The sequence below is a fragment of the Pan paniscus genome, chromosome 12, assembly GCF_029289425.2.
Source record: "Pan paniscus chromosome 12, NHGRI_mPanPan1-v2.0_pri, whole genome shotgun sequence".
Lineage (NCBI taxonomy): Eukaryota > Metazoa > Chordata > Mammalia > Primates > Hominidae > Pan > Pan paniscus.
Window position 1 is genome coordinate 77,996,495 of NC_073261.2, and position 144,179 is coordinate 78,140,673.

General features: G+C 38.4%; 1 protein-coding gene and 1 non-coding gene across 11 annotated transcripts; one reads left to right on the plus strand and one right to left on the minus strand.

Annotated features, from left to right (window-relative positions):
- Nucleotides 1–1,647: 1,647 nt before the first annotated feature.
- Nucleotides 1,648–66,593, minus strand: FOXN2 (forkhead box N2). 10 transcript variants are annotated; one of them, XM_034953087.3, is made up of 8 exons: nt 66,078–66,210; nt 52,256–52,397; nt 46,268–46,449; nt 34,179–34,729; nt 21,789–21,889; nt 18,241–18,305; nt 7,580–7,648; nt 1,648–6,019 (listed from the first exon to the last, which is right to left on the minus strand). In XM_034953087.3, the coding sequence occupies exons 4-8, from the start codon at nt 34,713–34,715 to the stop codon at nt 5,496–5,498; spliced, it is 1,296 nt and encodes a 431-aa protein (XP_034808978.1). In that variant the 5' UTR covers nt 34,716–34,729; nt 46,268–46,449; nt 52,256–52,397; nt 66,078–66,210; the 3' UTR covers nt 1,648–5,495. The 10 variants fall into 10 exon arrangements, with proteins under 10 accessions (XP_034808978.1, XP_063451028.1, XP_063451027.1 ...); XM_063594958.1 differs by having other exon boundaries at nt 46,268–46,452; XM_063594957.1 differs by lacking the exon at nt 66,078–66,210 and adding an exon at nt 65,803–65,938.
- LOC112439033 (U4 spliceosomal RNA) lies at nt 40,091–40,230 on the plus strand. Its single transcript, XR_003027330.1, has one exon. It is a non-coding gene; the product is annotated as a U4 spliceosomal RNA (small nuclear RNA).
- Nucleotides 66,594–144,179: the final 77,586 nt, after the last annotated feature.

Here is a 144,179-nt window from a genome sequence, read left to right on the forward strand (position 1 = left end):
CTTGATATCTCATTTGTTTTTCTTATTCGTGGTAAAATATATATAACATTTACTATTTTTGTGTGTACAGTTCAATAGTGTTAAGTACATTCACACTGTTGTGAAAACAATCTCTAGAACTCTTTCATTTTGCAAAACACAAATTCCATGCCCATTAAACAACTTCTCATTCCCCTCTTCTTCCAGCCCCTGGCAAACATCTTTCTACTTTCTGTCTCTATCAGTTTGACTACTGTAGGTACCATACAGTATCCTTCTTTTTCTGACTGGCTTATTTCACTTAGAATAATGTCCTCAAGTTTCATCCATGTTGTAGCTTGCGTCAAAATTCCCTTCCCTTTTGAGGTGAAATAATAATCCATTGTCTGTATGTGCCATATTTTATTCATTCATCTATCGATGAACATTTGTGAACCTTCCACCTTTTGGCTATTGTGAATAATGCTGCTCTAAACATGGGTAGACAAACACCTCTTTGAGAACCTGCTTTCAATTCTTTTGGGTATGTGCCCAGAAGTAAATCTGCTGGTCTATTTTTAATTTCTTGAGGAACTTCCATACTGCTTTTCAGTGACTGCACTATTTTGAATTCCATACTGCTTTCCATAGTGGCTGCACAAGTGTTCCAATCCTTGCCAACACTCGTCACTTAGTTTTGGTGGCGTTTTTAACCTTTTAATAGTAGTCATTCTAATGGATACGAGGTGGTATCTCATTGTGATTTTTATTTGCATTTCCCTAGTAATTAGTGATGTCGAGGATATTTTCATGTTCTTTTTGGCCATTTGTATATCTTCTTTGGGATGTCGATAGCTTTTTAAAAAAATTGCTGTATAATAGTCTGCTGTCTGGATGTACCAGTTTATACATTTGCCTACTGACAGACATCTTATTTGCTTCCAAGTTTTGGCAATTATGAACAACGCTGCTATAACAATTGTGTGCAGGTTTTTATTTAGACATGTTTTCAACTCATTTGGGTAAATATCAATGAGTGTGATCTGTTTATCTTTTCTGGTGAGGTGTCCGTTCGGGTATTTAGCCCATTTTTAGATTGGGTTTTCTTATTGTTGCATTTTAATTCACCGAAGTTGTTGAACTTATTGGCATAAAGCTCTTGATGACTTTTTTTTTTTTTTTTTTTTTGAGATGCAGTCTCACTCCGTTGTGTAGGCTGGAGTGCAGTGGTGGGATCTCAGGTCACTGCAACCTCCGCCTCCTGGGTTCAAGCATTTCTCATGCCTCAGCCTCCTGGGTAGATGGGATTACAGGCGTTCGCCACTATACCTGGCTAATTTTCGTATTTTTAGTAGAGACGGGGTTTCATTATGTTGGCCAGGCTGGTTTCACATTCTACTCCATTTTTCCCAGTTATATTTCAAAATATTTCAGATACATGTAAATTAATAGGAAAAGAAGTTTAACTTTAGGAAGATAGTAATTTAATTAATGTCGTTTTAGCTTTCAATAATTAACATCTAAAAACCATAAAAAATACTTTTAAAAAAATTGAAATTAAACTGCATTTTTCATTTCCTTGACTCCAATTTGAATGGAAAGTGTGTGTAGCAGTATAGCCATCACATCTGCCCTACCATCCTTCTCCTGTCTCACCCTATCCTACAAAAGATCAGAGAAAGCACAAAAAAAGTTATAAAACAAAATTTATTATGCAATACTTTCTCATAATGAATTGCATCTCTTTGGTAAAAATAAACTTTATAAACATTTTAATAATCAGAGATTAGATACAAAAACTAAGTATTTGTAAGTTGTTTTTAATATGAGCAAAGACTGGCAACTGAGAAGTGGTTCACTTGTGACTGGTCATCTACTGGCAGTTATAACTCAAACCGGGACAATTTTTATGCTACATCAGAAAAGAGGATAAGGAAACAGTTTGATAACAAATTTGTTGAATCAGAAAGCATTCTTACACTTTCATTTAAAAATAAATAATAGTTACAATCAATTGGCAATTATACATTTTTATACACTATATGATGGCAACATACTTTAAAATTAAGCACTTAGTTTAATAAGAAATGTACAACGATTTAAAAAATAAGTTTTGACAATGGCACTGGCAGTTAGATGCAAAGAATATGCTTTAAGAAAAAAAATGGCAGGTATAACATTAAAATACTCGAATTCACCTTTCAATAAATATTTTTACTACATCATTAACATACTGAAGTAAACTTGGTTTAAATCAAAGCTTACACATTTCAAACTAAAAAAAATATATATAAAAAAACACCTGTAAGATATATGTAAACCAGAAAGCCTCAAAGTTTCTTAGATAAATGCTGTGATCTTCACAAAAGGGTGTTAAGTTGTTGTAGTATTTAAGACAATGGTCTTTACAGCTTTGTGAAGTATTCACATCTGTTGCTTAAATTGCTGGCAAAGGCCTCCTGGTCTACCAAGACATATACATTCCCTCCTTAACACATTCTCTAGTTTGACTTTGTGCTAAAGTATATTTAACTGAACCTCTAGTATGAGCCCTTTACATAATGCCTCAGAAAGTAGCAAAAAGAAAAAAATATATATATACTAAACTTTACTATATACAAAGGAATCCAAGTTAAAAGAAGTCATGCTGGCTATGAGGACAGGAAAGGCTTGAAGGTGGAAAAAGGGAGGTGATCCACCTTTTCCATGAATTCAGGTAATCTGTTTTCTTTCTCTGAATTTGAAAAGTAAAATAATAACTGATTTAGTAATATATTGCACAAAAAAACTTCAAAAATATATATTCAAGAAACACTGATTCTGTTTGGGATGTGAAGATGAACAATTGTGTTGAATCAAAGCTTTTTACTAGGGATCTATTATAAACTGGAATCAGCTGCAACAAAACATATTCTTTTGACGTAAGGCAAATTATATGTTAGCTTATATCACAGTTTTTAGGATATGTTGGAAAACATGTAACCTCCTTGGAGTTTCTAAGTTGACTTTATTACAGGAAAATTTGTATTATTATAGGGAATACAATTTCCAGGCCATAGGACTTGGAATGACTCTACTTAATTGTGTGGTTATTAGTCATGTTTCTCAAAACACCTGAGGAATGAGAGCATACTCTCAATGGAAGTAGTAAATGGAGGACCATAATTTAAAAGGTTCTTCCCTTGAAAATAACTGACTTGGTATGTTAGCAAGTGGAAGGTGATGCATTAAATTATGTTTAAGAAACTGTAAAATATTGTGTAACCTCTCCCTGTTAGCTTTCAGTGCACAAGTGTTTATCATCCTTGCTAGTGATGAATATAACTTAAACATTTAAATTCGTGGGAAGAGTGAATAAAAAGGAAGAGAAAAATCAAAAGATGTAAAGAATTACTGTTACATACATCAAGACAAAATAACTTTGAAGATCCCTATTAGAGCTGGAACTAACTCTGCTTCTCTTTCCTTTTCTTATAAAGAGTAATTATCTAATGGACAGAAACCAGGTAGCACATTTGTGATACAGAATTTCAGCAGAACAAAATAAACTGGTGCCAGATCACTGAAACACTGTTCCTAAGGTCTATCCAGAGGCTATGGTAAATAACTTAAAAATAGTTATTAAGATGATGTGTATTATCTATTATTTATACTGTGGTTAAAGCATTTTTGGGTTTTTGGTGTTTTATTCACTGTCTATAATAAAAGTTAACTTGGTTTAGCCATTTTCTGTAGATGTGATCGATCTAAAGAAAAAACCCAAATACCTCATCCTGCATGCTTGAGGGTTTTCATTATTAACAAATTTAAAAATTACTATATTTTGACAGCACCAGTTCATTAATGTGGCTATCCAGGTTAAATTAAATTTAACATGGAAACAGAACAGAGAACATTAATACTGTTATCCCTGACTTAAAGTCTTGTCAATTGAAAAAAAAGTTTTTAAAATCATTTCTCTCATTTGACAGTTTTGCCAAAATAAAAATTAAAAGTTAAAATTTGTCTCTTAAAAAATGCTTTATAATCACAGAAACAGCTGAAAGCAGCAAATCAACATCATGACCTTGACTGTGCATATGTGTATATGTATGTGTACATATGTATACAATCTATCAGAATAATGAAAACAAGGTCATTGTCTATGACTTAGGATGTAGCATAAGACTGAACTTTCAGAAAGTTGCTTCCACCATTGTAAAAAAAAGATACAATGAATTAGTTTAGCATCCTGTTGTTTCTGAATAATCTAATCAAATTATACAAATGATACTATGAAAAACTGTCTCATATAAGCAGACTGTTCAAATAGTTAAGATACTTAGTCAAAGCACTTTTGGAGTAGTACCAGAAAATCTTTTTCTCATGGATCAATGGCACTATAGGTTATTACACTGCCTCCTCAAAAGCGTGTATTGCATAAGATCAAATTTTATATGAATTTTGAAATTCATGAAGGTATTGTGTCCATAAAATTGCATTAAATCTATTAAGATTTAATTTGGTATACTTATGAATTTAATTCATACAAAGCTTGGACAGAAGTTTTTTCCTAAATGACCTACTTTATGTATGATAACATGCCATCAGTACTCAAAATGTTTCATTTCACTCCATTCCGATTATAAGATTCTCAGAATACAGTACACATGGCAGGCAAATGAAAGATTCTCTTATTACAAGTGTGTCAAAATGGGTGTACTCCATAACACACTTAATTGGCTATATCCTCTCACTGGATAACTTATACTCAACAAAGGCAGCTAGTGGCTAAAACTTAATGTTTGCAAAGCACTTCGGGAAAGAATAAAAGGCCCCAATAAATGCTATGCAGGATCTCTGAAGTAAAAACACTTCAAAGCTACCATTCTAATAGGAATTGGGAGTGTTCTTGGATGAAATGACACCACAAAATTGTCTTTTCTAAGTCTTAGAACTCTTTGTTGTATTCTCTACCTATGTAACCAAAAGAAACTTTCTAAACATCAGGATGTTTTTCAATTTATGTTTGTCTTTGCTCACACGACAACAACAAAAAAATTAGAAACAAATTAAGACAAAGTAAAAAAATTTCAATCTTATGTTACCGGATTGCGTGTCAGGAGAGAAGTATATGAAAAATACATCAGCAAAATTTTTAGCTGGTTCAGTAACTATAGTTACAGATTGGAAAAGAAAATGAAAAAAATTTATCGAGTTGCCAAATCTTACATTCTGGCATATTAACAGAAGAAAGGATTTTTGTCCCACAAGTTTAAGACAGAGGCTGGGGATTTTCTTATATAAAAATTTTCAAATCTTGGACACATTTATCACAAAAATTATGCTTTTAGGACTTCACATCATGTATTTCTGATCAGGCATGATCCTAACAGCAATTGTTTAATAAAAATTTTAAAAACCAAAAACCAAAAATGTTTTGAAAGAAATAAGTAATTAGTATCCCTTCCCTACCCTAAAACTAACGAAGTCCATTATGGCTTTGATATCCCTTGTAAAGAATTAAGTGAAAGAGTATTGCCACACTTTAAGTATTTCTATTTTTTCCGTTGCTTTTGATTTTGTGTCTTTGCAGTACTTATTAGGGAACCTAAACATGTACGAATTCCAGCAAGGTGGAGCAGAGATCCAGCTGCCTCTTTGAGCTCCTCATCAATTTCTTGACATGTCTGTTTTCGCATCTTTTTGCCTGACTGCCCTTTTTCAGAGATTTTTGCACAAGGCTGTGATGCATAGCCACTGTCTCCAAGAGGATCATCTTCATAGTCAACATCTGTATCTTCTTCACTGTGAAATCCTTCACTGCCATCACTTCCCACGTGACTATTCTTTGGGATAAATTCATATACCTCATCCACAGAAGACAGGGAAGACACGCTAGACCTGGATGCACAACGCTGTGCTGCCATGCTACTTGCACTGTAATTGTGATCTTCTTTTGGATCAATGCTGGTGGCTAAAGAATCACTCTCTTGTAATCGTACAGCACTGGGATGATGAAATGCATTGCCGTAACTCCTCTTTTTTTGCAATGCTGTTTTAAGAGGAAGAGGCTTCTCACCTGTGGAAAATAAAAGTTCCATCAATAGGTCAAATGTGTTTGGTTGCAAAAACAGACCAATTTTAAACTACTACATTACTCTTGAGCAACAAATGTTTTAGATTCATGATGCTTTGTAGATTTTTTATTTTTTTTTACCCAGATCACATCATTGTGCAAGCATTAATTTGAAACATTTAAAAACCATTTAACAATGTCTTGACTTTTCTATAGCATATATAACTATTTTGAATTGCTTACAAAGAATGCCTCAATATGAATGTACCACTGTTTAGCTAATCACTTCCGTGTTAATATTTAGGCTGTTTCCAATTTTTCATTAGTATAAATCATGCTGCAATACAAATCCTTCTGGATGCCTTTTCTTGAATATATGCAAGTAATTTTTAAAAAGAGATATGAAAAAATTGCTAAGGGATATATACATTTAAAATTATAATTGGTATTCTCAAATTGCCCTCCAAAGTGGTTGTACCAATTTACTCCCAACAGTGTATGACAAAACTTATTCCCTACTTAACACCATTCTCAATTACTTAAATTTTTTATAATTTTATGGACAAAAAAGTTACCTCAATATTATTTCATTTTGTGTTTCCCAAATTTCTAGAGAAGTTACACATCTTTTCACATGTGTATTGCCCACATATATTTCCTCTTCTAAGATCCACCTAGTCATATATTTTGCTGACTTTTCGGTTGAACTGTTTTCTTATTTCTTACTTGCAGAATCCTTTTTATGTATATACTTGATACTAATCCTTTGTTATATATGGAAAAAACATGTCTCCAGCATTTTATGTCACTTTTCTTAGATATATTTTGTTGTCAGAATGCTTTTTTTTTTTTTTTTTTGGAGACAGAGTCTCACTCTGTCCCTCAGGCTGGAGTGCAGTGCTCTCCAGCTCACTGCAGTGCTCATGGCTCACTGCAACCCCCACCTCCCAGGTTCAAGCAATTCTCCCACCTCAGCCTCCTGAGTAGCTGGGACTACAGGCATGCACCACCACATCTGGCTAATTTTTGTATTTCTTGTAGAGATGGAGTTTTGCCATGTTGCCCAGGCTGATCTGGAACTCCTGGTCTCAAGTGATCCACCTGCCTTGTTCTCCCAAAAGTGCTAGGATTACAGACGTGAGCCACCATGCCTGACCAGAATGCTAAAATTTTGATGTTTTATTAAATTTACCCATTTTTTTCCTTCATGGATTTTGCATTTTGTATCTTAAAGAAAGCTTCTCCTAGTCCACGTTCATAAATACACTTTACTTACTATATTTTCTTGTTTATAGTTTTCATTTTTACTTTTAGCTCTTTGAGTTCATTTTCTATATTTTTCTTCATTTCTTGGTCAATGTAAGAAAAATCACAGCATTAACTTCAATCTCTCAATTGCTCACATAAATTAATGAAAGTATAATAAAACAGAAACCGAGTTACTCAGATCAAAATACAATTTGGTTGGAAAGAAGTAATTTTGTCTGTAATAGTTATTTTATAGTCTAGGTTAAATTTGAAAAGGCACTAAAATTTTTTTTTTAAAAAGGCATGATTACTTACATTCTAAAATTCCTTGTTCTATAGAAGTATTTAAAAGCATCATTGCAGCAGCAGCATCAATATCAGATTCTGAAAAGGGAAAAAGTAATAATATTAATGTTCTTTATAAAGGAGAGGCTATTCTAAGTATTTGCATGCCCCCGAAGATAACCAGCGTCACAATTTTGGTGTATATTCTAAGAAAGCATAAACGCACATCAAACAAAAATGAGATATTATATATTATTCGGAAGTCTGATTTTGTTCACTTAAAATCACGAAACAGTTTTGTGAACAATACTGTGTAAAAGAGATGGAGAGATACCAGAAATAATGCAAGTTCTCTTCTTTAATTATTCACAATGAAAACGAAAACTTAAACTGTATTTCAGTAAGGTTTCCCCTTAAACAGATTAAATTAGCTAAGAATGTACATCGTTACTCCTTTTTTTTTTTTGCATTTTTACTTGAATACTATCATTACCTATGCATATCTGCAGTTATGAAGTACTATGTTAATTACATGCCAGTTACAGGAGATAAAAATATGTAATTCGTCAGTCTAGGTCATGTAAACCTATAAATGCTAAGTGAATAATTATGCAGAAACAAAAATAATTATTATTGTTTTTAGTCATGATTATACACAAGCCTACATGTACGACAAATTTATATAATATTCATGAAGTCAAATGGATACTCCATTAAAAATGGGCTTTAAAAGACTGGCAAAATCAGCAGGTTCTACAACAGATAAAGTTATGCTCTCATACCTACTTATATTTACTGCTGTAAGTTCTTCATCTTGGTGATATATTAGTCTGAATAACTAAAGAAAAGTAAAATGGTATAATCTAAATTACACCATTAATAATTAGAAAAGTTAGAAAATGTTTATAAATTTTAGCTTACAAAAAGACATTTAAAATAAGACTCAGATATGAAATTTCTAATCTATATCTCAAAGGTGGAAATTTTTATTACCATAAAGATTTCCTATTTACTTTCAATGTCTAATTTAAAAGTTATTGTAGATAATAAAGCCATGAAGATAATGACTTGTTTTCTCTCCAACTAGACCATAAACTCTCTTAAGGTAGGAAATGCTGTTGTTATTGATAACACTAACAGGCTTAAGTAAATCAGATGCTGGCCACTATGAAACAACACATAATACTTTACCTCTTTTTCCCCAAGTAAAATGTGACCTCATGATCCACAGCTAATATCTTACTGAATGGGGAAAAGCTGAAAGCGTTTCCCCTAAGAACTGAAACAAGAAAAGGATGCTCACTTGCACCACTCTTAGTCAACATAGTACTGGAAGCCCTAGCCAGAGCAATTAGGTAAGAGAAAGAAATAAAAGGCATCTATGTTGGAAGAGAGGAAGTCAAACGTCCCTGTTTGCAGACAACATGATCTTATATATAGAAAAAATAAAGATTCTACCAAAAAACTCTTAGAACTGATACAGTCAGTAAAGTTGCAAGATACAAAATTAATACACAAAAGTCAGTAATATCTCTATACACAAAACAACAAACTAGCTGAAAAAGAAATCAAGATGGCAATCTCATTCACAATAGCTACAAAAAATAAAATTAAAATACCTACAAAAAAGTTGAAGACAATACAAATAGACATCCCATACTCATGGATAGGAAAAATTACTATTGTTAAAATGACAATACTACCCCCAAAGCAATCTATAAGTTCTATCAAAATACCAATAATATCCTTCACGGAAATATAAAATAATCCTGAAAGTTGTATGGAACTACAAAAGACCCCAAATAGGCAAAACAATCTTGAGCAAAAAGAACAAAACTGGAGGCAAAATACGAACAGACCTCAAAATATAATACAAAGCTGTAGTAACCAAAAAAGCAAGGTACTGGCATAAAAATAAGACACATAGACCAATGGAACAGAATAGAGAACCTGGACATTAATTGACATATTTACAGCCAACTATTTTTTTTTTTTGGAGACAGTCTTGCCCTGCCACCCAGGCTGGAAGGCAGAGGAGTGTTCTCGGGTCACTGCAACCTCCATCTCCCAGGTTCAAGTGATTCTTGTGCTCAGTCTCCTGAACAGCTAGGATTACAGAGGCGTGCCACCACACTCAGCTAATTTTTGTGTTTTTAGTAGAGATGGAATTTCACCATGTTGGCCAGGCTGGTCTCAAACTCCTGGCCTCAAGTGATCTGCCTGCCTCGGCCTCCCAAAGTCCTGGGATTATAGGCATGAGCCACCGCGCCCCACCCCCTCCGCCAGTGGACTGATTTTTGACAAAGGTGCCAAGAATACTAACTGGGGGAAAGAAAGTTTCTTCAATAAATGATACAAAAGAAATTGGATATATATCTACAGGCAGAAGAATGAAACGAGACTCCCACTTGTCACCCTATACAAAAATCAGCTCAAAATGGATCAAAGACCTAAATGTAAGAACTGAAACAATAAAACTACCAGGAGAAAACAAAGATGAAACACTTCGGGACATTGGTCTGGGAAAAGATTTTATGAATGAGACCTCAAAAACATAGGTAACAAAAGCAAAAATAAACGGAATTATATCAAACTAAAAAGCTTCTGCACAGCAAAGAAACAACAGTGAAATGACAACCTACAGAATGAATAAAATATATGCAAACTACTCATCTGACAGGGGATTAACATCTGCAATATAAAAGGAACTCAAGCATCTCAACAGGAAAACAAACAAACCAAAATCCTCTAATTTAAAAATGGGCAAATGATCAGAACAGACATTGCTCAAAGGAAGACATACAAATGGCCAAGAAATTTAAAAAAATTAAGAGGAAAGGGAAATAGAGTGTTGGGGAAAGTGGTTACAATTTTAAATATAGAGGTCAGAGAAATCCTGAAGGAGAAGGTAGGCTACACAGTTGGGCAAAGACCTCAGGGAGGGAAAGAATGATATCTGAGGGAAAAGAGTATTGGGCAGAAAGAAGAGCAAGTACAAAGGATTTGAATCAATGATGCCCACATGCCACATCCAAGAGGCTAGCAAAAACAATGACCTCTCCAATTCCTGTCTTTTAGGATGAAGCCTGAGGCAATTCTTTTTGAGTTCAGTATTCTAACACCTCTGAAGAAGAACATTTGCAGCCGCTAGCCCATATTGTGTCTCTGTGTGAGTTGGAAAAAAGGCAAATCTTCCTCCAGGTGAATGGTTCCCTATTCAAGGCACACAGCTAGACGAATGGAATGTGGGCTGAATTTCAGGCCCCACTCACTGCCTTAAGCCAGGTGGACTTGCAGAGGGCACAACTTGCATGGCATTATGCAAAAGCCCCAACAGAGAGATTACTTCTCCATAAACTAATTTTTCTTTTTTTTTTTCTTTTCTTTTTTTGAGATACAAGGTCTCCCTCTGTCACTCAGGCTGGAGTGTAGTGACACAATTATGGCTCACTGTAGCCTCAACCTCCCAGGCTCAAACGATCCTTCCACCTTAGCTTCCCAAGTAGCTGGGACCACAGGCATGTACCACCGCACCTGGCTAATTTTTATTTGTATTTTTTGTAGAGATATGGTTTTACCGTGTTGCCTGAGCTCAAGTGATCCTCCCGCCTCAGGCTCCCAAAGTGCTGGGATTACAGGTGTGAGCCACTGTGCCCAGCCTAATTTTTCTTTTTAATAAAAAGGATCTACCTTGCTTCTAATTTTATAAAAGAGTAAGGTGATGGTAAAATAATCTAAAAAGAAAATGCACTATAATGAGAAACCACTTACAGAAACTTTATCTTATAAATGAAGCACCTATAAAATATACTTACTAAAAAATTAGTATATCTCTAACTTGACTTCTTTTTTTTGAGATGGAGTTTCACTCTTGTCGTCCAGGCTGGAGTGCAATGGCACCATCTCAGCTTACTGCCACCTCCGCCTCCTGGGTTCAAGTGATTCTACTGCCTCAGCCTCCTGAGTAGCTGGGATTACAGGCACTCGCCATCACACTCAGCTAATTTTTGTATTTTTAGTAGAGATGGGGTTTCATCATGTTGGTCAGGCTGGTCTTGAACTCCTGACCTCAGATGATCCACCCGCCTTGGCCTCCCAAAGTGCTGGGATTACAGGCGTGAGCCCCCCGCCTGGCCTAACTTCACTTCTTTTAACAAACATCCATTATGATTCAAGGAACATTATTTTGAAACACAACACCTAAAACTGGTAAGAGGCTTATCCTGATAACATAAGAAAGCTACATGAATACCATTTCTGAATATTGTAAAGTGATAACAAATTAAGTACTGTTTCTATAACAGTAGAATGGTAGGAAAAATACACCTTAAATAGATTTATTTATGGTAGATAACTTATAGCCAAATTAATTTGAAATCTCCAACATGAAATTAACTTTGTGAAACCAAACACTTCTTTGCAAAAGGATTTTGCCTGTATCTTATTTGTTTAAAACATTTATAAGTGTGCTTCCTGCAATGCCTTGCCAATTAACTGTGAAAAAAAGTTTAACATCAACATTAAAAATAAGCAATGAATGATCCAAATCACCATCATAATAGAGAACACCTGATTATCAATGATTTGTCCAAGGTACAGTCTTGAACTTCGTGGAACAAAAGCAATAAAAATTCTCTGGGTAGAACTTACAATTTTTAATTATAGTACCCAATCTATTTTTGTTGATTCGTTCATTATTTATCAACAGGGTCTCACTCTGTTGTCCAAGCTGGAGTGCAATGGTGCAATCATGGCTCACTGCAACCTTCACCTCCCAGGTTCAAGTGATCTGCCCACCTCAGCCTCTCGTGTAGCTGGAACCACAGGTGTGTACCACCACGCCCGGCTAATTTTCATATTTTTGGTAGAGATGGGGTTTCACCATGTTGCCCTAGAGATGGGGTTTCACCATGTTGCCCAGGCTGGTCTTGAACTCCTGAGGGATCCATCTCGGCCTCCCAAAGTGCTGGGATTACGAGCATGAACCACCGCGTTCAGCCAATTTTGCTATGAAATTTAAACTGAAGACTCATTTGTTTATTGTCACATTTGAAAATACTTCATAATGGTATTTTTTCATTGATAAAGTACTTTATGCTATTTTAAAGGTGGCTCTGTTTTTAAAAACAATAACACTATTAGCTGTATTATCTAACATATCCAGTTCAAAAGGAACCAAAATTTGATAGTTTCAAACATGCTACTGATTTCATAACTGGTTCAAACAAAACCGTGTCAACACCATGAATTTGGCTAAGCGTGGTGGCTCACGCCTGTAATCCCAGCACTTTGGGAGGCCGAGGTGGGTGGATCACTTGAGGTCAGGAGCTCGAGACCAGCCTGGCCAATATGGTGAAACCCCGTCTCTACTAAAAATACAAAAATTAGCCGGGTGAGGTCATACGCGTCTGCAATCCCAGCTACTTGGGAGGCTGAGGCAGGAGAATCACTTGAACCCAGGAGGTGGAGGTTACAGTGAGCGAAGATCGTGCCACTGTACTTCCAGCCTGGTTGACAGAGCAAGACACCATTTCAAAAAACAAAAAATAAACAACAATTTAAAAAACCTGTTAATTTGTGCCTGTTGGTTTTTATTTCCTTAACCTTGATGTTGGGAAATGATTAAAAATAATTAAAAACAATTCAAAGACACTAGTTTTAGCCATATGAGAGTAAGGTTATAAGTCGAGCATATTTCTGTTGTTTGACTCTCAGTCCATTTGTGTAAGGAATGATATGAGAACTATAGAAATAATTCAAATGGTATAAGCTTTGTAGTAATTACAAAAGGATTTATTGTCTCTATCAAAACTAATATATACATTTGCAGAGCATCCAGATGGAGAAGCTGTCTCTTGTAATTCTCTGAAGTAGAAGAATAGTTTCAATAAATTACCAACACTTTAAGCTGTCTGGACCACTGGTTTAGTTTCATTTCAATAAGACACAAATCTTAGCTTTACATGTAGCCCTAACATCACCATCAACTACCTTAATTTTATATCTGTTTGTAGTATACCAGGTGCTTTTAGCAGTTAGTATAACTACTAAAATTTACTAACTGGAATGTGAGTTCCATTTTTGTCTGCTTTTTTCACTGATGTACCTTGGTGTCTAGAACAGCTCAGTAATATTTTTAAACAGGTGAATTTACTCTAAATACACACCAAACCAAACTATTGACCAAAAAAAATTTTGTTCTGCTATCTCAGTGTAAGAATCCTGTGTCTCCTGCTATCTATTATACAATGCCATAACATTGATACTGTCACATAAAAGTCATTGTAAGTTGATCAAGAGACAACAAACACACTGCTGCACCTGTTTAGGCTGATAACAGTTTCTGGAGTTCTAAGCCTAATCTCTCCCTTTAGTTTTCCGTGTCTAAAGGTAGCTCTAATATAATGATCAGTAAAGATGATTCTATGAAGTGTTAGATGAATATGTAAGTTTTAATATTGGAGGCCAATGATAATACCTAAGTGATCTTTATAAAACATAAAACTGACAATGTCACTTCACTATTTAAAGTTCTTCAGCAGGTCTCCCAGTGCCACTTATCTAGTAGGAGTCAGGCTTTGAAATTAGAATTATTCAATCTGAATCCTTCTTTGCCACTTACTAGTTGTGTGACCTTGAGAAGTTACTTAATCTCCCCAAACTTCAGTTTGCTTATCTGTAAAAGAGGGGCAGCAATACCTCAGAGGGTTGTTTTAAGGATTAAATTAGATAATGCATGCAAAGCATCAAGTAAGCAACTTAAGGCTTATTAATTGTTCTAGGCAGAGGAGGATGTTCAAAGTCCTTATTATGCTAAATAAGCTCTTAAACTTCTGCTACATTTGCCTTGCCCACGCAAATGACCACGTCTACCTGGTCTATATCAACATGCCAGACAGATTCCTAGCAACTGCCAGACAACTCTCTCTATTGTTATGATTCTCTCTGCCAGGGAGAACTTTTGTTCCACAAAGTTTGAGGTTGTACCTTGGACAAATCGTTGATAATCAGGTGTTCTCCATCTTTTTTTTTTTTTTTTTTGGAGTCTCACTCTGTCACCTAGGCTGGAGTGCAGTGGCGCGATCTCAGCTCACTGCAATCTCCACCTCCCGAGTTCAAGTGATTCTCCTGCCTTAGCCTCCTGAGTAGCTGGAATTACAGGCGTGTGCCAACACACACCCAGCTAATTTTTCTATTTTTAGTAGAGATGGGGTTTCACCATGTTGGCCAGGCTGGTCTTGAACTCTTGATCTCATGTGATCCACCTACCTCGGCCTCCCAAAGTGCTGGGATTATAGGCGTGAGCCACCATGCCCAGCCAAAGTATATATTTTCTAAGAGCAGGGCCTGGGTCTCTCATCTATGCATATCCCAAGGAACCTCCAACAGTGTCTGGCACAAGGAGTCTGGCTCAACAGTATTAGTTGTAATGAATGTCTAATCCACTTGGTGTTTTTTAAACTTCTCTCTAGAAATAATATAAAGAGGCAAGAGAAAATTTCCTCAGAAATATACCCCAAAACAACCAAGTTCAAAAATAAAATTCCCTAAATTTTTGTGAGGTTTTATGTTTTCTTCCCTTAAAATTCATGGAGAATTTTGTATTATATTCCAGGACAGATGTGCATTTGTTTTAACCTAGAATGCCAACGACCTCCCCACTAAGTTAATTATTACTAGAGGAACGGGCCTAAGACTCATGCATATAGGAATGGAGGTAAGGTGCTGGTAGCACTAGACAGATGATGCATAACACGTACAAGTCATTAGATGAAGAAGAAGTACCTGTGCCCTAGTAAATGAAAAACATGCAGCTGAAACTAGCAGCAAAAACTTGTGGAAATGTCTGTTCCCCAAAGAAAGAAAGAATTTGGATAGAACAGAACAAGAGCAAGAAAAGATTTTAAGTAAACTCCAGAATTCACAAAGAAAATGTTCTCAAAATATGTATACGAACTGAGCTTTAGAGAATAAGTGTCAGACTTTACTGAGGCAATACAAAGATAAAGGCATTTTGGCAATACCTAAATGTAAAGAGAAACCACATTTGACTGATGTAGGTAACAGGAACACGGATATTTGTCTTATGTTAAGACAGAACATTATTTGAAACAGATCCCCTATCCATTTAACTTCTTTGCAGGGTTCTCTAGAACTTTTTCATATTCTTTTCCTCCTTTATTTTTAAAGATATCAGCACACTGCTTCTGAGGCTCAGTTTAGTATAGTTCCAAAGAGCCAAAATATTTCTGATACACAGAAAGGTTTTCATCCGAAATTTTCTATTTTTAAAGGTTATGAAAATGTCTCTAGGCTCCAAAGCAACACTAGGAAAACTGATTTTAATATACTACTAATCTACAAGAAAAAAACCCACTAATTCAGAATTTTGATATACTTTTAAAAAGTCAACTTATTACCTTTTAAAATTAAAGTTCTTCAGATTAAATAACCTACAGGAGAAATATCTTCAAGCATATTCTAACTCGAGGGATGACAAACTTCTTCAGTAAAGGGTCAGAAGGTAAATATTTTAGGCTTTGCATGCTAAGAGGCAAAACCCAGGATATAATATGTAGGTCTCTGTTGCAATGAATTTTCACAGTCTTGAAATTTTATTGTTATTTGTGATTTTGTTTTCTCCAACCATTTTACAAATGTAAAACCATCCTTAGCTCATGGGACACCCAAAAACAGATGTCAGGCCAGATATGGCCATGGGCCATAGTTTGCCAACCCCTTTTCTAGTCTAAGATAGACCTGAAAAGGTAATAACTCTACTGATATTACTAAAAAATTCAATCCTATTTTCAATGAAAAATACCCATAAAAATAAATGGAAAAGGGATATAAAACCGTATACACAGTGTGAATCTAGTATCTGGAGAAAAAGTATGTGTGTGTTTATGTATGTGTCCCTGTACATACATGCATGCAAGTGTATCTATTCACATATGTGGCATTAAAAAAAACCCAAAGGAATTATATCAAAATGTTAACAACAAAATTAGCCAGGTGTGATGGCACCTGTAGTCCTAGCTACTTGGGAGGCTAAGGTGGGAAGATGGCTTGAGCCCAGGATTGTGAGGCTATGGTGAGTCATGACTGTGCCATTGCCCTCTGGCCTCGGTGACAGAGTGAGAACCTGTCTCAAATAAATAAATAAATAAATAAAAATAAAATATTAACAATGGGATAAATGACTTTACTTTCTCTTTAATAAATGTTTTTATTGCCCAAATTTCCTATAATAAATACATAATACTTTTTAAAATAGAAAAATGTTAAAACAGCAACAACAAAATATCCCAAATTTTTATCTGATTTTTTTATGAATTAAAATACAGTCATGTGCACCTGTAGTCCCACCTATTTGGGAAGCTGAGGTAGGAGATCACTTGAGCCCAGGCATTCAGAAGATCAGTGTGGGCAACATGGCAAGACGCCATCTCTTAAAAATAAAACAAATAAATAAAAATGCAGTCATACTTTGTTTAATGATGGGAATATGTTCTGAGAAATGTACTGTTAGGTGATTTTGTCACTGTGTGAACATCATAGAGTGTGCTTAAACCTAAATGGTATAGCCTACTACACACCTAGGATTGCTCCTGAGCTACAAATCTGTACACCATGTTACTGTACTGAGTACTATAGGTAATTGTATCACAAATGGTATTTGTGTATCTAAACACAGAAAAGGTACAGTAAATGATCTATTAGTTTCTGCCAGGGAACAAAAAAGGGGGTACAATAAAAACACTATACAAATATTTAAAATGGTACACCTGTATAGGGTACTTACCATGAATGAAGCTTGAAGGACCGGAATTGCTCTGGGTGAGCCAGAGAGTGTTAGTGGTGAGTGAATGTAGAGGCCTAGGATATTACTGTACACTACTGTAGACTTTATGAACAGTGTACACTTAGGCTGCACTAAATTGATTTTTTAATTTTTTCTTTCTTCAATAATACATTAACCTTAGTTTACTGTAAACTTTTACTTTATAAACTTTTTAATTTTTTAAATTTTTACTCTTTTGTAATGACAGCATAAAATACATAATACAGCTGTATAAAAATATTTTATTTATAACCTATAAGCTTTTTTCTATTTTTAAATTAACTTTTTTTTAACTTTTTAGTTAAAAACAAAGATACAAATACACACATTAACCTGAGCATACACAGGGTCAAGATCAATATCACTGTCTTCTGCCTCTACATTTTTGTCCCACTGGAAGGTCTTTAGGGACAATAAACACAGGGAGCTGTCATCTTACTGTAACAATGCCTTCTAGAATACCTCCTAAAGGACCTGTGTGAGGCTCTTTTACAGTTAACTTTTTTTAATTGGTGGAAGGAGTATACTCAAAAATAACAGTAAGAAGTATAGTAAATACATAAACTAGTGACATAGTTTATTACCATTATCAAGTATTAACATATGTACATAACTACGTGCTATACTTTTACAGGACTAGCAGTGCAGTGAGTCCGCTTGCACCAGCATCACCACAAACTTCAGTAAATGCGTTGTGCCACAATGTTACAACAAGCTACCAGGGCACCAGGCAATAGAAATTTTTCAGCTCCATTATAATCTTAGGGGACCACCATTGTTATGCACCGCCTGTTGTTGACCAAAAGATTGTTGTGTGGTGCATGACTGTACTGATATTCACACATACCTTTGAGGTTTCGCACCTGGTTCTGCTTGATTACAGAGCTTAAATAGTGAGGTGATAAAGAACCACTGAAAAACAAACAGAAAAGCAAATATGCTTATAAAAATGTTTACTTCACTTTTTCCCCCTAATTTTTGACAGGTTCTCTCTCACTCTGCTGGCCGCCCAGGCTGGAGTGCAGTGGCATGATTTCAGCCTACTGCAGCCTTGACTTTCTGGGCTCAGGTGATCCTCCCACCTTAGCTGCCTGAGTGGCTGGGACCACAAGCATGCACTACCATGTGTGGCTAATTTTTAATTTTTTTTTGGTAGAGAAAGGGTTTTACCATGTTGTGCAAGCTAGTCTCAAACTCCTGGGCTCAAGCAGTCTACCTGCCTTGGCCTCCTACAGTGCTGGAATTACAGGCGTGAGCCACTTGCACCCAACTGTTTCACTTTTTATAGAACTTAGTCACAAATACAGCTAATTTGTACCACCAAAAACAAACTATTTTTACCTTGTTTTCTTTGCTAATACTACTCAATTTAGAAAGTCTGCCAAAGCAGAAACAGCATAGGAGCCAAAAGAGGTAAATCACAACTATTTGGATGTTCTTAGGCAAAATAATTAATCTCTTAGTTTCTTCATCTGTAAAATAGGAATAATTAAATCTCCCACATAGGCTGTTGTGATAATTAAATAAGAATAATGCATTTAAAATGCCTGGAACTATAGATAATACATGATAGTTACTGTTTGGTTTTGCATTGGATTCTTAAGTTTGATATAATACTAATATAGGTATTACCACAGAAATAAAAGCATTTACCAAAATTCATGGTTAAGGAACACTTGGTAGTGATAGCAAACAGGTATGTTCCTGATTTTATTAATAAACATAAAATTAAACTTTCTATATTCATGGAAAGACACCAACAGTTCTTTTTTTAATCCAGGAATTAAAATATTTTTAGGAAAAACTACTTCTCTTCTTTGGAATTTATGATAGCATGAAAAAAAAATCTATTTGTTAACGAACTTAAAAGTTTATTTCCTATTCATAGTTTTACATATACCGTATCTCACTCTTTTCCTCAGACTTACAAATTCTTATATGCAAGGGCTACACAAAAGCATGTCAGATGGAACTGTTATTTTGCCAAACAACATAAAGGGGAAAATGTTTCATTTTATATTAAGGGTTTAAAGTCAAAAGGTTATATATAACCCTTATGTTGTAGTTTAATCTTTTTTTTTTTTTTTTGAGACACAGTCTCGCTCTGTTGCCCAAGCTGGAGAGCAGCGGCGCAATCTCGGCTCACTGCAACCTCTGCCTCCTGGGTTCAAGATGATTCTCCTGCCTCAGCCTCCCGAGTAGCTGGGGTTACAGGCGCGTGCCACCACACCCAGCTGACTTTTGTATTTTTGGTAGAGACGGGTTTCAACATGTTGGCCAGGCTAGTCTCAAACTCCCGACCTCAGGTGATCCAGTGGCCTCGGCCTACCAAAGTGCTAGGATTACAAGCTTGAGCCACCTCACCTGACCATAGTTTTTATCTTCTTTTAAAGCCACAAGATCACTTCTAACATTTAAACTTATGATTAAGGCTAAAAGATAGAAACATGAAAATACAATATATCAAAGACAGCAAAATATATTTGTGATGGTTTAGAAAAAATGGTGCCAATTCTTTCATATAATCTTTTTTTTTTTTTTTGAGATGGGGTCTCAGTCTGTCACCCAGGCTGGAGTGCAGTAGCACCATCTTGGATCATTGCAACCTCTGCCTCCCAGGCTCAAACGATCCTCCCACCTCACCCTCCTGAGTAGCTGGGACCACAGGCGTGCACTACCCATGCCCAGGTAATTTTTGTATTTTTGGTGGAGACAGGGTTTCGCCATGTTGTCCAGGCTTAATCTTCAGCAAAAAAAAAAAAAACCCAACACAGCTAAGTAAAACACATAGGTGAACATCAGTAGAACTCACCATTAGTTTCTAAATTATTATTTAAAATGCCTCATAATAACCAAAATTAATTAATAAAGATATCAATTTCCAAGTAAGAATATAAAATCTGGTAACTTCTTTTCTAGGTTGCATTTCATAAAGATAAACCACTCAGTTATTCTTTTTATAATGATCCATCTAATCTATAATATGGTAAAGAAGCTTAAAATCTCAGTGAGTGAATATATTACTGATATTTCAACTTCCCAGCTACTTACTGTATTCCAGCTACAACCACTCCTCTACAAGTTATCTAACAATACTTTAAGAATTCAAATTAACCACTATATGAAACGTTGATGATTGCTGCAGCTGGGAGTTCATTATAACTTTCTCTCTACTTTTTTCCATGTTTAAAAATTTCCATTTATTACTTTATTAAAAATCTTTTTAAATTTTTCAAAAAACAAGTTAGCCATTATAAACTACCCTTAAAGTATTTTAACCAAATCTGGGATTTTCAATTCAAATGAAGGTATATAATAAATTGGAGAAGACTCTAAAGTCTTCTTTAGAAAAAGGAAACAAAAATCAGATTTAAGAAGGTCATATTATTTTCCGATTTAACTTAAAATGAGGAAGCTAGAAGATCAACAGGGGTTACTGGGATTGAAAACAAAGACAAGGAAAATTATAAGCAAATACAGTACAACTATATTTACCAGAAAAAATAAAAACAAAGTTCAAAGCATTATTTTATTTGCCAAACATTTAAAAATTTTAGACTTGAACATACTTTTCAAATATTAAGTACTACGAAAAAAAACCTAAAACAGAAAAAGAAACCTACATATGTATATAAAATGTTATAATGACAAACTTAATAATCTTGTTAAAAAATTTTAAATGTATTTTTAATTTCCTTCATTTTTAGGTTAGCATTAGTATTGCAGACAATTAAAATGATCTGACCTGTTTGTAACTGAAATTATATTACAACTTTCTTTAGGGTTTACTTATACTCAGTATTGACTATATTTCCCAGAGTGTATGTTCTCAAATAACCAATTTCCTGTATTCTAGAAACACAAATTAGACCATAAGGAAAACTAACTTAGGCTAATGTCTTATCCATAAATACTTCTTAAAAAAAAAAAAGAAAAGAAAAGAAAAGAAAAAACAGGCCGAGGATGGTGGCTCACGCCTGTAATCCCAGCACTTTGGGAGGCAGAGGTGGGAGGATCACTTGAAGTCAGGAGTTAGAGACCACCCAGGCCAACATGGTGAAACCGTGTCTCTACTAAAAAGACAAAGATTAGCTGGGAGTGGTGGTGCGTGCCTGTAGTCCTAGCTACTAGGGAGGCCGAGGTGGGAGGATCACCTGAACCCAGGAGAGGGAGGTTGCAGTGAGCCGAGATCTCGCTACTGCACTCCAGCCTAGGTGACAGAGTAAGACTCTGTCCACAAAACAAAACAAAAACTAAAAACTAAAAACTAAATAAAACATAAATACTTCTTTATACAATAAAACAGAAACATAATACCCTGGACCTTTAAGTTGCTCCATCTCACACAGTGAAATCCTATAAATCACCACTGACAGTTATATGGAAGATCCTTACTTTTGTGAAGATGCTGAAGAAAAAGGTTGCTTCTTCAGTGCCTGGATAAGATTGGGTTTATATTCCGGATCAACACACCATAAGGAACCTTTTCCATTAACCTAGAATAAAATGCACAAGAATAACTAACTAGGAACTTTTATACATAAACAGTCAGCGTCTAAATGTTTTAAATAAATGTGCAGGGGGAAATAATCTCTAGCACCTTTTGAGTATGAAACTAAGGTTGAAGTGAGCTTGCTATGTGTGCACTGTAGTGACTAAAAGTCATCCTATGATGTACAAAACTTCCTCTAATTCACAAGATTAGTGAGGTTCAAATGTTATTAGCTTCTGGTTTTATATTATGCCTTTTCTACTTCAAAAACTCTTTCTTAAAATTTGAATTACCTTTACGACTACATTAACAATTATTTAGATAACAACAAAATTTACTTGTTTCCCATTCTCATACTCCTTTTTGCGTGTATCAAATCTTCTATGATATAAGCTATTATGATTGCTATTAAGATTTAATGTGATGATCTCCAGAGTCCTTCCATTTCCCACACTCTTTTTCAAGGTACTACTAGTCTATTATTGAGGCTCTTTTATCTCTGAATATCATTTCATAATTTTTATAGCAGAATGGCAAAATGAAAGAACACCGTTCTATAGGTTCAAAAACCAAGGTCCCGATCACTACTTATTGACTGGCTATGTGATATTGGGCAAATCATTTAATTTTTGAGAGTCAGACTTCTCATTTACATTTTACCCGTAAAGTAAAACAACAATGCAGGCCACTTCACTGAATTGTAATGAGATTCAAATAAGAGGATTTATATGCAAGAGACATAGCTGCAAAATAGGTGAATATTAAGGGGCCATTCTGAAACTGACATACGTAAGGGTTGCTGCATGTTGGTTGAATAATAGTATGTTCCTACTCCTTTACTTTCCACCGAGGAGGGAATTTTGAAAAAAAATCGACAATAAGAAAAAAATAAATTAGTTCTGAATAAAAGGCAAAAGTTAGGTGGTAAAAAAAAAAAAAAGGGATAAAATTAATTTAGGAGAGAATAAAACCTTTTGCCTGTGAAAAGGTGTAGCAATTGAGTGTAAGGCAGTTTTTTACTATGCTGGCAATTTATATAAATAGAAAAACCATGGTTGTCATATCACACTGTCATAAAGAAAGAAATGCACTGGATTATCAGGAGAAACATTTTCCTGGTGTTTAGCAGCAAGATATCACATTAACTATACTAAAAAAGTATTTGACATTTTCTTTTTTTTTTCAAGAAAAGACAAGTTTTACAAATGTATTTTTGGATTAAATGAAACTTCTTAACTTAGCTATATGTTCAGTCACCTGGACCAAATGATAAATGTGTTTTGATGACAAGGAAAAAAATGTTAGCACCAGGCCAGGTGCGGTGGCTCACGTCTGTAATCCTAGCACTTTGGGAAGCCGGCGAAGGTGATTGCTTGTGCTCAGGAGTTCAAGAGCAGCGTAAGCAACATAGCAAAACTCTGTCTCTACAAAAATAGAAAAAATTAGCCTGGTGTGGTGGTGCGCGCCTACAGTCTCAGCTATTCAGGAGGCTGAGGCCAGCCTGGGTGACAGAGTGAAACGCTGTCTCAAAAAAAAAAGGAAGAATTAAAATGTTAGCACCTACAACATCTTTTGCCCCAAAGCCAATTCAGTTTCATATAGAAAAGATACGCAGCATTACTTTTCATACACAGACCAAGACAATTATTTTAATAATGCTAGCCATGCTCTACCTTGGAATTCCTGAGATTACGCTCCTAGAAATTGTTTAGTTCAAGTCTACTTTTCAAATTCTATTGTGAGGGGACTGCAAATTGTTTTGATCACAGTAGAGTTGCTATTTCCTTGAAATAGCAAATTGGAAAAACTGGTATTGAAAACGTGCAGTTTCAGGGCAGTTAAGTATCTTGAGTATGATCTCAAGTAACAGTCTGGTTTATGTTACCATGGCAGCACTTCCTTTCACTGGGTCTGTTCATGAACTATCATGAACAAGAGATAAAACTCTGTATTTGCTAATCTACATTTTAAAGTCTACAGCAAAAAGAAACTTATTTTTAACTAATTTTCCACTTAAAAGCTTTGGTCCTATATTATTGGGCTTAGATGAGAGAATACAAATAATAACTGTTTAAAACTAAATTTGCCTATAACAAAATAGCCTTCTGTGCTACGGAAACAGGAAATGAGCATTCTCTCATTTTATTATTTTGCGTTTTAGAACTCTAAGGCTTCTGAACTTACTTGGTAGAGAACTGCTAAAGGTTTTGAAGAAATTTTGAATATACTAAAAGGTGAACTTTAAAAAGAATTGTCTTAACAGAAGTGGTAAAGACTAGATTGGGAGAAAAGGCAACGTTCATTATTCCTAAAATGTTTTTATGAACTTGTCCTGTATATTTTAATAGAGTTGCTCACCTTGTCTACTACCAAAAAGAAGGCAAAATGGCAAGGCCTAGATAAAACTATAAAGTGGTAATGATTTTCAGTGGCTTTTAGAACCTCTGAATTAAAAATAATTAACTGATTAAAATTTTACCACACTAGGAAAAAATTTAATTCCATGTTTCCCAGCTAAAGTCTCATAGTAATAATGTTTAAGATGGGCTTTATAAAAATTTAGAAAAGTACATACAAGACTTGGATATTAACTTTTTTTTTTTGAGACAGTCTCGCTGTGTCAATCAGGCTGGAGCGCAGTGGCGCGATCTCGGCTCACTGCAACCTCCGCCTCCCAGGTTCGGGCGATTCCCTTGCCTCAGCCTCCCAAGTAGCTGGGATTACAGGTGTGCACCACCATGCCCGGCTAATTTTTGTATTTTTAGTAGAGACAGGGTTCCACCATGTTGGCCAGCCTGATCTCGAACTCCTGACCTCAAGTGATCCACCTGCCTCGGCTCCCAAAGTGTTGGGATTACAGGCGTGAGTCACCACGCCTGGCCAATTTTTATTTATTTTTTAAATTGGAGACAGAGTCTTGCTCTGTCATCCAGGCTGGAATGCAGTGGCACGATCTTGGCTCACTGCAACCTCTGCCTCCGGGTTCAAGTGATTGTCGTGTCTCAACCTCCCAGAGTGCTGGAATTACAGGTGAAAGTGCCACTGTGCCCAGCCAGATGTTAACATTTAAAACATAAAGCCCAAACCAAAGCAAGCTGAACCAAAACAAAAGACAACCATATATAATTTTAACAAATTTAAAATCCAGAGACAAATAAATACCAAACCAGGATTGTTAGACCTGTCTTTTCAGAGTAGTAAAAATGGTATGATGATAGGGAGAAAAACATCTTAATCAGCAGCTGTATCAGCTGGCTATCATTACCACTTCATAGTTTGATCTAGACCTTGCCATTCTGCCTTCTATTGGGATTATCATCTCTAGATAACCGCCATTCATCAGAAAAGTGCTGTCAAGGTTGCCAAATCCAATTCTAACATTTAGTGCAACTAAGTATATTTGGCTTCCACAGATTGGAAGAAAAATACTGTCATTCTGTCACTGACCCAAGAAACATTTCATAAATTAAAAAAAAAAAAAATCCACATGCATTCCCAAATCTACTTGAATGTATCTCTTTCTGTCTAAATCTCAGACATTTAGGCAAAATAGTTAACTGATTTTTATGAGACGATTTACAAGTTCCTTCCCTCCCACCCTGACTCGTGGTGATAGCTTGCTAATTTTTATGCCAATATATTACCATTTCTATATTTATCCCTTTTTTAAAATTGTAAGATGATTTCTCTCCTTTTCGTTATCAAATTCTACCTATACTCTGGACTGCATCCTTTCCCATTCTCTAGCTCTCACTTCCTTAATTTCTTCCTTTCTCTGAACATTCAAAACACTCAGATTAATTACATTAAAAATGTATACATTTAAAAATTATAGACGTGACCAACTCCCTTTTGAGTATTACCACAAATCATACTATTGGACATATGATTTTGTAACTTTTACTAAAAATAATACCACTGTGAATATTTTCACATACATCTTCTTGTATGCAACTATGAATGTTACTCTAGGGGAGAAATCAGAATATGATCTGCTAGATCAAAGAAGAGCCCATTTCTAATTCTAGTAACTACTGCCCTCAAGAATGGTCATATTAATATACTCCTATCAATGATGTGAAAGTATCAATATTTACTCATGTCCTCAAATATTTAAAATTTTTGAATTCTAATAGATAAAAAAGCATTTTTTGTTCTTTTAATTTGAATGTCCCTCACACACATTACTAGTAAGATAAACATCTTTGTTTATGTTTATTGCCTATTTGTGTTTCCTCCTCTGTGAACTGCCTATTCATATACTTGCCCATTTTTCTATTAGATTTTCATTTTCTTATTGAATTCTGAGTTTCTTCTATAATGGTATACTGTTGATAGTAAACATTGCTTCTCAACTCCACATTTAGCAAAAGCTAAACAGCCTGTCCCTAGCCAGTTGTTAAACATTTATCAGCACAGCACTTTTTTTTGTTTTTGAGACGAAGTCTCGCTCTGTTGCCAGGCTGGAGTGCAGTGGCACAGTCTCGGCTCACTGCAACCTCTGCCTCCTGGGTTCAAGTGATTCTCCTGCCTCAGCCTCCCAAGTAGCTGGGATTACAGGCACGCGCCACCACACCCAGCTAATTTTTGTATTTTTAGTAGAGATGGGGTTTCACTCTGTTGGCCAGGCTGGACTTGACCTCTTGACCTCGTGATCCGCCCACCTCGGCCTCCAAAAGTGCTGGGATTACAGGTGTGAGCCACTGCGCCCAGCCAGCACAGCACTTATTATATATTTTGAATCCTAATCTTTTGGCTGCTACTTTCTCAACAACTTCTTCTCAGCCAATCATTTTCAAGTGTTCTGCAACATTTGACACTGTTGGCCATTCACACTTAAGCTTAGCTTCCTTGGCTTCATTACACCATACTTTTCCTAGATTATTCCACTCAGAAGCAATGCTGATAAATTCCAAACTTAAGAGCTGTAATCTCACCACATCACCTCTATTCCTGCCTATATTTCTAAGTACCTAGTAGATGGTTACCTTTTATGTACCATCATAAGTATAAATACAATAGTTCTAAAAGTATAAAAGAATTAAGTGACACAATTCAAGAATAAAATCACTAAGGAAATTCTAAATGCATAAACAATAGCAAACAATGACACTGTTAACTATAAGGGTAAATTTAAACGGAGACTACATAAAATAATTATGAAATATGTACAGTGTTTAAAAAAAAAGACAGAGGATAACAATACCAACACAACAGAGGAAAAAGAATAAAGGGAGATCAATTTCAAAGAAGGCAAAGAGAAGGAAGGATAGGGAGATGATTTTCACCGTAGCAGTGTTTATAACAAAAAATTAGAAACCCAAATGTTCATCCACATCACAATTAAAGAGAATTATGCATTAAGATGAAAAAAGATGCTGAGCTTTTAAAAGGTTATTGAATAATATCACTCCCTCCTTTCTCTTTCACACACACACACACACACATACACATACACACACACACACACACACAGTCTTAAGTGACTATTCTACTAAGGCCTTGACCTCAGAGAGCTCTCATATCTTCCCTAGTGGGAGAAGCAAATCTATACATAACTGGGATATGTATGTTATAAAGGTAACAAACAGAATGCTATAAAAACACAAAATGAGTACAAAAAAGCAGGAAATGCTTGAGAGGTGACTTCTGAGCTGGGCTTTGAGGAAATGTTCTCTCCACTGAAAGTGAATTACGAAAATGCAGTGTAGATAGAGGAACAAAATAAACAAGGACTATTTATAGTATACTGGAATAGCAAGTAGTCTTGTGGGGGTAGATCACGGAGTAGTGAAGAAAAAAAACTGCAAAGACAGGCAGAAGCCAAACTGGGGAGGGTCTTGAAAACCATGTTAACAAGTTTGGCTTTTATTTAGTAAGTCATATTTACTAAAGGTTACTAGTTACAAAAACTAAAGTAAAAATGAGGCTCAGAGAGTCTAACTTTACCAAGTCACACATCTATCTGGATCTAGGAACATACCTGAATCCAATCCTTCATGCTGACTCCTCAACTTATATAATAGTTCAATTTGATGAGAAATGAGGGGAAGACCTGAACTAAGGCCAATGTTATGGTAAAAACTAAAAGAAATGGCCAGAATCAAAAAGCAACTTGTAGGTATTTATAGGTGCTACTAGATACTGCTTTTTCTTGAATCTAACCCCTGGCTTTGACAGGCTTTCTAGACCAGGATCAATTAATACCACGTATCTCACTTTTTTGGTTATAAAATAAGGAAGTTCATCAGGATAATGTCTATATTCCTTTCAAATTTGACATTCAAATAACTTAGGCATTGCAAAGAGCAGGTACCCAAGATGACTCAGATTTCTAGCTGAGACCCAAATAGGTCCTTGGAGAAGAGAGAGGAATAAAGTCCAATTTTGGACACACTGAATTTGAGATACCTCCAGATCTAATAATTAGTTGCAAATTTACGTCTGGGCTTTAGGAGAAAGATCTAGAAGTCATAAGATCACAGACGACATATTAAGCCATGGGAATTAATGAGATTAAGAAAACACTAAATCAACAAAAAAGACAAAATAGTGAACACTAAAGTTTAAATGGCAAGTGGCAAAAGAAAAAGATGGAGAATCCACACAGGTAAACAAAGAATTAAGCACAGTGTTATACAAATCAAAGAAAAGATGAATTCCCAGAGCTAATCATATCATATAATGCGGTTTTAGGTTGAGTAAGACAGAAAAGAAGTCAGTGGATTTAGACAAAAGGAGGGCAATGATTACAAAGTGTTCAAATCCCACATCTTCACTGAAACTATCTCTGTTTGCATGGTACTACTAACTGTAACATTCCTTTGGCAAATGAATTCAGATATTGTTTAAGGTAATATATTGCCCTATCATTCACACTGTCACAAGTCAAATACAGAGAAACTCCATCATGCTCCTGGCTTAAAAACTCTCACTGGTTTGCTCTCAAAACTGAAGTCCAAACAACTGAAGTCCAAACAACTGAAGTCCAAAACTGAAGTCCAAGCATGATATTCATCACACTTCTACTCTGCATCACTCTGCTTTTCCACCCTGCTCTCACACATTCCTCACCAACAGAGAATATGCCTACTGACCCAAACTCCCAGCAGAATATACTATTGCCCTTTGGCATATGTTACCCTTCTAAAACCTGTTCTCTTTTTTCAAAGCACACTTCGATGGCAAACTTTTCCATAAAAATTTCCCAAATCTTTTAGTTTAGGGGTCCCCAACCCCCAAGCTGGAGACCGGTACAGGTCCATGGCCTCTTAGGAAACAGGTCGCAGAGCAGGAGGAGAGTGGAAGTTGAGAAGCATTACCACCTGAGCTCTGCCTCCTGTCCGATCAGCCCATGCATTAGATTCTCACAGGAGCTCAAACCCTATTGTGAACTGTGCATGTGAGGGGATCTAGGCTGTGTGCTCCTTATGAGAATCTAATGCCTGATGATCTGAGGTGGAACAGTTTCATCCCAAAACCATATCCCATGTCCCCACCTCAGGTAGCAGAAAAACTGTCTTCCACAAAACCAGTCCCTAGCGTCAAAAGTTTGGGGACCACTGTGCTAGGTAATAATTAATCAACTTCTCTCTGACTCTGTTCATGTTGCTATTATTTTATTTCTTTCTATATTGTATTATGATTAACTGTTTGCCTTCTTACTTTTTAAAACTTAAACTCCTTCACGCCAGGAACCATCTCACCACTGCACTCCAGCCTGGGCGATAGAGGGAGACTCTGTCTCACAAAACAAAACGAAAAACATTGGATTCAACTTTGGCCGAGTGCAGTGGCTCACACCTGTAATCCCAGCACTTTGGGAGGCTGAGACAGGTGGATCGCTTGAGCCCAGGAGTTAGAGACCAGCCTGGGCAGCATGGCAAAACCCTGTCTCTACTAAAATTAGAAAAAATTAGCTGGGTGTGGTGGTACATGCCTACAGTCCCAGCTACTCAGGAAACGGAGGTAACAGGATTGCTTGAACCCTCGGAGGTTGCAGTGGGCCGAGATTGAGCCACTGCACTCCAGCCTGGATGACAAAGTGAGACCCTATCTCAAAATAAAAAAATAAAATAAATTGTAACAGGGTCCATCCTGTGAGGTGAGATGTAACATATGAACTCTTACTTTTGGCAGAGCACAGAGATGGCAGTCGTAAAAGAATGTAAGAAAAAAACACCACCCAAATTTTAAAACATTTATTAAAGACCAAATGTTAGCTAGCATGACAGCTTAGAATCCCTGACATTCCCAGAAGAAGAGTCTGCCTCCACTAGGCTAGGTCTTTTTCCACTGGCCTCCATCTGGTGCTCCAGAGGAAGACTGCAGGCAGGCCAGGAAGCCTGAGAGAGAAACCCTTATGAATGAAGACAGATGTACAGAATCTGCCAAGGTTTAGGCAAAGATCATCCATGTTCTAGACCCTGAACAAGCACAAGGTGAAGATCAGATAGTGGTGTAGGACAGACACAAACCTGCCTATATCCTGGACTCTTCTCTAAAACAAAGCAAAAGCTGTCTGCCACTGAGGAAGAGGCAAAATACTTTGCCCACTCTAGTCCCAGGCAAAGGATGGCTGTTGCTAAAAGAGAAGCATAAAACCTAGCTATCCCCATATTTAACAAGGCAATGTGCCATGTGCCACTAGAAGAAAGGCAGAAAATCTGCTCACGCTCAAATCTGCTGATGATACAGAGAACTGCTGCCACTGGGAAAGGGAGTGGTCACTCACTTTTGTCCAAGACCTCCCACTAAGACTAGGCTGAGTTTCTCCACCATAATGGGAATGAGCAGAAAACTGGCTTGAACTCTAAAACAGCACTGTCTAAAAGGACTGTTTATGATGACAGAAATATCCTATAGCTGTTCAATATGCCAACCACTAGCCACATGTGGATAAATGGCAACTGAAGAATGCAGCTCTAGGCTCTATCTTTGCCTAAATCTTGGCAGATTCTGTACATCTGTCTTCATTCATAAGGGTTTCTCTTAGGCTTCCCGGCCTGCCTGCAGTCTTCCTCTGGAGCACCAGATGGAGGCCAGTGGAAAAAGACCTAGCTAGTGGATGCAGAGTCTTCTTCTTCTGGGAATGTCAGGGATTCTAAGCTGTCATGCTAGCTCATATTTGGTCTTTAATAATTTGATTTAAAATTTGGGTGGCTTCTTTTTCTTACATTCTTTTACGACTGCCATTTCTGTGCTCTGTCAAAGGTAAGAGTTCATATGTTACATCTCACCTCACAGGATGGACCCTGTCACATTTTATTTATTTATTTTTTGAGACGGAGTTTCACTCTTGTTGCCCAGGTTGGAGTGCAATGGCACGATCTAGGCTCACCACAGGTTCAAGCGATTCTCCTGCTTCAGCCTCCCGAGTAGCTGGGATTACAGGCATGTGCCACCATGCCTGGCTAATTTGTTGTATTTTTCGTAGAGACAGGGCTTCTCCATGTTGGTCAGGCTGGTCTTGAACTCCCAACCTCAGGTGATCCGCCAACCTCAGCTTCCCGAAGTGCTGGGATTACAGGTATGAGCCACCACGTCCAGCTTATTTTTTTCTTTTGAGACAGGGTCTCACTTTGTCATCCAGACTGGAGTGCACTGGCACAATCTCGGCCCACTGCAACCTCCGAGGGTTCAAACAATCCTCCTACCTCCATTTCCTGAGTAGCTGGGACTACATGTACCACCACGCCCAGCTAATTTTTTCTAATTTTAGTAGAGACAGGGTTTTGCCATGTTGCCCAGGCTGGTCTCTAACTCCTGGGCTCAAGCGATCCACCTGTCTCAGCCTCCCAAAGTGCTGGGATTACAGGTGTGAGCCACTGCACTCAGCCAAAGTTGAATCCAATGTTTTTCGTTTTGTTTTGTGAGACAGAGTCTCCCTCTATCGCCCAGGCTGGAATGCAGTGGTGAGATGGTTCCTGGCATTAAAGAGTACATTTTGCTACTGAAAAATGCAACTCTGGACTCTATACTGAGTAGATGGAGAGACTGTCTGCTCCTGGGGGAGGCACAGAAAGACTCACACCTGAAGCACAGGCATGCAGAACCTGTTTAAGACTAATGCTGGAGAAGAATCAAGGATCCTACTCCACCCCATCCAAAAGCCTTGCTCCAAGTAACAAGCAATAGCAATCTAGTGCTGTAGGAAGGGCAACAGAGAGAGCTATCTTACCTCTCTCCCAACCACAAATGTGGCACAAGCTGGAAGATGAAGTTGTAGCAGTAATGCTGAAACAAAAAAGTCATCTATTGCTCCAGGCCTCACTTTAAACACAAAGTATTGGCAGTCCATCTCTGTAGGAGTCTGAAGAGTGTGGTATGCTGATGGTAATTACTGCAACCACAAACACTCAAAACTCTTCTCAATTACTAACTAGACTGACCAATACCTGTTCACACTAACAGCCTAACAGAGTAGAGGCATGCCTATTTCTGGGTAGAAATATTACATACTTCCGTCCCTGCCATTCTTTTGCAATGTCTGATATTCAATCCAAAATTATAAAATACATACAAAAACAAGAGATTAAAACAGTCAGCAAAACCAGATCCAGAGATGGACCAGATATTGAAACTGACAGACATTATATAACAATTATAATTAATATGTTTATGGATCTAGTGGGGAATTTTAGCAGAGACAGAAACTTTTTAAAAAGGAAAATGAAAACATTAGAAATTAAAAACATGAAGAAGTCCTTCATTGGGGCTTATCAGCAGAATGAACACAACAAAGAAAAACAGTGAACCTATAGAAAAATCAATAAAAATTATCCAAACTAAGAGAGAAAGAGTGGAGGAAAGGCAAAGCAATCAAGAGGTAAGACAAATAGCAAATGGTCTAATATATTTTTACTTGGAGTCCTAAAAGTAGGAGTGAGGCAGAAGAAATATTTGAAGAGATAATGAGCAAAAATTTCCTAAATTTAATGAAAGGCAATAAACCATATATTTAAGAACCACTGAGAACCCAAAGCAAGATAAAAATAAAGAATAACACATCTAGGCCCTCTATAGTCAAACTGCTGAAAAACAGTGATAAAGAGAGAAAGAAAAAACACTGAAGACAGCAATTAAAAAAAGAGACATTACATAAAGAGGAATAATGACAGCAGACTTCTCACCAGAAACTATGGGAGCCAGAAGACAATAAATCATCTTTAAAATACATAGAAGAAAAAAATGTCAACCTAGAATTCTAAACCTGCACCCCACAAAAAAGTTTAAAATAACCATTGCCAGCAAAACCGAATAATGAGAAATTTTAAATAAACTTCTCCAGGCAAAAGGAATTAATCCAATAGGGCATCAGGTGCCAAGCAACTTTTTCTGTAAAGAGCCAGTTAAGTGAAATGGTATAATATTATTTGAAGGTGGACCAATGATAAATTAAAGATGTATACTGAAAACCATATAGCAACCACTAAAATACATAAATAATCAGGCAATAGTAGAGATAAAATTGAAGCATAAAAAAAAACAAACACAAACACACACACACACACAACACCTCGGCTGGGCACAGTGGCTCACACTTGTAATCCCAACACTTTGGGAGGTCAAGGTGGGTGGTACTTGAGGTCAGGAGTTCCAAGACCAGTCTGGACAACATGGCAAAACCCCATCTCTATTAAAAATACAAAAATTAGCAGGGCGTGGTGGCACACACCTGTAGTCCCAGCTATTCTGGATGCTGAGGCATTAAGAATCGCTGGAACCCAGGAGACGGAGGTTGCAGTGAGCAGAGATCGCGCCACTGTACTCCAGGCTGGGTGACAGATCGAGACTGTCTCACAAAAAAAAAAAAAAAAAAAAAGCACCAAAACACCAAAACCAAAAGTGAAGAACACCTCATCCCACAAAAGGCAGGAAAAGTGGAAAAGAAAATCAAATAAATAGCAAGGTGATAGATTTAAACCCAACCATATCAATTTCGTTAATTTAAATGGTCTATACTTTGATTATAAGGCAGAGATTATCATATTGAATAAAGAATCAAATGCTGATAGTTATAGGAACACTACAGAAACTAGAAACAAAGAACTAAAATAATAAAAAGACTAATCTAGGTACCTATAGTGGACAAAACATAATTCTGCTAAATTTATATCAATATTTAAGAAATTTTAAAACATCTCAGGTGAAAACAAATGAATATAATTCAGTTCAGCTGAAGTAATTTGACTTGACTACTTATTGTCTCCCCGATTTCCAGATATTTTAAGGGCTCCATGTTAATTAGTCCCCCCACCTCACCAAATATAGCAATGTTCATAAACACTGACCTTGCCATGGCTTCTTTCCACTTTCTGAAAACATTTATTCAGGGACAGATTATGTCGAACAGAATTCTTCCAGCCTGTTGGTGCAGTAGCAAAATACGGAAAATGGTCCAGAATCCAGCTATAAATTTCTTTGACAGGCAAACATTTATTTGGAGAGTGCTCAATGGCCATATAAATGAGAAGACTAAAGGAGTATGGGGGCTTTGAAGTTGCTGATTTTTTTTCTGGGTTCTGGTAGCAAGCTGGTCCAAAGGATGGCACATCATCTCCCTCTATGTCATACAATGGACTAACAATTGGAAGACCCTCACTTCCGAGGCTGAAGTTTGTTAGAAGATTAGTGCTTTCATGAAGCCAGTTCAAGTTTGTGAGTTCATCATCTGCTGACTCACTGTCCACTAGAGTGGCCTTCGGCCTGGCAGCATCAACAGCTTCAGGCAAGCTTCCCATTTTGTAAATCTGGCTTAATCCTGCAATCTTTTCAGCTCCTGGGGTTTCAGCTCTCTTATCTGGAGTCATTCCAATTACTGGACCCATTTACTCTTACAGTTCTGCAACAAAGGAAACAATTATCAATGTAATACTTTAGATTCTTAAACTGTGGGAAAAAGAAAATACATATGTAAATATCCCCAAATCAGAGAAATTTTGCAATCAATTGTCCCACATAATATTTAAGCACCACATTTGTATAATGAAGATACTAATGGTTATAATACAAGGAAAATAACTTATATTAGTTGAAATGGCTGTAAATAAAGTGCAGCTTTATAGGACCAGGTGTATGGGTGATATTAACACAATTAAATAATGTATTTTAAATACTTAGTAAAGTACCTAGCCCACGCTAATCACCTAATAGGAAGTGGCTATTATTACTTAAAGTGGACAGGCTATTTCTCTGAACTATAAGACTTTATACGTATCTTAAGAATCTATGATTTTACTATATACAAATAGTTGAATCTTGAAAATAATAAATTTGAAATATTTAAGCAATATTTTAAAATAAACCCTTTCCTCAAATCTCAAATATTTACTATAAAAAGAAACTATGTATACTATTTTTACAGCACGTCATACTAAAAAGAGATAACATTTTTATTTCATTATTTATTTTGAATCGACAAATAATGATTATATATATTTATGGGGTACGATGTGATATTATGATACATGTATATATTGTGAAATGATTAGATCAGGTTAATTAATATATCCATCACCTCATATACCTATTTCTCTTTGTGGTGAGAACATTTTAAATGGTCTTTTAGGAATTTTGAAATATACATTATTATTAACTATAGTCATCATGCTATGCAATAGGTCACTAGAACTTACTCCTCTTGTGTAACCAGAACTTTGTACTCTTTGACTAACATCTCCCCCTTCCCTACACCCTCCTCCTACCCCCACCACCCATATCTGGTTACCAACCGTTCTACTCTATACTTCCGTAAGTCTAACAAGATAACACTTCTTATTCACTAAATTTATTATTGGCTAAATTAAATTCACTATAAGTTATCATTTCTTTTTAAAATCCCAGTACTTTTAAACTCTGCATTCTATATCATCTCAAGTACTGACATTGCAAGGCTGGCATTCTCTTAGTAAGGTATGAACTGTCCCTGTACTTTCAAGGAGAGCGAAAAATAGCTGTTACTATTCTTTTTTCATTTCTATTTTCTCAAATTATTTTTGTTTTGCACTTTAAACCCCCTTCTATTCAAAAACTTTATCATGAGACAATAACAGACCAGAGAAGAAAGCAATAGGCTAATGTGCTATTTAATTAATTTTCAATGGCTCATAAAGATAACTCATTTCTAAATTCAGTGAAAAACCGACTATTATCCTATTCAACCCACTTATGCTTGTGTAACTGAAATAATGGGGGGGGGTACCTCCAGAGTTTGTTTTGCTTAAGACATAGATGGCAGGTTACTTCAAGAATTCTGAAAACCGGCTAATTTTATTTCTATTTTTTATGTCAGTTATGTAAAAGAGAAAACTAGTTAATTTTAGATGTAGAACAGTTTATCTGGATTCTGGGAGCTACCACCAGAAGTAGTTAGCCTCAGAGCACTCCGTTAGCAACAGCCTTAGATGATACTTTAGTGCCCAGGCATTGTGCTAAACAATTTACATATGATATCTCAATTAACTGTCAATTAAACCCTATAAGGTAGGCACTATTATTAATTCAACTTTATTGATGAGGAAAATTAATCAGAGAGGTTAAGCGTAAGTGGAACTGTCAGAATTTAAATCCAGGCAGACTGACTCCAGAAACAAAACTCTAACCACAATATGTGCTGGCAACAGTATGTACACAACACCCATGAGCGCCAATGACTCAAATCCTATTCATTTTAAATCTTAACAGCATTCTTTCCATATCCAGTTCTTATCTCTCTCCTGTGCACCCATAACTTGAAACATCAAAACACTGTAAAAAGGAAAAGATCAAACAATAACGGATTTGGTTTCTGTTTCAATCTCTTATGAAAACCACACATACATAAACATTCACATATATGAGCACACAATGTATTTCAGAACTGATATCCTGTACTATGTAAGTGACCAAATTATTCATTTTATCAAAGTCTCTCTATTCATAGAGACTTAAAAACATGACGAATGAGAATTGAATAATGTCTTGCTTCCTTAAAAAACAAACAAAAAACCACTCTTCAGTGTACCCAGTGTTCAGTTAAAGAAGGGAGTGATTAATTTCTAATGTCTCACTTTTGCCTTGTCACTTAAATCTCCATCTATCTTCCATTACCAAACAGCAGTGGCTAAAATTTGCTGAGATTTTACTACATTAGATTCTATGTCATAGGCTTTAAAATGCATCATCTCTACTTACTCTGAACTACTCCTTAGTTCAATAAATGCCCTTCCTTTCCGACTGTGAATTCCATGAGGAGGCAAGAGTCTTTTTTTTTTTTTTTAAAGAGACAGGGTCTCACTCCGTCACCCAGACTGTAGTACAGTGGCGATATCATGGTTCACTGTAACCTCCACCTCCTGGGTTCAAGCGATCCTCCTGCCCCAGCCTCCCAAGTAGCTGGGACTACAGGCACACACCACCATGCCCAGCTAATTTTTAAATTTTTTTTATAGAAACAGAGTCTTGCTATGGTTGCCCAGGCTGGTCTCAAACAATTGGCCTCAAGCAATCCTCCTGCCTCAGCTTCCCAAAGTGTTGGGATTACAGGCATGAGCCACCATGCCTAGCTGGGATAAGAGTTTTTTACTTTTGCATTCCTAATGAATCTTTTCAAAATGTTGAGTATGAGTAGACACTCAAATCATAATTATTTCAGATGGAAATGAACTCATAATACAAATTATTTGTCTATTCTGCAAAAAGGTGCACTAACTGCCTTGAAGAGTTAATTTATTTTGGAAATGAATCCGTAATGGTAGGAAACATCCTAAATGGTAACAATAAAAAAAACTGAAATTCATTGTTAAGAATAAGGAAATGGAAATGAAGTAAGCCATTTCCCTAAGGTTCTAAAGCTAATAAAAAGCGGAGCCAAAATTATAAACGAGGCTAAGTTCAATATTCAAATTTCTGGCCATTAGAGTCACTCTCAATTGCTCAAGAAACTTGAATTTTTATCAATACTACTTAAAACAGAAATAGTGAGTTTTATTAATGTAACATACTCAAAAATCAGTCTCCTGATAACTATTGACTAAATTTTCTCATAAGTAATTTAAATGGTTGCAAGTATGTTATTCCTCTGAATTAAAAGTTTACAAAAAAATTTCATTACTTTAAGATGTAAAGAAATAGTATGGCAGCAAAGTATGCCAAAGAGTTACAGAGTGTTAATCCAAGCAAAGTTTAAAAACCAAGTATTGACATTATTAAAAACCAAGGGCTGACATTATCTTAGTAAGGTTTGAACTGTCATTGTGTTTTCAAGAAGGAAAAAAAGTCGTTTATAAACTATCCTTATAGAACACTTTAGAGCACTATCCACTTAGATGAGATCAGGCATGTTCAGGGTGCTATGACCGTAGACAGAGCACTATCCATTTGGAACACCAAGTCCACCACAATGGATAAACAGGCAAATGATCTTTTCTCACATATTAAATACAAATAGCAAACAAATACATAAATTAAAAAATTATATAAAAAACTTATTTTAAAAAATATAAAATAAACAATTTTGGGCAAGGACCTAGGGCCATTTCGGAAAGCTAACTGGAAATGTGTATCACGAATTATTAAAAATTTCATTCTTTGACCCAACAATTCCAAATGTGTCACTTTTGTGAAATAATCTTATGTAGGGAAAAAGATATTCCCGTCCCAACCCACGATGTGTGGAGGGACACACAGATATTCATCCAAGAATTATTAAAGATAACGGAAAACTATAAACAACTTACATTTTCTATAACAGAGAAATGGTAAACTAAAGCCCAACTATTCAATCTAATATTTAGTAGCCATTAAAAATTACTGACTTGAAGAATGTGAATAAATTAAAAAGCTTATAAAAACCAGTGAAAAAGTAAAAAATACATACAAAAAAGAAAACGGTGATTTACATTACTAATTTTTGTCTTTGTTGTTCTATTTCCCAATTTTTCTTTAATGTGCTTATTATTTTTATAGTTTAAAATTAAAACAATAAGCTCAAGGGAGAAAAGGCTGTACTACATTACTTTTAGATGTAGTATTTCCATTTCACACACAAAAATCAAATCTTAAAAAGGTCATGGACTTATCAGAGAGCTCAAGTCAAAAACAGAAGCAACCTCTTATATTCTTAGTACAGCCTGTTCTGTTACAAACCTTTTCCATAACACGAATTAGCCCATTGGTTAATAAGGGAATGATTTTAGTATAATGTAAGTCATATTGGTTTGTACATGATTCTTCTCAGCCTATGTTTTTGTACTACCAAACAACAACAGCTGAACCCAAAATAGGCTAACACAGTGGAAAGCAGCAAGCTGCTGAAAAGACAGTATGGTACACAATTCTCATTCAACCCATGTTCTTCCTCTTGGCACAGCTTGGCCACATGCTCTTTCTTGGAAGTGTTTAATGAGCTCTTCTTTCCAAATCTTTATGCATTTTACCCTGGCGTCCATCATCCTGTAGCTTCAACCCTTCCTTGCACAGTGTTCATGTTCTTTTTAAAATCCTAAACTGACCATATTACTTGTTTGTGACAAATTTCATATATGTTTTAATATATTCTAGTATTCTCATTAAGATTTATTTTTGTTAGCATTCTGGTTACAAAGCTGCATATTTTTCACTTTTGAGTGAGTTGGCCCATCAGCTGTGCACAATTTTAGTGTGTTCAGGAATATATAAATATGCAATATTACTACAAAAAGATCTGTATATTTCACAATAAAATCAAGAAAACTTTCTATTTTATTTATTTTAAAAATTATAGTCTTATGAGAAACTGCATCTTAAAATGAAATGAAAACATTCACTAGCACAGCATTAATAATATGCATGGTCAGTTTGCTTCATAAAGCCAAATGCATAAATAAAAGGAAACCTGGGCCTGTGATGTAACATTTCTTTTTATTACTCCTTTAAGAACAGTATTTCAATGAATCACATAAAATTGTGATACATAACAAATATTACTCAAAAAAAAGGCCAAAATAGTATGATGTGGGATTTAAAAAATATATTCTAATTTTTAGGAGTATAACTAGCTTAATCCAAGTAATTAATACAACCACTAATAAACGAATTTCTAAGCCAAGACACTGCTATCCAAAAAAGTAGATAAATGTACCATACACTTTAGCAAAGTACACATTTGTGTTAAGGCTCCCATCTTCTACATTCTAAAAAAGAAAAAAAATTATTCACGAGGAGAATTTTAAAAGTGGAGAGTTCAAGCTTTGTGCAGTAGCAGTATCGTAGCCAATGAGGTTTATCTGAGTGCAATTATTGCTAATTGGAAACTTTTCCCAATACCCCACTGCAATTACTTGCGATATAATCAGCACTGGCAATTTTTGACGGTCTCTATGGAGACATCAATAAATAAATAAATAAAATGAGAAAAATAAATAAAAATAAAAGTGGAGAGTTCAAACCAACCCAGTACAATCACTCTGGAACCCATCTAGAGCTTGACTGTGTGCCTGCCATGGCGGTATCTTGAGAAGAAGGCTTCGGATTTAAATGTACTATTTTTTTTTTCACAGTTGTGCAGCTCATGCATCTCCTAAGGTGTCTAACAGAGATTTGCACATCTGCATATTACGTTCAATGTTATAGTGATATCCTACTCTAGGATAAGAAATATAAAATTATGTATTGGAATTCTCTGATCATTTCCCAAAAGGTCATAGGAGAGCATTTTTGCTTAGGTTGGTATTAACATTGGTAAGAGAGAAATGCTTCAGAGACTACATAAGAAAAGGGAAACAAAGCCACAGAATTTTCAGCATTACCTAAAACATAATATGCTGCATTACAGAGAATTAGATGTGTCACAGTGATAGCCATTTTTGCCCAAAATAACTAAGAAACCTACTAAACACAAAATGTTGATTTAACCAATCAGAATTTTGACTTACTTTTCCACACTTTTAACTGATTAAAGACCGAGTTAACAGAAGGTTTTTTCTTTACACTTTTCCCAGATGTTAGAATCCTTAAACATTACTTAGTCTTCCACATTTAAACATCACATAAAATTACATTATATGGAAGACATTCTGAGACTTGTTTTTTCCCCCATCGAATTCATTAACATTATTGTAGCAGTAATTCATTTTTATAGAGACTAGTATTCCATTTTATGAATATTCAATAATTTCTTATACTTTTAAGGAACATTTAATTGTTTATGTTTGGGGCTATTACAAGTACTACTGTTATAGAAGTCTTTGTTCATATCACCTGGTATACAAGTGCCAAAAACTTCTCTTGAGTATACATCTAAAAGTTGAACATATGTCAAGAAGTAGAATTATTTGGTCACAGAATAGTCTTCAACTTTAATTGATGACAAACTGCTTACCAAAAAATGCTGAATCAGTTACCACTAACCAGAAGTGTATATACCAAATGCTTCATGTACTTGCCAAAATTGTTTTTGCCAATCTGATGACTACTGTATTAGTCCGTTTCTACGCTGCTAGAGGGACATATCCGAGACTGGGTAACTTATAATGGAAAGAGGTTTAATCAGCTCATAGTTTTGCATGGCTGGGGAGGCCTCAGGAAACTTACAATCATGGCAGAAGGGGAAGCAAAAATGTCCTTCTTCACATGGTGGCAGGAGAGAGAAGTGCTGAGCAAACTGGGGAAAAGCCCCTTGTAAAACCACCAGATCTTGTGAGAACTCACTATCACAAGAACAGCTTGAAGGGACCACCCCCATGATCTAATCACCTCCCACAAGGTCCCTTCTCAACACTTGGGGATTACAATTCCGATTACAATTAAAGATGAGATCTGGGTGGGGACTCAGAGCCAGACCATATCAACTCTGAAACTGTATCTCCTTGCAGTTTTAATTTGCATTTCCCAGGCTAGTAACAGGGCGGAAGATCTTTTTATTCATTCATATATATCTGTATATGGATATATAGAATATGAATGTATAGATATACATGAACATATAGCTATGAATATATATCTATACATATACCATTTGGATTTATTCTTCCATAAAGTATCTATTGAAGCCTTGTGCCCATTTTTTTATGGGTTTTCTTAATGATTTGTAATGTTTGGATACTAATAACTTATATGTGATGCAAATATCTTTCCCCAGTAGATGACTTGTCTTTTCAATCTCTTTATTGGTTGCTTTTAATAAGAAATTTCTTTACTTTCATATGGTGGAATTTATTAACCCTTTTGTTTATGGTCTACAGTTTGTTTTATAATTTTTGCCTTTTACATTTAAATCTTCAACTCACCAAAAATGTATACATGTATTTTTTATCCAATTTCATCTTTCACATATAAACATAAAATTGTTCCAGCACCATTTATTAAAAATTTCAGGCCAGGCGCGGTGGCTCATGCCTGTAATCTCAGCACTTTGGGAGGCAGAGGCGGGTGGATCACGAGGTCAGGAGATTGAGACCATCCTGGCTAGCACGGTGAAACCCCCTCTACTAAAAATACAGAAAATTAGCTGGGCCTGGTGGCGAGCGGCTGTGGTCCCAGCTGCTGGGGAGGCTGAGGCAGGAGAATGGCGTGAACCCAGGAGGCGGAGCTTGTAGTGAGCTGAGATCGCGCCACTGCACTCCAGCCTGGGCAACAGAGCAAGATTCCGAGATTCCGTCTCAAAAAAAAAAAAAAAAAAAATGTCATCCTTCCTGTTAGGAGAACCTATCCACCATCAGTCCTTAGCATCCCTGCACACTCTCACCTGTTAAGAATGCAAGGCCTTTTATCTGGGCCATTTCTCAGTTTTTTGTTTGCTGCAAGCAAACCTGAGGTATGATTTAACATCTCCTACTAAAGAACAGGCCAACTTCCAGCATTTCTTCTCTGATCGATGAGATATTGAGAAAACTTTTTTTAGTTTCCATGTGATAAGGGAAGTTTTTTTGTGTTACCTATTTCTAACTTAACTGAGTTGGTATTATAATAGTGTATAGGGTATCAATTCTCTGAAATTTGTTGAAACTTGTTTCATGGCCCAGTACATGATTAATTTTCATAATGATTCATTTGATGTTTCTATGGTGCGTGGATGAAATATATGTCCATTGGATGAAGCTTGTTAATCACACTGTTTAAATTTTCTATATTCCTACTAATCTTTTTGGGGGGTCTGCTTTCTATATCAAATACTAAGGCAGATATATTACAATCTCCTGCTATACTGGAAAAATTTTTCAATTTTTTCCTTGTACATCTGTTAATTTTTTGCTTTATTTTGTGGCTATGGTTATTAATTGCATGTAACTTTAAAACATATATATTCCTGCCAAATTAGCCATTTCCCATTACGTATCAATTCTTTTTGTCTTTAAGTCTATTTGAAATTATATACTAGCTTTCTTTCCATTAATATTAGTCAGGCAGCAGCCTAAGTGTCCATCAAAGAAAGAAATGGATGTGGTGCATATACACACGAAAAAGAATGAGATCAGGCCAGGCGTGGTGGCTCACACCTGTAATCCCAGCACTTTGGGAGGCAGAGGTGGGTGGGTCATTTGAGATTAGGAGTTCAAAACCAGCCTGGCCAACATGGTGAAACCCCATCTGTACCAAAAAAAAAACCCCACAAAAATTAGTGGGGCATGGTGGTGTGCACCTGTGGTCCCAGCTACTTTGGGAGGATGAGGCAGGAGAATTGCTTGAACCTGGGAAGTGGAGGTTACAGCGAGCTGAGATCACACCACTGCACACCAGCCTAAGCAACAAAGGGAGACGACTCCGAATCACTAAAAAAAAAAAAAAAAAAAAGAGATCCAACCAATCATATGCAACAACATGGATGGAACTGGAGATCATGTTAAGTGAAATAAGCCAGACACAGAAAGACAAACGTCGCATGTTCTCACTTATTCGTAGGATCTAAAAATCAAATGAAATCATCAATGTCTAAGAGTAGAAGGATAGTTACTAGAGGCTGGGAAAGGTGGTGGAGGATTAGTGGGAGGGAGGTGGGGGTGGTTAATGAGTACAAAAAAAAAAGTGAATAAGACCTACTATTTGATAGCACAATAGGGTGACTATAGTCAATAATAACTTATTTGTATATTTTTAAATAACTTAAAGAATGTAATTAGATTATCTGTAACTCAAAGGATAAATGCTTGAAATGATGGATACCCCATTTTCCAGGATGTGCTTATTTCACATTGCATACCTGTTTCAAAACATCTCACGTACCCCATAAATATATACACCTACTATGTACACACTAAAATTTAAAAAAAAAATTGCCAGGTGTATGTTTTTCCATCATTTTACTTTCAACATTTTCCTTTGTTTCCTTGTAGTCTCTATCCTAAACCCCATATAAATGAATATTGTTTTTAAAGGCATGCATGTATTTGGATTTACTTCTACCATCCTTTTTGGTATCCTGCTCTTTCCATGTTAATTTTTCTCTTTCTTTTTTTGCCTTCTTTGGAATGATTCTTTTTTCTCATTCCATTTTTTTTAATCCTCTACTAGTGTGGAAATTATATACATATTTCTATCACTGAAATGTCACCTTATAAATTTTGATATATACTTCTAAAAATCCAGTTATCTTTAGACTGCTCGTAAATAAATAAATATATATACACATACACACACACACACATACATATATATATATATTTTTTTTTTTTGGAAACCGAGTCTTGCTCTGTCACCCAGGCTGGAGTGCAGTGGCACAATCTCAGCTCAAAGCAACCTCCCCCTCCCAGGTTCAAGCGATTCTCCTGCCTCGGCCTCCTGAGTAGCTGAGACTACAGGCGTGCACCACCACACCCAGCTTTTTTTAAAAAATATTTTTGGTAGACACTGGGTTTCACCATGTTGGCCAGGCTGGTCTCGAACTCCTGACCTCAAGTGATCTGCCCACCTCGGCCTCCCAAAGTGCTGGGATCACAGGCGTGAGTCACCGTGCCAAGCAACAATAAAAAGTCCTTTAAATGCTAGCTCCAATCACCTTCTCCTGGTTTATAATACAGCTTTTTATTTTTTATTTTATTTTATTTTTTTTTTTGAGACAGAGTCCCGCTCTGTCGCCCAGGCTGGAGTGCAGTGGTGCGATGTTCACTCACTGCAAGCTCTGCCCCTGGGTTCATGCCATTCTCCTGCCTCAGCCTCCCGAGGAGCTGGGACTATAGGCGCCTGCCACCATGCCTGGCTAACTTTTTTCTATTCTTAGTAGAGATGGGGTTTCGCCGTGTTCGCCAGGATGGTCTCTATTTCCTGACCTCATGATCCGCCTGCCTCAGCCTCCCAAAGCTATATTGGCTGGCGTGAGCCACCGTGCCCAGCCAATATAGCTTTTTCTTAACTTCATAAGATGCTATTATTATTTATGGAGTCCACTTTTATTCACCTATATAATTGTCACCGTCTTTGATCATTTCTTCTTAAATCTCAGATTTTCTACCTCTGATCATTTACTTCTGCTTAAAAAATAGTCTGTCACTGAACTTTCACATTTTATTTGTATGAACAAAATGTTTTTGCCCATGATCTTTAAAGATGTTTTTGCTATAGAATTCTACGCTGTTATTTTGTCTTGCGTATCATTTCATAGTCCACTACTATTTCCATTACTGTTATCGAAACCTGAATATTCCTTTGGAGGTAATCTGTCTTTTCTCTTAAAAATGTTCCCTTTATTAACCTCTGTTATTTTTTCCAATTTCTTGTCTATCTTGTGGTCTAAATTTCTTAAGATTTACCTTTCATTATGCTAACTTTTCAACGGCATATTTGCTTTTATACCTATCCACTGAATTTTAATTTCAATTACTATTTTCATTTCTAAAACTTCTGGTTCCTTTTCAACATGTTTGCTCTTTTCTTCATTTTTAAGCCTGTTACTGAACATATTAAACGTATTTATTTTCTATTTTACATCTGATAATTCCAAAACGTGAACTATTTGCACATCTGACTCAAATGATTCTCTTATATTGTGCCTTTTTCCTTGGATGGCCTGTAATTTTTATTATAAGCCACTTATTTTCATTAGAACTTTACCAATGGGAATTCTTTGATAATGATGATTATATGTTAGGTTTTATCAGGCCCTTGGGAGTAGTAACAGCCCAGGATCATTTTAAATTCTTAAGGTTTAGTGTGAATTTATGCTGCAAACTAGTGTGAGAGCTGGTTTGTGGTAGCACATTTTCAGTGACATTTTCTCCATTTGCAGCAATATTCTAGAAGAAAATTTCTCTGTAGAAACCCTGGGGGCATAAAGGGAAATAATTTCTCTATCACTCTTATAAAGGTACAGTACAATGGGGCTCCAAATTAATGAGGAAGACTATTTCCTGCTAAATGCTCCATCTTGACTGGGTCTAGGCTTTGCTTCCTGATCCCTGAGCCCCACAAAGCCATGAACAGAGAAGCTCACCTGATTCGGCAAATATCCTCAAAGCAATAGCCAGGTTCAGAATTCAGCCTGGCCTAAGTACTCTCCCCTTTGCGCCAGAGCACTGATGCATTTAAGATTTTATTTTATCCAGCATTTTAGGTTGTTTTCAGCAGAAAGCTGAAGGTACTTGGTACCTTGATCCAGGTACGTGGTTCACCATGCTGCTGGAAACATATGTTTACATTAGTTTCTGATGACAACATCACTAAAGTACATTATCCTTTATTTTAGCACATAATTTCTTATGTTTTCCTTTCTCCCTCAGCACACTTGAGAAGTCTGACATACTTCTAACAAGAGTTGTCATTATGACAATGAATCTCAATTGGAAGTATCCCTGGAGGTAAAAGATTAATGGATACATTCTACAGGCCACACAAGTGTTGCAAATTTTCATTTTGTGCTTTCATTTCAATAATAAAAAATGTATTTTACCATTTTCAAAGAGAAAAGTGAGAGATATTTTTAAAGAAAACTGCCTTAAGAACTATAGTTGGAGATTCTCAAAACGAGATTTTTTTTTCTTTAAAAAAGATCCATATTATTTGAGAGGGGCACTGCTCCATACTGAAAGGTCTCAAATTGCTATATTTAAGTTACCAAAAAAACCTTACTTCCATATCTTAGTCCTCAATGGTACTGTATGTAGTCAATGTACCTGATTATTCAGGTCTGCAATCCCTTATCTAAAAACCTTAGGGCCAAATATATTTCAAAATTCAGAATATTTTGGATTTCAGAAAGGTGACATACACACACACACACACACACACACACACAATCTCACATCCTAGTGAAGTCTGAGGCAACACCCCAAAATAACTATGTTAATATTTCTGTGGCAAAATGTATATTTACAGTAAAGAGGGGTTGTAAATAAAGACCACCAATACCCTTACATCCACTCAGATCATGTTTTGCCACTATAGGGTTAAGAAAACTTTTGGCTTCTGGAGCATTTTGGATTTCTAAATCATGGAAATGGACTTTTAGATTTATTATCTGTTACAGAATGGAAAGCCAGGTAAATTTCATTAGAATTTCATATAATATCACAGATCTGAATAAAATCTTAATAAGGGTAAAGAGCTCACCTTAAGGGACATGAATTTAATGCATAAACTTCGTGATTCCCCCCAACAAATACTTGTAAGTCTCTTTTTTGTCTATCTGTGGTTTAACAGTTGAGGATACAGAGTAGGTAACCTTCTGATAAGGAAATGTATTATGAATTACTATAATGTCAGAAATACCTAAATGTATACAGGAATTTTAAATATAGAAATTTAAATCTATATAAAATGTATATAGGAATTTTAAATGCTAAAGCTAAAGTATTAGCTATATTGGACTATGATTATAGTATCTCTGCATCTAGTAATGTAGATAAAAGGTAGAGAAAGAGATGTATAAGAGATATACTATTCAGAAGAACCTCTGCTGGTTCTTTTCTAAGAGGCTTCAAATCAGAAACTTCTTGCTTCTACTACATGCATGGCTCTGTTGTCATGCTTAGAGTCTATCGTAAATATTATATAATTATAAAATGAAAGCCTTCTTCCTTTAGAAAGGATTAACATACATAACACTAGGAGATATTGGGCAGAAACTTGAGGAGGCAATATATTTGAAGTTGAAATTATGAAGGATAAGGAACTTCATTAATTTAAAAATTTAAAAAGGAAAATCTAAATCATTTACCTTGATATTAATCACATCTGGAGACAGTGAACCAAAGGATTACCAGCATGAGCTGTGAAGAAATATTGCTTGGCTTCAAATCCCAGCCCTGCTTTTCACTAAGCTATGAGACCTATCAACTTAGAATTATAATACTACCTACTTTCATAGGATTCTTAGTACAAATTAAACAACAAAAATAAAGCACTTAGAACAGAGGTACAGAGTAAGTATACAATGAATACTCGCTGCAGAGATAGTAATGATGGTTATTACTACTATAAATTTTAAAATTATTAGCTTTCTTCCTAAAGTAGATGTATAAATATTATAACCTCCAAATATAAAAATTAGGGTACAAAATCAGTAACAATGCTTTATATTTTGAAGTTTTGAAATTAAAAACATATTTGTCTAGTGTTAAGGATAGATCTCCCTCACGACCAATGACAGCCACTGACGAGGTGGCCAAATGAGGTCAGGACTTCTTGGAAGAGTGCCACAATACGTCTTTCATCATTTTCTTTACGATTCGACTTTCACTTCCTTATTATATTTGTCCCCATGCACTCTGCAGATATTTTGCCAATCATGCAACATGATAGAACCCTTCTTCTAATCCTTGTAGTTTAATTCAAAAGAACTTTATTATAAACTTTTAATATTTTGTTATTAATGGCCAAGAAAGGTCTAAATTATTAACAGCTTTGTCTGATGCCAACATTCTCACACACAAAAAAAGAATTTATGAACAATAAAAATAACTATACTACCTCTGAAATAATCATGAGTTTTCACTATTAATGCCATTCTCAAAAACAAAAAGAAAAGACACATCAACAAATGTAATGGCATCATGAAAACAGGACAGGAATACAAATATCTCCTAGTTACATTCATTGTATCCAACTAATTTAGAATGTACTATTCTGTTTCAGAATTCTTAAGTTAAAATACTCAAAATAATAATTTTCCATCCATTTTTGAGATACTACTTTTAACAAATGCGGTAGATCTGAGAAAAATATATAAATAACATGGTTAATTTCAGCCTAGCAGCTACAGTACATTAAAAATATGGGTATATGAATATATATTTAATGACCAAAAAAAATCCAGCTCAGTTCAGAAATTCTCATGAACATAAAGGTTCTGGGTTTTTTCTTTCTTTTTTTTTTTTTCTGGTTCTGTCACCCAGGCCGGAGTGCAGTGGCATGATCATAGCTCACTGCAACCTCAAGCTCTTGGGCTCAAGCGATCCTCCTACCTCAGCTCCCTGAGTAGCTAGGACAACAGGTGTGTGTCACCACACTCAGATAATTTTCTTATTTCTGTAGAGGCAGCGTCTCCTTATGTTGCTCAGGTTGGTCTCAAACTCCTGGGCTCAAGTGATCCTCTTGCCTTGGCCCCTCCCTAATTGTAAGGATTACAGGTGTGAAACAGTGTGCCTGGCCAACATAAATGATTTTTAGTGTATTCTTTAATAACTTACATAGGTCCACAGCAAATAAGGAATAGCTGCAATTAACTTGGTTCGATTAATTATGAGTTCAATACCTTTAAAAAGTGCTTTTAAAGTTTTATTATTGAATCTCTTCATGCTACATTTTCAATTTTAATTGTTTCTATCTTACCTATACTATAGTTCTTAGAGTCCTAAATCTATGTTGTTTCTAAATAATTGTTTACTTTTTTAAAATTTATATTTCATCCATTATATTGTCTAAGAATTCTCACTGGGAAATAAAATATAGCACTGAGAAAAGACTCAGATCAAAACAAAATACAATAGTCAATTCTTGATAGCCCAAAGCAAACTTAGGCAAATTTATTTTTTCCTTGTACCCTTGAGCCAGTCACTGAATATCTTTCCTTATTACCTCTTTGGGTAATGAAGAACATCAATTGTGCTGTTTCTAATAAGCTTTACTACATGGAGTGAAAAAGAACCATGCCATCTGTTATTTCTACTAGAACTGGAAAGAAGTTGAAACCAACACTTGAATAACTGTACCAAGGGGCCTGAGGAAGACTGTAGCCAGTCCCATGCTTTAAGCAAGGAATAATTAACCTCAAACTATATGGCAGCATCTAGCCTACAGATAAAATTGTTTCTCACCATTTTGACCCTACTACTCCAGCTTCCTACTTAAAATCAGTCTCATTAAATACTTAAACACGTGAATCCTGAAGCATATAAGAATAGGATTTTTGGGTTACACTTAATTTAAGTTTACTATCTCTAATTCTTTTTAGGTGGTCTTAAGATATTTGGAAACTTTATGTTATTGACTTGCTATTTTACCACCCACCAAGAACTGCATGTCGTCAGCAAATCAAGCAATTTCACAAATGTCAAAAGAGCAACCAGAAAGTAGGCATCATCTCAGATTTGTGGCGTTCTTATCCAATCACTCTCAAGTAACCAATATTAAAAAAACAAATTGACTGAGGCTAAGATAACCCTAGTAAAGAGAAAGAGGTAGTCATTCACTGAATTCAGATCACTAAACAATGTTTTTCATAGAAAAAGAAATGTCTGCTACAGAGCTATGGCAAAGCCCAGAAATCCAAATGTTTGTGAATTTTATGGAAGCTGCATAGCAATTAGTTCAATTATTCACTGCAATTTTATAAGCTTTACCACTAAGATTTAATACATAATAAAAGAAATTTCCATTCAATTTTCCTCTCCTTTCCTCACCTCCAATATTCTTAGGAATGAATCATATTTATTAATTATAATAAGGTACCATTTCTCAAGACTGGAAGCCACAGCTTTGTATTTTCCAGATTTATTCAAAAGTATTATCAGCTTATTATAATAAATGACATAATATATTTTAGCAGTTTATAGATACTAATATTTTCTAAATCTGAAGACTTCCTCATTTTTAAAAAGGAAAACAATTTTTTATTTATTTATTTATTTTTCTTGGTAATTAAGGTTGGTTCTCACTCAAAAAAGGAAAACCATTTTCTTCCTGTTAATTTGTCTAGTCAGTAGCAAAAATAAAGTCTAGCATTTACTGAACACACATTATTTGCAATGCACTGTGTAATAAACCTAACAGCCACTACAGCTTTAAAGATATTCTATAATCTCAGAATATCTAAAAACACTGGTAAACCTCATGTAAGAAAAAAAAAGGCATATAAAAGGAAGGAACTCACAACCTTTCCTATTGATTTAACAATACATTTTTTGTTTTGATTAAGATTCTCCATTATAAATAATGTCTATCCCCATAAAATCCAATACTGAGATTAGAGGGTAAAATCAAATCCCAAATGTACTGCAAAAAGATGTATATTTGATTATAATGCTACATGATGTCATGTATCCAGGAGAACTGAAGCATTATGGTCTCTTAGGGATAAAACTGCCTCTTGGTCATAGATTTAGGTGACACAGCATGTGATCCATTGTCTCTAAACAAAAAATGTGTGCAGCTGCATTTTCTAGTCAAGGGGGATGGGAGTGCAGAATACAAAAGGGTCAAAGATCTGTCTCATGGAGAAATTGCTTCTCAAATGAGAGTAAAAAATGAAATAAAAGTGAGTGGGGGGAAAACCTTCTCCAACTCATACTAAAAGCAGATACCATTAAAACTGAAAAACAGAAAAAAAAAATATGTGTGGCAACCTTCCACTGAATTTACTTTTCTCCTATACTAACTTGCACAGATTCAATTTGTAAACCATGTGTTTAGATGCCACTTCTATTTAAATATTAATAATTTTCTGTCAATTGTACACAGTGTATAGACTTCCTCTACACAATGTTGCAGCATTTGTCTCAAAAATAAAAGTGTAGTCATTCGTCCCTTTCTTGGGGAAGTTAAAATGAAGCAATAACTTACAAACCTGATATTTTCTGCATAAAGACCAAATACATCAAGATGAGTCTCTAGCACACAATCCTCCTCCGTTTCACAGAAACACGGATTTCAAAAAGCAGTACCACAAAAGATCTAAATTGAGTAAAAACTGTTTTAAGAAAAATGGCTATTTTGAACAAAGGTTAAAAAAAAACTGGTGACTAAATAATTTATAAAGTTCTATTATCTCAAACATAACACTTACATACCCTACATGTTACTAAATACAATAGAAAAGAACCACTACAGCTCTTAGAGTAAATCTGACTTAGAAAACCCATCTACTTAAACTTTAGGATTGCTATCAATGCCACATCTAAACAAAACTATGTTAAAAGCAGAAAAAAACTGACAGCACAGAAATCAAAGAGCAAAAATAATAATTAAAGGAGAAAAATATACTTACCATCTAGAATCAGAAGTAATATCACCTGTACTATAAGTCATACAGTGACCAATTATTAGCCAACCAGCAGTTTGGTTTTTTGACAGACTTGTACAGTCAGCCCTCTGCATCTGTGGGTTCTGTTATCCATGGATTCAACCAACTGCACATCAGAAATATTTGGGGGGAAAAAAAGGTTGGTTGTGTCTGTAACGAACAGATATAGACTTTTTTCTTGTCATTATTCCCTAAACAATACAGTTTAACAACTATTTATATAGCATTTACATTGTATTAGGTATTATAAGTAATCTAGAGACTTAAAGTACAGTATATGGAAGGAAGTGGGTAGCTTATATGCAAATACTACACCATGTAATACAAGAAACTTGAGCATCTGTGGATTTTGGTATCTTCAGGAGGTCCCAGAATCAATCCCCCATGATATCAAGGGATGACTACATTGCACTTGAAAAACAACACTGAAAGGAACAAAGTTATAGAAACTTAAAAAGTCAACAGAGCGAAAGTCCTAAAGGACAAATCTGGTTGGCATTTGAATATAAACACGTGGTCTTGTCATCAAAATTTGTTTATGTATAATAATATTTCAATGCCTTGAATATAAGTCATAGTCATGCAGTATATCACCTATAGCCAAATAAATCGCTCCACTGAAAAGAAGCATCTTTTAAAAGTATATTCATGATCAGAAATAAATCTAATAAATGCAGACAATGATACCTTACTAATAGCCCCAATGTCAAATTTGGAAAGCAAGAGTAAAACTTAGGACTCTCTACTGATTGGTTTAATATATTGATTTTATATGTAATTCTAAAAACAAAACAAAAATACAATTAACAGAATTAAGTTGATTTTAAATAGGGCTATATTAACCTCATATGTACTCTGACTTAAAAATATATTTATGCTAAAAAATTATTAAAGATATTAATGTTATTAAAGACTATCTCCAGCTGGACACGTTGGCTCACACCTGTAATCCCAGCACTTTGGGAGGCCAAGGCAGGTGGATCACCTGAGGTAGGGAGTTCAAGACCAGCCTGACCAACATGGAGAAACCCCGTCTCTACTAAAAATACAAAATTAGCTGGGCGTGGTGGCGCATGCCTGTAATCCCAGCTACTTGGGAGGCTGAGGCAGGAGAATCCCTTGAACCCAGGAGGGAGAGTTTGCAGTGAGCCAAGATCGTGCCATTGCACTCCAGCCTGGGCAACAAGAGTGAAATTCCATCTCAAAAAAAAAAAAAAAAAAAAAAAAAAAGACTATCTCCAGATCATTTTAGAAAGTAATACTTTCTAAAATAAATATTTCTAAATAAACTTATATGGAATATAACCTAAATTCTAAAAAGCCGTATCAACTGCAGCTACATATAGCTAAGTAGTCTAGTGGTCACTACTAGTAGACATGGTTAGCAAGTGAGTGGATGTTAGTTCTATTTGCTACTATAAATACTGGAAGAGAAAATGACTATTTTTTTTCTTTTTGGAGACAGATTAATGTTTGCAGTGTTTTGTTTTGTTTTGTTTTAAAAACCTGTTGAATTTGAGACATTTGTGAGATATCCAAGTAGGACAGGCATTTGGGATATACGTGACGTAAAGTTCAGTAAAGAGGTCTGGTCTGGAGATAAATTTTGGAGTCATTAAATCTGAAATATCTCTGAAATCTGTCCACATTTCTCCATTTTCACTGTCACAACTATAGCCTAGGTCAACATTATCTTTCATCCAGACCACTCCAAAGGTAGTATAGGTTGAATACTCACTCCTTATCCAAAATTCTTGAGACCAGAATGCTTTGGATTTGGGATTTTTTGGGACTTTGGAATATTTACTTGTATATACATGATGAGATACTTTAGGGATGGGACCCAAGTCTAAACATAATATTCATTTATGTTTCATATATATCTTATACAAATAGCCTGAAGGTAATTTTATTTTTCCCTTAGAGATGCTGAATAAACTATGTGTTGTGCACCTGCATTTTGACTACAAACCATCACATTAGGTCAGGTGTGGAATCTTCCACTTGTGGCATGTTGGCACTCAGAAAACTTCAGATTTTGAAGCATTTCAGATTTTGGATTTTTGCATTAATGATGCTCAACCAGTATACATGAATGGAAACCCCTATGGTGTGTTCTGCAGAACCACACACAGTAGCTCCTACAGTATCTTCCTAAATTAATCTCCCTAAACTTATGCCAGACTCTCTCTTAATTTGTTCTCTGTAATACACTAATGTAATACTGCAGAATGTAAATCTAGCAATGTCCCTTACCTGCTTAATCCATCAAGGGGACCCTTAGGTCAAAATCCTTAACCTTGTATACAAGACCCTGCATATTTTAGCCATGCTCTAACCTTTCAGGTCACATTTTTTGCCACTCTTTCCCTTGTTCTCTCCATTTCGGATATCTGAATAGACCATGCTTTCTCCTCTCTCAAAGCCTATACAAATCCTACTCCCTCTGCCTGGAACACTCTTCATTCCACCTAACCCTGGCTAACTGCTATTTATTATTCACACCACAGCTTGGAGATCTTGGGAGAAGAAGGCCGGGCACGGTGGCTCATGTCTGTAATCCCAGGAATCTGGTTGGCCAAGGCAGGCAGATCATTTGAGGCCAGAAGTTTGAGACTGGCCTGGCCAATATGGCAAAAACCCCATCTATACTAAAAATACAAATATTAGCTGGGCGTGGTGGCATGTGCCTTTAACCCCAGCTAGTTGGGAGGCTGAGGCACAAGAATCATCTGAACCTGGGAGACACAGTTTGCAGTGAGCCAAAATCGCACCACTGCACTCCAGCCTGGGTGACTGAGGAAAACTTCGTCTCAAAAAAAAAAGAAATCTTGAGGGAAGAATTCTCTAAAATCCCAGACTATGGAGGGGACCCAGTTCTAGTCTCCCATAGTACTCGAAACTTTTGATAACATTTGTCACACCTGAGATGGTTTAATACATATCTTTCCTGACTAACTGAAAGCTTCATAAGGGCAGAGCTAGTTGTCTGTTTTGTTTACTGCTCAAATATTTGTTGTCTGGCAAATCTTGGTTCTAGTTCTGCTAGTACATAATTTTTCCATCTGTAAAATGAGATGTTAGACTTTATTATAATAATCTAAATTCTAATCAAAACTGAAATTCAAATATTACTACCTTTCCTATAGATACATACATGTGAGATCTACATTTCCTTTCGGTATTTATTCCACATACACTCACATTATATTCCATATATACTCACACATGTATGTGTACATTACAAATACACACACACACATAAAATGAAAGAGCTAGTACTTTCATAAATTAAACTCATTGAATGCTTATTGGTAACAGGTATTGTTGTAAATACTTTACTAGTATTAACTCTTTTAATCTTATTCATAACAACCCTATCAAGTAGTTGCCATTATTAGTGTCTATTTTATATGCAGAAACACACATAGAGAAGGATTAAACGGTGTGCTCCAAACTGGAAGTACTGGCTCCAGAATTCACACTATTCACTGCTACACTAGCCTGACATCCTGCCTAGATTGCTTTTTAAGTACAAAAGACCAAAAACAAACAAACAAACAAAAATCAATAACTAATTCAGTATCTACATCCTCAAGCTAATGCTTCTGTATTAGAAGTCAGTCCAAACTATACTAATCCTGTTCAAATACATTTCTCTATATGCTTGCTTTTGATATTCTAACAACTGGATTGTCTACCTTCCCTCTCATCATTCAGTCAAACCCTAATATTTAAGGCCTAATTTAACGACAACTCCTCCACATAATTCCCACCCCAACTTTTTTCTGTTAGAGTCTTTCAATCTCTCCGTGTTCCAACTGCATTTACATTTCCTCTTTTTTACTGTAGTTATTTATGTTAAGAGACCAAAAGAAACAATAGACATGAGATCACTTCATAAACACTAAAGTTATTTTATAAGATACTTAATACACACCAAGTCAAAAGTATCGTTAACCAAAGAAAGAAAATAGAAAACAATGGACTCAATATCCCTAAGCAGAGTACTTCAAAAGCAAGCACAACCTGGCTCTAACTTGCTGCCAATTTGAATAGAAGTACAAAGGGAAAATTATACCCAAACCATACCACATCATTAAGTTTTGTTTTAACTAAACAAAGAAGCCATTTTAATCAAACTACATGAAACAAAAAAAAAAAAATTGAAGGATGAAATATGATATTCATTAAAATATTTACTGGTCCAAGCACTTTGGGAGGCCAAGGCAGGCAAATCACTTGAGGTCAGGAGTTCGAGACCTGCCTGGCCAAAATTGCAAAACCCGTCTCTACTAAAAATACAAAAATTAGCCAGGCAAGGTGGTAGGTGCCTGTAATCCCAGCTACTTGGGAGGCTGGGGCAGGAGACTCACTTGAACCCAGGAGGAGGTTGCAGTGAGCAAGATTGTGCCACTGTACTCCAGCCTAGGAGACAGAGTGAAACTCCGTCACACACACACACACACACACACAAAAATTACTGAGCAATTTGTCATTCACGTACAGAATACTATGCGTTATACTATGTTTTCCATTCTACTTTGTGACCTTTTCACTTTCTAAATTTCAGGTCTCTACTTAAGAGATAGTTGATGACATATGACAATAGTATAGCAAAAGAAAATTTTTAAAATACTATTTTAATTCCATCTGAACAGTATTTCAAAGTAGTAATTGAAGGAAGTCAACAGTAAATTCATTTGTATAAAAAGCACTACTAAATTGGATAGCCATATGCAGAAGAATGAAACTGGACCCATCTCTCACCATATACAAAAATTAGCTACAGAAAAGATTTAAATGTAAGACCTGAAACTATACTATAAAAATTCTAGAAGAAAACCGAGAAAAAACTCTTCTGAACATTGGCCTGAACAAGAATTTATGACTAAGAACTCAAAAGCAACTGCAACAAAACCAAAAACAGACAAATGAGACTTAATCAGCTAAAAAGCTTCTGCACAGTAAAAGAAATAATCAATAAAGAGAACCCACATGTGGAATGGGAGAAAATATTTGCAAACTACACATGTGACAAAGGACTAATATCCAGAACCTACAAGGCACTCAAACAACTCAACAAGAAAAACACAACTCTATCAAAAAGTGGGCAAAGAGCATGATCAGTAACTTTTCAAGACATAAAGGCAGCCAACCAACATGAAAAAAATGCTCAACATCACTAATCATCAGATAAATGCAAATTAAAACTACAATGAGATACCATCTTACACCAGTCAGAAGAGTTATTTATCAAAAAGACAAAAAATAACAATGCTGGCAAGGATGTGGAGAAAGGGGGAATGCGCATACACTGTTGGTGGGAATGTAAAGTAACAGCCATTATGAAAAACGGTATCGAGTTTCCTCAAAAACTAAAATCAGAACTACCATGACGTTTCAGGTGACAGATATTCTAATTATCTTAATTTGATCATTACATGTTGTAAACATGTACCAAAATATCACATGTACCCTCAAAAATATATCAATTATTTAAAAAAACAGAATATTTAAAAATATTGATACACCAATAAAAAACCTCCATCATGACTAAAGTCCACCTCATCCAATCCCTACACTTTGGGGAAAGTAAGCTCCTACTCTGTGTTCTCATAATACCCTTGAATGTATGTTTAGAAGAATATGTCTCACAATGCAATTATTTACTTACATGCATCTTATTCCTAGCACAGTATAAATGAAAGCATTCATACTTTTAAGAGATTGAATCCCACACAAAGTTACAACTAAAAAAAAAAAAGAAACAGAATAAAATAACATCCCTATAAACAATAAAAGCAAGTCTGAAAGAGATGCTCAAAGAGATAAAAATGAACTCCTATTTCAAAGTAAACTTAAAAAAATTATGAGAAATACCTATATCAGATATATATATTGTATTATATATATATCAAATATATCAGAATTAGAAAAGCTCAGACATGAGGTGATAGAGCTCAAGAAAGAATTTAAAATAAAAGGGAAAAAATCATTTCAGAAATGAAGACTTAAAGGATTACGAAAAAAATGTATTGGATAAAATCTTAGAGAAACAGAAGGTGTAAAGAAAGCAAGCTTAATGAAAAAGAAAAAAAGGAGGGGGGAGTGCCAGAATCCGCGTGAGCATGAGCAAGAAAACAGGCTTAACTATAGCATCTAGGGACACATACTTGAGTAATAAAACCAAAAACTTAATTCATTTTCAGAAAACCCAGGACAGTGGTTACTTTTTAAAGGACAGGGTTACACGGGTGCTAGCCTTATAATTCACTAAGTTACACATTTGTTTTGTGTGGTTTTCTGCATTTGTTTCACTTTACAATTAAAAAAAAAAGAATTTAGGAAAATAAACTGCTGCTATTAATTTAAATCTACCTCTAGCCCAGGCACAGTGGCTCACGCCTGTAATACCAGCACTTTGGGAGACTGGGGCAGGCAGATCACCTGAGGTCAGGAGTTCGAGACCAGCCTGGCCAACACGGTGAAACCCCATCTCTACTAAAAATACAAAAAAATTAGCTAGGCGTGGTGGCACATTCCTGTAGTCCCAGCTACTCCAGGGGCTGAGAAAGAATTGCTTGAACCTCGGAGGCGGAGATTGCAATAAGCCGAGATCACACCACTGTGCTCCAGGCTGGGCAACAAAGCAAGACTCCATCTCAAAATAAAAAAGGAACTTACTTGCTATTCTAATTATGTATAATTATTTGCTTACAGTTCTATCTCAGCCACTAGACCTGTAGTTCTCACTTTCAATGTTATCCCACAATAAGAAATGTATTTTTTTCATAGAGACCCACAATATACATACATATTTAACTAAAACAAACATTTCATGAAATAATACTTTTACCCTTACCATGTATAATGTACTAAAATTTTTTTAGATTTTTTTTTAATAAAAGCTGGTCACAATTTCATGAAATAATACTTTTACCCTTACCACATAAAATGTACTAAATAATACTTTTACCCTTACCACATAAAATGTACTAAAATTTTCATGAAATAATACTTTTACCCTTACCACATAAAATGTACTAAATTTTTTTTTTGAGATGGAGTGTTGCTCTGTCGCCCAGGCTGGAGCGCAGCGGGGCAATCTCGGCTCACTGCAAGCTCCGCCTCCCGGGTTCAGGCCATTCTCCTGCCTCAGCCTCCCGAGTAGCTGGGACTACAGGCACCCGCCACCACGCCTGCCTAATTTTTTTTGTATTTTTAGTAGAGACGGGGTTTCACCGTGTTAGCCAGACGGTCTCGATCTCCTGACCTCGTGATCCGCCCACCTTGGCCTCCCAAAGTGCTGGGATTACAGGCATGAGCCACTGCGCCCGGCCTAGATTGTTTTTTAATAAAAGCTGGTCAAAATTTCCCACCCCAATTCAGTCACCCATTTAAGAAATACTACACTAGAATATAAATCCTTGTTGGCAGAACTCAATACATTCATTTTTATGCTCTACTACAGACCATAACATGTAGTGAACATTTAAATGTTTAAATGAATGAATAAATATAGTAGATGCTGTACTAGAAAACTGAAACAGTATCTTCATTGCTTTGGGGCAAGTTAAAAAAAAAAACAAAGGAGAGAAAAGTGAAAGAGTAAGGCTCTCAAGTCAAACTGACCCACCAGCCACCAACACACTTAGGCAATCTCTGACAAATGACTGAACCTCCTTGAGTCCCAGGAAATAATACCACTTACTTAACTTGCTATAACAATAAAGTAGCAACATTCCTGCCACAGAGTAAGCATTCTATAAATATTAGTTTCTCTCCCTACCTTGTATTCTTCCCTACTCCTTAAGAACAGATCAAGATGTAAGCATCTCATCCTAACAAATACTCATTTTTTAAAGACTTCAGATTGTATACAAAGATTAATGATTTTTTTCAAGTCTGAGAGATTTGGGTAAATACCCAGTATTACATTTACACAATTTCTCATTATCTGTTTATGAGAACATGACACTCCTTACAGCATTATTGAAAATTAAATTATGGCCAGGTGCAGTGGCTCACACCTGTAATTCCAGCACTTTGGGAGGCCGAGGTGGGCAGATCACTTGAGGTCAGGGTTCAAGACCAGCCTGGCCAACATGGTGAAACCTCGTCTCTACTAAAAATAAAAAAATTAGCCAGGCACGGTGGTGTGTGCCTGTAGTCCTAGCTATTCGGGAGGCTGAGGCTGGAGAACTGCTTGAACCCGGGAGACAGAGGTTGCAGTAAGCTGAGATGGAGCCACTGCACTCCAACATGTGCGACAGAGCACACTCCATCTCAAAAAAAAAAAAAAAATTAAATTATACACTCATATGTCTAGTATAACTATGCCAATACATAGTAAACACAATAAAGACTGCAGTTGTTGCTATGATTATTAATAATTCTTCAATCAGCATAGAAAGAGGTAGTATATAAACTGAATTTTTAAGGTTGGAAGGGTTGGACAAAGGCATGGTGCAGTCAAAAGGACCAGTAAAATCTTAATTATAAGAAACCTCTTCCCCTTTTTTTCTGTATTTCCTCTTTTAAGAAAAAGAAACAAACTACAAAGATACAAATGTGTCAATTTCCTCAATTCTCTATCTCCAAGGTTACATATAAAACCCAGAATAACCACACTAACCCTGTATAATGCAAAATTTAATTTAAAGATTGGCCAGGTGAGGTGGCTCATGCCTAAAATCCCAGCGCTTTGGGAGGCTGAGGTAGGAGGATCCCTTGAGCCCAGGAGTTTGAGACGAGCCTGGGCAACATAGTCAGATCTCCCCTCTACCAAAAAAAAAAAAAAAAAAAAAAAATTAAAAAATTAGCCAGGGGTGGTGGAGCGCCCCTGTGGTCCCAGCTACTTGGTAGGTGGAGGCAGGAGGACCACTTGAGCCTAAGAGGTGGAGCTTGCAGTGCACTGTGATTGTTACCACTGCACTCCAGCAGGGTTGAGTGTGACCCTGTCTCAAAAAAAAAAGAATTTGAATATATAAAAATTCTGTTCAGTGGGCTATACAATTTAAAGTGTATTAATGACATATTTTAGAAAGAATTTCAATTAAAAGTTCAAATTAAGAGTGTTTTGTAGTTAACCCAGTTTACCAGAAAAATATTAACTGAAATCTTTACTCAATAAGTCTTTAATAAAATTTTATTCTCCAATAAAATTGGTATTATTTGGTTAAAAACATTCCCAGTAACATTCCCAATGTTAGGATGGCAGCACTCTTCTACTCTTCTATTAAATATACAGTAAATTCCCTCCAAAAACGTTTATTATCACTTTGAAAACTTTGATTAATGTTTTTTATCTCCTCAGTCTCATTTTTTTTTCCATAAATATGTAAGCATGGCTTCTCATAGAGAGACCAGGGTCCCTGTTATTTTCCCCATGTATTTTCTCCAACACACCTTTCAAAGCACTTCTCAGAAAAAAAAAAAAGGCTTTTGAGTGGCAGAAGCACCAATATCTGTAAAAACACTAGCAAGAAGGCAAGAATTTTCTTCTAACACCTGTAAACATTTTTAAGATAGGAAGATAGTTAACAGTAATTAAACTATCCCAGGGATTTAACAGTAATGTATCTACTCGGGAAGAATCAAAGTAATTTTCCATTATCTGTGTTGGGAGCAAAGAGATGGCTATTTTTATGGTACATATATTTAAACTTTATGCTGATAACATATATTCTAAATGTTTACTCAAGCTTTTATTTATTATTTAGCCTTTCAGGGCTTCAGTAATTTTATGTTTATTAACTGTTAACGAAATCAGGACCTAAGGTGAGGAGATACATCCTATGTGATATTTAAATCAGGCAGACTCCAGAACAAATGTCTCTCTTGCTCACCACTGTATTCTTAGCACCTAAATACAATAGATACTAAATAAATATCTGTCCAAGTTTAAGTATTCGTTTATAGAAAGGAAAATTAGGTTGAGGGAAATTACAAATACATGAATCAAAATTAGGTTAAGGTTTTTGAGTATGGCATGTACTTAGTGACTTGCTTCCAAAAGAGTAGAGATCGGAAGGAGGCAGGAAAGTGGGCGAAACTCCACAAAGACCTCAACCACCTGATCAAGGTAAGCATCATCAGTTTTATCATGTCGTTAGTTTGTATCCTTGATATGATGTGATGAGACTGGCACTTCATCTCTGTTATCTTCCTCCCTAAAACTCATAATCCCAGTCTAACCATCAGAAAAATACCAGATAATCTCAATTGAGGGATATTCTATAAAATGTCTGACAAGCACTTCTTAAAATTGTCATAGTCATCAAAACAAAGAGAAGTCATAGAAAGTGAAATTCTGGAACAAAAAAAAAGACATTGGGGAAAAATTAGCGAAATAGGAATAAAGTATGTAGTTAATAGTACTGTAACAATTTTGTTTCCTTAATTGTGACAAATGTACCATTGTAATGTAGGAAACTGAACAGGAGAAACTGGGTGAGGTATACTCTGTATACTAGACTGCAACTTTTCTGTAACTGTAAAACTATTCTAAAATAAAAAGTTTATTTAAATTGAAAAGTTAGGGTAAGGGAAATAAAAGTATATATGGATCAAAATCCCTTAGAAGCAAATAATAATAAACATTCTTTTGATTCCTTTATATTTAGTGGCAGGACAGGGACAGCCTTCTCATTTAGAGGATATAAAATTATTAATAAAACAATACTATAAGCCGGGCGTGGTGGTTCCCGCCTGTAATCCCAGCACTTTGGGAGGCTGAGGCAGGCGGATACCTGAGGTCAGGAGTTCGAGAGCAGCCTGGCCAACATGGTAAAACTCCGTCTCTACTAAAAATACAAAAATTAGCCAGGCTTGGTGGCAGGGGCCTGTAACCCCAGCTACTCCAGAGGCTGAGACAGGAGAATCACTTGAACCCGGGAGGTGGAGGTTGCAGTGAGCCAAGATAGCGCCACTGCACTCCAGCCTGGGAGAAAGGCTGCCAGACTCCATCAAAAAAAAAAAAAAAAAAAAAAAGCAATACTATAGGCTATAGGCATTGTACACATCTGTAGTATTAATTTTGAAGTCACATGTGACCAAACCAAATGCTCCTTAAATGTTAGTTTCCCAAAGCATCAATCTTTGTTCTCAACCCTTCAAAAAAAAATTTTTTTTTTTTTTTTTTTTGAGACGGAGTTTTGCCCCGTTGCCCAGGCTGGAGTGCAGTGGCATGATCTCAACTCACTACAACCTTCACCCCCTAGGTTCAAGCGATTCTCCTGCCTCAGCTCCCGAGTAGCTGGGACTACAGGCATGCCCCACGAGGCCCAGCTAATTTTTGTATTTTTGGTAGAGATGGGGTTTTGCCACGTTGGCCAGGCTGGTCTCAAACTCCTAACCTCAGGTGATCCTCCCACCTCAGCCTCCCAAAGTGCTGGGATTACAGGCACGAGTTGAGCAATCCTTTTTTCAAGGGATGGGAGTCTGGCTACATTGCCCAGGTTGGACTTGAACTCCTGATCTCAGGAGAGCCTCCTGCCTTAGCCTTATATAAGTATTTTATGACCTCATTTACTTTTCTTTCTCAACTAAAAATTGCTCTCAGTGGTTAGCATATATACTCATTTCTCAATTGTATTGTCTTTTCTGCCCTAAGGCCTAGATACCACTTCAATATCTTTATCTATTAACTTTTCTGATTGAGCACCATTGTTATGGGGTAATTAAAATTCCAATAAAATGGTGTTGCTATAACTTCTCTATACAGTTCTTGTGCAGATTTTAAATGGTTCCTGTGGTTTAACATTCTTCCAGTAAAATTGATTCAAATAAAAACATACAATACAGAAATAATTCAAATCTACCAAAGCATTCACAAAATGAAACGATGCATTAGTAAACAAGGATTGTCCTTAAATTCAAAAATTTTCCAAACTCTCCAAAAGTTCATTTTTTATCTTCAACTCTTTCACCTTCTACTTTTATATATTCTAAAAATTATATTTCATTCTCTTAAAATCTGTTCATGTTAACGTTCATATTAACTTCACGTTTTTCAAAAAAAGCTTTACAAAGCACACATATACACAAATCAAATCACTACTTCATCCCTAAAAAAGTATTTTCACTGGTAATTTTATTTACGTATGTTTAGATCACAATTTTTATGTAAAAAGAAAAAAATAGATTTTTCTGAAACTATCAAAAAGAAATCCAGATAATGCAATTACTTCTGATTGCATTAGAATCTCTCATTAATGGTTTTGAAATTCAAGTAATATTTTTTCCCAAAGTTGGCAAACTCCATAATGCACTACTCTAATATTCCCCATCACTCTATGATGGTACCTAATAATGCTGAGGTTTTAAAGATGGATCAACAAAACAGCAGAGAACGGCAAAAAACGTCGGTATACACCTTAGGAGAACTGCAAGGTAACAGAGGTAAGTCTTAAGATTCGGATGGAACAGGTACAGGCATGAATGGTTCAGCTTCTCCCACCAAGATAAATGTACATGCGAGGCGACAGCACAGTTACAAAGCCCCTGGCTACCAGAGAAACCTCAGCCCCTAGTGCCGCTAGCGCACTCTATTACACTCAGCCGGCCACGTGGCTGTCACAATCAGAAAAAACATAGGAGAAACAACTTCAACTAACCTGTAAATACTTAACTGCCCTCCTCCCCTCACCTCGGAGTTGGGGTAGGAGAAAGAAAGTCTGTGGTCATTTCTTTGCACGCTAAAACTCTTTTTTCCCAGTAGGGAGAAAATGAAGTTCAGAGACTGCTGTAAAAAGACTTTAAAGCAGAAATCCAGTGCAAGAACACTGCGAGAGTGTGGCTCCTCAGCGAAGCAGACACCCCAACTCCCGAGAGACGCGGTGGAAAAAGAGGCATTTTGCAAAGGTGCAAAAGGGGGTGGAGTTAAGTAGAGTGGAGGAGGGAGCACGGAGCACATGGGCTGCTTTCCGCTAACTACCACCGTCCTGCCGGGTTCCACACAGGCTGCTGCTGCAGTGGGGCAAACTTGAAAGGCTGAAGGCCTCTTCCACCGCAGACCTCTCACCTTGCCAGGAAAGAGGACTGAAAGGCAAAGGTAACCACGGCCCCAAAGGAGGCGGCGAACAGGAAGTGTCCATACTGCAGCGCTGAAACAGTAGTTCCCAAGACAGCCACCCTCTGAGGCCCCCTCGAGGCGGTGGAGGGGCGAAAGGGTGCCGGGGTCGCCCCCACACACACCCGGGACCCGCCTCTGCCCACCACAACGCCTGGCCGCCCCCGGCACCTCCCCGTGCACTACTTGGCGGGGCCCAGCCAGTCCCAACTGGGGCCGGACGAGGACTCCGAGCCCGGCATGTCTCGCTCCACTTCAAGCCAGAGGAGGGGGCGTTGCAAAAGCTCCGAGGTGCTTGGGGTACTTCCCTAACAGCAGATTCCAGCCCCGAGCCGAGCCCTGAGGGTCCTTGGGGCCCCCTCCACGCCTTCCCGGAGAGACGACACCCCTCGCCGCGGTTTCCGCCGCGCGACAGCCCCTCCCGGGCGGTCATTACCTGTCAGGAAAAACTCCTAACTCCTCACAAGCCACACTCCCCTCAGTTCGACATCCCCCGGAGCCCACACACCACCCGATACGCGCGCCGGGGACACCCCCGCGCCGGCGCAAATTCCTCACTGGACAAAAATGTCCGGGCGCGTCACGGGACAGCCGCCTCCACGCCCCACGCCTGGCGCGGGTCGCTCGCGCTGCCTCCGCGCCCGGGAGCTGCGCCGCGGGCTGGGGCGGGGAGCGCCGACCCTGGAGGGCACCGCTCCGCCCGGGACTCACCGTCAGCTCGGCCGGGAGGCGAGGGACCGGCCGGGGAAGACACAATATGGCAGAGCACCGCAGCTGTTCCCAGCAGCTTCCAGCAGTCGCCTCCGGGAAGACGCGGCAACCAGCAGGCAGAAGCAGCTGCAGTGGCGGCCCTAGCAGCACCACATCCCCCTCCCGCTAGCTTCCTCCCCCTCCCTCCCCTTCCCCGCTGCCATGGCAACGCGGCGCCAAGGCGATTAGCCCCACCCCTCCCTCCAGTCCCGCCTCCCGCGACCCCGAGGAAGGGGGCTCGGCCGGCCCCTCCCGGTTCCCGCCCACCTCCTACCGAAGGGAGGGGCCTGGGTTCCGGCTGGCTGCCTGGCACGGCGGCTGGGGTGTGGGTGAAATGCAGGGTCCGGAAGGGCGGGGCTCACACGGAAAGCAGGGTGGAGGCGCTGTAGGCCGGTGCGGGTTTAGGGCTGAGCAGGGCAGGGGAAAGCGGGAAAATGCAAAGGCCTCGCTTGTCCGAGGAAGGACCTATAGGAGTGCGGCGGAGGCGCGGCGCGGCCGCTGAGTGGTCGAGGAGGCGCGGGGGCGCGGCTAGGCTGCCGCAGGGCAGGACGGCCCTCGGTGCCTGTGCCCGGGCTGAGGAGACCTTCCTCGACACCCCAAGTTATGTGGGTTTCCGCAAGACCTTCCGCCATTGCCTGGGCTTTGAAAGCGCTTTAGGAACGGTAAAGCATTGCTGTAACTTAACGTAGTGTTACTCTGGCTTGACTGAAATGTTCTGTGGAAACAAGTCACTGTGTTTGCAGTAGGGAAAAAAAGACTTAGGGATCAAATCCAAAATTTAGTGTGCATAGGATTTACAGAAGCTAAGGACTTCACATCCATTGTCATATCCATAATAATAACATAGCTTTGCCACACGAAATACAGGAGTGCTCATTTAAACCTGAATTTCAGATAAATGGAGATTTTTTAAAAAAATATAAGAATACCCCGTTTGGGTTATACTTCCTGTTTGTTTTGGTTCATTTTACTAAATCTGAGAACCCTATCTAACTCATGGAAACTTTACAGATACGGAAACGGAGGCTTAGAAGTGGAAACTTTACAGATATGGAAACTGAGACTTAGAAAAATGACCCGTCAAAGGTATGAGAAGTGGCAGCACTAAGGCTCTAGTTTGCTACGAATATGATCCTGATAATTAAATCTCTGAGTTTCTCTATCAATATCTTCAAAAACTAGAGTAGTGATACCTATCTCACAAAGGTGTTGAGTAGACTAAAAGAAAAGGTATACGAAGCCCGGATACTGACTGAGCATGTTCACTGTGTGTCCAGGCTCTGAGTAGAAGGTGAGCTGTGTGTCAAACAAGCTACCTGCTGACAATAAAACAAGTCAGGCTGTGGGGCTGATAGCTGCAAAAGAATTATGGGCATCAGAATATATTTTAAAAATATAAACATTTGATCCCGTCATTCCACAGATGGAACGCTGCATTTATATAACTTGTTTAGTCATCTACCAGTTTCATTTGTCTTTCTTGCACTGTCCTGGAGGGCCTCACAGCTACATTCGGAGGCCACAAGGCAAATGTACAGTGTGCTTCAATTGGAACAGGAGTTGCTGTGACTTCTCCCTTCGGAGCAATCACTGTTGCCCACTCATATGGACATACTGAAGGAAATTCTTGGAACGAGGGTGTAGTAGAGAGGGAGCAGGGGAAAGAACGAAGGGAAGATTGAAAGAAGATGGAGCCACAAAGGAGCCATAGCCTCCTCACACCTCAGTCTTGTTTTATCTCTGCCAGCCATTGTTGTGGTGGCTACTAACATATGTTAATCTTCTTACAAATTATTTTACTAATATCTTACTTGATATATTGAACTTTAATTATCTTTCTCCTCATTGCTCTTACTCCATCTATGTATTTATTTATTATTTTTATTTTTTATTTTTTTGAGGCAGAGTCTCGCTCTGTCGCCCAGGCTGGAGTGCAGTGGCGCAATCTCGGCTCACTGCAACCTCCGCCACCCGGGTTCAAGTGATTCTCATGCCCCGGCGTCCGGAGTAGCTGGGATTACAGTGTGCGCCAACATGCCCAGCTAATTTTTGTAATTTTAGTAGAGATAGGATTTCACTGTGTTGGCAAGGCTGGTCTCAAACTCCTGAGCTCAGGTGATCTCCCTGTCTCAGCCTCCCAAAGTGCTGGGATTACAGGCGTGAACCACCGCGCCGTGCCGTCCATCTATTTTAAAATCAAGTGGCTAAGCAGTCCTGTTTAACTGTAGAAGGATCACAGAATTTGAGAGCTGGACGATACTTCAGAGATGTATCATCCAGGAACTCAATCTATCATGAGAAAACAAATCCAGAAAAGTTATGTAATTTGTCCAAGATCAAATGATGAATCTACTGCACCTTCATTCTCTAAATTGCCTCTCCTAATCCTCTTACCGACTGATTCAACCCAGAAAGTCTGGGCATATTTAAATAAAATTTGTGAGTAAGGCTGAGGTCTCAGCAAATCTGTTATGCCCTTAGTTTACAGTCCAGGGATACTTGTATACCTACAGGTTGTGTTAGAGGACTTTGAACATCTGCCAAGGAAAAGCCCTGATTAAAGATAATGATGATTCAGAGTGAATAGCTTTTCCCAGGAGTTTGCAACAGTAAAAAGGCTAGGAAACAAGAAGTGAACTCTAGGAAAAAGATGATCCTGGCTTTAAGATCTCTTGTGAAGCTTACTATTCTTCTGTCTCCAAAATATTTCAAAGAAACATATTCAGTGATAAACTTTACTGGAAGACAAATGCATTAGAAAATATATTGTTTAAAATGCTCCCATGCTTAGGCTAAAAAGTGATAGAAGCTCAAATATTTGTTTGTGTTTTAAATGTATTTATCATTGTATAATGCTACATAAATTTAACAAAAGACTTTTTGATCATGAATTGATGATTCTAAAAATAACCAGTTTGTCAATAAGGAGTCTAGACTTCAAGCCCCTTGAGGTCAAGAACCAAGTTTTTCTATAATCTAATTTCTAAGAAGAGCTTCAGGTACAGTGGTGATGTTCAATAATGTTTGTCAATAAAATAAGTAACTAATCTCAAATTTTACGATACCAGGACTAGTATATAATATTCCTAAATACTGGTCTGCCACTTGGGCTAAAAGGTTAGAATTATGAATAAAAGTCTGATTTTTTTTTCCTGAAGGATCATTTTCAATGCATTTTTTAAAAGCAACTACCTATATTTAATGATATCTACATTTTTGTATGCCTTGGTATTAACAGTAATTTGGATCAATCTTCAACAAAATATAAAAGATATCAGCTTGAAGGCATGAGAAAGCTAAAAAGTTAATGAGGAATTACCAGGCCATGATCTGGGGAATGATGGAGGTCAATTCCATAGAGGGCTGCTGAGAGGATGAGCAGGAATGGGGGACAGAGATTTGAGTTCAGGGCATACTAAGAGAGAAAGAGATGAACTCTGTTGAAGTCCCCTTGCTTTGGACTAGGAATTCAAAGAGCTCCATCATAAAAGTAAAAGGTCTGTAGCTCAGTTTCAGATCATCTCAACCTTGAAACTGGATTAGGATAATTCCTTTGAGCTCATGCCCACAAGCACTTGGCAGAAGCAAACTAAAATCCTTTCTAGAGTGAAACAATATCATTCTAGGCCTCAAATAATTTCTACAGATAATTTTGAAATCACAGTGCCTCGTACACAATTTTTAAAAATCAGTTACCTAAGGAAATTAGAAAAATATAGCAGAAACAACAGAGAACAAAAACAGACCCAACAGGGGTCAGGTAATGAAATTATCAGGTACAGATTTAAAAATAACAATGCCTACTATGTTCAAATAAATCAAACACAAGATTAAATATGTGGGCAGACAACTAGAAACTTGAAAAAAGAGCCAGATGAAAATTTTGGAACAAAAAAATTTACTAACTGAAAATAAAGACTCAATGATGGGTTTAAGAGCATATTAGGCACAGATAAAGATAGAATTAGTGAACTGGAAGGTAAGTCAGAAGAAACTATTCAGAATGAAGCACAAAAAGGAAAAAAGATGGAAAATATAGAACACATAGACGATAGAGTAAGGAAGTTTAATATGAACATAAATGACATTCCAAAAGGAAAGGAAAAGGTATTCAGCTTAAATAATATTTGAACCAATGAATCTCCATCAGGATATTTTTTTAATCCACACAGCTGATATATAGACACATCATGAAAAAATTGCTAAAATCTGAAGACAAGAAGAAAAATCTTTAAGAGCAGCCAGAGAAAAGAGAGGACTTAAAAAAAAGAAAATTAGACTTGCAGTTGACTTTTTAACAGAAATAGCTGAAGCCAGAAAATGATGGAATGACAACTTTAAAGGGATGAAACAAATATTTTTTAAGAATGAAAGTAAAATTAAGGAATTTCCAAAGGAACAAAACAGTATTCACAGTGGCATTCCATAGGCAGGAAGTAAATGATCCCAGTTATATCATAGATATGGTAGGAAATAAAGATCAAGAAAAATGATAAATATATAGGTAAATCTAAATGAATATTGATACTGACTATATAAGACTATAATAGTCTGGTCTTCTGTATTTAAAAATATACAGTAGGCTAAGTGCGGTGGTTCACGGCTGTAATCCCAGCACTTTGGGAGGCTGAGGCAGGAGGACTTGAGCCCAGGAGTTAGAGACAAGCCTGGGCAACATAGTGAGACCCCATCTGTACATAAAATTAAAAAATTAGCCAGGCACGATGGCACATTCCTGTAGTGGAAAGCTTGGGAAGCTGAGGTGGGAAGATTGCTTGAGCCCCGTAAGCCATCATTGCACCACTGCACTGCACTCTAGCCTGAGCAACAGAGACCCTCTTAAGACACACACACACACACACACACACACACACACACACACACACACGAAATAATGGTATATGTCAGGAGAAGGTAAATGGAATCAAGTGTTCTAAAATCAGTGCATTTTCTAGAAGTATGGAAAAAGTGATAGTTAATATTAGACTCTGGTAAGTCAAGAATACATCTTATGAGCTTTAGAATAATCATTGAGAAAATAGTAAGAAACTGTATTAGTCAGGATTCTTCAGAGAAACAGAAGTGGAGGCTTAGTAGCCTAAAAGCTGTAAGGTAGAACAACAGGCTAGAGACTCAAAGAAGAGTTGCAGTTTGAGTCCAAAAGCAGTCGGCTAGCAGAATTCCTTCTTGCCCATGGGAGATAAATCTTTGTTCTATTAAGGCATTGGATAAGATCTACCCACCTTATGGAAGGTAATCTGCTTTATTAAAGTCTACAGATTTAAATGTTAATCTCATCCAAAAAACACCTTCATAGAAACATTTAGAATAGTGTTTGACCAAACATTTGGCCACCAGTGGCACTGGCAAGTTGATTCATAAAATAAACCAGGACACTATGCAATTTCCAATCTAATTTGAGCGTGTGAGGAAATAAAAAATAATCTAAATGCAAGATAGAAGAGAAATAAGAACATATGATAGAGCAAATAGAAAGTTGTTATAAGATGGTAGACATAAACCCAAATATATCACTAATTACACTAAATGAAAACAGATCATAATTTAATGACAAAGATTGTTTTTGTTGCCTATTGTTATATAACAAACTACCCCAAAATTTAGTAGCTTAGGCCCAGCACGGTGCCTCACACCTGTAATCCCAGCACTTTGGGAGGCTGAGCAGGTGAATCACTTGAGGTCAGGAGTTTGAGACCAGCCTAGCTAACATGGCGAAACCCCATCTCTAATAAAAATGCAAAAAAATTAGCCAAACGTGGTTGTACCCACCTGTAGTCCCAGCTACTCAGGAGGATGAGGCACAAGAATCACTTGAACCAGGAGGTGGAGGTTGCAGTGAGCCGAGATGGTGCCACTGTACTCCAGCCTGGGCAACATAGCAAGACCCTATCTCCAAAAAAAACAATGTAGTAGCTTAAAATCAAAACCATTTTATTATTTTTCCAGATTCTATGGGTCAGAAATTTCAACACGGCATAATGGAGAAGGCTCTCTCTTCTCTGGGTGATGTCCGCTGGGGCTGAAATGTTCTAGATAGCTTCTTCACTCACATGTCTAGCACCTAGCTAGGATGGCTCCAATGGCCAGGGGTTAGAACAGCTTGACTGATATCATATGTGTGGGGCCTTGGTTCTCACAATTGATTGGGTTCTTTGGTTTTTCTACAAGTAGTTCTAGGACTTCTGTTCCACATGGCCAATCCATGTAGCCTCTCCAGAAAGATAGCCCACTTCTTACATGCAAGCTCAGAGTTCCCAAGAAGATTAGGTTTAGAACTAACACACTGTCACTTCTGTTACATTCTATCAGATAAAGGAAATAACAGGCCTAGAGTCAAGAGGAGGAAACTACATAAGGTTGTAAATACTAGGAAGTAGGATGAACCTGGGGCCACCAATTGATGTAACCAACTACCACAGATTGTCACTGGGCAAAAATAACCACACGCTGTTTACAAGGGGCATAATCTAGAACATAAAAATACAGAAAGTTTGAAAGTAAAAAATAGAAAAAAAGTAAACCATGCAAAATTACCAAAAGGAACCTGGAATAGCTAAATTAAGTAGATACTAAGACAAAAAGTACTGGGGCCGGGCACGTTGGCTCACGCCTGTAATCCCAGCACTTTGGGAGGCCGAGGCGGGCGGATCACGAGGTCAGGAGATCGAGACCATCCTGGCTAACACGGTGAAACCCCATCTCTACTAAAAAATACAAAAAAAATTAGCCAGGTGTGGTGGCGGGCACCTGTAATCCCAGCTGCTCGGGAGGCTGAGGCAGGAGAATGGCATGAACCCAGGAGTTGGAGCTTGCAGTGAGCCGAGATCACGCCACTGTACTCCAGCCTGGGCAACAGAGCGAGACTCCGTCTCAAAAAAAAAAAAAAAGACAAAAAGTACTGCTGGAGTGAAAGGGAGACTCTTCATAATAATGAAGACTTAATTTGCCAGGAAGATAAAAATATTGTAAATTTGTATTCCTCCAATAACATAACCTCAAAGTATATAAAGCAAAAATTACAGAACTACGAGGAATAAAAAATCCAGAATTTTAGGAGGAGATGTTAACATATTCAGTTACTGATAAAACAGGCAGACAAAAAATTCAGTGACTATGGGTCTGAACAATGCTATTAGCAAAGTTAAGTATAAGGACATATGGAATACTTTTCTACAGTCCTTTACACATGAAGAAATTCATTAGTTTATGTTATTTCTGCTTTGGCTCATGAAGCTGGTAAGGATATCAGAGGATCCTGAGCCTTCAGGCTGCTTAGAATCTATCCCTATTTTACAGATAGACTGTGTACCTTTACCTCATTCATTAAATAAACATATTAACTACTGACTATGTTCCAGGCCCTGCACTTAGTACAGAGATGAAAATAGTAGTTAAAACTACAGACAAGCAAATCAGAAAATATAATTGCAGTATACAAGTGCAGTGATAGAGCTTTACATAAGTAGTAATGGGAATCAAGTCCTAACTCAGCCCTGGGAGATGTCTGAACAAAGATTGAAGAGAGAAGAATATAGAGTAGAGGTAGGAATGGGAGTGATAGAGCTTTACATAAGTAGTAATGGGAATCAAGTCCTAACTCAGCCCTGGGAGATGTCTGAACAAAGATTGAAGAGAGAAGAATATAGAGTAGAGGTAGGAATGGGAGTGGTAGAAGGAGGGGTGGAACCATATCTAGCAAAGCCTAGTGGGGAAAGAGCATGATTATTCAAGTCAGAGAACTGCCAGTCATTTGGAATGTCTGGAATATAAAAGGTTGCTCAAGTTAGGGATTATCTGGTTGCAAGAAACAGAAACTCATGCCAGCTGGCTAAAGTAGGAGAAATGAATATAAAAATAGGCAGGGATTATGTGAGACACAACTGTGGGAAGCACAGCCAACATTAACAAGAACTCTCCCCTTTCTCTCTCTCACCATCTAGTCTTGGCTTTTCTTTGTGTGTCTGTTTCACTCTCCGCTCACTTATAGGCTTACATGTGGCCCATTATGGCTGTCCCAGATACGGGCCTTGGCTCTCCACCTCTGCTACCAACCCACTTTGTCTAACTTTCCTGCTTAGCAACCCACAGTTATTACCTAACACAGCCTCAGGGTCCCACTTCCAAATTCCCAGGAGCCGTAATCAGAGTGATGCAGCTTCTACATGCTTGTATATCAGGGGTCAGCAAACTATGGCCCTGGGGGCCAAATCTAGCCTGCCTTCCACTTTTGTAAATAAAGTTTTAATTGAACATAGCCACACACATTCATTAACATACTATTTATGGCTGCTTTGGCACTACAAAGACAGAGTTGTGCAACTGAGACAGAAAACCAATGGACCGTAAGGCTGAAAACATTTACTATGGCGACCTTTACAGAAAAAGTTTGCTGGCCAGGCACGGTGGCTCACGCCTGTAATCCCAGTACTTTGGGAGGCCTAGGCGAGCGGATCACCTGAGGTGAGCAGTTCAAGATCAGCGTGGCAAACATGGTGAAACCCCGTCTCTACTAAAAATACAAAAACTACCCGGGCGTGGTGGTGCGAACCTGTAAATCCCAGCTACTTGGGAGGCTGAGGCAGGAGAATCGCTTGAACCCGGGAGGCAGAGGTTGCAGTGAGCCGAGATCACGCCACTGCACTCCAGCCTGGGCAACAGAGTGAGACTCGGTCTCAAAAAAAAAAAAAAAAGTTTGCTGACTTTGCAGTAAACAGGTCATGTGGAGATATAGAGCTGTATAAAGATTTACAGGGAATCAGCTCTGGTAATGGAAGCTCTGAAAGTGGATAACCCCTTTGTGTCTTCAAAAAAAAAGGATAATGGTGGGGAAAGAAACTGTGGCTGTGGAAGTATTTTGAGAAAGGAACGGGTTGCAAACTAACACAGGAAAGAAAATAATCAGTCTCAAGTGTATGCTAAATGTTTTACACAATGGGTGAAAGGGTAAAAGACTGTAACTTCTTACTCTGGAGAAATTCATTAAGATGCTAAATTTAGGAGCGCGTGTCACCTGTAACTGCCTTTAAATAACTCACTTGTGGCAAATTTCCCAGACCCTCCAAGCATAGCTCTTGCTGAGATGAACTGGCTGAGGCATAATATTTGCTGACTGTACAAAGATTTTTAAATGCATGTCCAGAAGGTTAAATATTGTTTACCTTCCAGAGAGAGAGAGAGAGAGAGAAGGTACTGAGAGAAAGAGACGGGTAAATAGAAAGAGGCAGATAGACTGAGACTTGGTCAGGGAGGAGAAAATAAAATCTAGAATTTACCATTTTGGTAAATTTAAGATCATTGTGGGGAAATCTTTGATAAGAAACACTTTTTCTGGGTGAGTAGAAAAAATATTAGATTTTTTAAAACCCTAAGATTCGTGGCCAGGCACGGTGGCTCATGCCTGTAATCCCAACACTTTGGGAGGCCGAGGCAGGTGGGTCACTTGAGGGCAGGAGTTCGAGACCAGCCTGGCCAACATGGTGAAACCCCGTCTCTACTAAAAATACGAAAAATTAGCTAGGTGTGGTGGCGAACACCTGTAGTCCCAGCTACTCAGGAGGCTGAGGCAAGAGAATCGCTTGAACCCGAGAGGCAGAGGTTGCAGTGAGCCGAGACTGCGCCACTGCACTTCAGCCTGGGTGACAGAGCAATACTGTGTCTCAAACAAAACAAAACAAGCCCCTAAGCTTCAGATCCTTACTACTCCAAGTGTGGCCCAAGCACACTCAGCGGTATTGGCATCACCAGGAAGTTTATTAGAAATGCCAAATCCCGGCCGGGTGTGGTAACTCATGCCTGTAATCCCAAAGCTTTGGGAGGCCAAAGTGGGTGGATCATCTGAGGTCAGGAGTTCGAGATCAGCCTGACCAACATAGTGAAACCCTGTCTCTACTAAAAATACAAAAATTATCTGAGTATGGTAGTGGCACGCTCCTGTAATCCCAGAGATTAGAGAGGCTGAGGCAGGAGAATCAATCCAACCCGGGAGGCGGAGGTTGCAGTGAGCTGAGATCATGCCACTGCACTCCAGCCTGGGCAACACAGTGAGACCCTGTCTCAAAAAAAAAAAAAAAAAAGAAAAGAAAAGAAAAAGAAATGCAAAATCCCTGGCCCCATTCTAGACCCAGTGAATAAGAACCTGCATTTTAAAAAATCCCATAAATGATTCTGTTAAGAAAAAGTTATTCAGTGACACTTGTTAAAGCATGGTAAGGCAGACTTTATTCAGAACCATCATGATAGGTATAGGGACCACTGCAATGAGATTTTACAGTAGGGATGAGAGACTGGGCTCAACTCAGAATACAGCAGGACAAGTGGGAATTTATAGCCAAGGAGCAGGTAGGGGCCAGTGGATGAAAAATTACTAAGAGCAAACATCGGCAGTAAGGAGGATTCTGGCTAAACTAACCTAAGAAGGTTTCTTCTGCTATAGACATCCTCTATAATCAGACATCCTCTGGAGGATGGCAGAGGATGAAGAATCCAGTCAGATACTAAAGGTGGGGGAGGTTCTTGCTAAACTGACGTAGCAGAGTTCTTTGCTAAAAATGGACTTTACAAGACAGTGTACAAATATGCTGGAAGAAGGTTTGGTCAAGCAGAGAATTTTTGTCAATTCTAATTACATTAAAGTAAGAAGCAATGAATTAGTACAGTAGTTTTCAGATGGTTTAAAATGGAACAGTTGTTTTGTTTCATTTTCTTTGAATGAAATCTTTCATAAAGCCCAATTCATAAAATAGATCAAAGTAGACCTTTTCTGATTGAAGATGGGAGGATACTGGAAGGCAGGGAAGGGCTGGAAAACCCAGGCATGTTTATTCGATGTTCCTCCAAGAACACAGTTTGAAAACCACTGATCTAACCGAATGAGCAGAAGTAATAGAATCCTCAGGCCCAGGGTCTGTTAAACTACCAGGCTGTTTTCCAGCTCCACCTCATTGAGAACTACTACAATGAATCCATGTTAGGGATGAGACATGTCCTGTTTTGAAAGAGTACACATTTTTAAAAACTTGGGAATCACTGATATAGATCACATTTTTTCAACTCAAAAATAAAACGGCCAGGTGCTGTGGCTCACACCTGTAATCCCAGCACTTTGGGAGGCCAAGACAGGCAGATCACTTGAGGTCAAGAGTTTGAGACCAGCCTGGCCAACATGGTGAAACACCCTCTCTGCTAAAAATACAAAAAATTAGCTGGGCATGGTGGCTTATGCCTGTAATCCCAGCTACATGGGAGGCTGAGGCGGGAGAATTGTTTTAGCCTGGGAGACAGAGGTTGCAGTGAGCTGGGATTGCGACACTGCACTCCAGCCTGGGCAAGAGAGCAAGACTTCGTCTCAAAATAAATAAATAAAGCATCTAGGGCTCAGAAGGTGACCATTTAAACTTCATTAAAACACAGCTACATTTAAAGCTATACTAATTGCTAACAAAAGAAACAAACCTAATATTCAATAAATCTTAGGGACGGGGACCTGCCAAGATGGCAAAATAGGAACAGCTCTGGTCTGCAGCTCCCAGCGGGACCAATGCAGAACGTGGATGATTTCTGCATTTCCAACTAAAGTACCCTGTTCATCTCACTGGGACTGGTTAGACAGTGGGTGCAACCCATGGAGGGCGAGCAGAAGCAGGGTAGGGCATCGCCTCACCTGAGAAGTGCAAGGGCTGGAACCTCCCTCCCCTAGCCAAGGAAAGCCAAGAGGGACTGTGCTATCCTGCCAAGATACTATGCTTTTCCCACGGTTTTTGCAACCTGCAGACCAGGAGATTCCCTCGTGTGCCTACACCACCAGGGCCCTGGGTTTCAAGCACAAAACTGGGCAGCTGTTTGGGCAGACACCAAGCTAGCTGCAGGAGTTTTTTTTTTTTTTTTTTTTTTTGGACCCCAGTGGTGCTTGGAACCCCAGCGAGAGAACCATTCACTCCTCTGGAAAGGGGCCTGAAGCCAGGGAGCCAAGTGGTCTTGTTCAGCGGGTCCCACTCCCACGGAGCCCAGCAAACTAAGAACCTCTGGCTCAAAATTCTTGCTGCCAGAACAGCAGTCTGAAGTCAACCAGGGACAATCAAGCTTGGTGGGAGGAGAGGCATCCGCCATTACTGAGGCTTGAGTAGGTGGTTTTCCCCTCACAGTGTTAAGGAAGCCACCCAGAAGTTTGGACTAGGCAGAACTCACTGCAGCGCAGAAAAACAGCTGTGGCCAGATTGCCTCTCTAGATTCCTCCTCACTGGGCAGGGCATCTCTGAAAGAAAGGCAGCAGCCTGAGTCGGGCTTATAGATAAAACTCCCATCTCAGTGTGACAGAGCAGCTGGGGGAAGGGGCAGCTGTGAGCACAGCTTCAGCAGACTTAAACGTTCCTGCCTGCTGGCTCTGCAGAGAGCAGCAGATCTCCCAGCACAGTGCTCGAGCTCTGCTAAGGGACAGTCTGCCTCCTCAAGTGGGTCCTTGACCCCCATGCCTCCTGACTGGGAGACACTTCCCAGCAGGGGTGGACAGGCACCTCATACAAGAGAGTTCCAGCTGGCCTCAGGTGGGTGCCCCTCTTGGATAAAGCTTCCAGAGGAAGGAGCAGGCAGCAATCTTTGCTGTTCTACAGCCTCTGCTGGTGATACCCAGGCAACAGGGTCTGGAGTAGACTTCCAGCAGACCTGCAGAAGAGGGGCCTGCCTGTTAGGAGGAAAACTAACAAACAGAAAGCAATATCAATATCAACAAAATGGATGCCCACAAAAAAACCCCATCTGAAGGTCATCAGCATCAAAGATCAAAGGTAGATAAATCCACGAAGATGAGGAAAAACCAGCACAAAAATGCTGAAGATTCCAAAAACCAGAATGCCTTTTCTCCTCCAAATGATCGCAGCTAGTCTCCAGCAAAGGCACAAAACTGGACGGAGAATGAGTTTGATGAACTGACAGAAGTAGGCCTCAGAAGGTGGGTAATAACAAACTCCTCTGAGCTAAAGGAGCGTGTTCTAACCCAATGCAAGGAAGCTAAGAACCTTGATAAAAGGTTGCAAGAACTGCTAACTAGAATAACCAGTTTGGAGAAGAATATAAATGACCTGATGGAGCTGAAAAACACAGCACGAGAACTTCGTGAAGCATATACAAGTATCAATAGCTGAATCAATCAAGTGGAAGAAAGGATATCAGAGATTGAAGATCAACTTAATGAAATAAAGCGTGAAGACAAGATTAGAGAAAAAAGAATGAAAAGGAATGAACAAAGCCTCCAAGAAATATGGGACTATGTGAAAAGACCAAAACTACGATTGATTGGTGTACCTGAAAGCGATGGGGAGAATGGAATCAAGTTGGAAAACACACTTTAGAATATTATCCAGGAGAACTTTCCCAACCTAGCAAGGCAGGCCAACATTCAAATTCAGGAAATACAAAGAATACCACAAAGATATTCCTCGAGAAGAGCAACCCCAAGACACATAATTGTCAGATTCTCCAAGGCTGAAATGAAGGAAAAAATGTTAAGGGCAGCCAGAGACAAAGGTCAGGTACCTACAAAGGGAAGCCCATCAGACTAACAGCAGATCTCTTTGCAGAAACCCTACAAGCCAGAAGAGAGTGGGGGCCAATATTCAACATTCTTAAAGAAAAGAATTTTCAACCCAGAATTTCATATCCAGCCAAACTAAGCTTCACAAGTGAAGGAAAAATAAAATCCTTACTGACAAGCAAATGCTGAGGGATTTTGTGATCACGAGGCCTGCCTTACAAGACCTCCTGAAGGAAGCACTAAATATGGAAAGGAAAAACCGGGACCAGCCACAGCAAAAACACCAAAACATAAAGAAGAAACTGCATCAACGAATGTGCAAAATAACCAGTTAGCATCATGATAACAGGATTGAATTCACACATAACAATATTAACTTTAAACGTAAATGGGCTAAATGCCCCAATTAAAAAACACAGACTGGCAAGTTGGATAAAATATACAGCACACTCCATCGGTTTGCAAAGACACACATAGGCTCAAAATAAAGGGATGGTGGAAAATTTACCAAGCAAATGGAAAGAAAAAAAAAAAGCAGGGTTTGCAATCCTAATCTCTGATAAAACAGACTTTAGACCAACAAAGATTTAAAAAGACAAAGAAGGGCATTACATAATGGTAAAGGGATCAATGCAACAAGAAGAGCTAACTATCCTGAATATATATGCACCCAATACAGGAGCAGCCAGATTCATAAAGCAAGTTCTTAGAGACCTACAAAGAGACTTAGACTCCCACACAATAACAGTGGGAGACTTAACACCCCACTGTCAATATTAGGCAGATCAATGAGACAAAAAATTGACAAGGGTATTCAGAACTTGAACTCAGCTCTGGACCAAGTGGACCTAGTAGACATCTACAGAACTCTCCACCCCAAATCAACAGAATATACATTCTTCTCAGCAGCACATAGCACTTATTCTAAAATTGACCACACAATTGGTAGTAAAACACTCCTCAGCAAATGCAAAAGAAAGGAAATCATAAAAAACAGTCTCTCAGACCACAATGCAATCAAATTAGAACTCAGGATTAAGGAACTCATTGAAAACCACACAACTACATGGAAACTGAAGATCCTACTCCTGAATGACTACTGGGTAAATAACAAAATAAAGGCAGAAATAAATAAGTTATTTGAAACCAATGAGAACAAAGATATAACGTACCAGAATCTCTGGGACACACTTAAAGCAGTATTTAGAGGAAAATTTATAGCACTAAATGCACACATCAGAAAGCAGGCAAGATCTAAAATCAACACCCTACATCACAATTAAAAGAACTAGAGAAGGCCAGGCGCAGTGGCTCACGCTTGTAATCCCAGCACTTTGGGAGGCCAGGGCGGGTGGATCACCTGAGGTCAGGAGTTCAAGACCAACCTGACCAACATGGAGAAACCCTGTCTGTACTAAAAATACAAAATTAGCCAGGCATGGTGGTGCATGCCTCTAATCCCAGCTGCTTGGGAGGCTGAGGCAGGAGAATTGCTTGAACCTGGGAGGCAGAGGTTGCAGTGAGCCAAGATCGCACCACTGCACTCCAGCTGAGGAACAAGAGCAATAGTCCAGCTCAAAAAAAAGAAAAAGAACTAGAGAAGCAAGAGCAAAAAAATTCAAAAGCTAGCAGAAGACAAGAAATAACTAAGGTCAGAGCAGAACTGAAGGAGATAGAGATACGAAAAACCCTTCAAAAAATCAATGAATCCAGGAACTGGTGTTTTGAAAAGATTAACAAAATAGATAGACCGCTAGTCAGACTAATAAGAAAAGAGAGAAGAATCAAATAGACACAATAAAAAATGATAAAGGGGATATCACCACTGACCCCACAGAAATACAAACTACCATCAGAGAATACTATAAACACCTCTATGCAAATAAACTAGAAAATCTAGAAGTAATGGATAAATTCCTGGACACATACACCCTCCCAAGACTAAACCAGGAAGAAGTTGAATCCCTGAATAAACCAATAACAAGTCCTGAAATTGAGGCAGTAATTAATAGCCTACCAACCAAAAAAAACTCGGGACCAGATGGATTCACAGCCAAATTCTACCAGAGGTACAAAGAGGAACTGGTACCATTCCTTCTGAAACTATTCCAAACAATACAAAAAGAGGGACTCCTTCCTAACTCATTTTATGAGGCCAGCATCATCCTGATACTGAAACCTGGCAGAGAGACAACAAAAAAAGAAAATTTCAGGTCAATATCCCTGATGAACATCAATGCAAAAATCCTCAATAAAATACTTGCAAACCGAATCCAGCAGCACATCAGAAAGCTTATCCACCACGATCAAGTTGGCTTCATCCCTGGGATGCATGGCTGGTTCAACATATGCAAATCAATAAACATAATTGATCGCATAAACAGAACCAAAGACAAAAACCACATGATTATCTCAATAGATGCAGAAAACGCCTTCGATAAAATTCAACATCCCTTCATGTTAAAAACTCTAAATAAACTAGATATTGATGGAATTTATCTCAAAATAATAACAGCTATTTATGACAAACCCATAGCCAATATCATACTGAATGGGCAAAAGCTGGAAGCATTCCCTTTGAAAACCGGCACGAGACTAGGATGTCCTCTCTCACCACTCCTATTTAACATAGTATTGGAAGTTCTGGCCAGGGCAATCAGGCAAGAGAAAGAAGGCGTAGTCAAATAGTAAGAGAGGAAGTTAAATTGTCTGTTTGCAGATGACATGATTGTATATTTAGATAACCCCATTGTCTCAGCCTCAAAACTCCTTAAGCTTATAAGCAACTTCGGCAAAGTCTCAGGATACAAAATCAATGTGCAAAAATCACAAGCAAGCATTCCTATACACCAATAATAGACAAACAGAGTCAAATTATGAGTGAACTCCCATTCACAATTGCTACAAAGAGATTAAAATACCTAGGAATACAACTTACAACGGACTTGAAGGACCTCTTCAAAAACTACAAACCACTGCTCAAGGAGGTAAGAGAGGACACAAACAAATAGAAAAACCTTCCATGCTTATGGATAGGAAGAATCAATATCGTGAAAAAGGCCACACTGCCCAAAGCAATCCACAGATTCAGTGCTATTCCCATCAAGCTACCATTGACCTTCTTCAGAGAATTAGAAAAAATTACTTTAAATTTCATATGGAACCAAAAATGAGCCCATATAGCCAAGACAATCCTAAGCATAAACAACAAAGCTGGAGACATCATGCTACCTGACTTCAAAATATACTACAAGCTTACAGTAACCAAAACAGCGTGGTACTGGTACCAAAACAGATATATAGACCAATGAAACAGAACAGAGGCCTCAGAAATAACACCACACCTCTACAACCATCTGATCTTTGACAGACCTGACAAAAACAAGCAATGGGGAAAGGATTCCCTATTTAATAAATGGTGCTGGGAAAACTGGTAATCCATATGCAGAAAACTGAAACTGGACCCATTCCTTACACCTTATACAAAAATTAACTCAAGATGGATTAAAGAATTAAATGTAAAACCTAAAACCATAAAAACCCTAGAAGAAAACCTAGGCAATACCATTTAGGACATAGGCATGGGCAAAGACTTCATGACTAAAACACCAAAAGCAATGGCAACAAAAGCCAAAATTGACAAAAGGGATCTAATTAAACTAAAGAGCTTCTGCATAGCAAAAGAAACTATCATTAGAATGAACAGGCAACCTACAGAGTGGGAGAAACTTTTTTCAATCTATCCATCTGTCAAGGGTCCAATATCCAGAATCTAAAAAGAACTTAAAGAAATTAACAAGAAAAAAACAACCCCATCAAAAAGTAGGCAAAGGATATGAACAGACACTTCGCAAAAGAAGACATTTATGTGGCCAACCAACATATGAAAAATGTTGATCATCACTGGTCATTAGAGACATGCAAATGAAAACCACAGTGAGGTACCGTCTCATACCAGTTACAATGGCAATCATTAAAAAGTCAGGAAACAACAGATGCTGGAGAGGATGTGAAGAAATAGGAATGCTTTTACACTGTTGGTGGGAGTGTAAATTAGTTCAACCACTGTGGAAGACAGTGTGGTGATTCCTCAAGGATCTAGAACCAGAAATACCATTTGACCCAGCAGTCTCATTACTGGGTATATACCCGAATGATTATAAATCATTCTATTATAAAGGCACATGGCCACATATGTTTATTGCAGCACTATTTACAATAGCAAAGACATGGAACCAACCAAAATGCCCATCAATGATAGATTGGATAAAGAAAATGTGGCACATATACACCATGGAATACTATGCAGCCTTAAAGAAAAATGAGTTCATGTCCTCTGCAGGGACATGGATGAAACTAGAAACCATCATTCTCAGCAAACTAACACAGGAACAGAAAACCAAACACTGCATGCTCTCACTGTTAAGTGGGAGTTGAATAATGAGAACACATGGACACAGAGAGGGGAACATCACACATGGGGGCCTGTCAGGGGGGTGAGGGGTAAGGGGAGGGAGAGCATTAGGACAAATACCTAATGCATGTGGGGCTTAAAACCTAGATGACGGGTTGATGGGTGCAGCAAACCACCATGGCACATGTATACCTATGTAACAAACCTGCACATTCTGCACATGTGTCCCAGAACTTAAAGTATATATATTTAAAATCTTAGGGACAACAAAATGCTGAAATTCCATACCTCTTCTCTGGTCCCTCCATAATTAGCAGTCAAATGGAGAGACAGTGTGTGCAGTTTTTTAAACGCCCTCGACCTAGACAGAATAGGGTTTGAATCCAGGCTAAATGTTCAGGAAAAGCAGTGAGTATTAAAGAGATTTCAAATTATAACAAATGCAACTTTTTGCTCCACAGTGGTGTTGTATTTTATTTAGAGTAAGGCATTCTTAGTAATGATGGTCAATTGCTTCAGTCTCTCTTTTTGGTTGTATAAGGCTCAAACCTGGGAGCCATCTTGGTTTTTTTCATACCTTCAAAATACATTATATCTAGAACCTGATCCTTTCTTCCTACCTCTACTGCCACCACCCTTGTCAAAGCCACAGTCATCTCTCACCTGAATAGCCTCTCACTTGAATAGCCTCCTAACTCCCTACTTCTAGTTTTGCCCCCAGGAGTATTTTCTTAACACGGCAACCAGAGTGATCCTCTTAAAATCTGTCATTTCATGTCACTCCTCAGCTCAAAACTCCTCAATGGCTCCCATTTCACTCAGAATAATAATACCAAAGTCCTTGTAATAGCCCATAAAGTTTTACATGATCTGACTACCCCTCCCCACACCATTGGCCTCCCTGCTGTTTCTTGACAGTGCCAGGCACAACCTGCCAGATCAGCCGTGTTCTCTGCCAGGGATGTTCTTCCCCCAGATACCTGCTTAGCTAACCCTCTTATCTCTTCTAAGTCTCTGCTCAAATTTTACTTACTCAATGAGGCTTGCCTTGCCCTTCTTATTTAATACTGCAAATTATTAATACCTGCAACCACAACCCAGGAATCCCAATCCCCTTTCTGTGTTGTACTCTATTTTTCCCACAGCAATCATCTTTCAACACATTACGTAGCTTATTTATTATATTTTGGTTAATTCTGTCTCCCCTACTAAAACATAAGCCTCACAGGGGCTGCAGTGTTTATTTGCTTCACTGGTGTGTTCCAAGCATTTAGAACACTGTTTGGCTTATAATACACACCCAACAAATATTTGTTGAATCAATTAATTCGTTTTGTGTTTACTAGTTTTACATGTGTTTGTTGTACTGTCTTATTTGAGCAAAGACTAAGCCAAATTGACAATCATTTAAGAAAGCAAATAATTACATGAATTGAGGGGTTTTCCATTTTCTTTCTACTTCTGTTTTTAATTTCTTTTTGATACTAACATAAAAATTCCCATGTCCTAAATATAACTCTACTTTAAACTGATGTGCACATTTACTCACCTAAGAGTTCATCTTCCTTATGTTGTGTGATAGTACTTATACCACTTCCACTCCCTTTCTAGTCATTAGCATTCCCCAATTTGTGAACAGAACAGAACTTTATTTCCAAATATCCATTATTTTTAGGACTGCTTCGTCTGATACATTGGCTGAGAGGCACTCATCCTGAGGCCAGTAGCCTGTGTAGGGACTATTGCAGTGAAGAAATGAGAGAAGGGGAATAGCAGCACATAGGGAACGATCTGTGAGTTGGCCCTTTATGGGAAAACATCGAAAACTCTCTACCCACCCCACTCCACTGGTGGAACAGGGGAAAGAAGAAAAATGAAGGGGGCATTGATAAAGTTGTGTGCTGTAGAGTATGGTTTATAAAGCCCTCCCTTGGCTTCTTTACAAAATCTTCAGTAAAATCTCCATTGCTTTAAATATTTGAAGGGTGGGTTTTCTTTTCTTTCTTTCTTTCTTTCTTTTTTTTTTTTGTTGAGATGGAGTCTTGCTCCATCACCCAGGCTGGAGTGCAGTGGCATGATCTTGGCTCACTGCAACCTCTGCCTCCCAGGTACAAGCGATTCTCCTGCCTCAGCCTCCCGAGTAGCTGGGACTGCAGGTGTATGCCACCACACCCAGTTAATTTTGTATTTTTAGTAGAGATGGGGTTTCACCATATTGGTCAGGCTGGTCTCGAACTCCTGACCTCGCCATCCACACACCTTGGCCTCCCAAAGTGCTGGGATTACAGGTGTGAGCCACTGCACCTGGCCAAAGGGTGGGTTTTCTTTTGAAGGGATTTGAACGTGTTCTGATTTTTACCTTAAGGTTGGCATGGAGCAAAAATGGAGGCTTCCCATGGCAGGGTTACATAAGAAAAATTTTAGGTGTTGGATTAGCAGAATTAATAAGGACCTGTTCAAGTATTCAAGGGAAGATGTTGGGAGAGGGACCATAAAAGTGACAAAAATTCACATAATGAGAGTGCTCCTTTTGGGTGAAGAATCTGACTCCCCAAAACATCTTTTACAAATGTATAACGTCACCTAAGAAGGGAGAAATTGGTAGGGTTTATTCCATCTTTCATTAACTCACTTATTGAGGTTAGTTTCTTTAATAAACAGTGAGCAAAGCCTTGAGAAAAGAAGACAAAAGGAAAGCATTCATAGTTAGGATGAAAGTGGAGTTTCAGAAGTGCTTGGAGGTCAAGTATATTGCCAACAGGGTTAAACAGGCATTGGCACCACAGCATGTGCTCAGGGTCGTGGGGAGGGGACAGAGTGGAAGGTGCTGGCCCTTTGTGTGAGAGACTGGATCATGTTCTCTTAGATGGCATCATATTTTTGCCTAATATGATTTTTGGCCTCTGGTTTTATGTTCACATACAGCCTCATCTCCTGCTGGCCTCTTATTTCCAATGGAGAGTTTGCTGTCATTTAAGCAAGTTCTTAACAATGTAGACAATTTGGAGCCCTAATTTAAAAAAAGAATGTGATTAGGTATACGCAATACAAGACAGACTGTTAAACCCTGAGTAGGGAGATAAAGAAATAAAGAACACAGAGAATACTAGAGAATCCGAATTTTCTCCTCAAAGAAAGTAAAGGTGTCGTTTGGAAACACAACACACATATTGTTGGAAGGTAATCAACAATTACCAGTGGTAAAAAAGAGACAAACAAACCAAGGATAACATTGGGATAGCTGGAGAAGGCCTTAAAGAAAAGGTGGAATTTGATTGGGCATTGAGGATTGGTGAGGATTACTATTAAATGAAATGTGGAAGAGAAAAAGAAATGATGACTCCTTGTAACTGAAGGACTGACTGAGAGACTCCAAAAATTAGACACATAATCATCTGTATTTCATGTAATAGCAAAAAATCCTTAGAAATTTTAAAGTTTTTTTGTACACAATGTTTTCCCATCTGTTTCTTTATCAAAGCTGTATGTTTATGGAAGAATAACCTTCATCATTTTGACTGGTTGGCACTATACCTTGACTTGAATCCTACCAGTAATACTATTTTCATCTGAAAAGACATTTCAGAGCAGATATAAATACATACCTGTAAATATACACAGGTATGTGTGATCTCATTTTTGTCATGCCCTGGAAGTAACTATATAGTTCGGTAGATAGGGCTGGTTTCATAGGTGTAACCAGTACAGTTCCATAGGACCTGGTGCTCAGAAGGGCCCTGCTTTTGGGGTTTAATGTCTGCAGTCTCCTTAAAAATCTTCGTAATCTTTATCTTTGATTTTGTGTTTTTAAGTGAAGTTTGATGAGACAATGGAGCATATGATGGGGCTTGGAACCTTGGCTCACACATGTCCCCCCCTTGCCATCTCCTTGCCTCCCAGGAGGGGTTCTCAGATGCTAGCTCTACCATGTTCCAGCAGCCAAAACCCTGCCCAGCCTCCCTCTTTTTGCCCCTGCCAAGTGACCACTTCTACCCAGGGTAGCAACCAGGTCATGGAGGTGGGGTTGCGATCTGCTGGCACCCTCTGCCTCCAGCAGGGACCATGGTATGTTTGGGAAAGGTCTGAGTAGGGTACATGCACCTAGTAGCATCTTGGGCCTGGGCATGACTGTAGCATCCCTGCTCTAGGCTGTTAGCACCATGGCACATTTGATGGGTGTCTTGGCAGGGTCAAGTCTCTCGCCCACCCATGATCTGGGTACTGAATATCTCCTGGTGTGGAGGTTATGGTCTTGAAGGAGGGTGCCTGTATCCTGTGGGTTAGTGGCAGGCCATGTGAAGGGGAGGTTGACTTCCTGTTCTTTGCAGGGTGCAGCACGTTGGTCCTGCAGCTGATAAGCGGGTGAACCTGGCAGCTGGTAGACAGTGAAAACATAGCAAATCCAGGAATGGGGCCCCGGGCACCTGTGAGTGTCTCCATTTGCCCTCTAAGCATTCCCCTTGCAAGGGAGCACAACATTAAGTAGCAAATAAAAAACACCATGACAAGTTGAGAGAAAGAGAAACATCTGAAGAAAGAAAAGTTTGATATTTTAGTACCCTTAATGGCACTCCCACCTCTGCTTTTTGAACAAGGCACCCATATCTTCATTTTTCACTGGGCCCTGCAAATTACGTAGCAGGTCCTGTCTGTAGGCATTCTGCTTCTTTTTTCTTTCTAGGTAACGGGACATAACATCAGAAATGGTGATATGCCTTCCATTAATGAAAATAAGCCAATTTTTACAACATGTGGTATTATTAATCTTCAATTACATGTGATGGGTTTAGCAAAGGGGAAGCAATGTTTCTCATACTCATAAGACTCACTATGTCATTAAATTCACTTTATTATATGATTTAACGTTAATAAGCAGGAAAGAAAATTTAGTAGTTGTCAGTAAAATTCCATTTTAAATTGCAGTAATTTCTTTTCTGGATGTTCTTGATATCCAGCAATCATGATATAAAATGTTGCTTATGTATAGATGTTATATTACATAAGATAATTTATTTTCAGTACTGAGGCAGTTAAGTTTTCTGTTTTTGTTTTTGTGTTTTTGAGACAGAGTTTTGCTCTTTTTGCCCAGGCTGGAGTGCAATGGCACGATCTCGGCTCACTGCAACCTCTGCCTCCTGGGTTCAAGTGATTCTTCTGCCTCAGCCTCCCAAGGAGCTGAGATTACAGGCACCTGCCACCATGCCTGGCTAATTTTTTTTTTTTTTTTTGTATTTTTAGTAGAGATGGGGTTTCACCAGGTTGGCCAAGATGGTCTCGATCTCTTGACCTTGTGATCCACCCGCCTCGGCCTCCCAAAGTGCTGGGATTATAGGCATGAGCCACCACGCCTGGCCAGCAGTTAAGTTTTCTAAGAATAAAATAAGCATTAAAAATAATTTAATCTTTGAAATATGCATTTCTTGCTGATATGATTGCTGTCTCTTGTATTAGGAAAGTGATGTAGCTTGGTAGAAAAATCTCAGGATTCTGAGTTGGCTCTCAATTTTCTTTTCTTTTGTTAGACCTTGTACAAGCTAGAACATTCCTAAGGTTTATTCTAATCCTAGAGTTCAGTGAGATTTGAATAGCATGCTTTAAACACACACAGACACACACACACACTTTCTTTATTTGAATGAATACCACTACTACTAAATTATCTTTAATAATGATAGGTCTTGAAATAATAATGGGTCTTGAAATATGTTTGCTTGAAAGGAATAGAAACCCACTAAATTAGCTCAAGTTAAAAATCTTCTTTGAGAAATTGCGTCTTATGGAACAAGAGTATATGAAATATACATGTACGAATATTAAAAGTAACTCTAGAGTAACCACCATCAGGTAAAGAATACAGCACAGCTGTACCTTAAAAGGCCCTTATTTGGCGTGGTGATGGGCTCCTGTAGTCCCAGCTACTCGGAAGGCTGAGGCAGGAGAATGGCGTGAACCTGGGAGGCGGAGCTTGCAGTGAGCTGAGATCGCACCATTGCACTCCAGCCCGGGCGACACAGCGAGACTCTTGTCCAAAAAAAAAACAAAAAAAAAAAAACCCCTTATTTGCCCCTGTCTGAAAATATCTCCCTCCCTCTCCTTCAGAGGCAACCATTATGCTGCTCTTTGAGATAATTATTCTCGTTATTCTTCATAGATTTTACCATCTGTATATGTGTCTTTAAATAATAAATTACTTTAAAAGGAGCATTATAAAAATATCACCCCATGGTCTACAAGGAAAAGGAAATGGAATAATCTCAGGAAAGACAAGAATCAATACAGTTCTGGACTGTCAGTACAAAGAGTCCAGTGCTGCATCATTAATGCAGTTCAGGTACTAAAATATTGAGTCAGAGAGTCTGATTGGCTGAAATAGCTTGTTTCTCCTTGGTCAGATATCCACCTCTGATCCAATAAACTGGGGCCGGTGAGAATGCAGTATAGCAGAAACAGGGCAGCCAGGACCAAAAAGGCCCAGGCAGGGTTTATTCAAAGGTGATAGATTGTTCAGGAAATAGCTAGATACAATATATAATTCCACCACTGATTATGTCACCTTGAGAAAGTGTAAACTACCATTGACTTTATTTCTTATTTTTATTTATTTATTTTTGAGATGGAGTTTCGCTCTTGTTGCCCAGGCTGGAGTGCAATGGCACGATCTCGGCTCACCACAACCTCTGCCTCCGGGGTTGAGGCAATTCTCCTGCCTCAGCCCCCTGAGTAGCTGGGATTACAAGCATGCGCCACCACCCCTGGCTAATTTTGTATTTTTAGTTGAAATGGGGTTTCTCCATGTTGGTCAGGCTGGTCTCAAACTCCTGATCTCAGGTGATCCGCTGGCCTAGGCCTCCCAAAGTGCTGGGATTACAGGCGTGAGCCACTGCGACTGGCCGACTTTATTTTCTTATAAGCAAATACTGCATTTCGCATTCTTTTAAAATGTATGTTCAGGTCCCTAAAAGAAAAATTACCAATCTTAATTCAGTTAATCTGGCTAATGGAATAATTTATCCCTTTTATTTACTGGGCCTTTCTTTGGTGTCTGTGCTGCCATTTAATAGAAAAATGCATTGAATACCTCACCAATTGCTGTGTTGCATTGGACTTCTGATCTCTGGCCACACCTATGTCTTCCTCCTTTCCCAAACAACTTTAGAAACTCAAATGCAATATGTTAAGTAAGAAAAATGTGATGGAATAAAATACATTCTTGTCTATTTGATATTATATAACATAAAACGTAAATTGTGTATTGGAGATGAATTAATTATATCCATGCTCTATTCCAAAAGATTTTGACTCCTGCTTCCATCACAACAGAGACTTTACTGGCCCATTTGTACTATGTGACCCTACCCCCTCCCCTGGACTTCGGTAAGGCAGTCATGGATGAATAATTTGATGCCCCAAGGAGATGCACCCCACTGCACAGCTAAACATATTAATTTCTCCTTGTTTCAACATTTGAGAGAGGAGACACACAGACCTAGGGAGTGAGTAGCTACATCATTTTTAAAGAGGAGCCCAAGAGGATGATTGCCCTGTTCCCACCCTTGCCTTTTCCTTGAATTCTGTGAGTTTAGAATTCTTAAAGTACAGATCAAGAGTATATTCAACACTTAAACTTATCTGAGTAGGAAAATTGCTCTAAAACAAATGAAAACATGTTTTTAAAAATATTTTTTCATTTAAAAAACTAAGTTATTTCCTAAAACAATAGTTCTCACACTTTAACATGCATTGGAATCAGCTAGAGGGCTCGTTAAACACAGATTGCTGGGTCCTACCCCCAGTTTCTGATTCAATACATCTGGGATGGAGCTGGGTCATGATAGTTCAAATATCTGTCAAGCTCCCACATGATGATAATCTTCCCAGTCCAGGAAACACCGCTTGAGAAACAATGCCCTAGAAATGATCATCTGAGAAGTATATCTAACATAACCTTTTTCATTTTAGCCAAACAGTAAGATTCTATGCAAGAGCGCAGTGGTTAAGAGCTCTTACCCTGTGTATTAGATCGTTCTCATGCTGCTATGAAGAAATACCCAAGACTGGGTAATTTATAAAGAAAAGAGGTTTAATTGACTCATAGTTCCACATGGTTGGGGAGGCCTCAGGAAACTTACAATCATGGTGGAAGCGGAAGCAAACACACCTTTCGTCACATGGCAGCAGGAGAGAGAAGTGCCGAGCAAAGGGGGAAAGTCCCCTTATAAAGCCACCAGATCTCATGAAAACTCACTCACTATCATGATAACAGGATAAGGGTAAATGCCCTTGTGATTCAATTACCTCCCCCCAGGTCCGTCCCACGACACATGGGGATTGTGGGAACTACAATTCAAGATGAGATTTGGGTGGGGACACAGCCAAACCATATCACCCTGGAAGACACCTGATACCCTAAATGCAAATCTTAGCTCTACCACTTACAAGCTTGGGAAGCCTGGGCAAGACACTTAACCTTTCTGTGCTTCTTCATTTGTAAAGTGGAGATTGCAATAGATAATACCAATAGGCAGCCGAGCAGTACACAATTTCAGGGATCCCATTCACAAAGGTCACAATGTGAATGGCACCTCATGGAATTATGCAAAAAGGCCTTCCTGTGATGAGGATCTACCTCATGAAGTTGTGATGATTAAGACTCTTGTAAGGATTAAATAAAATGTAATGCATTGAAGGGTTTTATCAGGGGTTTCCCCTTTTGCAGCTTCCTCATTTTCTCTTGTGGCCGCCATGCAGGAAGTGGCTTTCACCTTCCACCATGATTCTAAGGCCTCCCCAGTCATGTGGAACTGTAAGTCCAATTAAACCTCTTTTTTTTTCCGCCAGTCTTGGGTATGTCTGTATCAGCAGTGTGAAAACAAACTAATACAATGGCTCATGTCTTGCTTATGCAAACAAAATCCTAAATTTGAATGTGTCTCCTCCAAAATTCAGGTGTTGTTAAAGTGCTAGTCTTAAAAAGTAGGGTGTTTAAGACGTAATTAGGCCATGAGGGTTCTTCCCTCATTAATGGGATTAAGGCCCTTATAAAAGAGGCCTCACGCAATGGTCAGTTAGCTTGCCCTTCTGTCAGGAAGGATGCAACAACAAGTCCCTTTTCAGACAAGATGTCAGCGTCCAGAGCTGAGAGAAATAAATTTCTGTTTTTTATAAATTACCCGGTCAGTATTACTCTGTTATAGCAGCACAAAATAGACAAAGACACATGTCATGGTAACTGTATCCTCTGTTAAGAGTTAAAGGAATGAAGGACTACTGTGCAAGTGTAGTAGATTAAACATGTTTTTTTTCTAAGAGATGTATGTTTTGTCACCACTATTCCCAAATAATATTTTAATATCCTGAAACATTAATACCCTCTCAAGAAGTAGTAGGGGCTCTGTATAGATTGGACTTGAATGGCTTTTAAAATTTGGTCAATTTACTCTCCAGCATGTGTTCTTGATTTCAGATATTACCGAAGTGCATAGGTGGTAGATTGCACAGTTTTACTTGACAGAATAAGAGAGTGCTTTAAACAAGGAAACAAGTTGAAAAAGAACAAAATTGTATTTGGAACAGTAGGGGTAGTACAAGCCAGGTGAGCTTGGTGCCATTTAAAAAAAAAAATCCTTTGAGACATGTGTGTAAATGTTCATAGCAAAGTTATTCATGAGAGTCAAAACCCAGAAACAATCCAAATGTCCATCTTGCAGAGAATAGATTTTTTTAAATGTGGTATATTAATTGTCTATTGCTGTGAACAAATCACCCCAAAATGTAATGCCTAAAAACAACGGGAAATCTACCTTACTTAGCTGGGTAACTCTGACTCAGTCTCTCCTGAGGTTGAAGGCAATGTGTTGGCCAGAGCTATAGTCTCATCTGAAGACTGTACTATGGAGAAGGGGTATCTGCTTCCATGCTAACTCACGTGGTGCTAGCAGGCCTCCAGCTTTCACTGGTGGTTGCCCAGAAAAATTAGTTGCTTGCTATGTGGACCTCTCTATAGGGCTGCTCACAACATGGCTACTCAGTCCAAGGGGCTTGAGAAAGTGAGAGAGAATGAGAGCTCCCAAGATGCAAGTCATAGTCTTTGTATAACCAGGTCTCAGAAGTGACATTCCATCACTTCTGCCACATCCTGTTCATTAGGAGTAAGGCACTAGGCCCAGCCCATACTCAATGGGAGGGAATTACACAAGGGCATGAATACTAGGAAGTAGGAATCATTGGGGACTATCTTAGAAGCTGCCCACAAGTGTGGCATATCCATATACTAGAATATTATTCGGCAATAAAAAAGGAACAACCTGCAGAGATATGCTACAAGTAGGTGAACCTCGAACACACTAGGCTAAGTAAAAGAAGCCAGACATAAAGACCATATATTGTATGATTCCATTTATGTGACATTCTGAAAAAGGCAAAACTACAGAGATGGAAAGCAAATCAGTGGTGGCTTAGGGCTGGGGGTGGGAATGGGGGAAAAAGGAACATTTGAGGGTGATAAACATGTTCAAGGCTGGGTTTTAGTGATGATTGCACACCTGTAAGTTTAATAAAAAACATTTGATTATACGCTTACCAAAAAAGATGGCATGGGATACAAAACAATTAGCCTGTACTTAAAAAAAAAAAAAGTCAGTGTTGTGAAAAGGAGAATTATTCCATATTAAAAGAAACTAAAGAGGCATGACAACCAACTACTATGTATGAACCTGGATTGAATCCTGAAGGGGGTGAGGATAGAGAAGGGTAATGGGAGGATGCCGTAGGACATTATTAGGAAAACTAGAAATAATTACATATGGACAATAGATTAGATATTAACATTGTATCAATATTAAATTTTCCAAATAATTGTCTCTGTGGTTATATTTCTTTGTTTTTAGTAAATGTATGCTATTTAGGGGTAAAGGGACATATTTTCTTAATCTCTCAACTAGTTCAGAAAAAAAAAAGTGCATACAGAGAATGGAGGAGTGATACAGCAAATGTAGTAGATTGTTAACAATTGATAAACCTGGGTGAAGGGTATATGGGAATTCTTTACACTGTTCTTCCAACTTTTTTATAAGTTTAAAATTATTTCAAAATAGAAAGTTAAAAAAAAATCTTTGAACAAAATTCTTTCTCTGTCCCTCAGCTTCTAGCTAGGATAAAATACAGCTATCAACATAAATAGTAAAACTAACTGGAGAAAGAAAGAAACAAATTATTTTTTACCTCCTACTACTTATAGGCTGCTTTTTTCCCCTCTGTTTCATTTAATTATCATAACACTCCTTAGAATATCGGTTCTCAACCTCAGCTGGACATTACAATCTCCTGGGGAGCTTTAAAGCTTCCCATTCCCTGGCAACAACCACGCTGATGAATTTAGAAGCTCTGGGATGCACCCAGTTGTTAGAAACAAAATGCCTGTTCCTCAATTGTTAGAAACAAAATGCTTGTTCCTTGGAGCCGCAAAGAAATAGCACTCAAACATAAATTTAATTTTCTCAGCAATGCAATTTTTACTTCCATAGAAGGGTGCGAGTCACGAATGGAGTAATGGCAAGAGCATACCTGAACAAGGGAGGGGAAGGAGTTCTTATTCCTGATGCAGGTAGCCCCCTACTGCTGTGTCCTTCCCCTCTTGGTGAGGGTTGGACCACACAGTCTAAGCTAATTCTGATTGGCTATTTTAAAGAGAGCAGGGGTATCAGCCAGAGTGGCAGGGTGGGTAGTTTTGCAGGAAGGACGGTTAGGAACAGGTAACTAAAGGTGACTTAGGTCAGAGCTGGTGACCAGGGGTGACTCAGGTCAAAGCAGGTGACTGGGATGAGTCAGGACAGAGCAGGTGACCAGGGGAACAGATGTGAAATACTGATTAAAACTGGTAGAAAAGCTTGTTTACTGAAACTACGAGGAAGTTAAACTTTAAAATGGAGGATAAAGAACTGAACATACTGACATACTGATTCTTTGAAGAGAAATCAGAATTCACTGTATCCAACATAGTCATCAGTATTTTTTAAAGTTCTTCAGATGATTCCATTACGCAGCCAAGGCTGAGACCACTGCCTTGGACCTAAAGCTTTATCATCTCTATTTAACAAATGTCAAAGTTGAAGTCCAGGGAGATTCAGTAACTTGCCCATGGTTACAAAGCTTCTGCAAGTGGCAACAAGGATAGAGGTGGACATGGGCACATAGAAAGAGGGAGGAGGGCCATGTGACACTATTGCAAGTTGTCCCCACTGCACCTTCTGGCTGCCTTCTGTTTTCACTCAGCTTTCCAGAGCCTGACCAGCAGGCGAGAAGCTGAGTTAGGCACTGTAAAATACAATGAAACCTGCTTATAAAATGAACATGAGCATGTAAAAGCTAGTGAATATGAAAAATTCTATGAAAGCACAAACCTGCTTTGTAAGGGTGAGATCGGGTGATGGGAGTAGATTCAATCAAGAAAGACTTCTTTGATAAGTGGTCAAGAAAGAGAAATTGATATCCCTAAACATGTCATTGTCTTCTATTTTCCTTTTTGGCTCTTCCTTAAATTTCCTTCGACTAGATAAAACAGATTTAAATTTTAAAAACCTCAATATAAGAAATTTTGGAAAGACTTCACTCCAAATTTAGAACAGTTAAATATATCTCCTTTAAGCTATGTTTCTTGATAACTTGTAAATCATTAGGAAGAATTATGTCTCATTTTAGTTAAGTCCCATCTATTAATTTTTCATATTGCTGAACAAATCATGTTCACATAATAATCCTTAATTGCTGCCGTTCCTAGGTTTCCCAAACATTTTAAAATAAGCCCTTCTGGAGTGCTATTTAAGCTGAGAAGGGGAAATTTGACCCACAGTTTATCACTTAGCTCATTAACATGCTAATATGACTACAATTTGCATTTGACTAGGGGGTTGTTCTTTCACCCCTGTAATCTTGTTGGCAGAATATCACAGTTTTTGGTTGATTTTTTTTTTTTTTAAAAACAAATTGTCTATCTACACTAGGGAAATAAGGTGGAGGTAATACAAAAGGCTTGGAAGTGAATTAATTGCTCTGTAACAATTCCGCATTGGTTTAGACCCTTAGGTGGTGTTATTTGCACAGCTCTCGCAAATGCTAATGATCAGTTCACATTGGCATTTAAACAAAATCAACCCTAAGACATTTCTCACACTTCCTAATGAATGATTTCTTTTTTCTTAGTCTCAAGTTCCCCAAGTCCTGCGGTGATCTAGGATAGCTCTACTTTGATAATTAAGTGTGTCTGGGGCCTTCCAATAGCTTTCTCGGTTAAGTAGTTCAGAAAGAACTAACTCTTTTTCTAGCTGCTTTACCATTCAAAGCATTTACCTTGCTGTGGATATACAGAGGAAGGAAATTAATACTGGATCTTATTGATACAATCTTACTGATAATAGAGGTTTTTATTATAAAAATGTAATTAAATATTTTACGTAATATGTTATTTTGAAATATTCTAAAAATATTTATAGAAAGCCATGATAAAAAACACATTCACAGAGAGGCAGATATCTCTGGTGTAATGACACCATTGGTTTCTGTATGTGTGCCAGTATAAGCATAGGTATATAAGTATCCAACAGAAACATTTATATTTAGGAGATACCAAATACTAAATAGGTCTCTCAGCCCAACTGGTCAGATGAGTGTCCCTTTTAGTGCCCCACTAAATTTCTTGGCAACAGGTTCACATTGGTTTTCTCTGTCCTGGGACAAAGTGCCTAATAAACTTGCCTAAGGTAATGAAGGTACTTAAATACTCGTCAATTATGAGTACAAAATAATTAACTGGTAATTGGTACTGGTAGAATTTCTGTGATGCAAATAGGAGTAGAGATTATTTTGGGTGGGCTGTAATGGAGTCCTTTCCAGTCACTTAGATGACTTCCTACTCCATCTCTATTCAAGTAGGAAGATGACTTCCTATTCCATCTCTATTCGAGAAGAAATACCTGTTGATAATTCAGAGGGAGGGAGGAAAATGAAATGAATGACGTGAATCATTATCAAGCATCTACTATATGCAGGACACTATGATAAACACAGTTAACCTATGTTATCTCATTTAATTCTCTCAGCAACCATAAGACAGATTTCCCTACCTGACAAATGATGGAGGTTCCGTAACTTGCTTGACATAACATGATAAGGTGATAAAGCAGAGATTCAAGTACAGTTCTATCCATTCCAAAGCCTGCTTTCTTTTCACTACACCATGTTGCTGTCAAAACAAAAGAAAGAAAAATCTGATAAGAAAATACGTCTGAATATTTGATATCCTATTGAGGGAAACGCAACAAGGTTTGGGATTAGACATGCCAGAAAGGGTATATTGCTCAGGATATTGCAGAAGACTAGAAGATAGCTAGAAATAGAAACAGGAGAATCCAGACTTCTCAGGGACCCAGAACTAAGAATAGAATATACTTGGGTAACTGAACAGACTGAGGGCTGTCAGTAATAGAGTTCTTCTAAGTTGAACAAAGGTGAACTCTGAGTCTGTATTTGTGCCTGTGGTTTTGAAAGAACAGTCTTATCACTTGTAGTAGCTTCAGGAAGATTAGCCTAAGTACATGTTGCTGCTTTGGGAATTCACCAAGAGGAGAGTGTGAGAGAAAGGCAGGAACACACGTGAGGGGTTTTCTCTAGGGTATATAACAGCAATGAAATTGTTGGGACAAAGGGTATGAAGATGAACATCTTAGGTGGTTCCAAGTATTACCAATATAGGAGAGGACAGCTGTTCCTAAGAAGTTGCTCCAAGAATATGACCTGACCTCTCTATGGGAGGAAAATGAAACTGCCTTCACTCCATCAACAATTCACTAACCCCATCAAGAACATGGTGGGTTCATCATGAATGTGGCACTGGATTCTGGGAGAGGCCAGTAGATCCTCAGGATGGTCCCTGCCTTTGAAGAGCTGATTTTATGATGTAGAGCTGAAGCATAAGTCCTAAAACACTAAATACACCCCCTGGATGGTGAGTGCATGTGAGCGGCAGCCTCGGGAAGTCAGGGAAAGGAGAGATGTATGGAACCTGGTGACAAACAAGGCCTCCTGAGGGACTGGAGGTGGATCTTGAAGGACAGGAAGGTGAGAGGACATGAATCAGGACAAAGAAGAAAAGAAAAGAAATGCTGATAGGACCATCTGGCCTTGGATCTTCTGAACTCTGATACATATACCTTATTCACATCATATACATGTGACATATGTGTGAATGTGGGCATGTATATATTTATTTATACATAAAGAGTACATTATGTGAATATTACTTGTAGTAGTGTAAGTTAATGCAACCACTTCAAAGGGCCATTTGGTAATATCCGTGTAATTTGCACCCTTTTTCTCAACAATTTTATTCCTAGCTATATACCCTAGAGACAGTTTCCCTCATGTGCTCAGGGAGACAGGACTAGAACAGTCATTGCCATGTTTTTAACAGAAAGATATTGGCAACAACTTACATGCCAATCCATAGGAGAAAGAATAAATGAATCATGGTGTATTCATCCCTGGAATATCTGTGATACAACAGTTAAAATCAATAAAGTAGAGCTATATACATTGATGTTAATAAATCTCAAAAATGATGAGAGAGAAAAAGCAAATTACAGGAGAATATATTCAGAATAATATTTACATAAAGTTTTAAAAATATGCAAAACAGTCCTATATATCACAAGTATATAATAAAAATATGCTGCATAACATATATGGTCAAAAATAGAAAAAAACATTTTACTCCTGACAGTGAGGCAGTTGAATACAACTGGGAAGGGGATCTTCAAAAGTGTAATATTTTATTTTTAAACTGTGTAATGGACACATGAGTGTTTGTTTTATTGATCTTTAGTATTTTGTATGCCTGGATATTTCAACTTAAAAACATCAGAAGAGGTAAAAAGATCAGAAAGATATACAGTGAAATGTTTAACAGTATTTGTTGGGATTATATGTGGATTAAAATATCATCCTTATATTCATTTTTGTTTTCTAAAATAAATGTATCATTTTTATTTAGTATTTTATAAGTAAAAGGCCGGGCGCGGTGGCTCACGCCTGTAATTCCAGCACTTTGGGAGGCTGAGGCAGGTGGATCACAAGGTCAGGAGTTCAAGACCAGCCTGGCCAATATGATAAAATCCCATCTCTACTAAAAATATAAAAATTAGCCAGGCATGGGGGCGGGCACCTGTAGTCCCAGCTACTTGGGAGGCTGAGGCAGGAGAATCGCTTGAACTCGGGAGGTGGAGGTTGCAGTGAGCTGTGATTGATTGCAGTGAGCCACTGCACTCCAGCCTAGGTGACAGAGTGAGACTCCATCTCAGAAAAAAAAAAGAAAAAAGAATTTTATAAGTAAAAAAGTAAAGAAAAAAACAGTGCATTACAGAGGCATGGTATATTTCAAGGGCCTAGAAAAGTAATTGACACATATTAAAATCTCAAAAAATATTTACTGAATAAATGGATGGATGAATAAATGAGACCATAGCCACACAGGCTGGCAGGAAGGAAGAGGAAGCTAGGAATGGTGGTGGCAGGCTAGCGCCTGACGCAGGTGGTCCTGTATGGTACAATGTACAGTAGCCATCTTCTTCTTTCTAAGGAGAACTAACTCAGGTATAAACATATTCATTCTGGTAGATGGGGTTGGGCAGAGGCAGAAATGCTGATTTGGTCACTTTTTCCATTCTCACCCATCCTATTTCTACCTTCTTCCTCTTTCCTACCTTACCTGTACTGCTGAGATTCCATCATTCCTAGCACCTGAGCCTGCTTGTCTATATGTAAATATCTATACGTAAAATGCGTCTATGTAAAATGTCCATATGTAAGTAGTGTCTGTGGTTTAAACAGCTAACCTAAGTAACTTGGTTTGTGTCTAGACATGAAATGGATAAAAGCTAATTAATTTTGAGTATCAAACTCTAAAACATCATCTCAAACTAGTCAACATTCAGAAAGCTAGGTCTGAGTCACCACAGACAGATTACATAGATTCAGCAATACATTCATTTGCTTCAAGTGAGTCCCTGTTAGTATTTTTACCGAAGTTCTTATGCCTCCAAGCTGAATCATATATCACTTGGTAAGATTCTGCTTTATTAAATTGACTAACAAGGTAATTCTTTGGGCTGAGGCGATTTTAGGAAGATACAACAAGAGTCTGCACAGAAAATAGCAGTAATTTTCTAAATACAACCAAGTCAATTGTATCTGTTGTGCACTAAGGGAAAGACTCCTGGGTTTTAGTAGATAGCCCACTATGTAATCATCCTGGCTGAATAGCCTCAGATACTTTGTTTTGAAGGGAGTGCAGAAATCCTGCAGGTTTAATTGCCAATAAATCAGCATGACCTCTACTCCCTGGCAGGCCTTTTCTACAATGATCTTTTCAACCAGAAAATGAAGAGATGGATTTTACAGTGTGTGCTTACTGCCTATGGTAAGATAAGAGAATTACACTTGCTGTTTCCTCCATTACAGGCTACGCTAGATAATGAAGGACTCTATTAATGACATGTTCTGTTTACTTTTAGGTTATTTTCATCTTGTATTACAGTTATTTCTTTTCATTATTATGGAGGACCATCTTTAAAAAAAAAGCTATCATTTGTGAGTTCAGTATTTTACCATCATCAGATTTCATTCCCTAGATAATTCACAAGAATTTGCCTTAAAATATTCTGGCTCACTCACAAAGCTGTTCACAAACTGGTTGAACTGGATGTTGCATTTAGCTGATTTTCAGATTTATTTTGAAAAGTATATATTTTAAATTAATATTTCCAATACATGGCTATAATAAATACAGAAACTTTAACACTCATCCATACCCAAATGTACCATAAACTTGATGTTTATACTGTGGAATTGTTTGTGTGTTTATTTTAATTTGAGTAACATTCTGTGGAATATATTTATACATTTAGATTTTCAATTGTATGAACACTATAAAAAAACACCAAAATTTAAAACCATTAAACAATATTAGGTTCTACTTCTTACTTAATTTCTGAGTGCTTCTGTTATCTATTCTGAATTTAGGATGGTGCTTTTCCTGCCTAACCACAGGGAGCTGAACCAGATGATCTCTTGAGGCTTTTTCCAGCTCCAAGATCTGTGATGCAACCTGCTGTGTCGGGAGGTCATGTTGTTTTGGGCGGTGTGTGGGAGAATTCTGTTGTTCTTTAAATATATATCCAAAAAATGTATTAGGATTGAGAAGATTCTGGGACTACAACAGCAATGACAGTTTTTTAATCTCTCGAAATCCTAACATAACAACAAACAGATCCACTAAATAGCAAAACCAAAAACATTTACAATAAAATCAGGTGATAAAGCATCCCTGGAAAACCCCAAATACCAGCAGTCCCCCCCTTACCCACAGTTTTGCTTTCTGTGATTTCCCATGGCACAGTACAATAAGATATTTTAAGAGAGAGAGAGACCACATTCACATAACTTTTATTATAGTATATTTTTATAATGGCTCTATTTTATTGTTGTTAATCTCTTACTGTGCCTAATTTACAAATTAAACTTTATCATAGGTATGTATGTACGGGAAAATAAAAACATAGTACATATAAGGTTTGGAACTATTTGCAGCTTCAGCCACCCACTGCGGGTTTTGGAACATATCCTCCGTGGATAAAAAGGGACTACTATACAAGCAGATTAGAACAAATCATTAATATCTGCAAGATCTGCCATTTGTGTGGGAGAAAGCAGAGGAAAACAATAGAGCCCCTGACAAACCCAAGAACAGAATAGGAAAAATAGCCAACAGATATTTTGTGAGTGCAAAGTGCAACAGACCTATTTGAGAATAGTAGCTGAAATTTGGAGGCATTTTCTCCCACTCCAAAAGCAGATGAATACAAGAGGCCCACATTAAGGGTGGAATGAGCTAGAACAGTTGGGCCACAATGAACTTATAAAACTGACCAAACAGGGCTTCCTTCCAAAATGGAGCATGACCCAGACTTCTGAAACTGGAATCAAAATGGATCAGGATAAAGACAACAGAGACAAAGGTAAGAAGACCCACAGCTAGAAAATCTCAGGAGGCAAATAGTTACTTTTAAAAATTACTTTATGAAGACAAAACAAGGAACTTTCCGAAGTTAGTAAAACTGCCTTCAACCATGTCTCCTAAAAGTTCAGAAAAACCTTTTTCACATAAAATGAGCAACAAATCAGTTACTATGCAAAAATAAAAAGCAGAATGACATCAGTTCAGTCAACAAAAGCACACTGGAGACATGTGTCCACAGAACACATCAAGAGTGTAACTTTCAGTTTCAAAATAAGCTAAAAAGCATTAAGAAAATAATGTAAGACATGGGAAAATCTATTAATCAGATTTTTAAAACTCAGAAATGAGATGATAGAACCCAGAGAATTAGAAACAAAAATCACTTAAGAAATAAAGTCTTAACTAGAAAAAATACAAGAGAATAAACTACAGATAATGCCATAAGAGAAAAGAGAGTGAAAGGAATAAGGATTTTAAAAATAAAAAAAGTTAAAAGAGAAGCAATTCAATAGAATGTGAAAAAATTGAAGACAAAGAAGATCCAACATATAGATAATAGGAAGTCTCCCATATGAGAAATCAAACTGAGAGAACTGAACAGATACTCAAAACCGTAATTCAAGAACTTTCCTGATATAACAAGAAAAAATATTTTAAGTTACATGTTGAAAGAGCACACCATAGTCTGAGAATAGTCATTCAGAATAACCAACACCAAGACATAATTTAGTGAAATTCATGGACTTAAAAAAAATGGGAAAAAAATCTTTAGACATTTAGGCAAAAACAAAAACAGAAAAACCCTCAAACCCATGTGATTTTATGAGGCAAACACAGATTAGCAAATTTGTAAATAATACTTCATGCCAGATAAAAAGGGAGTACCATATTTGAGACACTCAAAGAAAACGTGAGCCAAGGATTTTATATCCATCAAAGCTGACCTTCAAATATAAAAGACAAACATTTATCAACATGCAAAAACTCAGGGAATATTGCTTTCACTTTCTTTCCCTGAGGAATCTGCTAGAAAATGAACTTTAGACACCAAAATGATTAGAGACATTGACATAAGGAAGGCTCATGAGCATTATCAAATAGTTACTTGTAGGACTAAGACTAAACAAGTGGTAATAGGGAAAGCATAGTACGTAATGGCTATCTGACAACGTCAATACAGTACATCTATTAAAACTGAGGGGAGAAGGGGGAAAGAATATATGGAAATGATTTTAGCTGTTCTCAGTAAATGTATATTTTTCTGAGCCTGTGATATGTGTAATACAGGATAAAGTAAACAGCAATTATCAGATATTCTCTGCCCTTGAGAACTAGGTTTTTTTTTGTTTTTTTGTTTTTTTTAGAGGGGGTCTTGCTCTGTCACCCAGGGTAGAGTGCAGTGGTGTGATCTTGGATCACTGCAACCTCCGCCTCCCGGGTTCAAGCGATTCTCCTGCCTCAGCCTCCTGAGTAGCTGGGATTACAGGTGCCTGCCACCACACCTGGCTAATTTTTTGTACTTTTAGTAGAGACAGGATTTCACCATGTTGGCCAGGCCGGCCTCAAACTCCTGACCTCAAGTGATCCACCCACCCTGGCGTCCCAAAGTGCTGGGATTACAGGCATGAGCCACCATGCCTGGTGAGAACCAGGCTTTCTTGTGTGAATACAGGAGGATTAAAAAACAAACAAACAAAAAAACTGTGGTCCTGAATCTGAATTGGAAATGTTACTATTAACTCAGAAGTATTTTTTATTTAAAATGTGTGCTTTTCTGTATGTGTTGTTTTAAAAACAGTTTTGTTTAAGGATATTTTCTTTTTCAACCTTGATATCTCTGTCCACAGAAGAGGCCTAAAAACAGTGTTCAATCCTGTAGTGATCAGCACCCATAAAAGCCAGATTGTGATTTTTGAATAGCATTCTCATTTAAAGAAACCAGGGCTTCTTGGAGAAATGGCTAATTTCAAATCTTGGGAAATGTATTAGTTTGCTAGGGCTGTTGTAACAAAGTACCACAAACTGAGTGTCTTAAACAACAGAAATTTATTGTCTCACAGCTCCAGGCTATCTTCTCCCTGTTTCTTCACATTGTCTTTCCTCTATATGTATTTCTGTGACCCAATTTCCCCTGTTCATAAGGATACCAGTCATACTAGATTAGAGCCCACTCTAATGACCTCACTTCAATTTGATTACATCTGTAAAGATTCTCTCTCTCAATGAAGTCATATTTTGAGGTACTTGGGGTTCGAATTTTAATATATGAATTTTGGAGAATATAATTACACTCATAACTGGCAGTCAATATACAAGATGAGCCTCAACTACCTTGTCATACTAGATAGTGGGGAACCTATCAAGACTTACCAGGGTCTGGCTGGATGCAGTGACTTATGCCTGTAATCCCAGCTCTTTGGGAGGCCGAGACAGGTGGATCACTTGAGGTCAGGAGTTCAAGGCCAGCCTGGCCAACACAGTGAAACCACATCTCTACTAAAACAAAAATTAGCTGGGCATGGTGGCAGGTGCCTGTAATCCCAGCTACTCGGGAGGCTGAGGCATGAGAATTGCTTGAACTCGGGAGGCAGAGGTTGCAGTGTGCCAAGATTGTGCCATTGCACTCCAGCCTGGGAGATAGAGCAAGACTGTCTCAAAAAAAAAAAAAAAAAAAACAGAACAAGGACTTACCAGGGTCATGTCCAAAGACCCAGGAGCCAGCCTAAAGAGATTTCCATTGGCCAAACACAGGATGATAACAATTTGAGCTTCAAAGTTGATAATAATTTATTAAAACTCATCAATTATAATTAAATACATGTGTTCAAGTTTATATATTTATACACATATATGTATGTATAAATATAGTCGTTTGTTTTAAGTTGGTCTTCTTTAGAAGATGATAGACAGCTAAATCATTGTCTTGAAAATTAATAATGGAAAAGAATTAAGCATTTGTCCTACCTTATATGAACAGTGCCATTATATTACTAAATAGTTAATGAGGGAAACCATCTTTATATAAAACTATTTCAACAAGTAAATTAAAAAGAAATGACATAAAGTGTCACCACTTTTTAACCCCCAATGATTTAATGGACATAGGCCCTGAGCACCAACAGCTGCTGATGGTACAAAAAGAGACAGGCAGACATGTCTCCATATGAAACAAAACACCATCGCCTAGTCTTCCCAAAGGAATCAAAGTTGAGTATGCTCATATCCCCAGATCTAGCTGCCAATCTGTGGGACATAAAGAGGACAGAGAAACTGGTTGAACTGCTTCATGAGTGCATAATCAGCAACATTCAGAGTGTAGGGGAGTAGATGGTCTGGGTTCCTCAACAGATAGAGTATAAAGAAGAGAACTGGAAAAGGAACCTATAACTTGGAATAGAATTAAAAGAAAAAAAAATGTTAACAGACAAGACAAAACAATAGTCTAGGGATGCACATAGGATGTTTTATTACATTTGGGTGATAATTCTGTAAAGAAAGTGAATTGCTTTAGTACCCAGATACTGGTTACTTTTGGGGAAAGAGGAGGTTATAATTTGAATGAGCATTTGGAGAAGCTTCTGCGCTGGGGTTGGGTTGGCAGAGTTCTGTTTTTTGGCTTGGTTGGTGGTTACAAAGGTGTTTGCCATAATGACTCATAAAGCTATACTGTACATTTTTTGTGTATATTTTTCTGTACCTGTCTTTTGTTTCTCAATCAAAAGGTTTTTCTTCTTTTTGTTTTTATTTTCCTTAAGAATAATGCAAAACACAGAGAGCTTTAGAAGAGACTTTTGCTGTACATTGCTTTCATTTTAGGACGCTTGTCAATGTCTTCCAAAAGTCCTAGTGTGACCCCATTTCTCCATTAAATTCAACAAGGACTGTTCCTGGAATAACAGACAAACACACATTTTATCTGCAACCTGACTTAAGGACAGTGTAGGAAGAAAACAAGAAAGAGGCCAGTAAAGTAGGAAATAAAAAGTCTTGCCATTCAAGATATTCTTGCAAAAAATATTAAGTGGAACCCCTGGGAATGTATATGTATAGGTATGGCAGTGTTAGTTTAGTGGTATCACAAAATCTTTCTGAGAAGCTAGAGGATCCCTCACTGTCTGTGCAGGTCTACATCCTCAACTCTATTCAGATTAGGCAAACAAAACAGCTTTGATTCATTCCATCTATTGATCTTTTGACTTTAAGATGTTAAGGGGCTACCCGGAGATCAATTTGTTACCCTTATCAGTCTTTAAGTCTTCAGCAAAGCTCTCTCTGAAAGCTAACTTTCCTGAAGTATCATTAAGGCAAAGAAACAGCATCCACTTTATATCACAATAACTCATTACCTGTGATGAGTGAGACGAGGGCCATGGGATCTGTATCAATCAGACAATTTGGAAGTATTTACTGAGCATAGATTTTTCTACAGAGTCTCAATTCCAAATATGATGTGCTATTGTATGACTGGAGTTGGAGCTCTAAATATATGGTCACCATAGCTATATTATAAAATCATTCTTTGTCTTTCCTTCTTCCTCTAATGAAGGCAGTGCCACTCTTACAGGTAGATCTGACAGATTAATTTAACACATTTAAAAATTTTTTAAATGATTAGAACCAGACCCAGACTATCTGAGGATGTGCCCCAGAATCCCCACGGTGCCACTTGGAGGAGTAGGGTTACTAAGCATGCAGTGTTATTTAAATCCTATCAATTTTTAAGGCCTAATTCAGCATTATCTCTCTGTTTCCAAGTACCTTAAGAGCATTACAAATGGAACTGCTCATAACCCAGCTTTCATTATTGTCATTATTACTATTGAACATTGTTTTCCAATCACTTTATGGTGGTTAACTTTGTGTCTCTATCTGGTTGCAAAGTTTCCTGTAGGCAGCAATTAGGCCTTCTATTCCTGTATTCTCCATTACATATAGAAAGCACTCAATACTCATTGATCTCATTGATTGATCCTTCATTTCATCCATTTATTCAACTAACAATTTTTTTTTTTTTTTTTTTTTGAGACGGAGTCTTGCTCTGTTACCCAGGCTGGAATGCAGTGGTGCGATCTTGGCTCACTGAAACCTCCACCTCCTGGGTTCAAGTGATTCTCCTGCCTCAGCCTCCTGAGTAGCTGGGATTACAGGCGCGTGCCACCACACCCAGCTAATTTTTCTATTTTTAGTAGAGATGGGGTTTCACCATGTTGGCCAGGCTGGTCTCAAACTCCTGACCTCAAGTGATCTGCCTGCCTCAGCCTCCCAAAGTGCTGGGATTACAGGCGTGAGCCACCGTGCCTGGCCTTCAACTGACAAATATTTATTAAGGACCATCAATTTATAGATGTAGGGTCATAGCTGTGAGCACATCTGTGCTCTCATGAAACTTCCATTTTAGTGGTTGGAATAAGTAAAAACACCAGGGTACTTTCATTTTCTTTTCCAAATTGTGAATCCTAAAATGACCAACTTCACAGCAGTTGCAGAAGTTAAGGTGCACTTTTTACAAAGAAAGTTTCCAGCATATTCTGCTGCTTAGTTAACAAAACAAAACAGGCTCACCAGGTGTGAATTCATTCTGATCACTGCCCCCTTCAGAGAGGTGCTTACTTCAAAAAGCCAAGTATTACCTTTCAAAGTCCTGAGGTGGGAGGAGTTCACACACAGTTTCCCTTTGGTTCCCTTACTTCTTCCCATTACTTTCCCTCAGACATATACTACTTTATATAATATAGTTATATATGTATATATGTGTATACATATATGTGTATACATATGTATGTATATATGTGTATACATATATGTGTATACATATGTATGTATATATGTGTATACATACATGTATGCATATGTGTATACATATATGTATGCATATATGTATACATAGGTGTGCATATATGTGTATACATAGGTGTGCATACATGTATACATGTGTGCATATATGTGCATACATATGTGTGCATATATGTGCATACATATGTGTGCATATATGTGTGTGCATATGTGTGTGCATATATGTGTGCATATATGTATATGATGTACATATGTATGTGTGTATTTTTATTATTTATTTATTTTAGAATTGGGGCCTTGCTCTGTTGTCCAGGCTGGAGTGTAGTAGCACCATCATAGCTCACTGCAGCCTTGGACTCCTGAGCTCAAGGAATCCTCCCACCCTTAGCCTCCTGAGTAGCTGGGACTACAGGCGTGCACCACCACGCCCAGCTATGTGTGTATATTAAAGTCTGTTTCTTTTCACTGCATTCATAGTGGTTCTAGGAAGACTTTTATTTTAAACAGTAGTCACCCCAGTGCCGTTTGTCCTCTGGAGGGATTTCTCAAAGGCAAGACAGCATCAAAGCTGTAAACCTTTGCTTTTGATTCTCTTTTTTGATGCTGGAAGTTTCTCACCACCTGCTTTTTATTTGTCTAAGCAATAGTGGTATGTGGGAAGCCTGGGACTCTGGCTGCTTCTCAACTGTTGTTATTTAGGTCATCAGTAGTGTTGAGTGGCAAATTTTACAGCACTGTAATAACAGTAAGACTGATTCTCAAAATATGTGTTTTCCTTGTTATATTTGTTTTGACAAAATAATCTTTGACAGAAAGGAGAACTAAAAAAGTGAATATATTTGTTCCAGGCTAACTGTCCAAACTTCATGATGCACACAATATAAGAGTCATAAAACTCCAGCTTTAAAAAAGTAATTATAGTGCACATTGGTATAGTGCTGCCTATAATGTTATAAATCAATTAATAGATAGCTATAAAGACACAGGTATCTTCTGAATGAAGATGAAAGTGGGGAAGTCACAAGGATGGCCCTCAATAAATATAAAATCACCCCTGCATCCCACTGCAGGGGTATCAGGCCAAGATAGTAGGTACAATAATACTTGTTGAAGGAATGAATTTAATTCACTTCTTTTATCCACAACTCCCAAATGCCTAATACTTCAATAGTGGATTATCTTTGAAGATAAGGACACATGTTATGAATAGGAATAATAATAGGATTATAACAAATCATATATTATTTTAAACTAGTATCAGTATGGTCAGAATTTAGGGTCTTAAGCCAGGGTTCATGTAAATAATTGTTCACTCACTCTTTGTGCATCATCTGAGTAATCCAATTACAGACAGATGGGAAAATAAAAGTTTCCAAAACAGGAATCAAGGGCATTTTTCTTGTTAGAAATGCACGTTCTCAATATTTCGCAGGTTTGCTCTAGGTGATCCATTCTTGATACCCAAAGAATTGCTGTCAGAGGTCTTACTACTCAGAAGTGGGGCTAAGTGTCTTTGAAGAACTATGAATTTATGGATTGTCATGTGGGGTGATTATTTTTATTTGTCCAAATAGAAAGGGCACATGGAAAGCAGATGGCTGTCATTCAGCACAGAATGGCTCCAGGTGACAGTACTGTTCCCAAGTTGAGCTCTGGGGAAGCTCAAACCAAGTCGACTGTGGACAATCGATGGGTAACTGCAGTCTTTCCTGCATAGACTCTGAGCTGAACTTTGTGCTGCATTATCTCCTTGTGAAGAGAGATTTGTTTACTGAGCAAGAGATTTCTGAAATGATTGAAAGTCCTAAAGGTAGAGAGTAAAGGATTCTTGTCAAACAAGTAGAGTTCACATCTCTAGTCCAGACTGGGAAGAGCAGAGAAAATATAGACATTTCTTAGGTTTCTTGTTTATTCATACAAATGGAACAACAGAAATGCAGTGATCCTGGAGAGTCTTAGGCTGAGAAACAGTTGGTCTCATCAAATGAGTTTCTCTAAGAGTAGATCATTTGGGGGCCCATATGTTAGACAGCTAGTTGAGTATTTCTACCCCTTAAAGATATGGCAGCTTACAACCCTTGAAGGACAATTAATTCTGTTAATATGTTGGTACTGACCAGTGAATTCAAACTATAATTTCCTCGTATGACATATTTGTAACAGCCAGCTTGTTTCTCCCTTCTATTTCCATAGCCCACAAAGCTAGAACACTCTAATTTGTCTAACTGGTGAGTGGAACTCAAAGTTTTTAGTCAGGAAGAACTTGAAACCTGACCAAGTCTCCAAGCAGAATGCATAATGCACATTGACTACAGAGTTATATGGGAGATTGTCCCTAAAAAAAGTGTGAATCATAACTGTATAAATTAAAATAAATTTGTGTATATACTTAAATAATAGGTCTTTCTAAATTTACCCCAACTTCTCGAGCTGTGTTGAATCACATTTGCATTCATTCATTCATTCATTCGTTCACTTAACAAATATTTATGAAGCACCTACTATACGCCAGGCTCTGATCTAGGTACTAGGAATATAATTGTGATCAAAAAGATGAAAATTGTGAGGCTTACATTTAGTGTATTTAACAATAATGGCTTCAGCATATAAACAACATTCACCAAATTAATTCCATGATTGCTCCAAGTGACCCATTTTACTTTAGTCTGTCTCTGACCACTCTTGGCTCTCAATTGTTCTTCAGTTTATTTCCTGCCTAATTACTTTAGTTTGGCACATGGATTGACAGACTTTCAGATCAGAGTCTGCACTTTGTTCTTTGTATTCCAAGCAACTACCTTTCCCTTCTGGCATGGTTCCCCTGACAATAAATGATCCAGTAATAAACCTCCTGACTTGCACCCCCAGAGCCTACCACTTTTCTTACAGCCCATACATACCGGAGATGGCCTAGGCCACAGGCAGATGCTAGACAGTAGACTTGTGCTTTGTCCTAAGCTCTAAAATGCATGGTTGTGCACAGATTCTGCTTGGCCCAGGGAAAGCTGAAAATAAACGAGGTAGTTCCAGGGCAAAATCAAGAAGCAGATGAAGATAACTTTCCTACCTTAACTTCCTGTTTCTTTCCCTTTCCTCACTTGGTACATTTTTTCTATCATTTTACATACTGCTTTGTCAATTTAGGGACCAAGAAAAGGGGATGTTTCTTCTCTGACCTGTTCCTTCTGCCCCCATAGAAGGGAGTCCTGGCTGTAGCAGCTGGAGGCTTGCTCCCTCTGAGCTACTAGGAGTGGGGAAGATCCATTCGGATTTCCTTCCCTGTCCCCTGAGCTCTAAGTCCTCATTAATTATGCTGTGCCTTAAGCCTCTTGGACACCAAGAGCCAGAGAAACCACCCACAGGCCTATGTCTCTGTATAATAGTGGTAAATAGCATTAGTTGAGTGCTTACCATGTACTGGGCTCATACTAAACATTTCACATGCACTACCTGCTTAATCCTCCCAACTTGATGAAATAGGCATATTATTGCCACAGTGTGAGATCTGAGTGGAAATTTATTTTACTGTTGACCAGGCATACAGTGGAGTTTTGGCCCTAGGGGCTGGGGTTCAAGAGAGAAAGTGGGCTGGGCGCGGTGGCTCAGGCCTGTAATCCCAGCACTTTGGGAGGCCGAGGCAGGTGGATCACTTGATGTCAGGAGTTCAAGACCAGCCTGGCCAACATGGTGAAACCCCATCTCTACTAAAAATACAAAAATTAACCAGGCATGGTGGCCCATGCCTGTAATACCAGCTACTTGGGAGGCTGAGGCAGGAGAATCACTTGAACTCGGGAGGTGCAGATTGCAGTGAGCTGAGATCACACCACTGCACTCTAGCCTGGGGGACAGAGCGAGACACCGTCTGAAAAAAAAAAAAAAAAAAAAGACAGATAAAGTGTTTTATGTTAGTTGTGTTTTGCTGGGTACTCCCAAAAGTTACCTCAAGTTTAGCAGCTTAAAACAACAAACATTTATTATCTCACAGTTTCCAAGGGTAAGAAATCTAGGAGCAGCTTAGCTGAACGTTCCTGGCTTACAGTGTCTCATGAAGTTGTAGACAAGATGTTGGCCAAGCCTGCAGTCATCTGAAGGCTTGATTGGGATGGAGGATTGGCTTCTAAGATGACAGACACTCGTGGCTCTTGGCAAGAGTGGTAGCTGACTGCACTCATTGAAAAGACCTGAGTTCCTTGCTGGATGTAGGAAGACTGAAGAAGACTTCAGTTCCTTGCCTCATGGGCCTCTTCTCTAGGCCTCAAGCCGTGGCAATGGGCGTCCCTGAGAAAGTGCAGTACAAGAGAAAGCAAGGCAGAAGCCACAATGTCTTTTGTAACTTAGCCTTGTAATTGACATTTCATCATGTCTGCCATATTCTATCCATCACATAGACCAACTCTGACACAATGTAGGAGAGAACTACCCAAGGGCATGAATACCTGGAGGTGTAGATCATTGGGGGGCCACCTTGGGGTTGGCTACCACATCTTCTAAAGCTAAAACCACAAACTAGCTCTCTTCTATATTAAAAAACCAAGTCTTAGAGTGTCTCTTATTGGCTGGCAATATCTGGCTTTATTGATTAGGTATTATATAAGTGCTGGGCTGCTTAGAAGTGTTGTCTTCCCACTCAGGTGGAATGCCCACTCAGGATTAGGGCTGTCAGTTGTCTTTACTGACAAGTGTAAGTGGGGTACCCAATTTGGGATTATTAGTTGTTATTTTAGCAGAAGTCAGGTTTGTGCCACTGTCAACCTGGCTATGTTAAGGGTTTGTGATCCTCATTTTATAGGCTTTGGGAATTTAGATATTTGCTCAAGGCAACACTGCTGTTAAGTGGAGGAAACAAGGATTGTAATACAGGCAGTGAGACTGCAGAGGCCACCCTCATAACCACTACTCTACTGCACTCTACCCTAAAACAGGCTATAGCCTCCTAATTCCTTCCAGCCACCAGCCCCAAACCCAAGAAGCAAAGGGAAGGGAAGCTAGAGAAGGAAATGGGTGCTACTCAAGAGACTCTTGAGGATGTGTATGGTAGGTCATCCTAGAAGACTGGAAGGTAAACAATTTGGAACCACCCAAGGGGTTTACCTTGCCCGCTGCCTAGACAGAGCTGATTTCTCAAGACAGGGGAATTGCAATAGAGAAAGAGTAATTGACACAGAGCTCGCTGTGCGGGAGACTGGTGTTTTATTGTTACTCAAATCAGTCTCCCCGAGACTCTGGAGCAGTTTTTAAGGACAACTTGGTGGATGGGGGGAGCCGGGAGTACTGATTGGTTAGGGATGAAATCATAGGGAGTTGAAGCTGTCTTCTTGAACTGAGTCAGTTCCTGGGTGGGCCACCCAGGATCAGATGAGCCAGTTTATTGATCTGGGTAGTGCCAGCTGATCCATCAAGTGCAGGGTCTGCAAAATATCTCAAGCACTGATCTTAGGAGCAGTTTAGGGAGGGTCAGAATCTTATAGCCTCCAGTTGCATGACTCCTAAACCATAATTTCTAATCTTGTGGCTAATGTTAGTCCTACAGAGGCAATCTAGTTCCCAGGCAAGAAGGAGGCCTGCTTTAGGAAAGGGCTGTTACCATGTCTGTTTTAAATTGTAAACTATAAACTAAGTTTCTCCCAAAGTTAGTTCAGCCTATGCCTAGGAATGATCAAGGAGAGCTTGGAGGTTAGAACCAAGATGGAATTGGTGAAGTTATACCTCTTTCAGTGTCTCAGTCATATTTTGCAAAGGCTGTTTCAATATGGTTAGGTCACAAGAATGCTCCGGCATAGAGATGGAATGAGAAGGTCGACGAAAGGGATCTCCTGCTTCTGATGGGCTGATTCAGGGTCTTCATTTCCTATTATGTATGAAAGTGACATAGGAAACCTGATTTTGGTAAAAAAATTTTGCAAGGGTACTTTTCATTGATGCTGAATAATTAACAGAATAAAAGGAAAACATATAGACACTTTCTTTGGCAAGATAAAGGGAACACAGCTATAGTCATTAATGTAAAATGTTTCCCATTTGTGTCTGGTTAATATAATCACTTTCAGGAATACATGCAAGAGAATCATGGGCTCTGAAGTGAATCTAGCAGACTCTAAAACATATTTCCACTGGATGTTTCTCTTAGGGCTCACTCTGCCCTACCTTCCTTTTCCAAAAACAAAATAGAAAGTAGCTATTCATTTTGGGAAATGGAAAGTGATGCTTGCCCTGAAGATACCGTGGAGGCTGACCCAGGTACTGTGGCTGATGTATGTGCATTATGCAAGTATTTTGTTAGAGATGATGCCACATTAAGAAGCGCATATGTATCTTCCTCTTCTGTGACGCCTTCTCCGATTTTGCCATGGTGATCCAGGTACTCTCTCTTCCTGTTTTACCCACATTGAAGTTTGGATTAAGGGTAAGAAAGGAAAGGTCACGTTAAAACATGGAGCATTTGGAGTTGAGGAGGGTTGCATTGCTCTAAGGATTGTTGGGGAACTCTCAGACTTCCCAGTTAAACTTTCAAGTTCTTGGTTCTCATTTTTCTTCAAGATTGAATGTAGGGTGGGATATACTCCCTTCTTGCTGTGCACCAAAATAAATACACTGACCCTTTCCATTTTAAGGGATTCGTTTGGGACTAATTATCATGGAAAAACAGAAGGTAATAACAAAAATAACAACATGGGGAAGTACAAAGTCTCCAAAAAAACCTGACATCGTGTTCAACTTTATCCTTATCTGTTACCCAGAAATGTAGATAGCTTCTCTTCTGCTGTCAAGGGCAAGGCTGTCATCAGAACTTCTCCTTTCTGAACCTTTTCCCTCCCTTATCTTGTTCCCACAGACCCCCTTCTCCTTCTCTGAGGGCCTCTTTGAAGATGTGTAAGAGCAGTTTGGGGGTAGACACATAAACATCCGCATGCTCCCAGAAAGAATCATTTACTGTCAGAGTCATTAAAAAAAAAATTCTCTTCATCTCTCTCAATGCCTCCCTTGTGCCTCTAAATTTTTTTTTTTTTTGCAGTAGAGCTGAGCGCAAAAAAACTGTGGCTGGGGAAAAAGGACATGGGGATGTGGCAAAGATGGGGGCTATGAGTAGGCACCAAAGGCAAACTATACCTACTTGGCCATTTTGCTGAGGGCCTTTGGTAGTCAGTCTGAGTGGGGTGCCCTGGACATCATTTCTAGGTGAAACATTTAATAGGCTGCACTAGGTGTGTATTCTCTATAAATGTAGATCTGGACACTGTAGACGTTAGTGTGCAAATGAGGAATCCAGCCTGGTATAACCTGGAAGCCAGTGCCAGTGACACCACAACTTGATAATATCACACAAGCAGAAATCTTAGCAGTCTTGGTTTGCTAAATGAGAATAAAACATACTAGTCATTTCTAATAGGAGAAGAGAGTGTATATCCAAAGTCAGCTTTTAAAAATGTCTCTGGCTGGGTGCGGTGGCTCACACCTTTAATCCCTGCAATTTGGGAGGCCAAGGTGGGCAGATCATGAGGTCAGGAGGTTGAACCAAACTGGCCAACATGGTGAAACCCCGTCTCTACTAAAAATACAAAAATTAGCTGGGCATGGTGGTGCGTGCCTGTAATCCCAGCTACTCGGGAGGCTGAGGCAGGAGAATCACTTGAACCAGGCAATCGGAGGTTGCGGTGAGCCGAGGTGGCGCCACTGCACTGCAGCCTGGTGACAGAGCGAGACTCCATCTCAAAAAATAAAAATAAAAATAAATTTCCAACTGTTATTGTGCTTAATGCATTTGGCAAGAAAAGGCGAACTCTAAGTTGGAGAATGTGGCTGATGATGCTAAATTGTTTGGAGACATTAAAAAAAAAAAACAAAACAAAACATGGAAAGATTCTGAGAAACTCCAGATGGACTCGAACATGTTGACAGAGGCAGCAAGCAGCCATATGACAGGTTAAGTCTCACTTGAGTCTTCATAAGTTTTAGAAGTAAGTGAAATTCTCAGAAAAGCTAAACTTGCTGAAAGAAGGAAAGAACTGTAGAATTCATAATAATCTGTCCAGGGGTTGAAGAACTGTTTACGAGTATGGATCAGCCCAAGGGTAAAATGGGAACAATTGACTTGTTGCCCCGTCCAAGATAGCTGGGCGTTCTGCTCCTATCCAGCCATATAGAATTGCTTATGGTTCCCTGAATACACCATGCTGGGACCCCTCCCTCCCAACCCTACCATTCTTATTACTTTCCATCTGTGACAGTTATCACAGTTCGTAATTAGATATTTGTCTGATAATTTGATTGTCTGATTTTGTCATTCTGCAAACTTCAAGAACAGGGACTTCGTTCTGTTCAGAATTGTATCCCTGGCCAGGCATGGTGGCTCATGCCTGTAATCCAAACACTTTGGGAGTTCAAGGCAGGTGGATTGCTTGAGACCAGGAAATCAACACCAGCCTGGGCAACATAGTGAGACCTTGTCTCTACAAAAAAAATTTAAAAATTAGAAAAAATTAGCCCAGTGTGGTAGTGTGCGCCTGTAGTCCCAGCTACTCAGGAGGCTGAGGTGAGAGGATTGCTTAACCCCAGGAGGTAGAGGCTGCAGTGAGCTGTGATTGTACCACTGTACTCCAGCCTGGACAACAGAGTGAGACCCTGTCTCTACAACAACAACAAAAGAATTGTATCCCCAATGACTACCTAGTGCAAGCTCTTAATAAATATGTTTAAACAGATGAAGAAATGAACCTTTGCCCGTGTTTTTCTCCCTCTTCTTGGAACATTTTCCCTCTTCCTATTTGGCTGGTAAACTCGTATTTATGTTTTTCAAAACTCAGCTTGTGTCACCGCTCTGAAACACTGCTCCTGCAGAGGAAATTACAGCCTCTTTTCTCTCTATGTCTTCTAAGCATCTGGACTGCTACACTCATAACACTGTACTGCAATTGTTTGTTTATGTGATTCTCTTGACAATTCGCCTATGAGCTCCTTGAGATCAGGGACTGGATCTTATTTATCTTTTTATTCCCAGTACCCAGTGGTATTCAGTAGGTGCTTATAGATATAATCAATGAACTTTATATTTTCTAGCCATCTCCTCCAAGGAGAAGTCCATTTAGGGGCAGCGCTGAACTAAAGAGGAGGAAGGTCAAACTAACGTACCTGCCCAGGGCCAGGCTAATTTGAAGGAGATAGTCCACTCCACTGAACAGCAGAAAAACTCAGGAATTGGTGGCATCAGGTACCTGGAAGACAGAGGCTAGGTGAAGGAGTGAAAATAGGGAGTAAGAGTGTGTAAGAAGCCCCTAGATGTCTAGGTTCCCACCCACTCTACAAAATAGGAAGATGGGTTTATGGAAAAGCTAAGCTAGAAAGTCTTAGGAAATCAGGTACCACACAGAGGAGAGCTGGCAGTGAGGTGCTAGAGTCTGAAAAGAGGAAAGTAAGAGCCTCCATGCCCTTCTCTGCCAGGTTTAGCGGCACTCCCTCTTTCCCCTCCACTCATAGAGACGGGGTGATCCTTCTCTGGAGAAATCGAATACCACCGGAGAAGAGACCTACTTATATTAATTGTAGGGATACCAAATGAAAAAGTTTGCTGGCCATCTGTTTATAATCTAGTAAAGACCATCAGAAGACAGGGCCACCAACATATAAATAGCTTCCAAACATCTTTCAAATGCCTTGTTTTATTTAATATAATTTGTTAACCCAAAAGTATCTGAGACAGATCTCAATCAATTTCAAAAGTTTATTTCGCCAAGGTTAAGGATGTGCCCCTGACACAGCCTTAGGAGGTCCAGATGACATGTGCCCAAGGTGGGCAGGGCACAGCTTGGTTTTATACATTTTAGAGAGACATGAGACATCAATGAATATGTGTAAGATGTACATTGTTTTGGTCCAGAAAGGCAGAACAACTCAAAGGGGAAGAAGAAGCTTCCAGGTCTTAGATAGATAAAAGACAAAAGTTTGCATTCTTTTGAGTTTCTGATTAGCCTTTCACTGAATATACAATTTACATGTGAGAATAGAGTAGAGGAGTAGACACTTATGTCAGTCCGCCTTAGTGAAACAATAGGGCAGAGTAAGCAGTCAGATAGGCAGTTGTCTCAGGTGAACAGACGGAGGACTTTGAGTTCTGTCTATCCTTTATCCACAAGGAATTTCCTTGTGAGCAAATTGTGAAGGAGGTATGTAGTTAAAAACAAACAAACAAACAAACAAAACTCTTTGTAGCTATCTTATTTAGTAATAAAATGGGAGGCAGGTTTGTCTTATACAGTTTCCAGCTTGACTTTTCCCTTTGGCTTAGTGATTTCAGGGGTCCTGAGATTTATTTTCATTTCACAAAATGAATAGAAAAGATACACAAAAATCACGGGAGATGTGATTAAATCCCCCAATAACGTAGGTGGAAACCAGCAGAATAAAAACAAAAATTCAGAGGAAGACAAAAGGCTTTCAAAGAGAAAAAAAAAATCATTCCAAAGGATTGGAGTAAAAGAATACTACCGGACTTCTCAACAACATTGAGAGCTGGAAGCTAATGGAATAATGCCATTGAAAATCTTAGTAAAAATGATTTTTAACCTAGAATTCTATACTCACCCACCAAAACAAACCTTTGATTATGGGTGAGGATAGGATATACACATTTTTATAAAAGTAACATCACAAAAAGACGTTCTTTTCACATATCCTTTCTCAGGAAACTACTGGATGATTTGTTCCACCAAATGATGAAATAAACCAAGAAAGATCCAAGGAACAGGGGATTACACACAGGAGTCAGGTGAAGGGCATCTCCAGAATGATGACCAAAGGAAGTCCCTGAAGACCAACAGATAAGACTAGGCCAGGTGGCAAGCCCAGAAAATAACCTGTGTGAATTAGGTGGGACTGGGGGCTCCAGGAAGGATGGTGCCAGGAGGAAGAAAATGGAACTACTATTAGATTATCTAAGAGGTTGGTCATGTGAAAGTTTTTGTTGAGAAGCATTTTACACAGCTGTTGGTTTATTGTGGGAACACTTACAATTGGTTCAATGAAATCTAAGCAAATGAAAAAACGTAAGCAATTGCCAACTTCAAAATAAATTAAAAGATATGCAAGAAAAAATGTAATCTCAACACTTTTCTTGATTCATCAGAAAACAATATTTACAGTCATATTAATTGAACTGAATATGGATTTTACCAAAAGATGTGATACAATTACGTTGGGAGAATGGGAGAAGGGGCAGAGGAAGAGTAGCAGCGCTAATAGCCTCACCACCAACAAAATGAAATCAATAGATAATATCTAACTTGATGAATAGAGAGAGAATCACAAATCCAGGAATTGGAGGCAAAGAGAAACAGCTAATACAGCTGAAAGTGATTGTCTCTGGATAATGGAATGTTGGGGGTGGGATAGAGCTGCGTGAAAATACGGCTGTTTTTTGTTACAAGCCTTTTGAACTACTTGACATTTTAAGCTATGTACATATATTGCTTTGATAAGTAAAAATTAGTTTTAAAAGAGCTATCATATTAAAAGGATGACAGATTATTAGCCTGCTACATTGCTCATGTGTCTCATGGCTGTGCTCTTCTGCATGTAGGATGGAAGATGTGGTCAGAGAAAGAGTCAGGGACAGGTTATGAAGTGCTTTGTGTGCCAAGCCAGAGAGCTTGGGTTTATTGTAAAGGGAATGAGGGAGCCTTTGGAGATCTTAAAAAGTGGAATAATAGGATCAGAAGGATCAGACATGCTCTCTAAGCATTAGTTTCCTCATCTGTAAAATGACGAGTTGGCCTAAGAAGAACGATTCTGCCACTTTCCCCTACCGAACATTTTATTGTAAAAAATTTTAAATGTCTTATTTGTTACTACTTAAACAATGTATTTGTTAATTAGTTATTTTTACTAGCATTTTATGTATCATTAAATTATAAATTATTTAAATTTCTTATGAAAAATTTTCAGAAAAATCAAATTAAAAGAACTATCCAGTAAACATCCATGTAACCACCTAGATTCTGCAATGAACATTTACCATGTTTGCCTTCTCACATAATGATCTATCTATCTGTCAGAGGCAGTCAAACAAGAACGACTCCATTTTGAGTGAGGCTAGGAAAATGAGGCTGGGACTTGCTGGGTTGCATTCCCAGAAAGTTAGGCATTCCTAGCCTCTAGATGTGTATGTTTAAGGGAACAAATTAATAATGTTTACTAAAACAGACCCTGACTTGGGAGTGTCCAGATATCCGGAGTCTGGAGAATAAAGGCATTCCTAATTTTGCTTTAAAGATAATAATATGGATTCTTGCAAAATATAGTAATTAAGAAAATTAATTTTCTATCACAAACCCTAGTAGCAGAGCACATCTCCCCGTATATGCAAGCATTGTACCTAGGGTGGGTGCGTTCCTCCTCTTACTTTTGGGAACATCCTACTCTGTCTATGGAGTAGCTGTTCTTTCACCATTTTACTTTTTTAATAAACTTGCTTTTACTTTGCACTGCAGACTCACTCTGAATTCTTTCTTGCACAAGATCCGAGAGCCCTCTCTTGGGGTCTGGATGGAGACCTTTGTCCTGTCTATCTATCCTTTGGTCCATCCATCAGTCCATCTGATATTTTTGATACATTTGTGGACATCAACATATTTCATCTCTAAATACTTCAGCCTGTCTTCATTTATTAGAGTTCAATATATTTTTAAGAGTGTTTTGGGTTTTTTGCAAATCTTTAGTGTACCATTCCAAAGTGTTGACAAATACATATGTTTGTATGACCCACACTCTTATCAATATATAGGATATTATCATCACTCCAGAACGTTTTCTCATTATTCTGCCACTTTTTAATTTCTTTGCAACTGTAAAATCCCAACACAGGGTAGGGTGATGATATTTAAGCCATTCCATGAATGTGGGAAGGAGTAAGAGAGGAATATGGGGTGGGATTCTCAACACAGGTTGAGGTTCCAGGAAAATCAGAGAAGTTGACAAGATGCAAAAGGTTCATTGTGGGGAAAGTTGCTAGATAAAGCTTTAAAATCTACTGGCAAAGCCTACACCAGATGACCTCTCATATCCCTTTCAGCTCTGATGCTCTTTGTTTCTGGGGTTTGGAAAGCAGACTTTATTTTCAATGAATTTCACAATCATTTAGTGTGCAGCTGTAGCAGGTACTGAAAGGCTTGCAGCTACTACTAATGCCATCTGTCAGTGGGCAGAATTAACCTGCTTTTACCCTGGCTCAGGGCTTTGGTTATATCTGTCTGCTTTTGTAAGGTAGAAGTTGGTAAGTGGGAGTCTGTTAATATACCATCCTTTACATCTGGTGATAGCGCCTCTTACCTACCTTCTGTAAAAATTATGCAGTGAATAATTTTCCTGTCATGACCAATGATGGGCATTTGTAAGTCAGCTGGCTAGAGTTAGGGTTGCAAGCACAGGAATTTCTCAATATGAAATTAAGTAATATTAGGACCTGTAGTCTCACATCCTTCTTAGCCAGACAAGACTTTAATGAATACTTAGTAAAAACTGCTATCTGGGAGAGTTCTGATTAAACTCTACATTTGTACAGATCATTTATTTTCAGAATGGTGAAGATGCAGAAGTGGCCAGGCACGATGGCTGACGCCTGTTATCCCACCACTTTGGGAGGCTGAGGCAGGTGGATCACTTGAGGTCAGTAGTTCGAGACCAGCCTGGCCTACCTGGTGAAACCCCATCTCTACTAAAAATACAAAAATTAGCTGGGCGTGCTGATGGGCGCTTGTAATCCTAGCAACTTGGGAGGCTGAGGCAAGAGAATAGCTTGAACCTGGAAGGCAGAGGTTGCAACAAACCAAGATCGCGCCACTGCACTCTAGCCTCTGTGACAGAGTGAGATCCGTCTTAAAAAAAAAAAAAAAAGCATTTGCCCAGGCTGTATTGCAGTGGTGCGATCTGGCCTCATTGCAAACTTCGCCTCCCAGCTTTAAGTGATTCTTCTGCCTCAGCCTCCCAAGTAGCTGGGATTACAGCGCAAGCCACCATGCCAGGCTAATTTTTGTATTTTTAGTAGAGACGGGGTTTCACCTTGTTGGCCAGACTGGTCTCAAGCTCCTGACCTCAGGTAATCCGCCTGCCTCGGCCTCCCAAGTTGCTGGAATTACAGGCGTGAACCACTCTGCCTGGCCCCCAGTAAATGTTAAATAAATGAATAGAAGTTATAAAAAGGCATTTCCATTAAATAAAACAGTTTGTAAATGCAAGTTGTGCCAGGTTTGGTTTTTCAAGGCCTGTCCTTTGCAGCATGGGTATACCATTCTCTGAAATGATCCCTGGCAGCAACCTCATCCCCACAAAGCCTTGTTCCATTTCTGTGACTCCACCCTGTTACAACTTAAGCATCTGTTATGCTCTGTACTATACACCTCTTTGTTTTCTTGCCTGTATCCCCTATAGTCAGGGTGTACCTTAAGGGCAGAATCTCTATCTTTGTTTACTAAAGCCATGGATGGAAGTTGAATAATGAGCTTTGTATTCCTGAAGTTATGAAAGCTGAGTCCATTTGTTCATCATGCTATAGACAGGATTAACCAGCAGCAAAAGCTTATAGTATTTTGATAAGATTTTTCTCAAGAAGTATTTGTTGAAAACTGTTAAAGGTAAATTATTAATCCATTGCAATTAATGTTCCCAAAGACCTCTAAGAGCTCATTTTCTGTTCTGAGTAAGCTCTATCATCTTCTGTGAACTAAGCTCTATTTCACAGGAAAATGAGGCAGATTATCTCTGATGGGATATTGAACAGTGGTAGTGAGTCTGATTAGGAGGACAATTTTCTTCTCTTTCGTAGAGAAAATTAACAAGACTCTAGGATTTCTAAAGTTGACATAAGAAGGCTAATAGTCTAGAACTAGTATTCCGAAAATGGTAATTACTGTGGGTGGGGGTGTGTGTAATTATTTAACTGGAAATGTAGATCTTAAGTTAGTTAAGAACATTTTTAAAAAGCAGGTTACACCTATGGAATTTGGTTGCTACAGAAAGCCAAGGAGTAAATACTTAATAATTTTACTTTTTAGAAAACGAAGATCCCCAAATCTGCTGTTATGATGAATAATCTAAGAGCACAATTATAATCTGAGATCTGAACCAGGTCAGTTTGGATTTCATAGCCTATACTTTCCTCTTCCCTATATCATAACTCTCTGGAGAAACAAGTGAGATGCCTGATATGAAAACACTCTAAGAATAGTTTATATCTCTTTGTATTCTTTGATACTATGGTAAGAATTGTCCCCTGGCTGCAGAGGATTGTCAATAAATATTACTTCTAATTGAGCCACTAGTGTAGTAGAGAGAGCGTAGACTGGTATTCAAGCCTTGATTGTGGGGCTCACTATTCAGCAGCTCTGGAAAAGTCACTTTGGGTTCAGTGAACCCCTATTTTTCCCTCAGGGATAATTAAATGTCTCTTACGCATCACTCTGCACAAGAGCCAGGCTCTAGCTTAAGCACTTACGGTATTACCATATTTAATTCTCACATCACATAGATAACAATAATAGATAGTTATATTTTCCAGTTGGAAATAGGCTTAGGGAAATTACATAACTTGCTGAAGGTCACCAAGCTCCTCTACTTACAGCTTCAGACATAAATCCAACAGCTTACTCACTATCTCCATCTAAACATTAAATAGGCACCTCAAACTTTATCTGAAAAGCTCTTTCTTTAGTCACTCATTGCCATCCCTGTTTCTCAGTCATCCATTTCTCAGACCAAAACCTAGAACCATCTTGATTTCCCTTTCTCCCAGTCCCTGCTTCCAGTCCTGCCCCATCAATCAGTCCATTAGCTAGTCCTCTGAGCTCTATCTCAAAAATACATTACTTATTCAGCTACTCCTTGGTAGCTCCACTATTACAATAACCCAAGCCATCATCATCCCTTACCTGGGCTCCTGTAATAGCCCCATGCTTCTGTGGCATCAAACCTCTCCTAGCCTCCTCCCTACAGGAGAGAAGACAGAGCCCAGAGCCTTCGTGCTCCTGGTAAAACCCTCATCCCTTCCTCTCCCATCAGAGTTATGGTCTCACTGCCACAGTCTACCTGGGAGACCATTGCTGCAAGTCTCGTCCTGCCCTTTATCCTTATATGTGTGCCCTGTATTGCCACAAGGTAGGACTGTATGCCCATAACGCTCTGTATATTTTTTCACCTGATCCTATTTCCTTCCCCTCCATAACACAAGAACTTTCACTGTGCTCCCTGGAATGTGCAGTTCACCATTAGCAAAATTTCCTATACTCTCTTCACCTTCTCGGCCTAACTGAAAATTAGCTGTCTGCGGGGGCACTGCTTCCTTTGCAGTTCTCTCAAGAGGTGGCTGCTTTTCTGTCACATCCCATGTTCCACTGGGCCTGGAGGAGGGATGCATAACCTGTGTGTTCCTATTGCTGCTTTAAGACCATTTTCCCTTGCTCTTCCTAAACTTGCACCACCCCTCCCCACAAAATTCGAATCTCTTTGCAATAAACAACTGCCAGCCCTTCTTTTTGCAGCCATCTGCAGATCTTGGACCACTCCACTTCATTCCTTGAAGAGTTTAGCTCTTGTCTCACTCTCATTGTCTCCAAAGGTAATCTTGTCTTAATTCTGAATAATTTCTATGACATACAGATAATCCTTTCCATGCACTGACCTCTCAAGTCTTTGACCTCTGCCTCTCCTCTCCTCCAATGGTCTTGTCTTCCAACCTACCTTAGCCCCCACTGCATGGTCATGCCTTGTCATTACCAATAGCTGCAACTTCTTTTCCATCTCATTTTAAAGTAACCTACTCTCTGACCCCACCTCCTAATTTTCCCATGCCATCCCTCTAGTACCTTGTCAGGATTCTACCATTGCATTATACCTCACCTCCTCATTGCTTCACTTCCTTGCTTTTCCACCTTAGTTTGCATGTTTCTTTCCTACAATTACCCTTTGCATACCCACCTAATCTCTTACCTCTCTCTCCTTTCATTGTACTCACCTGATGAAATCCCTCCTGATGATGCCAGCTTTCCAATTCCTCTGAATGAGTATCCACATAGACAAACATGATTGGAAAATATGCTGACTGTGCCATGTTAAATTCATCACCACTGCTATGGATTCAATTTTGTCCCCTCTAAATTCATGTTGAAATGTTATTCCCAATGTAACAATACTAAGAGGAGGGGCCTTTAAGAGGTGATTCATGGATTAATAGATGAATGGGTTAATAGGTTATCAACAGATCGGGTCTGTTATAAATGCCAGTTTGCATGTTCTTTTCCTGTTGCCATGTGATGCCCTGTACCACCTCAGGACTCTCTGGAGAGTTCCCATCAGCAAGAAGGCCCTCATCAGATGCAGCTCCTCAGTCTTGGACTTTCAGCTTCTAGAACTGTAAAAACTGAATTTCTTTTCTTTATAAACTACCCAGTCTCAGGTATTCTGTTAGAGGAACAAAAAACGGACTAAGACAACACCAATCTCAATTAGGTCCTCAGTGCTGCAAGATAATCCTCCTACCCTTCCTTAATATATTCATTTTCCTCATCTCTTAGATGACTGCTTCACTTTTCACATCTTTTCTCAAACCCCCAACACTTCTCCCCCTCCTTATTCTCAGCTGAGGATCTTGCTTCATGTCTTATTAAGAAAGCAGCAAAAAGCCTTAGATGAGAAATTCTGCTACATCTGCCCACCCACCTGCATTTACACCTGTAGGTGCTGCCTGTCCCTCGATAACAGATTAACTGACTACATTCCTAAGGCCAGCCTGTACACTTGAATACCAGATTCCATTCCTCTTTCCCTCTCAAAGACATTCTCATCTTTTTTTATTAATTTTCCCCTCTTGACTGGATCATTTTCCCTGCCATACATTGTTATTTTTCTCAACTTAAAAAGCAAAAACAAAAATACCCTCCAGCACCGCTAGATTCTTCTTCTCCTTTGCATCAAAACTCCTTAAAGGTGTCCTATCTCTATCTGTTTCTACTTCCTCTCCTCCCCTTTTATGGTATTTGTCTATATACCCTCATTTTATTTCTGTACTTAGAGAAAATAAATGTAAAAAAGAGAAAAATGGTCATTAAATGTGACAATTCTTATCTGAGCATTATAAAAAAGTTGATTAAGGTAAAGAAAAGTAAATGCCGATTTTTCCTTTGGATGGTTGAAATAAAAATAATATTTTAATAATGACAATAGCTTATGTTTACTAAGGACTTACTACATACTGCACCTTAATCAGGCACTTCAGATGTGTTTTTTCCTTTAATTTTTATGACAAAAACTCTATGAGAATAGTACTGAGTTACTCCAAATGTTATAGATAAGGAAACCAACGCATACAGAATTCAAATAGTTAAAAGCTATTTTGTCTCAAATGCACTCCAACCAAGCACTCGCTCCTACCGCCCCACTGAAGTAGCTCTTGCAGTCACTACTGACCTCCATGCTGCCAAATCCAGTGGTCCAATCTCAGCCCTCTTTATACTTGACCTGTCTTCAGCACTCAACACAGTTGCTCACTCCCTTTTCTTCAAAACACATCTTTTTCACTTAGTTTTGGAGACTCACTTGCTTCTCCTTTTTAGCTCTGTGGCTGTTCTTTCTGTCTTCTTTGCTGGTTCCACCTCATTTCCCTGACTAGTGGAGTGTCCCAAGTACCCAATGGCCCAATCATTAGACATCTTCTTTATCTATACTTCCCCACTTGGGAATCTCACCCAGGGAGGGTCATGGCTTGGAAGCAATCCAAGCAGGGAGATTCTAATTTACGTCTTTAGCTACACTTCTCCTCTAAACTCTGGAACTTTCTACATATAACAGCACTTGATATCTCCACATGAATATCTGATAGGCATCTCAAACTTGATGTGTCCAAAACCAAATGTCTGATTACCTGCCTACTCCCACCCCAAATCTGCGTGTCCTACAGGATTTTCATCTTAGTAAATGACAGGTCTGTGCTTCTAGTTGTTTAGGCCAACAACTTGGGAGTCATTCATGATTATTTGCTTTTGTTCATACTTGATATCCAGTCTGTCAGCAAATCTTGTGATTCCACTTTCAACATATATCTGGAATATGACAACATCAACTGTATCAACTGTTGCCATCCTGGTTCAAGCCACTATCAATTTCTCCTGGATTATTGCAATAGTCTCCTAATTAGTGATGTTATATCCAGTCTTGCCTCTTCCAATCTTCTTAACAGAGTAAACAAAATGATCCCTTTAAAAGCCAAGTTTTTAGCCATTCCTCTGCTCAAAACCCTCTAGTGGCTTCCATCTCATAGGCAGCACATGCTCCTGTCCTCCTGTGGTCCCAAATGCCCTACATGATGGGAACGCTGCCCTCCTCTCACCCCCTTCCTCTCCAAATACTCTTTCCCTCCCTGCTGCAACTCCGGTCACACTGTCTTCCAAACACACCTGGCATGCTCCCACCTCAAGAACTTTGCCTATGGTATTCTTCTGGTCTCTACTTCTTCCCCCAGGGTCCTTCCCTTCCCACCTTTTGTCCTCTGCTCAGATGCCACTGTATTAGTGAGGCCTTCCCTAGCTACCCTATAAAAATTAGTAATGTCCTCTCCCTCCCTTAACCCAAACCTCCCTTTCCTTTTCCCTTGCACTGTTGTTCTCCATAGCACTTACCACAATTTGATAATTCCATATATTATCTATGTATTTATTGACTGTCTGCCCCTAACCTTCATGAGAGAGAAATTTTATCTTGTCTACCTTCATATTTTCAGCACCTAGAACTGTGCCTGGCACCTAGTGTTTAACAAACATTATTTGTATAAATAATGCATTAATTGTAGCTTTATTACCATAAAATATTATTACTGATGTTGTTATGTTAGTTCAGATTTTTCCTTCTTTAGGTAGCTAATTTCTATTCACCCTCCAAGACTTCAGTTAGGAATCCCAAAATCCTACAGGTTTTCCTTTGTCTCCAAGGCTGCATTAGTGTCCCGTCTCTAAGCTCCCGTGGGAAACTGAGCACATCTCTATCACAGAGCAGACCTCGGTCAGATGATAATGTCTATTTACCTGGATTACCAGCATGGCATATTATCTTTTTTTTTTTTTTTTAAGAGACAGGATCTTGCTCTGTTGCCTGGGCTGGAGTGGAGTACAGGGGTGGTGTGATCATAGCTCACTGCAGCCAGCCTCAAACTCCTGGGCTCAAGTGATCCTCCTGCCTCAGCCACATAAGTAGTTGGGACTACAGGCACATGCCACTGTGCCTGGCAAATGTTTTAATTTTTATTTTTGTAGAGATGGGCTCTCACTTTGTTGCCCAGGCTTGTCTCAAACCCCTGGATTCAAGCAATCCTCTTGCCTTGGCTTCCCAAAGTGCTGGGATTACAGGTGTGAACCACAGCACCCGACCATGGTATGTTTTATCAGGGGCCTCCCACAATGTTTGGCAAACATCAAGTAGATGTTTGAAGGCAGGAAGAAGGGAAGGATGAAGGAAGAAAGGAAAGAGGAAGGAACTAAGAGAAGAATGATGAAAGATAGGCTATGGCTTTCTTTTCAATTAAAAAAAAATCAAATACTTAACAAATTTCAGCTAACATACACTTTAGGAATACTGCAGACTTCCTTTTCTCAAAAAAAATTGTGGCAAAATGCACATAAAAATTTACAGTTTTAATTTATTTTATTTTATTTTATTATTATTATACTTTAAGTTTTAGGGTACATATGCACAATGTGCAGGTTAGTTACATATGTATACATGTGCCATGCTGGTGTGCTGCACCCATTAACTTGTCATTTAGCATTAGGTATATCTCCTAAAGCTATCCCTTCCCCCTCCCCCCAATTATTTTTAACTGTATAGCTCAGTGGTATTAAGTACATTCACATTGTTGTGCAACCATCCACCACCAGAACACTTTTCATCTTGCAAAACTGAAACTCTGTACCTGTTAAGCAATAACTCTTCATTTCCCCCTTTCCCCAGCCCCTGGAAACTATGATTCAACTTTCTATCTATGATTTTGACTATAGGTACGTTTTATCAGTGGAATAATAAAATACGTGTCTTTTTGTGACTGGCATAATGTCTTCAAGGTTCATCCACTTGGTAGCATGTATCAGAATTTCATCCATTTTTAAGGCTGAATAATACTTCATTGTGTGTACATATTTTGCTTAAACGTTTATCTGTCAATGCACACAAGTTGTTTTCACTTTTTGGCTATTGTAAATAATATTGCTATGAACATGAGTGTGCCAATATATGTTCAAGTCCCTGCTTTTCTTTTCTTTCTTTCTTTTTTTTTTTTTTTTCTGAGACAGGGTCTCACTCTGTCACCCAGGCCGAAGTGCAGTGGCATGATCTCAGTTCACTGCAGCCTCGACCTCCTGGACTCAAGCAATCATCCCACCTCAGCCTCCCAAATAGCTGGGACTACAAGTGCATGCCACCACACCCGGCTGAAGTTTGTATTTTTTGTAGAGACAGGGTTTTGCCATGTTGCCCAGGCTGAAGTCCCTGCTTTCAATTCTTTAGGTATATATCAAGAATTAGAATAGCTTGACTATATGATAGTTCAATTTTTAATTTTTTGAGGAACTGCCATACTGTTTTCTATAGTGGCTGCACTATTTTACATTCCTACAACAGTGCACAAAGGCTACAATTTCTCCACATCCTCACTAATAATTATTTTCTGTTTTTTCTTTTTTAAAAAAATAGCAGCCATGCTAATGTGTATCAGGTGGTACAGACTTCCTTTTAAAATCTAAGTACATCTGCAAATGGATGCAAGCCCCCAGCTGTAGGTCATTAGCCTGAAAGGTAGCCAGCAGTCCTGAGATGAGCTTCTGGGATTTGTTCACCAGCTGCACTCCCTTTTCTCTGCTGGCTCCCTTGCTGGTTTCTAGCAGAGCCCCACAGACCACTATTGAGCAACTTCTGGGGTGAAAAGTCTCACAATCCCTGATGCCCAGCTGCTCAGCAGCATTAAATATACACTGTGAACTGTACTCTCCTCTCTTCTCCAGCAGCCCTGGTGCTTACTTTCTGTTAGTGTGTGGGGTTGCCTCTCCGTACTCATGGGTCCAACTCCTCCCTAAAATTCCACAGTTCACAGAAGGCAACTGAGGTTTACTTGCAGAAAAGAGATAGCATAAGGACAATTAAGCAGTCTGAGTGAGTTATAAAACAAAATAAAAAGAAAGTGAGGACAGGTTCTGAGGACTTCTTGTAGTGTGGGCTAACAAGGACAAGTGAAGGAACACCTGGCAGGCTCTTCCCGCAACTGCATACCCCAGCATATCAGCCCATCACCCGTGGAGTCCAACTCTGTTCTTAGGGAGCTTTGGTGTGGCCTTGGATTATTTCCTCCATATCACAGACAATTCTAAAAATATTTCCAAAAACTTCCTTATGTGCAGGATAATGGAAGGGAAGCTATGATTTAAAAATGTTAATTTAACAATGAACTGTTTTGCTTGGCAAGTCAGTAAACCTCATCGTGTCTGTTTTCTCAGCTATAAAATGGAACTCTTGGACAAAATGTCTTAAGGACCCTGCCAGCTCTAAATAATTTTAATTCCAAAACTTTCGGGGACCAAACAAAATCCTTTTACTTTTAGAAATGTTTATATATATATAGTTATATACTTTATCTTGGATATATTCAGCCCATAAATTTTTGAGTAGTCTAATGTTTAAATAAGTGAGTGGTTTTCTAAATATAACTTAGGCAGAGCAGTTCACTTGGGGTTATGCTGGCTGAATTTCAAGTAATCCACCAAGTGGATAATTCACATATGGTCAAGCATTAGAAGGCTCCAACCAGTCTTTAAAAGGCCTGAGAGTCAAAGCAATTCTATCTTATTCTGCACTGTATGGTGACCTGGTTAATACAGAGTAAACCTCTGAAAATGTAGACTTGAATGTTTGTTGCTGTTTGTCGTCTGCCAGAAAATTGTAAATTTGCGTGTCTGCATTTGCAGAGAGGGCTGTGACTTCTCAGTCATTTGCCCTCTTAGCCATCAATTTTTCTCTTCTAAAAGCACACCCCAAAATGTCACTGGATTAACTGTAAATATGAAAAGCTGCCTCACAAGCAAATATAATACCAAGTGCTCAGTGGTACTCAAAGGCTAAAATTTCCCACGTTTCACTCCCTTTTATTCATTTACTCACTGTCAAATTCACATTGCAAACAGTGTAAAAAGAGACAAAATTCAGAATTGTCATCAGCTCCCAGAGGATCACCAGGATTGAAAGGTAAAAAGCCTGTTATTGCTATGGGCCAGGAGCTGTTTTAATGGCTTTCCCAGGCTGTTGAGAGTCTTTTCAGGATGCTGAGTCAAAGAGAGTGAAACTTGGAGTGACCCAGCTGTTAGTCTCTGGCATACCTTTTAACTGATGTCACCAGGCATTTCTTAGAGAATAGAGTAAGCCACTGTACTTCTGCCAGTCATGTTCATTTTTGTCAGTTTTTTAAGTAAAAATATTACTTTATAGAAAATAATCCTTAATAGCTACTCATTCAGTCATTCTATATTCTGGATAAACTTTAAAAATAAAGTTAAACATGCTGCCCATGACTTGATGTGTGTTTTTTGTTTGTTTGTTTCTGTTTGTTTGTTTTGTTTTGTATTTGAGACAAGGTCTCACTCTGTCACCCAGGCTAGAGGGCAGTGGCATGATCTTGGCTCACTGCAAATTCCGCCTCCAGGGTTCAAGTGATTCTCCCACCTCAGCCTCCGAGTAGCTGGGACTACAGGCACATGCCACCACACCCAGCTAATTTTCGTATTTTTAGTAGAGACAGGGGTTTCACCATGTTGCTCAGGTTGGTCTTGAACTCCTGTCCTCAAGTGACCCACTTGCCTCGACCACCCAAAGTGCTGGGATTACAGGTGTGAGCCATCGTGCCCAGGCTGATGTGTAATTTTTTTAAATGTGCCAGTAGTTAGTACAAACAGAAGAGAATCTCCTAGATAGTTCTCCATTTTTAAACCACTTAACACTCATTTTAGTAGCATTCAGTGTATAGGATAGATACAAATAAAATGAATTACTTTAATGATTCTAAAATAGGTTTGCAGTTTCTGTTTGAAAATTTTTATTATCAATTGTATCAGTTCAGGAAACAAACCACTCTGCTATTAAAATAGGCAGAAGAGCATTTAAAATAGGGAATTGGGTGCTCTCAAAATTGCTGGGGAGGTTGTTAGGAGTGTGTCTGTTCAGGCTGCTATAACAAAATACCGTATACTTGGTAGCTTATAAACAACAGAAATTAATTTCTCGTAGTTCTAGAGGCTGGGAAGTCCAAGATCAAGAAAGACCATTCTTCATATATGGACATCTTCTCACTGTTTCCTCACATGGTGGAAGGGGCTAGCTAGCTGTCTGGGGTCTCTGTTATAAGGACACTAATTTTAATAGTGAGAAGTGTGCCCTTATGACCTAATCACCTCCCAAAGGCCCCACTTGCTAATACCATGACCTTGGGGGTTAGGATGTCAGTATATACATTCCGAGGGACACAAATATTCAGACCACAGCATTCAGGCCCTGCCCCCCCCCCCCCCCGCCAAAATTTATGTCTTTCTCACATGCAAAATGCACTCATTCCATCCCAGTAGTCCCCAAAGTCTTAAATAATTCCAGCATCGACTCAAAAGTCTGAAGTCCACATTCTCAGCTAAATATCATCTAAATCAGATATGGATGAGACTCAAGGTATGATTCATCCTGAGGCAAATTGCTTTCCAGCTGCAAACCTATGAAATCAAACATGCTATATGCTTCTAAAATACAGTGGTGGAATAGACATTTCTCCCTCTGTTCCAAGAGGGAGAAATAGGAAAGAAAAAAGGCGTAACAGGTCTCAAGTAAGTTTGAAATTCAACAGAGACAACCTTAAGCCTGAAGACTCAAGAATAATCTTCTTTGACTCAATGTTCTGCCTCCTGGACACACTGAGGTAGGAGTTGGGTCCCTAAAGCTCTGGTTGGCCCTACCCTTATGACTTTGCTGGTCACAGTCCACGGTGCAGCTTTCAAGGGTTGTAATTGAGATTCCTGAGGCTAGAAGCACATGCAGATAGTTCTACACATCTGGGGTCGCAACTGAACCCTGACCCCGCAGCTCCACTAGGCAATGTCCTAGGGGGGATTCCCTTTGTTGGTCCTGCCCTTGTCATGGCCCTCTGGCTGGGCTATGTGGGCTCCATCTTTGGGAATCTAGGTGTAGGTAGCCATGCCCACATGACTCATGTACCCCATGCACCATGGGAGATGGCACTGTGAGGATGCCACCAAGGTTTACCATCTGTGCCCTCGAGCTCACACCACATCTAGGGTATCAGAAGAGGGCTGTGCCAGATTGCAGAAAGAAAACCACTGGGGCAATGCCAGGGTGAGGGCTCCCTGGACTCCTCCTTTGAAATCATTCTGTCCTCAGTGCCTTTTCATTCTGGGCCTGTGATGGAAAAGGCAGCAGTGATGATCTATGAAATACCTTCTGGGTCACTTTTCCATTATCTCGATAAATAGTACCTGGCTAATGAATACTAACCTCTTTATTAAATGATGGCCACATCCTTGGTGTTCTCTTCTAACCATGCTTTCTTATTTGTTACAATATAGACAGGCTGATAATTTTCCAAATCTTTAAGTTATGTTTTTCTTTTGAGAAGAAATTTTGTTTATTTATTTATTTATTTTACTTTAAGTTCTGGGATACATGTGCAGAATGTGCAGGTTTGTTACATAGGTGTACATGTGCCATGGTAGTTTGCTGCACTTATCAACCCATCATCTAGGTTTTAAGCCCCATATGCATTAGGTATTTGTCCTAATGCTCTCCCTTCCCTTACCCCCCCCACCCCAATAAATTATACTTTTAAATTGTGTTTCTCTCTGTATGTTATTATGAGCATTTAAAAGAAGCCATGCTGTGCCTTCAACATTTTGCTAACAAATTTATTTCATTAATTTTCCTATTTTATCACTCATAAGCTCTACTTTCCACAAAACACTAGGACACAATAGCCAAGTTCTTTCACACTTTATAACAAGGACTGACTTTCCTTCAGTTTCCAGTGTTCCTCATTTCCATCTGAGATCTCATCAGAATGGCCTTTACCATCCATATTTTTACCAATATTCTGATCATGACCACTTAAGGATTCTCTAAGAATATTGAAGCTTTATCTACAGCTCTCCTCTTCTTCTTCTGAGCCCTCACCAGAATTCCCCTTAACAGTCTGTTCATGGTAATACAGGCTTTAATCTAGGATGAACCTCCAAATTCTTCCGGTCTCTACTATTACCCTGTCCAAAGCTGCTTCTAGAATTTACCTATTTGTTATAGCAGCACTCTCGCACCTTGGTACCAATTTTGGTCTTAGCCTGTTCAGACTGCTATAGCAAAATACCGTAGATTGGGTAGCTTATAAATAACAAAAATTCATTTCTCACAGTTCTGGAGGCTGAGAAGTCCAAGATCAAGGAGCCAACCAACTTGGTGTCTCGTGAGGGCTCACTTCCTTCATAGACAGACATCTCACTGCATCCTCACATAGCTAGTTAGCTCTCTGGAGTCCCTTTTATAAGGACACGAATCCCATTCATAAAGGCTCTACTCTTAAGACCTAATCACTCCCCAAAGGCCCTACCTCTTAATACCTAGGATTTCAACATATGAATTTGGGAGTGACAAAAACATTCAGACTATAGCAGAGTCAGGTGGACTTGGCTCTTCCTAATGACAACTAGAATATCACCACTGAACTGTCCTGGCAGGGGGGCACCAGAGTCAGAAAGGTGGGAAATCTGGCACCCCCTCTGGAACTTTTGAGTTTAAGAGGACATCACAGAGGCTGAGATTCAGGGATCAGGAAGCGCCACTGCAACTGCATCTTGACGTCTGTGTAGCTAACCTCTGGACACAGGTTTTGCAGAAAACCCCGATAATTCCATGACTATAACTGGCAGCAGCAACAGCCAAGAACACAAAAAAGTGGTGCCTGTCTCTCTGTTTTCCAAATCTTGCACAATACATCAGATGGGTGCAATCTATTTTATATCCAGAACCAGCTGCAAGGGAGCATGAGATGTAGAAGTTTTTCTTTCCCTTTTTTTTAAACTGCAATAATCATTAATTATTGTTATCATGAGCATCACATAGGCAAAGCACATAATATAATGACAATGTATCTAACTTAGTTTGCAAGGGTCAGAGATATTTTTCTCCTATTTTTGCATCATAACTCTCTTCTATACTTTGCCTTTTTCATTTAATAGAATAATTGGATATTATGCTATATCATTGAATGAGGAGTTTTTTACATTCTTTTTTAAATGACTACAAAGTATTCTATGGTATGAATGTACATAATTTATTTTATCATAAGGCTAATCAGGGCTATGGCTTCTCCAGGATGCTCAGCACTTCTTCCGCATGTTACTGCAAGTGGAACCCAGGTGGCTCCAGTAGTAGTCGTGGGTGGCCACGAGTGAGCCGCTGGAGGGACTGGCTGCCTTGCTTTTGCTTGTGAGCTGGTGGAAATGCAGTGGCGATGCCTTGCGGACCTCTGCTGATGATCACGGATGGCAGTGACAGAGACACTAGGCCACTGAGCCCATTTACTAGAGGAGACCATGGCCGATCGCACCATGGCACCACCAAGACGTGCACGCTGGGTCATAAAATCATCCTTTTGAATGGCTAATGACTGCATATGGTAAAAAAAAAAAAAAAAAAAAAAAAAAAAAAAAAAGAAGAAGAAGAAGAAAAAGATAATGGGAAGTAAATTTTCTTCATATCTGCTTCCATAATCCATCCAGAGATATTCAATATATATCCAAGCACATAGACACACGTATACATATACACCCACACACAACATATACACATGCATATTAATATGTGGGGGAATTTCTCTTCTTTGGGCAGATTTAAATGTTTTCCTTTATTATAGTCTTTGAGAGTCAGGAGAGTTTTGCTAAGACAAAGAGAGACCCCAGGCTTCAGTGTATCCTGTGTGTTAGAAACGTCCTTTGTTACTGTCTCATCGTTTCATCTTTATTGTCCATGCACGGGTTTTCACTATGCCCATGAGTTACTGTGGAGGCAAGGGCAGCTATGGTCATGGGCCCTCCACTGTCCTTGGCCTCACATTTTCTAAAAAGATCTCTACTTTGTGTACAGCAGTCATCTTGGGATCCACCTTCTCCATAATTTGACAGATTCCCTTTGTCTCTCTTCTGTGGTGAAGCTCCTGTTTCATGCAGCCCCATATATTCTTCCTTCTTGGTTTACTCCCTTCATTTTTAATATTTATTTATTTTAGAAGCTAGGTCTCACTCTGTCTCCCAGGCTGGAGTGCAGTGGCACAATCATAGCTCACTGCCGCCTCCAACTTCTGGGCTCAAGTGATCCTCCCACCTCAGCCTCCCAAGTAGATGGGTCCACAGATGTAAGCCACCATGTCTGGCTAATTTTTTGTATTTTTTGTAGAGGTGGGATTTCACCATGTTGCCGAGACTGGTCTCAAACTCCTGAGCTCAAGTGATCCTCCTACCTCAGCCTTCCGAGTAGTGGTGACTACGGACACAGGCCATACACTTCACTGGATGGAAGACATTCTCCAGTAGTTTTCTGAAAAAGAGTATGCAGAAGTTAAATTTTCTGAGATCTTGGTTGTCTGAAAATGTCTTTATTCTACCTTCCTGCTTGATTGGTGCAGTAACTAGATAAAGAATTTGAGATCAGGAATGTTTTGCCTTTAGAATGTTGAAGGCTTTGCTCCATGATGTCTAGTTTCAAGTGCTGCTATTGAGAAATCTCAAGCTATTCTGATTCCTAGTATGTGACTGATTTTTTGGTAGGATTTTCATTTTGTATCCAATGAAATTTCAAAATGATATGCCTTTGTATGAGTCTAATTTTCACTTATTCTGTCGGGCATCCAGAAGGCCCTTGCAGTCTAGAAACGCGTAAATTCTCTCGAATTATTCATTACTTCTTTCTTCTTCTTCTCTGTTATTTAGATGTTGGATCTCCTGACTGGGCTCCACTTTTCTTCTAATTTCTCTTCTATTTTCTTTCTTTTTTTTGCTCTATTTTCTGGGGAATTTTCTCGAATTTATATTCCACATTTCTAGTGACTTTTTTCATTGCTGTTATCACTTTTTCAATTTTTAAGAGCTCTTTTTTTGTTGTTTTTTGAATTTTTTTCACAGCATTCTATGTGCAAGATCTTCTCTTGTCTTTCTGAGGATATTAATATACTTTAAAAAATATATAGTTTATTTTTCCTAAAAGGCTCTTTGTTCTAAGTTGTCTTTTTTCTATTTGTTTGTTGTGATGTTCATTTTCCATGTTAGGGTCTTTCCTCAGATGTCTGGTAATCCTTGGTTTTCTGTTCATGATTTAAAGTGAGGAACTAATTTTCTCGGGTGTTGGAAATGTTCCATATCCTGGTAGGGATGTGAGTTACATGGGTGTACACATTTGTCAAAACTGCTTAAACTGTATACTTAGAATCTGTGCATTGCACTACTGTATAAATTATACCTTAAAAACCCCACCCAATTTTAAAAAAATAAAACTAAAAACAAGTGAGTGAGGAATGAAAACACTAGAAGCTCTGAGCAAGTGAGTGGGCCTTACCAATCTAGAAATTTACCTTTGGCCCATCTGGGTGAACCATTTGTTGGTACAGAACCCAGCCCTCAGTGGGGCCTGACATTCCCCTGTCTTAATACTCTCTTTTTCCTTCAAAATGAGTAAACAACCAGGCTATACTAGGATACAGGAGGACAGTTCCCCAGCAGTATCGAGTGGGGGAAGCAGCTTTAAGGGCTTCACTACTTCTCAATCATCTTTCACCCAATCCTCCTTATTTCAGCATGATGCCCCTTCACCACAATTCCATTGTTACCTGGTATAAATAGTTGTTGAAACTTTTGAGACTTTTGCATTGTAAATTGATTTGTTTCTTTGCTTTCTTCACTGCCACTATCCAGCTTCTGAAATATTGTTGTTCTTGTCTCTACTCTTGTTCACCCAGTTCCAGAGGGATTACATCTGTTTTAGAAAATAAATCTCTTTATTGTACCTTGTGTAGGATTTCAAGAGGAAGAGAAATAAGATGTGTATCCAATCTACTACCTTAGAATTCAGGAAATCAGAAATGTGGTTTTAAGCTCTCCAGCTTCTGCAATACAGGAAGGTCCTCTATAAGGAGTTTGGAATCAATGCTAAAAATGACCCACCAGCACTAACATATTCCACTCCTTTGGCCAGTTAACATCTCTACATATCCTTCTATCCATACTTTAATTTCTAAACAACAGTAGCAATCCAAACATGCTCTCACCTAACAAAATGCCATGATCCTTTGTGCAAATGAAAACATGCTCAGTATCTCTATTATTGGTTATTATCTATAATTACGTGTGTGTTGAGTGGTTTCTGCAACTGGTCATGAGGCCACAATTTGTATTCATAACTTCCTTCCTTTGTACCAGCAATACTGCTGTTTGGGGTTCATTTTGTCTGTTAATTCAATTAGTGGTTGGACTAGACATTTTGAACTGCCAAGAAGAAAATTTCAAATAAGTCTTCCCTATCCTTCATTATTTTCAAATGCAGATCTCCAGCCTTCTGGCATTGCAGGGATAGTTTTGATATTACTGAAAAGAGAAAAGCAAAAAAGGGTCATGTGTTGCACTTTTCTGTGAAGATGAGTGTCCCAGGTGAAAATCACAGCTAGACACCTGAGCACTTTTAAAAAGTTAAGCAAATATGGATTCATTTACTGATATAAGGAAGATGGACATGCCTTGGATTCAAGGCCAGCAAGTGGTAAGGTTGCTATGTTTGTTATCCAAGTTAAGAAGCCTGACTGCTATGGTTAGGCTTTTTGTCCCCACCTAAATCTCATCTTGAGTTATAATCCCCATAATCCCCACGTGTCAAGGAAGAAACCAGGTGGAGGTAATTGAATCATGGGGCCGTTTCCCTCATGCTGTTCTCGTGATACTGAGTGAGTTCTCAGGAGATCCGATGGTTTTATAAGGGGCTCTTCCCTCTTCACTCGGCATTTCTTCCTTATGCTTTGTGAAGAAGGTGTCTTGCTTACCCTTCGCCCTTCTCCGTGACTGTAAATTTCCTGAGGCCTCCCCAGTCACGCTGAACTGTGAGTCAATTAAACCTCTTTCCTTCATAAATTACGCAGTCTTGGGCAGTCCTTTATAGCAGTGTGAAAACGAACTAATACACTGACCTTCTGTTCAAGAAAGCCATCAACCGTGATCCAGAGATGGTCAGCAGGGGTAATTGCAAGTAGAATTAAGTTGGTCCTCAACAAGCAGTTTTGTAAGGGTAACACATTTTTTTTCAGTGTCCTTCTTCCTCCCTCATCGGCCCCAGTTTTTCCTTCTCTCCCCAGCCTGTATTGCATTTGTACCTGTCTCTGCTGAAATACAAACTCTTTATAATGTCAACTGATAAAAGACTGGTATAACCCCTTTAAGAGTTATTTGCATTTCAATAGAGGATTCATCGAAACTGAAAAGGTTTCAAAATTAAAGAGTAGAACTTTACTGATAAAATAACAGATGGTGAAATTAATCTGCCCCACCTCCACCTGATTTTGAGCAGAAGGTCCCATTAGCCTACCATTCCACTGAATTGCTCTGTAATATAGATTATAATTAATGATGGGGCAGTATTATATTCACATCTCTTGACAGTCAGCCCATGTTCAGACTCTATTGTCATAGAGCTGAAAGGTGAGCTTTATTAATTTATATTTCTATTATTAAGCCTAGAATATGTGCATAGTGGTCAGCTTGTATGTTTATGATACAGAGCTCTAGTCTGTCAACACAGGTTACATCATCTGCCAAATTTATACCTGGTCACTAGGAAAACTGACTTGGGGAACTAATGGTAATTTTCCCAGGTCTCTTTCATCTGGCAATTTTAACCACTTTTTTTTTTTAATTTTTGTGGGTACATAGTAGGTATATATATTTATTGGGTACATGAGATGTTATGATACAGGTATGCAATGCATAATAATCACATCATGGAAGATGGGGTATCCATCCCCTCAAGCATTTATCCTTTGTGTTACAAACAATCCAATTATATTCTTTTAGTTATTTGAAAATGTACAATGAAATTATTATTGACTATCGTCACCCTGTTATGCTATTAAATACTAGGCCTTATTCATTCTAACTGTACTCATTAATCATTCTCACCTCCACCTCACTCTCCCACTACCCTTGCCAGTCTCTGGTAACCATCTTTTTACTCTCTATATCCTGATTTTTAGATCCCACATGTAAGAGAGAACATTCAATGTTTGTCTCTCTTTGCTTGGCTTATTTCACTTTACATAACGACCTTCAGTTCCATCCATGTTGTTGCAAATGACTGAATCTCGTTCTTTTTTATGGCTGAATAGTACTCCATTGTGGAAAAATGCCACATTTTCTTTATGCATCTGTTGATGGACATTTAGGTTGCTTCCAAATCTTGGCTATTGAGAACAGAGCTGCAATAAACATGGGAGTGCAGATATCTTTTTAATATATTGATTTCCTTCCTTTTGGGTATATGCCCAGCAGTGGGATTGCTGGATCACATGGTAGCTCTATTTTTAGTTTTTTGAGGAGACTCAAAGCTGTTCTCCATAGTGGTTGTACTAATTTACATTCCCATCAACAGTGTGATAGCAGTGTGAAAAGGGAATCCTTTTGATTCCCTTTTCGCCACATCCTTGCCAGCGTTTGTTAAAACACTTCTTGGTGCCATTCTTGCTGTTGGGTCTGTGTGGCTATACATTAAAAATAACAATAATAATAATAAAGAAAAAAACACTTCTTGGTGCCATCTTCACACTGGGAAAATTTTCAGGAAGATTGACTTGAGAAGCCAGTACATTTTAGGTATGAAGTAGAGTTAAACAATAGGTACTTTCCATGAGAAAAAAGGGTAAATACTGAGTAATGCCCTAGACTCCAAGGCCCAGAACAAGAAGTGGTGAAGTGTAAAGTGATTACTTTAGGTCGCTTTAGGGATAGGATAGGGGGAAGCCTTTAGTGCTCTTTGTAAAAACTAAAATGCACACCTCATCTCTGCCTTGGGCAGTCAAAGGATGCCTCCAGCTTTTAGATTCAGAATCTGCTATTTTGGAGTTAGTGATCTTTTGACTTTGCCTTTGCACTAGTGATGAGAATAAAATTTATTAAATACAGTCATGCATTGCATAATGATGAGAATACATTCTGTTATTAGGCTATTTTGTCATTTGGGAACATCATAGAATATACTTATACAAACCTAGATGGTATAGCCTCCTACACACCTAGGTTACACGGCACAGTCTATTGCTTCTAGGCTACAAACCTATACAGCGTGCCTACTAAATACTGGTAGGCAACTGTAATACAATGGTAAGTATTTGTATATCTAAACATAGAAAATATACAGTAAGATTAAAAATGGCACACCAGTATAGGACACTTACTATGAATAGCACTTGCAGGACTGGAAGTTGCTCTGCGTGAGTCAATGAGTGAGTGGTGAGTGAATGTGAAGGCCTGTGACACCACTGTACACTAGCGTAGATTTTATAAACACTGTACACTTAGGCCATATTAAATTTATTTTTAAAATTTATTTTTTCATGCTGGACATGGTGTTTCACATCTGTAATCCCAGTCTTTGGGAGGCCAAGGCGGGTGAATCACTTGAGCCCAGGAGTTTGACACCAACCTGGGCAACATGGAGAAACCCCATCTCTATGAAAAATACAAGCCAGACACGGTGGCACATACCTGCAGTCCCAGCTACTCAGGAGGCCTAGAGGCTGCAGTGAGCCATGATCATGCCACTGTACTCCAGCTTGGGTGGCACAGTGAGACTCTGTCTCTCAAAAAAATATATATATATATATATATATTTCTTTAATAATAAATTTTGGCCGGATGTGGTGGCTCACACCTGTAATCCTAGCACTTTAGGAGGCCAAGGTGAGTGGATTGCTTGAGCCCAGGAGTTTGAGACCAGCCTGGGCAACATGGCGAAACCCTGTCTCTTACTAAAAATACAAAAACTGAAGTGGAGGATCACCTGAGCCTGGGGAGGCTGAGGCTGCAGTGAGCCATGATTGTACCACTGCACTCCAACCTGAGCAGCAGAGGGACACCCCATCTGAAAAATAAATTAATAACAATAAATTTACCTTAGCTTACTATAGCTTTTATTTTATAAACTTATAAAATGAAAAAAAACTTGTTGACTTTTTTGTTATAACACTTAGCTTAAAATGCAAACATATTGTACAGCTGTATAAAAATATTTTTTCTTTATAATCTGTATTTCTGTTTTCAAGGTTCTTATTTATTTATTTTACTTTTTAAACTTTTTTTGTTAAAAACTAAGATGCACACACATTAGCCTAGGCCTATGCAAAGTCAGCATCATCAGTATTCCTGTCTTCCACTTCCACAACTTCTCCCATTGGAAGGTCTGCAGGGGCATCACCATCCACACATAAGTAATGAGTTGTGCTATGAAGTCCTGATGTCTACGGTGTCAGTAGGCAATAGGAGTTTTTCAGCTCCATTATAATCTTACAGGACCAGTGTCATATATACTGTCATTGACCCAAACATAAATTATGTAGCACATGACTGTAATTGACTAAAAGGAGAAGTTTTCAGAGGAAAATAAGAAAACCATTTTATTGTATTATTATTACTTTTTTTTGAGATGGAGTATTGCTCTTGTCGCCCAGGCTAGAGTGCAATGGCACGATCCTAGCTCACTGCAGCCTCTGTCTCCTGGGTTCAGGCAATTCTCCTGCTTCAGCCTCCCAAGTAGCTGGGATTACAGGTGCCCACCACCACACCTGGCTAATTTTTGTATTTTTAGTACAGATGGGGTTTCACCACGTTGGCCAGGCTGGTCTTGAACTCTTGACTTTAGGTGATCCCCCTGCCTAGGCCTCCCAAAGTGCTGGGATTACAGGCATGAGCCACCGCACTTGGCCAGAAAACCATTTTAGAGAATGAACTCTTTTCGCAGAAACAAGTGACACACTAAATGAAATGAATGATGCTTACCTGTTAATTATAACAGGCCTAGAAGGCCCGTCCCTTGAAATGTTTTATTAACTTTAAACCCTGTTCTTCTAAGTGCTCACAATTATGTTACATAATTGTGTAACAT

What these genes read in the sequence shown, in the direction of transcription:
- FOXN2 (XM_008976261.4), bottom strand. Translation starts at nt 34,715, where the DNA reads ATGGGTCCAGTAATTGGAATGACTCCAGATAAGAGAGCTGAAACCCCA. An exon ending in TCTTCAGCATCTTCACAAAA is followed by an intron (nt 18,306 to 21,788) that starts GTAAGGATCTTC and finishes TTTGTTTTTCAG; the next exon opens with TGGTTCTTTATCACCTCACT. An exon ending in CCAGGTGCGAAACCTCAAAG is followed by an intron (nt 7,649 to 18,240) that starts GTATGTGTGAAT and finishes TTCCCTTTTCAG; the next exon opens with AATCTGATATTGATGCTGCT.